Source organism: Eschrichtius robustus, chromosome 4 (genome assembly GCF_028021215.1).
Source record: "Eschrichtius robustus isolate mEscRob2 chromosome 4, mEscRob2.pri, whole genome shotgun sequence".
In the NCBI taxonomy this organism is placed as follows: Eukaryota; Metazoa; Chordata; class Mammalia; order Artiodactyla; family Eschrichtiidae; genus Eschrichtius; species Eschrichtius robustus.
Window position 1 is genome coordinate 113,994,599 of NC_090827.1, and position 144,179 is coordinate 114,138,777.

A 144,179-nucleotide genomic window follows, 5' to 3' on the forward strand; every position below is an offset into this window, starting at 1 on the left:
CTTCTGCTGGGGAAAATATTTAATGCCTCACCCCATCTGACCTCATTCACCAAAAAGCCATTGGATGGTCTTCCCAATCCATCCCTTCATTCAGTCCTGTTCGGCCATGCTGACCCCCCAACCTTGACTCAACTGCTCAACCGGGCTTCTGCCTTCAGGCTTTCGCCCCAGCCATCCCTGGGGCTGGATGCTCTTCCTGCAGATACCCCAGAGCTGACACCTGCACACCTCCTCATGGAAGCCCACCTTGACCACCGCATGGAGTAGTCACACCTGTCCACACGTCTTTCTGTGTATGGTGCTTGTCAGATTTCTCACCCCCCACCAAGGGTAAAGCTCCTTTTCTGTTTTGTTCCAGGAAAGTTAGGAATCTTTATTTTGTTCACTGATATATCCCAACACCAAGAACAATCCCTGGCCCATATCCTGCACTCAGAGAAAAAAAAATGTATTGTTGAATTAATTTTGAGAAAGATTGGCAGCCCAAATATTTATTGAGGAAGTATTAAGTTCAAGCACTGTTCTAAGTGTTTCGCATGCATTATCTCATTTAATTCTCACAATGTTCTCAAAAATACAGCAAAATCTAAACACCTCCCAGTGCTAAATGATGCCACTAAAGAGTCCCCGGGAAGCACAGATAAGAGGATGTGTTATAACAATTAGATTCCACCCTGACTTTTCCAGGTTTGATTATGTTTTGATAAGTGCTTTGGAAACCAGTGTCACCAGACAATATGTTAATATAGTTCTGCTGGGGCTCAGAGCTCATCAGTGTGGGAAAGCAGTTGGGTACAATGGACAGCATATGAGTTCCAGGGTAAATCTGGGATCGTGGATAGTGCTCACCCCCCATTTCCATGAATACTGGCATGATGCACTAGAAAGAAATGGTCTTTCAGTCAGGCAGGCCTGATGTTGAATCCCAGCTTGGGCACTTATAGCTATGTGGCCATGGGCAATGTGTTTGGCCTCTCTGGGTCTTCTATTTTCCCACCTGTAAAGTACAGTGTATCAACAGGAAGAATTGAGGAAAGTGGTTGACACACTAAGTAGTATTTTAGGCCAATTTGTCCACTATTCCTGATTTCAAACTCATGCTCCCTCATCAGGACCCTGATGTTGGAAAGATCTGGTGTTAAAGCTCAGCTCTGTCACGTCCCTCCAAGCTGTGTTGAACCGTTCCTGTGGGTGGGGCTCCGTACTAAGAGTTGGAAATACAAGAATGCCATCTTCTCACTGAGAGATATGGGCAGGTTCTTTGAGTTCTGTCAACACTCAGCTGCTGAGAGAATAAAGCAAGATGTGTGTGGAACAAGAGACCTTGCCCTGTGTTCATCTGTGGACCTCTTGTAGAAAGTGGGAGATGTTTATACTTTCTCTGCATACAGACAGAGATTTGAGGGGCCAGACCCATTCAGGGACAGGCCAATGGCGCATGACAGCTGCCATTAGGGTGCAAAGTTGGGGCTGTAGAGAGAGAACTGTGGAGAGAACGTCAGGGACCAGACCATGGGAGGCCTGTGTGCCACGTTCAAAACATGAACCATAACCGCAGGCAGTGGAAACACGAGATTTTAGAATGAGGACCCCAGCTGCAGCTTGGCGGATGGATTGAAGAAAAGGAGAAATGATGTAACGGAAGTAGAGGGATTACTGAGAAGGGGCTGAAGATTCTAGGGCACAGAGACGTCGCCAAGCCCAGGAACTGGCACATTATAAAACTTCCTCCTTTCTCACCCCATTTCCCTTCCCTGCCTTGATTTCCCTTCCTTTTTCTTGGCCCTCTGGAGTCAGGAAGTGCTGGACTGGGAGATGGAGGAAAGGATATTGTCTTGAGGAGCCTCATTCCCTACATTCTAAGCACAAGGTCCCTCCCTGGCTCTCCTGCCGACCACCCTTTTACTCTTGGGTTTTTACGGAGGGTGCACTAACCAGGCACAAATCGAGTTTTTGTTTTGAAGGTTTTTAAAAGATAAACATATTGCTTTTTTCATGCATCCAGAATCTTTCAGGCATGACCATCTATAAATTAAATTCCGCTATGAATACATCTATGGACATATAAAAAGGGTAATTCACTGTTGTTATTGTGTTTGCTCATTACATACATTGATGGCCTATTAGAAGCTACATCCTCTGACAATCAAGACAAAGGGGTGGGGGGGAAGGAGAAAGCATTTGAAAAGATACGTAAGGCTTCTATTTTTTGGTTCATTTGTTTCCTTTTGCTGAATCAAAATTTAAACAACAACAACCAAAAAAAAAAACAGGAGAAAAGGTTTTATAGGGTTTCTTGAAACCTGAACATAAAAGGATTCAGGATTACTTTCTTGTTTTCTAAATTAGGTTATCATTCTTTTGTCTTTCTGTCCTCAAGGAGATTAAAAAGAAAAAGAGATTTTATTTAGAAGGCATACAAAGAGGCTTAATTAGAAGACAAGCACTGAGGAAGCCGAGGCCAAATAAAAGGGACCTCAGGCACCACGCATGGAAACAGGAGCTGATCCAGAATCTTCTGTGTCAGCCTCTGGTTAGCGTGGGCAAGCCATTTCACTTGTCTGGGCCCAAGTTTTCTCATCTGTAACATTAACAGGTTCAAGCAGATGATACGCATCTTTCCATGGAGCCCCATGCTCTGGGACTCTCTGAAGCTGTAACTCTGGGAAAGCAAAGAGTTACATTCAGACACCACCCTCCACTCTGCACCTGCAACCCACAGGCAGAGCCGGTCTATGCTAGAATATTCCGGCTCCATTTTCTGCCTTAATAAACAAGAATTAGTAATTCCCTCCAGAGATTCCTGCCTCCATATTTGGATCTTCTCCTGAGAAACCGTTTGCTGCTAGTCTGTGTGAGGGGAATAACAGGAATTCCGAGCTTTGGTGGGGCAGGGGCAGTGTACACACCGATCATGACCACGCAGGTGGCAGCCCCTGAAAACTGAAGGCTGATCCATTTCATCAGAGAACCCACAGCCTCTCCCTGAGTCCAGAGAATCGGGAGGAAGAAGTGCAGCCCAAACGGCTCCCAGAGGCCTGAAGGAGGCCCAGAGGGAGCTGGCCAGGGCTACCTTCTGGCCAGGTATGAATCTACAGGCAGCTGCCATAGCTCTGTACAAAGGGAAACTCAGGTAAGAGCCTGGTGGACTGTCCTGAAACCAGGGAGCCATTCAAATCAGGAGTCAACAAAGATAGGAAGCCGTGGGGGAAAAAGACAGACAGAGGAGGTGAGCTTCTTGCTCACTAGCTTGGTTCCCATTCACAGGCTGCCAGTTTCACCAGGGTAGGACCATTTGTGTCTTGTCCACCTGTGTCTCCAGGCATAAGACAATAACCAGCACATAATAGCTACTCAATAAATATTTGACTGAAGGATGGCACCAGGGCCCACTGCTCAATTTCAATTCAGTTCAGTAGAGGACTTAAGTCTGAGAGGATTTTGTTCACAAGACCATGAGACAGAGCCTTTCAGGAGCTGTCAAAGAGGCTACAGGAGGAGAGGGGCCGGGTCCAGGATGGGCTGGGGGCTTAGGAAACATGGCTGCCATCCACTAAGATAGAGAACAAGCACCATTCTAGCTCACAGAGGGACTTAGGACATCTGCCTAGTCACATCTGGAAAACATGATTGGAAAAGATGGCATCTGTGCTGGGCCCAGCAGAACAAGGAGAATTTGATGATGTGGAAAAGTTAGAAGGAGAAGAGAAAGAGAGAGAAATGACTCTCAGGTAGAGGAGACCACATGAGAAGAGAGAGTTTCAATGTGCTGTGTTTCAGGTAGCAAGATGTTCGGTTTGTCTGGAACATAGGTTTGTAAAACAAAACCGGAGAGTTGAAATGAATGGCTGAGATAACATTAGCAGAGGATCTTTGAGTAGAAAGGGACTGATGTCAAGGAGACCAGTAAGGAGCTCTTGAGACCCAGGTGAAAGATCGAGGGGGTTTCAGTGAGCACAGGACCTTTAAGTTAATTCATTCTTCCACTAAGTTCTCAAAGCATGTTATATACACACACCCCTCTTATGCCGTGGTTTTTAGGACTTTGCCACAAGATTTATGAATCTGCTTATGAATCAGGACTCTTATTCCGCTTTGTTTAATGCAGGGACAGGAAACATCCAGTGTATGTATCCAGTGTTCAGGATACATAGAGTAATGATGCTTCAGGGAACAAACCAACTGGACCCAAGCTCTGATCTTACACATGGCATAACCATGACCAGGTAATAGCTAAGTAACGTGATTGAGATAACACAGTGAGGCAGTAAAGTATTTAGGGCCCGAACCCTAACCCCAACCCTAAAGTCACAGGACCAAACTCTCTTTCCTCTCCAGGTGGCTGTCCCTGACATTATTGTCGAAGGTTGTAGCTATAAGTTCCACAAATGGGAGACACTCGACAAGACAGACAGAAGGCTCTGAGCAATGCCCCCAACGTTGAACCTGCTTTGGAATAAAAGTCTGTCTTGTATCTGGGTCATTCCCCTCACTTTCCACTATACACATACTGTCAGGCAGGGCAGGGACACCTCCAAATTTGGTGTGTTTTTATCTCCTGGTGTGTACAGACACAAGGAGGTACCGGATCTTACTGCATCCCCATCTGTGAGCAGAGTTTGAAATCATGCCTTATCATCAGCGTCTGCTTCCAAGTAAATGTAGCTTCCCGTGAGATATCTAGGCATGGGTTTATTGCAACAATCCAGATAGGCAATTAGGCCACATCTCATGGAAAACAGCATCCACTGTGTCTTCATTGGCAACTCAAACTCCACTATGACTCAGGCACAAGGAGAGAGAGAACGTCCCACAGTGGGGGCCATGGCAACCTGCCAGGACAATCTCACACTCAGGCTTCCTGCAGAAACTTACTCAAAGCCTTGTCCTTCAGGACAAAGAGTCTTCTGTGTGTACATCTTTCCCTGCTTCTCTGACACTGTGGCTTGGAGTGAAACATCTATTTTCTATGGAGTCCGTTCAGTGAAGGAACAGGTTTCATACCAAGATTTGTCTCAATAACCAGGGTGCTGAGTCTTTGTTTCTTCATCAGTAAAATAAGGATAACATGAGTATCTGATATGAAGCACTATTGTGAGGATTAAATTAGAAGTATATTAGTCAAGGTTACATATATTGAGAGAGAGATTTATTTTAATGAATTGGCTTACATGCTTATGGGGGCTGGCAAGTCTGAAATCTATAGGGCAGGTATGAAGAGTGGATGTTGCAGTCTTGAACACAATTCCATGGGACAGCAGACTGGAAACCAAGCCAGGGTTCCTATGTTGTAGCCTTGAGGCAGAATTCCTTCTTCAGGAAGGGAAACCTCAGCCTTTGCTCTTAAGGCCTTCAACTGATTGGATGAGACCCACCCACACTAGGGAGGGTCATCCACTTTATTCCAAGTTTGCTGATTTAAATGTTAATCACATCTAAGAAATACCTTCTCAGCAACATGTAGACTGCTGTTTGACCAAACAACTCTGCACCATAGCCTAGCCAAGTTGACAGGTAAAATTAACCATCACAAAGGCATGAGTAAGAGCAACTCTCTCATTTCAACTCTCCACTGTGGTCAATTTATTATTGAGTCGACATTCCTCTCAAATTCTTCTGGGGAGGTCACCAGCTCAAATCTTCAGGGCCCATTCAAGCAATATAAAAGTGCAAGAGAGTCGGGAATGAATGGGGAGGCTGCATGAGCTTCAGAAAATCAGCCCTATGTAAATATATTCAAACTCAAACTTTAAAAAAGAAATCTGTGTGGCTAGAAGCCTGTGTATGTCCTTCAACTTTTCTGGGTTCAGCAGTGCAAGCACATAAAAGGTATCCATCATCCAGGCTATGGCATGTCATATCCCCAAGAACCTGGGCTTTTCTCAGATGCTCAGAGAGAGTGTTAAGCATTTCCTAGCTTTAGAAGAAACTGTGTGCAGGAATAAACAACTTGAAGGAAGTTTGTACATACCACCCACTTGGCTTAATGACCGAATAGGATGAACAAAATAGATATCCATCACTTGGAGAAGTTGTTTGTGACAACTAATGCAGTGACTATTTTAAGGGAGTTAGACGTATAGCATCCTGCTGCAAAAATAATTACAATGACCCCTCACATGCAAGAGCAAAGAACTGGAGAACCAGTTTGTTCTGGCATTTGCTGGAGTCTTCTGGAATTAGCTGAAAAACTTTTGAAAACTGGCCTGACATTTTCAGGAGTCATGGAAGGCTGCAGAAAGATTCTAGCTTATTTGGTTTGCAGGTTTGCCAAATACCTTCTGGATGTTACTAACTAGTGTCACATCTACTCACACTTGCACATTGAGGAAGCAATATTATGTGGCAGACAGACACTAAAGTGGCCCCCAATTGCCTCTTCTCCTGGTACTTATGTCCCTCCCTGTATAATCCATCCCCGTCCCTCTTAATTGAGAGCGAGGCCTGTGACTGCTTCTAAGCAACAGGAGATGGCAAAATTGATGAGACGTCATCTCTGTGATTACATTACATGAGATTGCAACTTTCCTCTTGTCTTCTTGGTTTGCACGTTTTGATAAAGCAAGTGGCCGTATTAGGGAGGCCCATGTGGCAAGGAACTGAGGGCATCCTCCCACCAACAGACACCAAGGAAGTGATCATCTCAGTCCAACAGGCCATAAGAAACTGAACTCTGCCAACAATCACATGTGCTTAGGACCAGATAGATCCTTTCCCAGTTGAGGTTTCAGATGAGACCCCAACTCTGGCTGACACTGTGAGGTCTCTACAACCTCAACAGAGACCATAAAACAGAGGACCCAGCAAAGTCATGCCTAGAATCCTGACCCACGAAAACTGTGAGTTAATAACCCACACTTTTGGCCTGGCTGAAACACTTTCATTATCAACTGTCATTCTTGGTGCTTCTGGTTGCCCACCTCTGCTATTCCTTAATTATTTGAGTAAGAATTGGGTCCTAGATAATGAAAATGATCACTAACATGCAATCAACTTGTGAGGGAGGGAGTTATTATAACTCTGCCCTTCCTTGTGTGTAAAATGGAGATGATAAGATAAATTAGTGACTTATTCAGTTGGCAGAACCAGATTCAACCCCAGATCAAGTACAAGTGTGTGCTCTTAACCTTTGTGTCCACACCTCATCACATTCCACGGAGGCTAGCATCTCTCTGACTTGCTTATCCACTCCTTCCTAGGGGACAACCTGCCCTCAGGATCATACCGCCCTTGGCCACATCCTTCCTTCCTCCCTCCTTCCATTCTCATTCTCTCCTAATGAAAAATATAGCCAAGACCTATGTTGATCTTGGGACCTCACACTCTAAAGAGTCAGAATGCAATATGATGTTACACTAGACTTTGGGAGTTTCGCCATAGCAACCTTCTTTGGGAATTGTCTCAGTTGAATGGAGTTGCCTCACCTGGGGCAGCTCACATCCACTAACCGGTCCACCCGGGAGTACCAATGCACAGTCCCCACCACAGCTTGGAATAGTTCTGAAGGGCCATCATACCAATCCAAGAACACCGCCCAACTTTTCCCCCTGCCCAATCCTGCTGCCTTCCCTTCCCTCCACAGGGGCAGATCCCAAGATCTCACCCTAATGGACTTCCTGCACCATCATCTCCTTCTCAGGGTGTTTCCTCAGGAGCCTAATAGGTGGCAATTCCTCAGGAGATGGAGCATGAACGGAACATGAGATAAAGAAATCCAACAGGCCTGGGGAAAGACTAGGACTGACCTCATAGGATCGTTGTGAGCATTTGATGGATTAATAAGTGTGAAATGGCAAACAATGATCAGTCAATTGTAAATCTTATCTCAGTTTCAAGCTGTTGTTATTATCATGGTAATTATAACATTATACATGATTGCTATTCATGATCTTGGAGTCAGCGATCCAGCTGCACAGGCCCTTGAAAGAGAATTATGGCTTAAGAGCCACTTGTGTGACTTCTCAGAAATCTGCAAGCTCAATGGGAGTGTATAGAATGAGAAGCTTCTGGAAAAAGCTGAACTTGATCTGAAAGTTTATTAAGAGAAGTGTAGTTTCACAACAGAAGAAATGGCAGTTCTCTTTCTGTGCTGGTCAGACTGTACCTGCCATGTTGCGTGTACCTGGGAGTACAGGTAAAGGTGAGAAATTAGAGGAAAATGGCCAGGACAGCTTGGAGCAGGCATCTTTAACTCTCAGAATAGGTTGCCCCGCCTTACTCTCCACCTCCCAGTTCACCATGTCATCTGTCTGGCAAATGCCTGTACATCCTCATTCATCACTCTGCAGAAGCCTTCCTTGATTACCCCCTCACTTAAAGATATGACCCATTTCTTTTCCTTTCTTTTTCCTTTTATCATTACACCTAATGTCTTGCCCTGCTTGAGCTTTGGGTCTGATTCATCTTCTGTACCTTGGGACAGGTTAGATGTCCTGTGTGTTAGTTTCCTAGGGCTGTTGTAACAAATTACCATAAACCAGGGCTTAAAACATCAGAAACATATTCTCTCGCAGTTCTGGAGCCCAGAAGTCTGAAATCAATTCAGAGGGCTGTGCTCCCTCTGAAGGCTCTAGGGGAGCATCTTTCCTTTCCTCTTCCAGCTTTGGGTGGCTCCAGATGCTCCGTGGCCTGTGGCAGCATTACTCCAACCTCTGCCTCTATCTTCACGTGGGACATTCACATGCCCTTCTCCTCCGTGTCTTCTCCTCTTCTAAGAACACCTGTCCTTGGATATAGAACCACCCTAATCCAGGACGATCTCATCTCAAGATCTTACCTTGATTACATTTTCAAGGAACCTCTTCCCAAATAATTCACCATTTCTAGATAGACACATTTTTTTATAGACCCTCTTCAACACACTACAGTCAGTATGTATTGATTCAACTACACAGAACTGGCTTCTGTTAGATCTACCTGAAAAGTAAAGAGGATCTGGAGAGGGCAGACTCAGAGGGGGTGTAAGAAAGGGATGGACCAAGAAGACATGTGAAGGAGGACTGGATGGGTTTTGTCAACTGACCATGCGGGAGGGAGGTGTCAAAGAGAAAAAGGAAACCAGAGATCTCCGAAAAGTGTAGAACAAGAAGTGTTGGGTGTATAGTTAAGAACAGAAGCTGGCTCCTGTGAGGTGATGTGCTCTTTCTCAGTGGAGTAAGAGGTGATTTCAAGAACAATTCATTGGCTCACCCATTGACACTCTGTGCCTCAGTTTCCCCACCAACCTACAGCACTTCCCACTTTTCTGGGATGTGCTGAGTTCTCTGTGTAATAAATTAGCCTGTGTTGCTTCCCTGGGGGGCACTTGACCAGGATCAGCAATAAGCAATAGAGCAGTGGTTTAAAAGTGCTCATTGGATTTATTTTACTATGTGGGTGGGACAGACTGAACAGCCCACAGGAAGGACAGCTGGTCTCAGATGTTTGAGGTCTTGAAAATCGTGTGTATCTGCTCACACTACTGCAGTAAAGAGAACCATCAGCCCCAGGCTCACAAATGCCATGGCCAACTTGGGAAAACTGACCGTCTCCTTCCAAGGTCAGTTATTAATTTCATGCAAAGAAAACAATTTTGACCTATTATGATTGACGCTCTTGAACAATATTTTCTGTGATAGTCTGAGACTTTGTAATTCTTTCAACATGATGCATTTACAAAAAATGTGTCCCTAAAACCTGGAACCCTAAGGAATGATTTAAGGCAGAAAGACCTGGTGGAGAGAAAAACTGTGGGGTGGGACATTTCGGTTTTCCTTGTGATTAGCAAAAAAAACTCAATCCCAAATAACTGGGGAGGGGTGGGGAACAGGGAGGGAACCTCTTCTATTGTTAAGCCTTCTAATATTCTCTGCTCTTGTTATGTGTTCTAAAAACAAATAAACTTAACTACCTACTGTCCAGGTAGATGGCTATTCACTTGCCAGCTTCGTTAATGTTTTTCTTAAATAATCCATTGTAGGAAGAACAGCACCACCTCCCCATCCTCCTCCAGAATCCCTTCCCCGCCACCCATTCTCTCTCCTGTTCCTTAGCTGATCTCAGAGGGGCCTGGCCCTGAGCATCAGGCAGCCACACACTCTGGCTTCCCGTGCAATGCATGTAACACACACCTGGCAGGAGATCAGAGACCTGGTGTGGAGCCCTGGATGGGCCATCAACCAGCCCAGTTACCTTGAACCAATTCCCCTCCACTTTCAGGGTCCCTGTTTCCTCATCTGTAGCACGAAGCTGAAAAGGATGCCCACCTATTTACTACTGAAAGTTACTATAAAGATGAAATAGAAAAAGAGCTTGAGTTAAACTCTCTTCCTAAAGAGAAAAAAGCAAAAGCAGATTCTCTGGAAAGGTCAGAGGAAGCTCCCAGCCTGTTGGGTTCTCGAGGAAATTCCCAGAATCCCACCATTCTCCTAAAATTGAACTGGTTAAAGCCATTGCAGCAAACGTTATATTGGCTGCCAGAGCACAGAAACGCTGCCCATATCTGAGCCATATGATGAAACCGGGGGCCTCCTTCTCAGTGCAGGGACAGGTCAGAATCTCCCTGGTATCAGAGAGACCTAAAGGGCCATACACAACTGAGTGTGTGGTTCACTATTGTGTATGAGCCCATTGGGCGGGGCATTTTATATATTTATTATCAATGCTTCATTTCATATCTTAAAAACATTGCTGAGATCACACCTGAGGTCAGCTAGTCCCTGTGCTGGGAGAGAAAAAATCCCCAGTATACGTCTCTACTGGCAAAAATCCCCTACTCTAGGGGAACGTGAACACATGAACACATACAAGGCACATACAAGGCAATATGATAAAAATATGATTGCTTATTTACTTGTTTATGGCCTATCTCCCAACAACAATAAAAGATTCACGAAGCAGGCTTCATGTGTCTTCTTTAATGATTGCATACAGCCTGGCACAAGATAGATCCGATATTACTTGCTGAGTTAATGAATGAATGGATTCATGAACAAATGAATAAATGGTAAAACAGAGATATACCACAAATACTAAAAGGGTTGAAAGAGGAAGCAGCACAGAAGACCTCATGGGGAACTAATATTTGAACTAAACCTTAAAGAATGGAAAGTATTTTGCCAGATCCAATGGAGGCAAGAGAAAAATCTAATCGATGATCTGGGAGCATACGAAAGTATGACCCAGAGAGAGGACAAGGCGGGGGGGGCCTGTCAGAGGGAGAGGGTGGCGGGAAATGAGAACACAAACAACAGAAATTGTATTCAAGGCCACTGGGGTGGGGATCTTGGTTATCATGGTAAAGAGTGTGGACTTTGTCCTGCAGAAATAGAGGAGTGGTGAGGATTTTCAAGCAGGGAGGTGACTCAATAATATTCTGCTAATTAGAAAGATGGTTGTTCTTACTGCAGTTTGGTGGGTGGATTGGAGCCCAGGTGGCTAGGGGGCCAACACCAAAGTCCAGGCTGGAGAGAACTTAGTTCTAAAAGTAGAACTAAGATCGGGTGTCACTTACGGGAGTGGAGAGAGAGGATGTTCGGGAATCGATTGTTAGGACCTGGTAGCAAATTGTTGAGATGGTGAGGATGGAGAGGAGAGGAAAGAGAAGACTTAAGGTGAGTCCCCAGGCTGCTGGTTGGGAAACTATGTGAGCAATGGAGCCGCTCACTAGGAAAACTCACTAGGAAAAGGGCCTGGGTCTGACAGAGGACCAGTTAGAAAGGTCCCAAAAATAGTTAGATGTTCATGTTTAGAACTTAGAAATGAAGTCAGAATGCAGACATAGATTTACGAATAGAGCTTTAACCCAGATAAATTTTTTAAAAAGAAATAATAAAATATATGAAATAATACAATGAAATAATTGTGTAAACATGGAATAACAAAAAAAAATGAAAAATAACAGAATAATGTCATCATCTTTCTAGATGACCAATTTACACAATGACAAAATATATCCAAACAACTCACTATTTTTTGTATTTATCATGTTGCAGTCAATAGGCTTCACACAAAATCCTAGATGGAGATAGAGTCTCAAGTCATCTTTTGGCATTTCCTGGAGACCTTTGTTCACACGTGCCGCCATGTACATCCACTGCACGTCGGGCACTGACCCAAACCCTGGGCATGCAGAGCGCTGCAGTCTCTGCCCTCATGGAGATGGCAGTTCTGCAGCTTAGCAGACATGAATACAAGCTACATGTTAAACCGAAGGACAATGAAAGTTCAGACAAGTTCTGTGAAGGGGTCCATCTCAGAGGGGAAGGAAGGTTTCTCTGAGGAAGTGATGTGAGCTGAACTCAGAAGCATGAGTTAGATGCAGGAGAAGAAGGAAGACAACAGGTGTTTGAAAAAGAGGGACCAGTCCCTGGAAGAGACCTGGGAGAGGGAGGAGAGAAAAATCTAAGGACCAAGAAGTAGCAGGTGTGGCCCAAGGGGAGAGAAGCAGGGGGGCAAAGAGGTCAGAGGAGCTACCCAGGTAGCTGCCAAGGAACATTTGTGGAGGAAAGGATCATCCTTAAATGTCTGATAAAGCTCACGAAATGCCTGCACAAGAAATGGAAGTATATTAAACTTGGCTAATGAAATGAACTAGGGATGGTTTATGATAGAGAATGCCTTACTGAATTTGAACAAATTAACTCAATTTAAAATAAGTTAATTTCTTCATAGAAAATACCATCACAAAGTGACTAAATTATACAGAAGTTCAATACAAATTATTTGAATCCAAGTTGCTATTTCTAAATCATCTGCCTCCCTAAACCGGATGATGTTTGCTAGTTTTTGGCCGAATTCAATTAACATAGGAAAGCATCTAGGACATTCCTTAGCCCATAAGCACTGTTCTTGTTTGACAGCCTCCCCTTAACCAGGTGTGAGCTCTTCGCTGTACAGAGTGATGTCATGGACAATCAGAGAGCTTAAGGAGGGCACCACCGTGAGCCCCCTGATGTGGGAGAGCCCACGTCCTCATTCTGATGGGGGCGCTTATTCTACCCCACGCTATTGCCCCTTGTAAAATAAAGCACTTACATTTAAAAAAAAAAAAAAAGTTTGAAGTAATTGGATTACTTTAAACTCAGATTTTGTTTAACCCCAGTGGAAATGCAAAGAGAGATTTGGAATTACGTGTGAGATGCTAATTACTTACATCTGACTGGGGGGTTGTTTCTATGAAGGAATGCACTTAATTATTTTTTTTTCCCCCTCTCTTCTTACAATTTCCTGACTATAATCTATTTTCTTTCATCACAGGGGCAATAGAAAAACAACAAAAGAAGAATCCCGTGATTTGAAATTCCAGAACTTTGCTCTGCCAGAAAATAGGTCAGAATATTTCCTTCTTTGTTAATAGAGGAGTAAAAATTTTGATGCTGCAGCAAATTAGCTGACCAGCACGTGCACACACACGCACACGCACGCACACGCCCATGCACGCACACGCACGCACACGAAATGTTAATGGGATAGAACTGTATTTCTGTCATTGCTCTTAGAGGTTACACGGTGACCAAGGTCCAGAACAAGAAGGGACTTGACTCAGGTTGAACTGCCAGCACGTATGTGATGCAGATATAGGCTATGGGGGAGGGATGGAGTGGGAGATTGGGGTCAGCAGATATAAGCTATTCTATATAGAATGGATGGACAACAAGGTCCTACTGTACAGCACAGGGAACTTTAGTCAATATCCTGTGATAAACCATAATGGAAAAGAATATAAAAAAAGAATGTATATATATGTACAACTGAATCACTTTGCTGTACAGCAGAAATTAACACAACATTGTAAATCAACTATACTTCAATTTAAAAAAATCAAAGATCAGATGCAAGGAAAAACAGCCAATAAAAAAATTTTTTAATTGAAAAATTTTTTTAAAACAGGCCCCCAGGTGTCCACAGCATTTCAGACCAGGGCTATTTCCACCACCCACCCAGGTCTCTAAACAGCCCAAGAGACAGCCAGGGGGAAGCTTACATCCTACAGCTGCTGAATGACTTCAGTGATGAATCATGGATGGATCAGGCCATGAGTTCACAGCCAGGTCTCAGAAGCGAGGAGAATCGAGGGAGCTCTGTGCCCGTTTGGTTTCTTTTCTTTGTCCTTCAATTGAGCAAAACATTTACTGAGCGATTATGGCATTAGGACTTGCACGGGCTCTTGAAAATGCAGAGATGAGAGGCAATGTCCTGTCTCCAAGGGGCTCACAACCAAGTCTTAAAGCTCAGAAGGAAAGCTACTTGAAGAAATGACTGACAAGGGACCAATCCTGAAGCCAGCTCCAGCTCTGCATTGGCCAAGGTCTCATCCTGGACAACACCCCAATGCTCAGAGGGGCTGCAGGCCTCCCTTACCCAGCCAGAAACCCCTTGCCGAGCCCTGCCGGAGCTGTCTCTGTGCCTAGAGGTACCCAAGGGTCTCTGACTGCTATACCAACCCTTGCATCCCAGTGAACTTCAACTCAAGTCAATCGCCAAACATCTGTTCAGTCCCTACTAAGTGCCAGGCACCAGAAGCAATCTTGACATGCTAAGATGTGCCTGAAGAAATATTTTCCCTAAGCAGAGTGGATGCATGCCTATAAAACAGAATACTTGAAATATTATCAAGATTGCATTAAGCAAAGGAAAATTTGTGGTTGTTCTCAGACTTCTTCAATGTTTACATTAAACACATTTGAATGCTGCATTTTAAGTCAGTTTTTCTTATTTCTTGGCAATAGCAAGAGATGAGAGATGGAAGGGTTAGAAGTCTTCCTTCAAATTGAAGTGGTTGCAGCGATTACATACATCAAAGTAATATTTACAGTTACATTTGAAAAAAAAGAGAGAGAGAGAGAGAGGGCACAGTGCTTTTTTCCAAAGCAAATTATTTCAGAATATGTCAGAGCATGCTCAAGATATATTAAAAAGAGCAACAGATGGTGTTTCTGCAACCTGTTCCAAACCATTTATAAACCCGAATTTTAAAAAATAATCCCTTAGACACACAAATCTCTGTACCTTTGCATATTTTATAATGAAAGTATTATATGAATATAAATTAGTAAATGAGATCTATAAATCAAATCAAAATGTGTGAAAACTACATATTTGGATCTACCATCATACCTTCAAAACTATTAAACTGATGTTTTCGTTCTCCACACAAATTATAATTATTATCGGCATCTGATGATGATGAAGTAAGGACAGTGCTACAGGTGGGCAGGGCCGCAGAACAGAACGGGTCTGTGGGTGCTGGATTGAAATTTCAGCTGACCTGTTTGCTAGCTCAGCGGCAACCTCGCTCCGACAAGCCCATTACCCTCTCAATACCTTGCGTATTTTAGAAATGGTGTTTGAAAACCAAGGAGGAAAAGGGGGGGATGAATTGGGAGATTGGGATTGACATATATACACTAATATGTATAAAATAGATAACTAATAAGAAAATATACAAATAAAAATTGAAACATTGAAAAAAAAAAAAAAGAAAAACAAGAGTAGATTGAATTCCCTGGCGGTACAGTGGTTAGGACTCTGTGCTTTCACTGCTGAGGTCCCAGGTTCAGTCCCTGGTTAGGGAACTAAGATCCCACAAGCAGCGCAGCACAGCCAAAAGAAAACAAAAAATACAAGAGAAGACTATCTTGACCACCAGGGATACGCTGGACCTAAAGCAGTCCCTGTGTTTGGGGAATAAATGCATGACCTCTGTAGCGTGCCTGGAAAATAGTAGGTTCTCAACAAATAACAAAGGCTAATAGTCACTGAGTACTCACCACAGGCTAGGCGCTGTTGTAAGAGCTTAATAGGCAGAGAAAGACAAATATCATATGATATCACTTATATGTAGAATCTAAAAATAAATGGTACAAATGAACCTATTTACAAAACAGAAACTGAGTCACAGATGTAGAAAACAAACTTATGGTTACCAAGGGGGAAAGCAGGGGGAGGGATAAATTGGGAGATTGGAATTGACATATACACACTATTATATATAAAATAGATAACTAATAAGAACCTACTGTATAGCACAGGGAACTCTATTCAATACTCTGTAATGTCTTATGTGGGAATAGAATCTAAAAAAGAGTTGATATATGCATATGTATAACTGACTCACTTTGCTATACACCTGAAACTAACACAACATTGTAAATCAACTATACTCCAGTAAAAAAATGAAAAAAAGAGCTTAATAGGTAGTGTCTCACTGCATCCTAGCGATCACATTCTTACTAGGTTTCCTTTTATAGGAGAGAAGAATGCAGACTGGAGAGGGTAAATAACTTCCTCAAAGCTGAATAGCTGGGTGTGGTATATAGTAAACAGTGGACATAATCATTAGTACTAATCTCTGAAACAACCCTGGCACTCCACGTCACTGTCCTCACTACTGCCATCCCTTAGTTAGGTGTAGGGGTCAACTCTGGCGACAGATGCAGAAGGGCTGTCCTTCCCCACCCACCCCCAAACTCAAACATGCATGGACCTCTCCGTAGTGTACAAAGTAAAATACAAAGCTCAATGCTGGGGTTTCACGCAGATGATACAGCCCAGGAGACTATCCAAGAAAAACACACGATCACATGCACATCCATTACCCCCAACCTGTCAACAATATTAAGATGAATGTTTCCTAAAATGTCCCATGGAATCTATCTTGCTAAATCCCCAGTCCCCACTTCTATTCTGTGCCCTGTGCCCATGTGGGCAGAAACAGAAACATCCTGATTGATGTTTTCCAATCAAGTCCAAACTTTTATCAATAGTTGAACGCCTAACCAGTACCAGAAACCATGAGAGGAACTGTGGCATTTAATCCTCACAATCATTCTCTGAAGTAGGTAATAGTATTCCCATTTCACAGATGAGGAAAGAGAGCCTGAGAGAGGTGACATGTCTTGGTCACAGTCACAGAGCTGGTAACTGTTAACAGCTGGATTTGCATTCCGAGTCTGACTTCAAATCGAGGGCCTTTTCTGGGTTCTAAGATGCCGCATGTGAATTTTGTTTTCTGATCCTATGAGTCTCAAATCTACTCATGTCAAGACTCTCCACTATGAAGAAGGGGCACATGCATTCAACTCCTGAGAAGGACATCCACAGTCATAGCTACGAAGCCTCCTAGCAGCGATTCTTAGGGCTGGTCCCTGCGCCGGCAGCACCAGCATCACCTGGGAGCTGCTTAGGGAGGCAGGATCTCAGGCCCCACCTACTGAATCAGAAACTTGGGCGTTGGAGTCCAAGCACCTGGGTTTAAACAAGCTCTCCCAGTGATTATGATGCCCATTCAAGCTTGAGAACCTCAGCATCAAGCATCATTATCAAGAGGGCAAGCTTCGGAGCTGGAGCAAGGGGCCTCTGGGCCCAGCTCTCGCTCTGCCCCTTCCCATTATGTAAATGAGATGGAGGGAAGACGATATAAGATAGGGACCCAGTGTGGGAGAGTGGGAGGGAGATGGGAGAGAATGTTGTCCCCACCTGGGAGAGATCACTGCGTTGGGGACCAGGAAAATCAAAAATAAAGAAGACACAGCACTGCCATCAAGATGCTCAGCCTCTTGTGGGGACGAACATAAAAATATCTGGTGTATAATAGATCACAGGATACTGTGCCACGTGCATGTGGGACAGAAGCAGATGCAGGCCTGTGGGAGCCCAGCGGGGAGACTAAGGAGCGGGAGGAGGAGGGCTTTCCCAAGTCCACTTTCGAGAGAGTAGCAAAGCCAAGGTGCACACTCCAAGTGCAAGTCTCTTTCTCCTTCCCCATTCCTGATGGAGCTATTCCTAACAGTGTCACTCACGTTTCCCACATTCAGACCCTTCCCAATTCATCGCCTCATGGACTATTGATTTTTCCCTTCTGTCACTAATACCCGTAGCAATAGTTAACTCCAGAGGACAAGGTACAGGTGGCTGTCATTTCTCACATCCCAGGAGGCCACTCCTCAAGGAGACGGCCTCCCTGTTCTATTCCGTGCACAGGGAGGCCCCCTGCCGGCCTTCCTGGCCAGGCACACCTGAGGTCACAGCTCGGGCCGGGCGGCCACAGCTGCTGGTCTTCTCTCGACTAGTCTGGTTTTGCCCCACCTGTTCTCCAGCTGCCCTGGGTGTCTGTTCCCTCTGGACCCCCGCACTGTGCAGAAAGTGTCCTCCCAAAGGAATTCACAAGCTTAGAGCTTTACGGAGGGTGCCAAGTGCTTTCAGAGGATGCATGGAATAGGGTGGTGTCCCGCCATCTTTCTGTGGTTGTCCACAAGGAGCTCCTATGCAGGAGATGTTCCATAAACATTGCTGAAGGGAGGGGAGTACGAAGGGGGGGAAGGAGGAAGAATAAAGTCAGGACCCAGCGGGACGCACCAGGATGCTGTGAGATTGTACTACTCCCAGTGCCTGGCATAGACTGGATCCTGAAGTAGATGATAAAAGAAACTTTTAACAGAGGGATAAGAATGGAAGAAGAGAGAGAAGACAGAACAAGCAGGGGAGGGACAGAGAGAGAGTGGAGGGGATGGTGGACCCAGGAGTTGCTCTGCCCACTGCAGCTAAAGTAGAACCGCAAAGCACCCTGCTCTGCTCCACTCACTCATCTGCTAAATATCCATCAAACTGCCAAATAATTTTGTTTTCATTTTTCAATATTTGTCAGGAACATAGATAGCTTACACAAGAGGGATTATAGCTTACCAGACATGCTTTCTGTCCTCAAAAAACTTAAAATCTAGTTGAAGAAAGAAAAAAACACAAGTAAAATTTAATATACAATTTATATAAGAAATTAATAACTATACACTGCTTTTTAACTATACTAAGTATGCTATTAGAGCCAGAAGTGCTGCCGTAGGAGCTCAGAGGAGGGAAGGCTCAAGAGCCTTGGCAGGGCAGGATGCTGAGGGGGTAGGAGTGGGGTTGGACCTACTCCAGCCCAGAGGGTCATGGTGGGTTTGAGCTTTTTATAGTTTGGAATAATGCCAAACACTGTCAATGTTTTCCTCGGGATCGTTTCAGGGAGTTGCATCTTCCCAAATATTTTTTTTGTAAAAACAAAATAGAACACAGGAGATTCTTAGAACTAGTCAAGAACATCTTTCACAAAAAATGAATCCATAACACTCCTACACTGTTGGTGGGAATGTAAATTGGTGTAGCCACTATGGAGAACAGTATGGAGGTTCCTTTAAAAACTAAAAATAGAACTACTATATGACCCAGCAATCCCACTACTGGGCATATACCCAGAAAAGACAAAAACTCTCATTCAAAAAGATACAGGCACCCCAATGTTCATCGCAGCACTATTTACAATAGCCAAGACATGGAAGCAACCTAAATGTCCATCGACAGATGAGTGGATAAAGAAGATGTGGTACATATATACATTGGAATATCGTATGTTCATAAAAAAGAATGAAATAATGCCATTTGCAGAAACTTGGATGGACCTAGAGATACTAAGTGAAGTAAGTCAGACAGAGAAAGACAAATATCATATGATATCACTTATATGTGGCATTTTAAAAAAATGATAAAATGAACATTACAAAATAGAAATAGACCCACAGACATAGAAAACAAATTTATGGTTACCAAAGGGGAAGGGGGTGGAGGGATAAATTGGGAATTTGGGACTAGCAGATACACACTACTATATATAGAATAGATAAACAACAAGGACCTACTGTATAGCACAGGGGACTATATTCAATATCTTATAATAACCTAAAATGGAAAAGAATCTGAAAGAGAATATATATAACTGAATCATTTTGCTGTACACCTGAATCATTGTAAATCAACTATACTACAATTTTAAAAAGAACATTTCCATCACCCCCCCAAAAAAAAGAATGAACCCACTATTCACTTATTAAATATGAGTCTTGATCTGATTCCACCTTGGTGTGAATTTCATCTGCTTCAAAGGAATATGGAGTTGGGAGATGTTCTCCAACGTTGAGTCTATAGTGAAAAGGAAGAACCTATTCCCAGGGGGATTTGTGTGGGAGGCGTGCACACCCGTGTATCAGGTTCCTAATGTGCTGGCACCCTCCAGGCCTTGCTGGGGGAGAATGAGTCTGTGTATAGACCCAGACGGGGACTGCAGCGCGGCTCAAGGCTGTCTTACTCGAGGGATGCCCTCTTACCTGTGCTTCCCTGCACCTGAGCACCTTGCCTTCATCCACTCACCCATCCTCTCCCTCATGCTCGTTCAACAGCACGTTTCTGTGCATGAGCCATGTCCCAGGCACTGCGTTACATACCTGGTCTCCCTTTTAGGAGTTGGGGGCCTGGTGTAGAAGGTTTGAGAAACCGCATTGTGCTCTGTTCTGGTGATACGAGTGTGAGTTCCACCAGGCAGGTGCTAGGTGATCAGAGGAGGGCTTTGGTGGCCATGTGGGGAGGAAGAAAAATGCCCAGTGTTGAGGCCCGTCACTACCTCTTACTGAGACTGTGACATCCCAGACCTTCCCTTTGCACTCCATCATATGGGCTCCTGCGTCACCTTCCTAACATGTGGCTCTGAGCATCCTTTATCCTCTGCCTTGCAAAGCTCCATGACACCTCGAGATTGACACATCCTTCCAGCTTATCCTTCAGGTTGCCTGCTCTCCAAGCTCACTGTGCATTTCCACACCTTAGCTTCCATGGCTCCCTGATGCAAACCCTACCCTTCCCTCAGAGAGGTGGAGAGAAGAGGGTGAGCCCTGCCAACAGACAGGCTGGGTGGGAAGCGTGACACCATTGACTCCCCCATGAGATTGACCTGGGCCTCCGTCAATCCATCTGCAAAATGAAAAGGCCAGTTTGTGGTCCCATCCAGCACAAACATCCCATCATAGCCCTAACACTGAGATAAAGATACTGTCCAACAAGAATTGCTAGGAAGTTTGGGTGAAATGATTTCTGTAAAGTGCACAGTTCCCAACATGGTGTAGATAAATGTTCAAAGAGCGGGAAGAAGGGAATGAATTTAGAAAGTTTACCTCCATTTTCATTTCTTTCTGGTTTATATTGAAAACGAGTTTACTGACTCTTAAAAAGATCAATCATCTTCCCCCAAATGAGAGCATTTTATTCTAGTCTTTTTCCTTTGAGGGGCAGAGCTTAAAGTGAGGTGTGGAGCTGAGCCAGTTAATCTTGGAGGTTTGAGAGAGGGGGATGAAATCACCCCGACCATTCCCCAAGGGTTTTGCTGCCACATTCTGGACCAGCGGCGGGTGCCTGGGGAGACCCATAGGGGCCCACGCACACCAGACTCAAGGATGTGATGAGGAATTAGTCTCCATGCCAGGAGCCTGACCCTGGAGACAGGACCAAGTCCCCTCTCTATGGGACCGGAATAACACACCATCCAAACTCTGTTCCCATAGATAAGAGAACATGAGTGCACTCTGCCCACTCCATCAGATCCAGTTCTCCCAGGCAGCGAGGGTGGGGGGAGTTTAATTTAGTACCCTTTAAAAATTATTAAACCTTTTAAATTATTAAGAAGTATTAAAAATTCAAAATAATTCAGAAATTGAACATCTTCATTTAAAATGAGCCTTAAATATTGAAAACCACAAACCTCTGGAGGCCAGCTTTGCTCAGTTCATACTCCATGCCCACCACGTGGACAGCTGCCTATCCAAGCAGAAATAGAGAGAGAGAGACCTGCTTCACTCAGGCCCAGATGCAGAAAGGAGCAGGCGGGTGGGAAGGGCAGAAGGATGGCTGCCAAGCTACACACCATCCAGCTGCAGCTCGTTCACATGTGGCCGTGTGATGGATGCGGTTGACTAAAGGAAGCCGGGGAGAATCTTCGTAATTCCCTGGCAAGAGGCAGCTTGCTAACACATGGGCCTCGCTTGAGCACTGAGAGAACACATCAAATCTCCAGCAAGTTTGCAAGCAGCATCTTTCATTAATCACCCTGGGCTGTCAGGCTGCAAAGAGTGTTAACACAGGAGCCTTTTCAGAGCACTTGTCAGCTGCCGGTGTCGAGATAGTGTCTGCACTCCAGCCAGACAGAACCGTGGAGTCCGGCACGCCTCCCCAGACCCCTCCTTCCAGCCTCCCTCCCCGCTTTCAGGCTCAGCTGGAATAACGACATCGTTCCCTGCTCTGCCACTGCTTCCTCTGCTAAGCCACTTGGCTTGCATTGACACACAGAGGGCCCTGGGGTGCACCGTCCCGGAGGATAGGACATATGAACGAGCACCATCGCTCTGGGGCCCCGCCAAGAGGAGTCAGCAGATAAACCGCTTCCAGACAGCCTTACAATTAGGAGGAAGCTGCCAGTTGCAGGGAACTCAGGGGGCTGAGTTGTTGCATCGGCTGGTAAATAATAAGGCCAATCCAGGGGCTCAGTTGCTTGCTGTGCCACTTTAGACACGTCACTTCTCTCTTCTAAGCTTTAGCTGCATCTGCAAAGTGGGCAAATCCCACCAGCCAAAACCGAGCCTTGCTTGTGCCTGAACAGGCATTTTTCCCTTCAGATCCACCCTTTTTAGCTGTCCAAAGACCTCAGTCCCACCTCCAAGAATCTGAAACTTGGAACCACGAATTGGACATTACCTCCAACATGCTTTCAATGTTAGTGATCTTTGATTCTAAAAATCGGGTGAGGGGAAAAATAAATAAGAGTCAGCTGAGGCCAAGGTCAGAAGGAGGATGAAATCCTAATTTAAAACCTGAAGTGTGTACATGTCAATCCCAAACTCCCAATCTATCCCTCCCCCCAACTCTTCTCCCCTGGTAACCATAAGTTCATTCTCTAAGTCTGTGAGTCTATTTCTTTGTTGTCAATAAGTTCATTTGCAACATATTTTTTTAGATTCCGCATATAAGCAATGTACATGTACATACTGCTGTATTTAAAATAGATTACCAACAAGGACCTACTGTATAGCACAGAGAACTCTGCTCAATATTATGTAACAATCTAAATGGAAAAAGAATTTGAAAAAGCATAGATATCTGTATATATATAACTGAATCACTTTGCTGTACACATGAAACTAACCCAACATTGTTAATCAACTATACTCCAATATAAAATAAAAAGTTAAGGAAAAAACAAACAAACAAAAAAATGATCTCAGGTCATCCAATGTAAAAGTACAGGCATTGTGATAGGGCTGACATGCTGAAGGAAATGACAATGACTTTGAAATAACATAGACTAAGGTCAAGCGGTGGAAGCAGATTTAAAACTCAATTCATGTTTAATCTTCAACATGATTCTGTTAAACGTCAATGGATTGAAAAATAAATCCTGGATGTATTGATGTGTCATGATAAAATATGACAAAACAAAAACAAACAAACAAACCAAAAAAACCCTGAAGCTCCTCCTAGGATCCCGGGAAGAGGGTGCCTCATATTCAAAGTCCCTGGGCTCAGGATTGCATCCTGCCTGCTCTGAGGTGCTGCCTTCTGTCCACAGCCTGGCCTGCCCTGCCTGCATCAAGCTCCCTGTACACAGTCGCAGAAACATATCATTTCCATGTCACATGTCAGGAGCTGCAAGTCTGGGGAGTCTTTTGAGGCTTTAATCAAAGACCAAGATGTCAGGGAAGGGGCTGCGTGTGGAAAGTGTCAAAAGAGATCTCTCAGGACCCAGATAAATGATCTGCTCCTTCCTGACTGATTTACTGTTAATTTCTGCAGCATCTCAGGCAACTTGAAAGAGTGCCAAGAGCTAAGCACAAAGCATCCCAGACGGCAGCTACAAAATCCCTCCAAAGCATGACTCGCCACGGCCTGCAGGCAAGGGCCCCAGGAGGCAACAAGGATCTGAGGGTCCAACAGGCTGGTGGCAAGTCTCTTGCTTTCCGTGGGACTGGGCAAGTCATGGAGCCCTCTGAGTTCTCCATTTCCTCGTCTATAAACTTGGGACAGGGAGAGCTACCCAACAGAATCATTTTGAGTATTAACATGGTGAGCAGAGAGCAACAGTTTGAGCTGGAAGCGGGACTCGTGGACTGTGGTCTCCTGGTGACTATTATCTCCCAGTTTAACTATTCTGTGCCCAGTGTCACAGCCACCAATGAGGCCTCATAAATATTTACACCCAGCGTGTGTTGCGATGCTCAATTAATTGCTCCTGTGACGCACTTTGAGAGCCTCAGAGGATAGGTGCCATGCAAAGGGATTATTAAAGACACAAACAAGTAAGCTCACAGAAGCCGCATCCTTCCGAGCTTTCCATTGCCCCAGGGCTTTTCAGATCATTGCCCGAAATCTAGGGGAAATGTGCTTTCAAAATCACACTGTCTGACAGACTCTAACTCCACCCACCTCACTACAAATAACTCAATATCTTTTCTTTGTATGGCTGAGTAATATTCCATTGTATATATGTGTGGGATAGGGAGGGTGGGAGGCCGGGAGATGCAAGAGGGAAGAGATATGGGAACATAGGTATATGTATAACTGATTCACTTTGTTATAAAGCAGAAACTAACACACCATTGTAAAGCAATTATACTCCAATAAAGATGTTAAATAAATAAATAAATAAATAAATAAAATCACACTGTCCAAGGCAGGATGTGGCAGCCAGGAGAAGACCTTGTTGGTCTTTCCAGATAACTTACCACCGAAGAAATGCAAATGGCCCAAAACCATTTGAAATAAATAAATAAACAATAATTAAATCTAACTAGGAATCGGGGAAGTGAAACAGATAAAATAAGGAATCAAGTAGCAAGTAGGAAAAGTTGTTTTAAATGGTCGTGGATTTAATGGTGGTAAGATATGTTGAGATGGTCACTTCACACTCTGTAGATAAGAATATAAATTCATTCAACCCATCCAGAAGGCACCTGAGTGATACGAAACAAGGGGCCTAGGAGACCCACATTATCGTTATCAGACACCTTCATAGCAGTTGCACTTGATGGAGTCTGTCCATGGAAACACTCAGAGATCAGATTAAAAAGGATATCATGTTGCAGGAAGGGTACACACTGCAACATGATTTACAATTGTAAAAATGAGCAAGAACCTAATTTCCCTCTCCAAAAATCACACAGCTGATAAATACCATGTTTTCAAATAACAAAGATCTACAATGCATTTTTAACATCAGGAGCCTATACATTCTTTTATATTATTTTTAAACATCTGTATATTGAAATGCATGAAGACATCCTCATACACGCATGCACATATGTGCCTGAGACTCGCCAAAATATCACCTGTGGTGTTGACCGTTATTTTCTTCTCCATGCATTTTTCTATTTTCTGTATTCTCTGTAATGAGATGTTCCTTTAGGTCTAGAACAGCACAAACATAAAGTAAGTGTCCCATAAGTTGATTTGTGATCTGCCTTTGATGACTACCCACTCCTCTGGGGAAGATGATGAATTGCTTGCAGCTGACACTTACCTTGGTTCTCTTTTCTGCCCTAGGTCATGGCCTCGAATCCATAGTGTCACAGGTGAGTCAGGGCCCCCCAGACACCTAAGCAGTGGGAATGTTAGCAGGAGTCCGTTACTCTTCTTTCCATTCTTTTCTGATTTTCTTTGGATAAAACTATTGGCCTGTTCCAGGTGACACTGGTGACTTAGGGTCTTTCCCTCTGGTGGCTCCCAGGCTGGAAGTGTGTGACATCCACAGCTTTGGAGGCTGGCAGAAGGGGTGGGAATCGTGCCTCTCCATTTATTAGCTGTGCAGCCTTGGATGAAGCCCAGATCCCTGTGGGCCTGAGTTCCTTCAACTGCGAAGTGGGTATAAGTCTGCCTGAATGCCGGTATTGTGGCTACTCATTAGTGTTTGTTCAACTAAACTGTACATAATGGGCTCCCCCCAAAATATGTGTTGAGTGAGTGAATGGGTCAGAAACCACATTTTATGCTTCTCCTGCATCTCTTTTCAGAGCCTAGTTCCTGTTACCAGACACAGAGTAAGACCCCATTAAAGTTTGAATAAAGTATATACTTACTCATCTTGGAGTATTATTATATCAAGGAAAGTCCCATAGAGCTAACTAGAAAACTAGTCACTAGAAATAATGACTGGGATGAGACATAAAAAAAGAGAAATAGGGGGGCTTCCCTGGTGGCGCAGTGGTTGAGAATCTGCCTGACAATGCAGGGGACACGGGTTCGAGCCCTGGTCTGGGAAGATCCCACATGCCGCGGAGCAACTGGGCCCGTGAGCCACAACTACTGAGCCTGCACGTCTGGAACCTGTGCTCCGCAACAAGAGAGGCCGCGATAGTGAGAGGCCCGCGCACCGCGATGAAGAGTGGCCCCCGCTTGCCACAACTAGAGAAAGCCCTCGCACAGAAACGAAGACCCAACACAATCATAAATAAATAAATAAATAAATAAAAATTAAGAGAAATAGGGAATTCCCTGACAGTCCAGTGGCTAAGACACTGCGCTTTCACTGCCACGGGCCCGGGTTCGATCCCTGGTAGGGGAATTAAGATCCTACAAGCTGTGTGGCATGGCCAAAAAAAAAATAAAAGAGAGAGAGAAATACAGGAAGTGTGCAAAGAAGCAATAGATGCATTGGGAGTGATGTCATCAGCAAATCAATTCACAAGATTCATTATAGCACATGTTGGAGAATATAAGCAGCACCCAGCCACCCAGCATGGCTTGCACAGCAGCGAGGAGGAGGAAAAAGCAAAATCAGCGCTGCAAGTATGAATATAAATAAGAAACAAACGAGCACCCAGCTCTAATCCCTCTTGCAGAACATGTTTTTCTGAAGCTTCTCGGGTCCTAAGAAAGGTTACATTCTCTCAAGGTAGATGTTTCCAAATTGTACTGAGTCCTTGGTGTCAAAAGTACCCCCCCTCCATCTACTTGTCACCTCTCAGCCCTTCCTACCATCCACTTAAAGTCTTGGGGGGACTGTAGAGAATTCTAAAGGGGATGGTGCCTGTAAATGAGGTTGTTCATCTGATTCGGTGACTGGTGAATTATAAATGTGACCTGTACCCCTCCCGCTTTGGGCTCATTCTCCACCTGCCTTAAGGTAGAAGAAAAACTGACAGGTGGTATTCCACTTCATTAACAACATTCTAGAGACACAAGCAGGGAAAAGAAAGCAAATCATAAGCCCCCAAAAGTCAATTGAGATAAAGCTGCCCAGACCTGCCCATAGGCACTCAGATCTGTACCCTGACAAAAATACTTAGCAAACCACACCACTCCAGCCTATGCAAGCTTAGGCACCAATGCCAGTGTCTACTACACTATAATAAAACTGATATAATTAAAGATGCACATGATGGTTTACATAAGAGACTGCTCATCGTGGTGCTATTTATAACATTCCCAGATACTTTAAAGTTGTTTGCAATTTTTTACCATGGGATTTGTTGAAAATATGGTAGGGCATCTATGTGAAAGAATACTACATAGCCATTAAAAATGATGACGTTGAAGCATATTCAATTATGGGTATGTTATAGCATGCTATTATATGAAGGGGCAGGCAAGAAAACAGTGCGCATACATTTTGATCATATATACATAGATTATATCATGTGTGTATGTGTTGTTAGGGATTTTCTCTAATCAAATATTTATAGTGGTTATCTTGGTATGCGGACATTATAGTGATTTTTATTCTCCTCTTTTTTGCTTAACTGTATCTTATAATTTTTCTACAGCAGCATTTTTTTTTTGTATACTGAAAACAATCTATCAAAAAAAAAAAGTTCTCTAGGCCTTGAGAAGACAGACACATATTCAAACTTGGACAATCTGTCAATACCAACATCTTCTGTGAAGTTGATATATAGAGAACAGGGTCATGTTTTTCCATAAAATAAACTCGGGAGATTTTCTCCAGGAACACTTGTTTTGTTTTGTTTTTTTCTAAGGAAATCAATCTTTTTTTTTTTTTTTTGGCTGTGTTGGGTCTTTGTTGCAGCGTACCGGCTTTCTCTAGTTGCGGCGAGTGGGGGCTACTCTTCGTTGCGGTGCGCGGGCTTCTCGTTGCTGTGGCTTCTCTTGTTGTGGAGCACAGGCTCTAGGCGGGCAGGCTTCAGTAGTTGCGGCGCATGGGCTCAGTAGTTGTGGCATGCGGGCTCTAGACATCAGACTCAGCAGTCATGGCGCACGGGCTTCGTTGCTCCGTGGCATGTGGGATCTTCCCGGACCAGGGCTCGAACCCATGTCCCCTGCATTGGCAGGTGGATTCTCAACCACTGTGCCACCAGGGAAGCCCAGGAAATCAAGCTTAAACGTTGGTTTTTCCCACTTCTAAAAGAAAAATTAATACAAATTTTAGGACTAGAGGGAGGAAAGGTGGGTATGGAATATGTGAGCATCCAGTGCCTCCTTCTGGCCATTTCTAGATAATGCAGTACCTGTGTTAATTTATCAGAGGCTGGTTCTCTCCAAGATGTTGGGGAAATTGGTGAACAGAAACGTTAACAGTTGAATTGCAGGGAAAAGTTGTCCACCCAGTTCTTATAAGCACAAGCCAGGACTCAAATCATCTAAGGTTGATATGCCCAAGGATTTACAATGTCTTCACAATTCATCATGTATCAGAATGACAGCAGTGAAAAATGTATATCATCAAGCCCACGCCAGCGTTTATGCTTTGGTAGAGCTGTAGTGAGGCCAGAGAATCCTTACCTTTAACACGATAATTCTAATTCACGTAGTTCTAGCACAGTCTTTTGAGAATCACTGGCTGAAGCAAAAATATATATAGATAGGTGGATGGAAACTATCAAAGCTGTCTCCACCAAGAGGCAGCTGCCTTAACTATCACCATTCATTCATCCATCCATCCATTCATTCAACCAATTGCGGTAGTTTATTAATGTGACAGACACTCTAACCAGCTTTGGCCACAAGCTTTTAAAAAAGGAAATAAAAATGAAAATTTCTGGGGACTTAGCTAGTCTGAGATTCTACAACTGTGCTCTACAGATGAGGAAACTAAGAACTAGAAAAGGGAAGTGAATTTCCAAGAGCCATCTAGTGAGAACATTAAGCCTGTTCTCCCAACTCCCAGTACATGTTTCCCATGCAACTGTGAGTTTAGACTATTTGTGACTTGGAATTCACAGCTCATAATCTTCAGATCAAGAGACTGTGGTTCAGTGAATAAAACCAAAATTCCCAGAAGTGCTAGATGACTGAGCTGGTAGATAGATAGGTAGATAGATAGATAGACAGATAGATGATAGATGACAAATTCAATATATAATAGATATATAACATACATATATTATATGTGTGTATATATATTCTATATCTCTATTTCTGTCTCTTCCTTTCCCTTCCTACTTCCCTCTTTTCTTCCCTTTTCCTTCTCTGCTCCCCTTGACTATACAAGTCATAGTCAAGGCTTATTGGACATCATAATCCTTTACTCAGAGACAGTGAAAGTAACCCTAAGCAAGTTCCTTCCTGCCTTTCGCTATAACCATGGATTGATGCCAAGCTGAAGATGTTCTAAACTTTGGGACCTGCCAGGGTAAAGTGTGTAAACTATCCTACTCCTCACCATAGTGAGAGGAAGATCAGGCCGATGCCCTCCATCCCCAAATACTTTCAAGTTTTTAAAAGATAAAAATGGAGAAAGGCAGCATCTTGTAGAGGAAAGAACCAAGGGCTGTAAGTGTGGAGCTCAGAGTTTGAATACTGGTTCTCTCATGATACCAGCAAGCCCTAGGACTTGTGAATGAGAGAAAATGAAAAGAAACTAACATATATGGAGTCCCTACTTTGTGCCAGGCCTTTTATAAACTTATCTAATTTAGTTGTAAGGTACAGATTTTATTATCCTTGCTGTATAGATCAGCTAAATGAAGCCCAAGTGAAGTTAGGGAACTTATAAAGACACCAGTAGTGTAGAACTCAGATTCATCACAGCACACATGTTAAGTTAGGCACCAAATATTGTCAGCCTCGGTTTTCTCAGTCATTGAATCCCAGAGCTTCACGGCTAGAAGGGACCGCAGCTTGAAGAACCCTTCTGAAGAACTGACTGGTGCTCGTCAACAGAGTTGAATGTTGGAAAAGGCACATATTTGGTTTGAAAATGGGCACTAAATAATGAACAAGTTCCTAATATAGATCTGAAGATCTAAAGATCTGGATTGAGTGAAAAAAGATTTGGCCATGAAGTTGAACTTGAAAAGACATGAAACACAGAACACAGCAATTCCTTAGTGGTGCACTGAGCCAGGGAGTTATTTATTTACGCTACTCAACAGCTAGTTGGGGTAGATACTCTTATTCCCACCAGGCTTACAAGCTTGCCTGAGGTCACATGGCCAGAAAGTGAAAGGGCCAGGATTTGAACCTAGAACTTCTCATTCAGCTTCTGTGAAACATGTGTCCATGCCTTTGATCAGAGGCTCTGCTACGTTATTGGTGAGCACCAAGGCTGATAAAAAAAAAAATTTAAGGCTGCAAGACACTTTAAAAAAGAAATCGTGGGGCTGAAACACGACAAATGTTTATGTATATTTTTTTATGTAAGTCAAGTCCAGAGGCAAGCAGTCCAAGGCTGTTTGGCAGCTCTTCTCCTCAAAGTCAGAGACCCTGCTCCTCCTGCATCCCTCCCCGCCTCGAGTTGGCCTCCATACCATCGCCTAAAATAGTGATGTCTGCGCTCTGGGCTGCAGGAGGAGGAAGGGAAGGAGAAGAAGGAATGAATGGTGCACAATAATTTCCCTCAAGAAAGTTTCCTGGAAACTGTGAGTTGATTTTCCACCTCTTCCATCAACCAAAACTTGAACTCATGCCCACATGAAGATTAGGACAGGTAATAAGGACCTACTCAAGGTGGCCATGTACCCAGCCAACCAGGACGGGTTCTAGTACAGAGAAGCAAGGGAAAATGGTTATGGCGAGACACAGTGGTCTCTGCTCTGGAGTACTTAGTGACAGGAAGTTAGGATTCACTGGCCTCTTGCTTTTTTCTACATATTTATGAGTATCACTGGCCTCTTGCTTTTTTCTACATATTTATGAGTAAGTCCAGCTGGCAGCCTCTGGAATTGGAGGCAACCCTAACCCTCACCTTTCCTTTCTCCCCCTGTGCCTCTCCCTCTGAAGTTTCATGACTGAAATGAAAGCAGAAGCTGGTTTTGCTTGGGGAACCTGTCTGGTTTAGAAATACAATCATCTGAAAGATCTGTTAACTCATTTCACTTCCTAGAGAAACAGAAAGTTCTAGAACTCTGCAGACTTCCTACTTCTACCCTTCTCACACCAGGGAAGCACTTTCTCTTCATGGGACTAGTTCGGGATTTTCTTCACCCATGCCTATCCCATGGCAATAGCACTTGGGTGCTTAGCCAGCTACCCTGCCCCTTTAAAGGTACTAAATGGGGACGTAGACAAGGCACCAGCCTTGCACCTCCAGGGGCTTAAGTTCATGGAAGTGTTGATAAGTGAAAATAGCCTGAGAGTCTCTCTTCCTCACTTTATTTAACTCACATGGCTCACCTTCCACTGGACAAGAGTGGGAGCTTCTATGTCACTAATTCTCAGACTTCTGAGACCAGAATAAATATCACCACAGGAGCTTGTGTAAAAAGCAATTGATTTGCTCCGGGGCCCAAGTTTGCTTTCTTTCTTTTTTATAAAGCATCCAAGATGCCAATGGTCAGGGGACCTAAATTTGATGGGCATTGGTCGTACACCTTTGTCACACCTCTGCAGGCACGAGGTGTCCATGTTCAGGACTAAAGTCTGGGGTAATCGCCTCTGCCAGTCAGGAAACCCCCCGAGCTTTACAGGGCACACATTCATCTTCATTTCCCTCTTAAAAATAACCATTAGGGAAATGTTGTCTTTTGTAAAAAGATGTTTCCTTGAGGGTCACGCAGAAATCAGTTGTTCTCTGTGGCTGTTTGGTTCCAGAGGGTGATGAGGGACCCCCCACTGTCACAGCTTCACCGTCACTCTTCCAGGATGGTGATGGGGAAAGCTACTAAGCAGCTTCCCTCATCTTTCTAAAAAACGGCTCTCTCTGAGAAGCCCATCTATCCTTCCATTCCAGGAAGACTCAAAGACTGGGAAGAATTCGGGGGACTGTTGCTATGGTGAGGATCTGGGCCCAGCAAGAGGCAGCACCAATCTCAAGTTCGCTCAGCAAGGGAGGGGACCAGGTTCTACTGAAAGTTCTGTCGCTGGTTCCAAGTTCTGGGTGTTTCCACAGCCGACTGGCCATTTATTGTCACTTACCGTACACAGGGTTACAGGAGTGAGCAAGAGCCTGGAATCTCACCACTGCCTCGGGGGAGACAGGCACCACCGTCCTTAACTGTGTGATATATTCGTTGGCTTGCTTTGTTCTTACATGCTAAGGAGAAGCTGAGCAGGGTGTATTAATCAGGGAGGACTAACATCTAGAATGCATAAACTACAAATGTTAGTAGTTTAATAAAATAAAGGTTTATTTCTTGCTCACATCACAATCCCATGTAAATTGAAGGAGGTCTTTTTCCAAACATTCATTTGGGATTCACTCTCCTTTCACCCAGTGGCTTCCATTATCCCTGAGGGCCTTGGGGTCCTCTGTCTCTGGCCAGCCACTGGGGCAGGAATGAGAGGTGGAGGGTCAAGCGGGCCGGCCTGGAGTGGAATCCGTCACACCTGCCTCATCCCAGTGTCCATAGCTCCATGCCAACACCACCCAGTGCAAGGGACGCCAGGAATTGTGCGCCAGCCGAGCGCCCACAGGAGGAGGAGAGGGGGTTTGGTGAGCACACAGCATTCTCACCACTTCCAGGCGCCTGAGCTAGTGATGACCAGGGCTGGAGGGCGCTCCTTAATTTTTAGCTGAGATTGGCGGTCAGGGAGGGTCCTCCAGAGGAGATGACATTTAAGACACAGTGTGATGGATGAAAAGTATCCAGGCCTGGGCAGAGCTGAGGAGAGAACTTTCTGGACTAAGGGACACATGCGACATCTCTGTGGTAGATGTACTGGATGAACTTAAAAAGAGGCTGATATGGTTAGAGCTCAGAGGAGGAAGGAACTAGAGAGAGATGAGATCAGAGACAGGGCAGGAGCCAGGCTGTGCTGGCCTCTGGGAGCAACGGTAGGGAATCTGGGCTATGTTTCATGGGCCATGAATGACATGTGCTGATTTACAGTTTTAAAACTATGCTTTTAAAATTACATTTCCAAAACTCTGCATTGTTCATAACACAGGTAGGTACTGAGGGAGATAGAGATAAAAGATAATTCCTTCCCTATAGAAGGGCAGTGGACTTAAACAACAAAGAGGTAATCAGACGCTGCTTCTTTTTATTTGCGTAACGGTGAGTAAAACAGAAAATGACGGCTCTAACTGATTCGGTGAGATTACAGTGACCTGGAGTGGTCAGAAAGGGAAGCCCCAGGAGGATCTCAAAGTTTACTGAGCATTTTGGAAAACAAAATGGAGGAGGCAGGGACTCCAGGTGGAATTGACACAAGCAAAGACCCAGAAGTGGCACATAGCATATTTGGGGAATCCAGGAGGGTCTCAGACTGCAATGCTGCTGAAAGAAGAGCTCCCCCACAGCTCTCCATGAGAATGTGGGTATAATGACTACGTTCAATGAAGCCAATATCCTAAAATGAAATGATATTGAACCCTGAATTAGACAGTGGAGCTGCTTTCCTAGATCACAAGTGCCAGAGCGGATCCCCAGTAAGTGTGTGCTCATTTGTGCCTGCCAGACCAGCTGGTGTTTAATGGGTGACATTATTAATTTAACTCAATTCATGAGAGAGTACAAATTGCTAAAGGGCTGGAAAACCTGTAGGTTTCTCTGCCAGGGATCTCACTAGGGGTGTAATTGTGCTGGGACAGGGAGATGTTATTAGTGCCCCGGGGTAGTGTTTGCTGCTGGTCCTACCACCAGAATAGACTAACTGGTGCAGGTGCAGACAGGATACTCGTCCTCCTGGCTCATTATCTCAAGGAGATTAGCTCTGACTTAACACTTCCCCCATGCACTGGTCCTAGGCAAATTCCATAGAACTGTGTTTCCACTGAGCCAAAGTTTCATTAATTTATACATTACACCCTACAGAAGACTTTGGCATGCTGGCACAAATTCACAGCTATTAATTTTGTATTTTGGTATGGGAAGAGAATTCAGGGTGAAAGGACAAAAGTTTAAGAACATGATGAAGCCAGACCAAAAGGTAGAAATACACATCATACCATGGTCCTCTGCACTATTTGGACACAGGCTAGAAATTTGCCCTGAGAGTCTTAACAGCCAAAGGAGGAAGGGAAATGTGATCTCTTCTAGGGTTGATGTTTTCCAATAAATCAAAGCAAAGAAGTGTGCAGCTTCTGGTCCTGAGACCTACTAGAAACTTCTCATATATGTGCTAATAAAGAGAACGTGATAAGAACATTTTCTGCCTACAATGTTCCTAAATTCAGACTAACAGCATGAAATTATACTGCAATTTAGGAAAATTAAGTGTATGAGGAAGCAAAAAGACCTGCAGGTCATGTGAGCAATTCTTTGGTGGTTTTGCGGCAATCTTTCATAGAACAAGTCCAAGGGAGGAAGTTGAGTGTTGAGAAACATCTGCTGAACAAGATTTATTCAACAAACGCCTATCAAGAACTCATTTGGTCAACAGGGCCCTACACCTCAAGTCAGGGATAGATGAATAAGTAGACATGGCCCCTACTCTTCACATATATAGAGTCTGTTCAGGAAGACAATGTGTGGGGCTTCCCTGGTGGTGCAGTGGTTGAGAATCTGCCTGCCAATGCAGGGGACACGGGTTCAAGCCCTGGTCTGGGAAGATCCCACATGCCGCGGAGCAGATGGGCCCGTGAGCCACAACTGCTGAGCCTGCGCGTCTGGAGCCTGTGCTCCACAACAAGAGAGGCCGCGATAGTGAGAGGCCCACACACCGCGATGAAGAGGGGCCCCCGCTTGCCGCAACTAGAGAAAGCCCTCGCACAGAAACGAAGACCCAACACAGCCAAAAATAAATGAATTAATTAATTAATTTAAAAAAAAAAAAGAAGACAATGTGTGGACAGATTATTGCAAATACAACGTGTGCCACAGGGCGAGGGGAAAACACATGTGGTCATTGGCTGAGATGCTGCTGAGTCATCACTTTGGGTGCTACTGATTGGGGGGCGGCGTTCCTTCTAACATTGTTTCTCTTTCAATGAGAAGGCTAGCTTGCTGTGGAAAGGCTTCTTAGTTGGGATTTGATTCTCTTTCCTCCTTTTCCATTGCCCCTGTTATGTAAGAGCAGCTGATAGAATGAGAAGCATGGAAATGTGCACTTCATTTTGAGCAATTACAGTCAAGAAAAATTAATTGAAATGAGCGCAAGATTTCCGGAGAAAAACAAGGGCCCAGTCTTCCCAATGTTTTGCAATAACATTTTGGTCTCTTTTTGTTGGCAGGCCAGTACCAGACTATTAATGAGCCTCTTCTTGACAGCGTAAGTCAGCTGCTTTCCTTACCTATTTTGTCAGTGTTTGATATTTACAAAGTAAGTGGCTTTTTTTAAGGTACTTAGTGAATTTAAAACAATTAAACTTTTCCAAATGGCATAATTCCCTGGCAGAGAAAACTGCATTTCAGTTCTTGGGTAGAAAACTGTATTCCTACAATATATGTAAATCAAATCATCATGCTGTATGTCTTAAACTTATACAGTGATGTATGTCAATTATTTCTCAGTAAAACTGGAAAAATAAATAAATATTGAGGCATTAATATAGAGAAAGGGAAAAACATTATATTTCCATTCCTCAACTATACAATAAAGACAAAAATTAACTCACAATGGCCATTGTGAAGATTGGATAAGGTGAAAATACCAACACATGGTGCTGGCAAGTGTGTGATGAGAAAATCACTTCCTAAAACTCATGGTGAAATTTTAAATTGCAAGAAACTCTTTGGAAAGCAATTTCGTAATATTAACTAACAAATATAAAAATGTCCATTTTCTTAGGCCCCATAATTCTACGGTTGGGAATTTAAACTAAAGAATTAAGCTAAAATTTGGATTAATATTTAAATACTTATCTGTATTTTATAATATATTTTAAATGGCAACACACTAGGATCATGCTAAATATTCAATAATAGAAAAATCATTGAATGTATTACGATATATTCATACTATGAAGTCATTAATAATATTTACAAAGAAGTTTGATGACAAGAAAATTTTAAATTTATAACATGAAATCAGATATCTAATACTATAAATAAATTAATTGTTAAATTATATGTACATAATTTGAATACTTTTAACTAACCTATCTATAGATGATAAATGGGATAGATAGAAATGATAGAGATAGATAGATGATAAATAGATGATAGACAGACAGATAGATAGATAGATAGACAGGATTTAGCTGTAAAATCATTGGTTCTTTACTATTTGAAAGACTTCTTTAAGAATTTGGACTTCCCTGGTGGTGCAGTTGTTAAGAATCCGCCTGCCAATGCAAGGGACATGGGTTCGAGCCCTGGTTTGGGAAGATCCCACATGCCTTGGAGCAACTAAGCCTGTGCACCACAACTACTGAGCCTGCGCTCTAGAGCCCACGTGCCACAGCTACTGAAGCCCACGTGCCTAGAGCCCGTGCTCCACAACAAGAGAAGCCACTGCAATAAGCCCGCACACCACAACAAAGAGTAGCCCCTGCTCACCGTAACTAGAGAAAGCCCGCACACAGCAACAAAGACCCAATACAGCCAAAAATAAAAATAAATAAATAAATAAGTTTTTTTAAAAAATTAAATTAAAGCTATGGCTCTTCATCCCAGGACACACACTCACACACACATACACACGATGAATCAATCAATCACAAAATATTTTATAAAGTATAAGGCTTATATATACTGAGCTTTTAGTAAGAACCCTGATAGTGACAGTAGACAGATACTAGACAGGTTAATAGATAAATAGGTGTAATGCATTATATTTAAAATAAAACTCTGTCCCTTTCTCTTTCTGGAAAAAATAAACCAAAATATTTATATTTGGTCCTGGGGACAAGATTCTGAGGGTCTGATATAGATTCTCTTCAGACCTGGAGTGGTGGTTGCGGCTCCTGCTGGCATCCCTTTGTGCCCTGCCCCCATGAAGTCTAGCAAGGTGACAGAACTAAAGATGTGCTCTGTCTCACATCTCCAGTTCTTCCAGCAGGTCCAAGGCTTTCCCAAAGAGACTGTGCTCTAAGGAGTCTTGGTTGCCGTAATAGTATAAAAATGATGTCCTTGCAAAAATGTCTATCTGTCAAATCCCAAAGGAGTCAAATACTGGTGCTTCAGCTCAGAACTCACTTCTGTGTGCAGTTCTGGAGGAGAACAACCCAGTCACCTCACCCGCTTTGCCAGGTCAATTGTGAAGACCCCTGGAGTGCACCTCCCAGCATCTTTGCTTTGCCATGGGCACTCAGCTCCACTGATACTCAGCACGTCAACTAGAGAGAAGGGATCTAACATGTCCTGAGCTCCTGTCATGAGCAGGCACCAAAGCAGAACCTTCATATACAATTTGCTCAATTAATCTCTGACTGCAACCAAATAAGGTAACTTTAGCCTTCTCCAATTTACAGACTGAAGTAAGGGAGGTTAAGTAACTTCCCCAAGGTCATAAAGTGGACTCACAGTTTAGATCTAGGAGAGGATGACTCCATCTTGGATCCATGCTAACGCTAAGCAGACCAATGTCACCCGGTTTCCCATCCAAGAACTCCCGGTCTGATCCTTGCTTACCTCCTGAGACCAGACCAAGTAGGCAGGGTTTCAGGGCTATAATGACCTGTTTGCCGGGGGCACAGCATGAACGCAAATATGTAAATGTTTCTACTCCACCTTTGTGTTCAGTGACGTAATATTTTTCCTTTGGGTCACCAAGCTCTCCCCTTCTAACCTGTTCATGCTCTTAAATCACTATGTCGGTCCCTGGTCTCCTGCACCCGAACTCCTTACGTTGTATAAACGGGCCCTTCAAAACTTGCCTGATTCCTCTGTTCATGTAAGACTCAAGCCTTGCTTTCCATAGGAAGCACTTGGGAAAATCAAGGGCTAGCACATTGAAAGTCAAAATTGTTGTCTTCAGTGGGTCCATCTCCTTCTTTATGCTGTCCCATGGAGAACACAGACTTACTAAATTGCATTCTACACCTTTTCATTGAATGAGCAGAGTCGCCTTGAGCCAAAGTGGAGCCCAAAATGTCCTCCAGAGAGGGGCCTGGTGAGTTCCCCCCTGTGCTGTTGCTTACCTGGAAAGCAGACTCATCCTGTAACTAGCCTTTACTTTTACCAAACTGCTTTGATAGAGTGATGATAAAAAAAAAAAAAAGACATACACTTGGAAGCTTGGGACTAATAAAGCACTTGTCTAAATATATTTGAGAATGAGAATAATGCAGACCTAGAATTTAAACTCAAGCCTATCTAATTCCAGGTTCCTACACTATAGTAAAATCACCTCATAGATATTTCTGCTTATACAATGAAATAGAGTACAGAAAGCACCTAACACATATAAAGTACTTAACAAATGTTAGCGAGACTTTAAAGGGAGGAGAACAAACCATGATTGGTGGCCTTCCCTTATCTCAAGCTTTTTTTAATAGTAGTTGTTATTACAGTAGCAGTCATAATAATATTTACAACTAGTGTTTACTGAGTGTTGACCATCAGGTATTTTGCTAAAAATTTTACATTCATGGTCTCAGTTAAGACACTTCTGGTTGAGTATGATGTTAACTGTGGGTTTGTCATACATGGCCTTTATTATGTTAAGGTATATGCCTCCTATACTCATTTTATTGAGTTTTTATCATAAATAGATGTTGAAACTTGTCAAATACTTTTCTGCATCTATTGAAGTCATCATGTGATTTTTTTATCCTTCGTTTTCTTAATGTGGTGTATCGTGTTGATTGATTTGCAGATTGAACTATACTTGCATCCCTGGAATAAATCTCATTTGATCATGGTGTATGATCCTTTTAATGTATTGTTGTATTCGATTTGCTCATTTTTTTCTTTAATATCTTTCTTGGAGTATAATTGCTTTACAATGGTGTGTTAGTTTCTGCCTTATAACAAAGTGAATCAGCTATACATATACATATATCCCCATATCTCCTCCCTCTTGTGTCTCCCTCCTACCCTCCCTATCCCACCCCTCTAGGTGGTTGCAAAGCACCGAGCTGATCTCCCTGTGCTATGCGGCTGCTTCCCACTAGCTATCTATTTTACATTTGGTAGTGTATATATGTCCGTGCCACTCTCTCACTTCGTCCCAGCTTACCCTTCCCCCTCCACGTGTCCTCAAGTCCATTCTCTACGTCTGCGTCTTTATTCCTGTCCTGCCCCTAGGTTCTTCAGAACCTTTTACTTTTTTTTAGATTCCATATATATGTGTTAGCATACTGTATTTGTTTTTCTCTTTCTGACTTACTTCACTCTGTATGACAGACTTGAGGTCCATCCACGTCAGTACAAATAACTCAAATTCATTTCTTTTTATGGCTGAGTAATATTCCATTGTATATATGAGCCACATCTTCTTTATCCACTCATATGTTGATGGACACATAGGTTGCTTCCATGTCCTATCTATTGTAAATAGAGCTGCAGTGAACATTGTGGTACATGACTCTTTTTGAAGTATGCTTTTCTCAGGGTATATGGCCAGTAGTGGGATTGTTAGGTCATATGGTAGTTCTATTTCTAATTTTTTAAGGAACCTCCATACTGTTCGGCATAGTGGTTGTATCAATTTACATTCCCACCAACACTGCAAGAGGGTTCCCTTTTCTCCACACCCTCTCCAGCATTTATTGTTGGTAGATTTTTTGATGATGGCCATTCTGACCAGTGTGAGGTGATACCTCATTGTAGTTTTGATTTTCATTTCTCTAATGATTAGTGATGTTGAGCATCCTTTCATGTGTTTGTTGGCAATCAGTATATCTTCTTTGGAGAAATGTCTATTTAGGTCTTCTGCCCATTTTTGGATTAGGTTGTTTGTTTTTTTGATATTGAGCTGCACGAGCTGCTTGTAAATTTTGGAGATTAATCCTTTGTCAGTTGCTTCATTTGCAAATATTTTCTCCCATTCTGAGGTTTGTCTTTTCATCTTTTTATGGTTTCCTTTACTGTGTAAAAGCTTTTAAGTTTCATTAGGTACCATTTGTTTATTTTCATTTTTATCTCTATTTCTCCCGGAGGTGGGTCAAAAAGGATCTTGCTGTGATTTACGTCATAGAGTGTTCTGCCTATGTTTTCCTCTTAGAGTTTTATTATAGTGTCTGGCTTTACATTTAGGTCTCGAATACATTTTGAGTTTACTTTTCTGTATGGTGTTAGGGAGTGTTCTAATTTCATTCTTTTACATGTAGCTGTCCAGTTTTCCCGGCACCACTTATTGAAGAGCCTGTCTTTTCTCCATTGTATATTCTTGCCTCCTTTATCAGAAATAAGGTGACCATATGTGTCAGGGTTTATCTCTGGGCTTTCTATCCTGTTCCTTTGATCTACATTTGTGTTTTTGTGCCAATACCATACTGTCTTGATTACTGTAACTTTGTAGTATAGTCTGAAGTCTGGGAGCCTGATTCCTCCAGCTCCGTTTTTCTTTCTCAAGATTGCTTTGGCTATTCGAGGTCTTTGTGTTTCCATACAAATTGTGAAAATTTTCATTCTAGTTCAGTGAAAAATGCCATTGGTAGTTTGATAAGGATTGCATTGAATCTGTAGATTGCTTTGGGTATATAGTCATTTACACAATGTTGATTCTTCCAATCCAAGAACATCTGTTTGTATCATCTTTAATTTCTTTCATCAGTGTCTTATAGTTTTCTGCATACAAGTCTTTTGTCTCCTTAGGTAGATTTATTCCTAGGCATTTTATTCTTTTTGTTACAGTGGTAAATGGGAGTGTTTCCTTAATTTCTCTTCCAGATATTTCATCATTAGTGTATAGGAATGCAAGAGATTTCTGTGCATTAATTTTGTATCTTGCTACTTCACCAAATTCATTGATTAACTCTAGTAGTTTTCTGGTAGCATCTTTAGGATTCTCCCTATATAGTATCATGTCATCTGCAAACAGTGACAGCTTTACTTCTTTTCCAATTTGGATTTATTTTATTTCTTTTTCTTCTCTGATTGCTGTGGCTAAAACTTCCAAAACAATGTTGAATAATAGTGGTGAGAGTGGACAACCTTGTCTTGTTCCTGATCTTAGAGGAAATGGTTTCAGTTTTTCACCATTGAGAACGATGTTTGCTGTGGGTTGGTCACACATAGTAAATGGCCTTTACTATGTTGAGGTAACGTCCATCTATGCCTACTTTCTGGAGGGTTTTTATCATAAATGGGTTTTAAATTTTGTTGAAAGCTTTTTCTGCATCTATTGAGATGATCATGTGGTTTCTCTCCTTCAAGATGTTAATATGGTTTATCACACTGATTGATTTGCATATATTGAAGAATCCTGGCATTCCTGGGATAAACCCCACTTCATCATGGTGTATGATCCTTTTAATGTGTTGTTGGATTCTGTTTGCTAGTAGTGTGTTTAGGATTTTTGAATCTATGTTCATCAGTGGTATCGGCCTGTAGTTTTCTTTCTTTGTGACATCTGTGTCTGGTTTTGGTATCAGGGTGATGGTGGCCTCGTAGAATGAGTTGGGGAGTGTTCCTCCCTCTGCTATATTCTGGAAGAGTTTGAGAAGGATAAGTGTTAGCTCTTCTCCAAATGTTTAACAGAATTTGCCTGTGAAGCCATCTGGTCCTGGGCTTTTGTTTGTCAGAAGATTTTTAATCACAGTCTCAATTTCAGTGCTTGTGATTGGTCTGTTTATATTTTCTATTTCTTCCTGCTTCAGCCTCAGAAGGTTGTGCTTTTCTGAGAATTTGTCCATTTCTTCCAGGTTGTCCATTTTATTGGCATATAGTTGCTTGTAGTAATCTCTCATGATCCTTTGTATTTCTGCAGTGTCAGTGGTTACTTCTCCTTTTTCATTTCTAATTCTATTGATTTGTGTCTTCTCCCTTTTTTTCTTGATAAGTCTGGCTAATGGTTTATCAATTTTGTTTATCTTCTCAAAGAAACAGCTTTTAGTTTTATTGATCTTTGCTATTTTTTCCTTCATTTCTTTTTCATTTATTTCGGATCTGATCTTTATGATGTCTTTCCTTCTACTAACTTTGGGGGTTTTTTGTTCTTCTTTGTCTAATTGCTTTAGGTGTAAGGTTAGGTTGTTTATTTGAGATGTTTCTTGCTTCTTAAGGTAGGATTGTATTGCTATAAACTTCCCTCTTAGAACTGCTTTTGCTGCATCCCATAGGTTTTCGGTCATTGTGTTTTCATTGTCATTTGTTTCTAGGTATTTTTTTATTTCCTCTTTGATTTCTTCAGTGATCTCTCGGTTATTTAGTAGTTTTCCTACAGATTTTTTCCTGTAATTGATATCTACTCTTATAGTGTTGTGGTCAGAAAAGATGCTTGATATGATTTCAGTTGTCTTAAATTTACCAAGGCTTGATTTGTGACCCAAGATATGATCTATCCTGGAGAATGTTCCATGAGCACTTGAGAAGAAAGTGTATTCTGTTCTTTTCGGATGGAATGTCCTATAAATATCAATTAAGTCCATCTTGTTTAATGTATCATTTAAAGCTTGTGTTTCCTTATTTATTTTCATTTTGGATGATCTGTCCATTGGTGAAAGTGGGGTGTTAAAGTCCCCTACTATGATTGTGGTACTGTTGATTTCCCCTTGTATGGCTGTTAGCATTTGCCTTACGTGTTGAGGTGCACCTATGTTGGGTGCATAAATATTTACAATTGTTATATTGTCTTCTTGGATTCATCCCTTGATCATTATGTAGTGACCTTCTTTGCTCCTTGTAATAGTCTTTATTTTAAAGTCTATTTTGCCTGATATGAGAATTGCTACTCCAGCTTTCTTTTGATTTCCATTTGCATAGAATGTCTTTTTCCATCCCCTCACTTTCAGTCTGTATGGGTCCCTAGGTCTGAAGTGTGTCTCCTGTAGACAGCATATATATGGGTCTTGTTTTTGTATCCATTCAGCCAGTCTATGTCTTTTGGTTGGAGCATTTAATCCATTTACATTTAAGGTAGTTATCAATATGTATGTTCCTATTACCATTTTCTTAATTGTTTTGGGTTTGTTCTTGTAGGTCTTTTGGTCTTTTCCTTCTCTTGTGTTTCTTGCCTAGAGAAGTTCCTTTAGCATTTGTTATAAAGCTGGTTTGGTGGTGCTAAATTCTCTTAACTTTTGCTTGTCTGTAAAGGTTTTAATTTCTCCATCAAATCTGAATGAGATCCTTGCTGGGTAGAGTAATCTTGGTTGTAGGTTTTTCCCTTTCACCACTTTAAATATGTCCTGCCACTCCCTTCTGGCTTGCAGAGTTTCTGCTGAAAGATCAGCTGTTAACCTTATGGGGATTCCCTTGTATGTTATTTGTTGCTTTTCCCTTGCTGCTTTTAATATTTTTCTTTGTATTTAATTTTTGATAGTTTGATTAATATGTGTCTTGGCATGTTTCTCCTTGGATTTATCCTGTATGGGACTCTCTGTGCTTCCTGGACTTGATTGACTATTTCCTTTCCCATATTAGGGAAGTTTTCAACTATAATCTCTTCAAATATTTTCTGAGACCCTTTCTTTTTCTCTTCTTCTTCTGGGACCCCTGTCATTCGAATGTTGGTGCGTTTAATGTTGTCCCAGGTGTCTCTGATACTGTCCTCAATTCTTTTCATACTTTTTTCTTTATTCTGCTCTGTGGCGGTTATTTCCACTATTTTATCTTCCAGGTCTCTTACCCATTCTTCTGCCTCAGTTATTCTGCTATTGATTCCTTCTAGAGAATTCTTAATTTCATTTATTGTGTTGTTCATCATTGTTTGTTTGCTCTTTGGTTCTTCTAGGTCCTTGGTAAACGTTTCTTGTATTTTCTCCATTCTATTTCCAAGAATTTGGATCATCTTTACTATCATTACTCTGAATTCTTTTTCAGGTAGACTGCTCATTTCCTCTTCATTTGTTTGGTCTGGTGGGTTTTTAACTTGCTCCTTCATCTGCTGTGTATTTCTCTGTCTTCTCATTTTCCTTAACTTACTGTGTTTGGGGTCTCCTTTTCGCAGGCTGCAGGTTCGTAGTTCCCGTTGTTGTTGGTGTCTGCCCCCAGTGGGTGAGGTTGATTCAGCAGGTGTGTAGGCTTCCTGGTAGAGGGGACAGGTGCCTGTGTTCTGGTGGATGAGGCTGGATCTTGTCTTTCTGGTGGGCAGGACCGCATCTGGTGGTGTGGTTTGGGGTGTCTGTGACCTTAATATGATTTTAGGCAGCCTCTCTGATAATGGGTGGGGTTGCATTCCTGTCTTGCTAGTTTTTTTGGCATAGGCTGTCCAGCACTGTAACTTGCTGCTCGTTGATTGGAGTTGGGTCTTAGCATTGAGATGGAGATCTCTGGGAGCGCTTTCGCCATTTGATATTACATGGAGCCATGAGGTCTCTGGTGGACCAATGTCCTGAACTCAGCTCTCCCACCTCAGAGGCTCAGGCCTGACACCTGGCCAGAGCTTCAAGACCCTGTCAGCCACACAGCTCAGAAGAAAAGTGAGAAAAAAAGAAGAAAGAAAGAAAGAAAGAAAGAAAGAAAGAAAGAAAGAAAGAAAGAAAGAAAGAAAGAAAGAAAAAATAAAATATAATAAAATAAAATAGTTATTAAAGAATTTTTTAAATCATTAAAAATTAAAAAAATTTAAAAGTAATTTTAAAAAGAAAGAAAGAAGAGAGCAACCAAACCAAAAAATATGTCTACCAATGGTAACAAGTGCTAAAAACTATACAAAAAAAAAAAAAAAAAAAAAAAAGACAGACAGAACTCTAGGACAAATGGTAAAAGCAAAGCTATACAGACAAAATCACACAAAGAAGCATACACATACACACTCACAAAAAGAGGGAAAGGAAAATATATATATATTTTGGGAAGTCTGAGGTCTTCTGACAGTGTTCAGTAGGTGTTCTGTAGGAGTTGTTCCACGTATAGATGTATTTCTGATGTATTTGTGGGGAGGAAACTGATCCCCATGTCTTACTCCTCCGCCATCTTGAATGTCTCCTGGACTTTTGTTTTTGAAAGGTTTTTGATTACTGCTTCAATCTCCTTACTAGGGATCAGTCTATTCAGAAAATCTAGTTCTTCATGATTCAGTCTTGGAAGGTTATATAATTCTAAGAATTTACATCCATTTCATTTCGGTTATCCAATTTGTTGGCATATAGCTATTCATAGTAGTCTCTTATAATCTTTTGTATTTCTGTGGTATTTTGTTGTAACTTCTCTTTTGTTTCAGATTTTATTTATTTAAGCCTTCTCATTTTCTCTTAGCATGTCTAGCTAAAAGTTTGCCCATTTCATTTATCTTTTCAAAGAACCAGGTCTTAGTTTCATTCATCTTCTTCTGTTGTCTTTTTTTCTCTATTTCATTTACTTCTGCTCTATTTTTTATTATTTTCTTCCTTCTACTGACTTTGGGCTTTGTGTTCTCTTCTTTTTCTAGCTATTTTATGTATAAGGTTATATTATTTATTCAAGATTTTTCTTATTTCTTGAGGTTGGCCTGTGTTGCTACCTTCCCTCTTAGTACTGCTTTGGCTGCATGCATAGGTTTTGGTATGTCATATTTCCATTTTTATTTGTCCTCTTGTGTTTTTTTATTTCGCCTTTGAATTTTTCCATTAACCCAATATTTGTTCAGTAACATGTTGTTTAGTCTTATGTTCATTTGTCTATACAGGTTGTATCCTTTTCTTCTCCCTCTCATATTTTTGTTGCCACAAAAACAGCCCTTTTTATGTTGTGAGTTCATTATCAAATTTAAGTAGCTATAGTTATTTTTAATGTTTTTTCCTTTAACCTTTATGCTATAATTAAGTGTTTAACAACCTATTCTGATATAGAGTTACAATTTTCTGATTCTCTATTTATCACATTACTCAAAGTTTTGTATACTTTTATCTTTTTATTTCAAGTAGAAGAGCTCCTTTCAACATTTCTTGTAAGGCAGGTCTAGTGGTGATGAACTCCCTCAGGTTTTATTTGTCTGGGAAAGCCTTTATTTCTCCTTTATATCTGAAAGATAACTTTGCTGGATAGAGTATTCTTGGCTCACAGTTTTTATCTTTCAGTATTTTGTGTATGTCATTCCTTTCTCTCCTGGCCTACAGAGTTTCTGCTGAGAAATCTGCTGATAGCCTAATGGGAGTACCTTTGTAGGTTACTGTCTTTTTTTTCCCTGACTGCCTTTAATACTCTTTCTTTATCATTGACTTTTGACAGTTTTAATATAATGTGTCTTGGAGAAGGTCTTTTTGCATTAAGATAATTAGGTGTTCTGTTAGCTTCGTGGAGTTGTATATCCAGTTCCTTCCTCAGGTTTGGGAAGTTCTCAGCTATTATTTTTTTAAATAAGCTCTCTACTCCCATCTCCCTCTCTTCCTTTTCTGGTATACCTGCTATTCTTATGGTGCTTTTTTCTAATGGAATCAGATAGTTCTTATAGAATTTCTTCATTTTTAAAAAAAATCTTAGTTCTCTCTCCTCTTCTACCTGAATCATTTTTAAATTTCTATCTTTGAGCTCACTGATTCTCTCTTCCACATTATCTGCTCTATTTCCAATTCTTTCTAATGCATTCTTCATTTCATTTATTGAGTTCTCAAGCTCCAGTATTTCTGTTTGATTATTTTTTAGAGTTTTAGTCTCTTTGGTAAAGTATTCCTTCTGTCATTGGTTTTATTCCTGAGCTCATTGAATTGCTTTCTGAGTTTTCTTATGGCTTGTTGAGTTTCCTCATGACAGCTATTTTTAACTCTATCAGTTAGATCACAGTGTCCTGTGACTTAAATTTGGTTTCTGGATAATTGTCCTATTCATTTTGTGATACTGTGTTACCATGGTTCTTCATGGTGCTTGATGAGTTGTTCCTCTACCAGTGCATTTGAAGTAGCAAACACCTCTCTTGTTTAGGTAAAGCTTTGTTTACTTTGATTCTAACAGTTCCACAGATTGGTAATTAGAGACCTTTCTTTTGTTTTTCAGTAGGTGCTGCTATAGCACCTTTTTGTTTTTTCTTCTCTGAGCTGCCTCTGGCTCTATTTGAGAATCAGCAGTTTCCACCCTCCACTGCCTCTACCAGAGTTTTCACTGGTGCCCTTGTCATTGCTGCTTATGCCTCTGGGATCACTGGTGCCTTGCTGATGTCAATGTCACTGCTGCTACTGGCATCTTCATGTCCAGTGTTGCTTGGGTTATCGGCAATGCTACTGTAGCAAGGGATGAGGAGCCACGGGCAGGGGGTGCCAGAATCACAGGCACACCTGGAGTTTGCAGGTCCTGCTGCTGCTGCTGCCCAGTTCCTTGTGGCCATGGGCACCAATGTAGCCAGGAAATAAGAGTCGTGTACCACCTCTGCTGCTGCCACCAGGTTTTCTGGGGGTCAGGATTATGGGCACCACCTCTACTGTTCCCCTGATTCTACCCTCTCTATGTATTCCGATCTACCTACCTTCAGATGTACAAACATGTGAGTCTCTCTGGAGTCTTGGTGTCTTGGGCAGAGGAACCTTTGTTGAGTTATGGATGTTTTACTAGTTGTAGATTGAAGGGGAGAGACAAAGGGAGTGTCTCACACCACCATAATGCTGATGTCATTCTAGGGATATCGTTAGAATTCTGCCTACTACAAGAATTTAACTGCCTCAGACCCTAGACTCTTAAATCTTTAACTCCAAGCTAAGAGAATCGATATTACTCCCCTGGCTAGCATGGTAGTCTATAATCTTTGTCATTATTGTACCTTTCCTTGACTCACTCAAATGTTCCCTCCTTAGGGAAGGAAATTAGCAGCAGTCCTCGATGGAGCAAAAGACCACACAGATGAGGACTATGAAGACCCTGAGCTTCATATGGTAGAAGCACAGCAATCAGTGAAAATTTTACCAGCCAGGCCTATAAAGGAATCTGAATATGCAGGTAACATTTGGGGGCTGAAATCTGAAAATGCATGTCCATGCTGCAATAATGCATAGCAACTAAAGTTCTGAATTAAACAGCTCTAGTTTAAAATCATGCTTCTATGTCTTATTAGCTGTGTGACCTTGAGCAAGCATCTAAAAATCATTTTGTCTATCAGAAAACAGGCTTCATAATAACAGAACTTACCCCCAGAGTGTTTTTTGAAGATCACATGTATGATGCATGCTGAGTTCTCACCAGAGGACTTAACACAGAGTCTAGGCTCTATGACTATTGGTTATTATTATCATGATGCTCATCTTAAGTCCTGATGAGCATGACAGAAGATTGACCAGCAGGAATGTGGGCAACATCCCTGTTAAGACAAAGCTTGCATAGAGGAGATTACAGTAAAAGGGAAGACTTTTTAATATGGCTGATATGTTTTGCCAGTAACCAGCATATGAGTGGCACTAGGGCATGGCAGCAAAGCCAAACTTTGTAAGAGAAAGAAGACCTTATTACCAATCCACCTTTGCCTCTTTCTAACTGGGGTGCTTTGGGCAGCTCCAGCAAGTTCTCTGAACCTTAGGTAAAGCACACTGCTGTAAGGGAAAAGAGAAAGCATTTGTGATTTCTGAGAGCCTGATCTACTGAAATGAATCTACTGGGGAGAATCACCTTGTAAATAATAATGATATTCCTTTCTTCATTTACTCAGCAAGCATTTACTGAGTATCTACAGTGTGCCAGTTATCACGTTAAGATTGATCAAGTGACATAAAGATAAAGCATAATCCATGTTCTCAGGAAGGTCACAATCTAAAGGCAGAAAGATAGATAAACAGATAAGTATGATAGAATAAGTTAAGTAGATAATGTATATAATTATGTTAAGTATATAATTAAGCATATGTTAAGTATATGACATGGAAAAGAGAGTCAGGGGTGGTGTGCAGGTGTCTAGGAAGATTTTCGAAGGGCGTGACGCAGCCCAAGCCTTGACAGATGAGTAGAATTCTCCAAGTGGATAAGAGAATGAAGAATGTTCAGGTCCAGACTTTGACATTTACGTGTATGGACCAAGAGGAGTGACTTCTCTTTGAAGCTCAGTCTCTTCATCCATTAAGTGGAAGTAGAATTACTTGCCTCATACCTATATTGTGATGACTCAATGAATTTGTAGATAGGCAAATAGTTTATAAATTATAATATTCTGAGCCATGTAAAGTATGACCTTAAATTTTTTCTCTTCTCACAGATACACGTTATTTCAAGGGTGTGATGGACATGCCCCTTTCCTTAGATGCCAAGACCTCTATCCGCACAGACAGGCAAACCCGGATGAGGCTGGAAGAAGTGAGTAAAGCCTTGACCGTATGAACCAAACATATGGAGGGTACATCCTAGCAGCCAAGAGCTTCCCCATCTCTCATTCCCAAGGCATCTTGTTAGGTGATGAGCAGGTCAAGCTCAGTGAGGTGCAGGGGGATTTGACTGGCGGGATTATGGTCCTGTAGAATAAGTTTAGAAGGGAGAAGAACATCTGTTGAAGATTTTCTGTGAGCCAGGCATCAGGCTTTCCCCTGCATCTCATCTAATGCTCATCCTGTTCTCTGGAAGCAGAATTTAAACTCAAAGCTTTTTGATAATAACATCATTTTGCCCAGATTTTAGACCCAAAGATTCCAACTGCTAATTATGTGGTAATAAGTACAGTCAGCCTTCCATATCTGCCAGTTCCCCATCTGCAGATTCAACCAAGGATTAAAAAAAAAAAAATTCCACAAAGTTCCAAAAAGGAAAACTTGAATTTGCCACATGCCAGCAACTATTTACATAATATACATTGTATTTACAACTATTAACATAGCATTTACATTATATTCGGTATTATAAGTAATCTAGAGATGATTCAACCAACCAAGGATTGAGTAGTACCATAGTACGTACTTAGTGAAAAAAATCCAAGGATAAGTGGACCCACACAGTTCAAACTCATGTTGTTCATGGGTCAACTGTATACAGGAGTATGTGCGTAGGTTATTTCCAAATACTATGCTATTTCATATAAAGGACTTGAGCATCCACAGATTTTTATATTCATGGGGGTTCCTGAAACCAATCCCCTACAGATACCAAGGGACGACAGTAAGTCAAACAACCTCTCTGAGCCTCTTTGTAAACCCATCTAAAAAATAAGAATAAAAATCTCTGCCATGCTTACTTCAAAAAGCTGTTGAGACCACAAAAGATAATCTTATGAAAATATCTTGTGAATGTAAATGCTCTAAACACATATAGAATTTTATTTGTAATAACACTTTTGCTAATGTTTAATTTTCTTAATGCAGAAATGCATAAAATACAAATTAATCTTCCCTGGGGTTGCAGGGCTATCAGTCATAACATTTTGGGTACAATTTCATGTCAATGTTTTCTATGCTGATATGTTTCATGCAAGGGAGTCCTTATTGTATAGTATATACCAGTTTTCTTTCCTTTTCACATTAACTTTCAGTCATAAAACAATCTCCCATGTGACAAAACAAGCATTAATAAGCATAATCTTTACAGATACATCACTCCCCACTATAAGATTTTTAATTCCATTGAGTGAAAACATTTTAAATGCTTTTAGTACATATTGTAAAATTTCTTCCTGAAAAATCATTTCAATTTACCCTCCCGGAAGCCCTATGTTGGAATTTCCACCTCATAGAATTCTCACCAAAACTGGATATTACATTTTTAATCATAATTTAAAAAAACAGAAAAGAGATTTCACTGTTCTTTTTTTACATCTGTAGCACATTTATTAGTGAGCATGAACATGCTTTTGAATATTTATAACACATCTTCCTTGTGCATTATCTGTTCAAATAGTTTACCTATTTAACTTGAGGGTTTCTGTTAAATATTGACAAGAAAAGGAAACTACAAATTTTACCAAATAATGTCATTTACACAGAACACAGCCAAGAGAGATTGGGAGAGCAAGATGAGGGATAAAATACTGAACACTTCCTCTTTTCACAGACACCAAGCTAAACACCTGAATCATTCACTCAACAAATTCACTCAAGACATATGTGTTGGGTACCTGCCATGGACCAGACAAAATTATAGGCATCAGTAAACCACCAAGGCCCTGCTCTCATGAAACTTACATCTAGTGGGAGGAAGCCTGTGATAAATAAATAGATAAATAATAGATACAAAGACAATATGTCAAGTGATGAGTGCTTTGAAAAAATAATGAAAGCAGGGCAGTCAGGGAAGGTCTTTCGGAGGATAGATGGCAATAAATGAATGAATGAATGACATTTAATCCTTAAAATGACCTTGCAAGACAAACGTTATAATCCCTATTTTAACGGCTCCAATACTTACCTTCTCTGAGCCTTTACTGTCTTAGCTATAAAATCTCATAGCTTTATGATAATACATACAAAACACAGTGCCTGGCACAAAGCAATCCGTTACTAAATGACACCTCCATGAGGACAGGGACCATTTTAGCCCCAGTACCCAGCACAGTGCCTTTATGTAAGAAGTTTTCAACAGATATGGGCTAATTGGATAGAAATGAACAAACAAACTCTCAGTCGTTTGATCTGAACCTTGAAATATGAATAGCTTGAAATATTAATAGGAAAAGGGACACAGTCTTCTTTCCCAGTTCGATTTCTATTCACATGGAACCCTTTTCCAGTCTGTTCCTCAAAGTTGTCACGTGAATATTTGCTACTATTCCCAAGATGTGAAACTGGGGCAGCCCCACAGGGGGCTGTTTGACAGGGAGGAGGACATTTCAGGGCTCTCATCACTAAAGCATGAAGCATATTCAGGGAACAATAGGAATTTTAGAGTCATTGGGCCAGAGGCTAAAGACACAAGTTCTTGTCTGCTTATAGAGTAGAAAATTCTGACCTAAAAAGTTAAGCTTTTCTTTCCCTAAAAATCACAGATAATCCCCCTTTCCATGTAAGTAAAGCTTCATGAGAAGAATGCTTTTTTAAAAAATAATAATTCTTATTTGATTTTTTTTAAAACAACTATGCCAGAATTTGTCTCCATTTTTATTACTTTATATCCTTTCATATTATCTCTGTAGCTTTCTGTTGTACATTTCTTCTTTTAGTTAGGTCACTTTGCAAGTGGAACTATAATCTCAACATATTAAGTCAAGTGAAATCTTGTGAGAAAAAGGATATGGGAGACTTGAGCACAATTTTGGCCAGGAGGGAAGTTGTCTTATAAATTAATTAAATAAGGACTTGGCCTCGATTCAGCTAAAAAAGGAATTTTGCTTTTATAATCAATGTTTGAACAATCAAGTTTTTACGGTAAGCAGATTCTTTTCACTATAACCTCATTCTCAGGAGTTAATTCTAATTCGTTTTGCACATTTATGTTGAGATTAAACTATCTGTGAAATGGATCTTCAACAGTCCTTACAGCGGCCAGTTCTTACGATGACGCCTTAGACTGGTTACAACTGTCTTAAACCACTAGACCACTGTCCATCGTTTCATTTATTGAGCGCTTGCTGTGTACAAAGCGCTATGCTCAACAATGGGGATAAAAAAACATGAGCCAATGCCCACAGTCTAATGGAGGAGGCATTGGCCCAAACAGGCAGTTTTGATGTAATATAAAGCGTTAAGACAGAAGTGACACAGGGTGCAAAGAGCAGGGAGATGCATCACTTGGTCCAGCCAGAGGCTTTTAAGAAGCCTTCTGGAGGAAGCAATGCAAAGCAGCCTTTGACATCAGTAACACAGTGCACTGTAATGGGTAGTTCTGATCCGAGCCCATTTTGACCCCTAGTGGTCATTTACAATGCCTGGAGACATTTTTGGTTGTCAAGACTTGGGGAGTGCTACTGACACGTACTGGGTGGAGGGCGGGGGTGCCGTTCAGTATACTGCAGAAGCACGGGGCAGCCCTCACAGCAGAGGATTAGCCGGCCCCAACTCTCAAGGATGCTGAGGCTGAAAAGCTTCTGTTATAATTAAACCTGTGTTAAAATATGTTGTAAACTCAGAACTGCATGCATGTCTGAGTCTTCCTTCACCATCCAAGTTCTTATTCCTCTTTGTTCCCTCATAATCCAGCATTGATACAGGTATAAAGTAGGCACTAGTAAATATTTATTTGATAGAAAAATGGGAGTAGCCCTGGGGGAGGGGCAGGAAATATTTCTAGGCCCAGGATCCTATGCTAATATCATCCGAGGGTACCTCCCTCTGGGGAAGATGCAATGCAAAGAAACTCATGCGAAAGATCCAAATGGATCCAAATGTTCAAAAGGGAAAATGGACCTTGGCCACCAAAGGGGAAAAGAACAGAAACACTAAGGAAGCCCCATCCCTAATACCCTAATCACGCACGGCCCAGCTGAGACAGAGACAATGGAGAACCTCTCCTGCTCCAGGCTAGCAATGGCAGGTGGGCAAGAGCATTGGGAGAGACCCGCTCTGCAGGGCAGGTGCACAGGGAAGGCTGAAAGCTGAGGATGCAACAAGAACTTTGCAAAACTCCAATAAAGATGTTAAAAAAAAAAAGCTACTATAAAATAAAAACCCAGCACGCCAGGCTCCATACCCTGGAGGAGTTGGAAGTTGATGGTGTGATGAAGGAAGCCGTAACAACAGCAAACCCAAACCACATTCAAGTCTTGACTAACTTGGTCAGCAGAAGAGCCACCACTTTCCAAGCATAAATAAGGTGTTTCAATGTTCCACAGAGGAAGAGGTGGACGTAGAACATTAAGACATGAGGTAACAGGGCGTTCAGTGACCCTTCCTCCCCATCCACCTTGGCCAACTCAACTTGGCACCAATAAAGTGTAACACTAAGACTCTCTATTAGTCAGGGTTCTCTAGAAACATAGGCGGTAGATGATAGATAGGTAGATAGATAGATAGATAGATAGATAGATAGATAGATAGATAGATAGATAGATATAGATAGATAGGTGATAGATAGATAGATGATAGTATAGATACGATAGAAAGACAGAAACATATAGACATACATAGCCATAGACATATATACATATACACATACATATAAATAAATTAGTGATTATGGAGGCTCAGTCCCACAATCCGCCATCTGAAAGCTGGGGACCCAGGAAAGTCAGTAGCATAAGTTCCAGCCTGAGACCAAAGGCCTGAGCACCAAGAGAACCAATGATGTAAATCTCAGTCATCGAGGGCAGGAGAAGACCATCGTCCCTGGTCAACAGTCAGGCGGAGAGATCAAATTCTCCTTTCCCCTGCTTTTTTATTCTATTCAGGCCCTCAATGGACTGAATGATGCCCACCGGCATTGGGGAGGGCAATATGCCTTACTCAGTCTACTGATCCAAATTCTAATCTCATCTGGAATCACTTTCACAGACACACCGAGAAATAATGTTTAATCAGATATCTGGATACCCTGTGACCCTGTCAATTTGACACATAAAACTAACCATCCTAGACCCCTATACTGATCTAGGCTTAAAGGCTTTCAAAGTCATTGGGCACCATTAGGAGGTCTCTATCATCTTCTTCACTCTCATGCCTAATGATTGTACAGCCAGCCCTTAATAGTTCAGCAACACCTTTAATACTATCAATAATGACAGCTAACAATTATTCAGCTTCATTTGTGTCATTCCCTGTTCTAGGCACATTGCCTGTCTCATGTAGTCCTGCCACCCTTGTGAGGTATCAGTTCTTTTGTTACCTCCATTTCACAGATGAGGAAACTGAGGCTTAGAAGGTTGAATGACTGGCCATGGTCTTATAGACAGCACATGACGGAGGTGAAACCCCAACACGGGCATCCACATGAGGCCACACTCTGATCTGCCTGCTCCATCGCTTTCATGGACTTGATCATGTATGTTGATCTTCACAATAATTCAATGACATGAATTGACTAAATATTTTCCCTATTAAAAAGATGAAAAATCTAAGGCTCATAATATGGTAAATGCTTTTCCAAAGTTTCACAGCAATAAGATTGGATTGGATCTCAATTGGATCTCAAACCAAGTATTTTTATGCCAAATTACCACCTGAGGCCACTACCTTCATTGCTGGCACAGTGGTACATGTATTTACACGTATTTACACATATTGACTGATCGCCTCCCATACTCATAGGGTGATCTATAAGAATGATGAGTCCAGGGACTTATGCCTTTATCCTTGGGAATCATCAGATTACAGTTATATACTGAGTGGCAGGTCATGAGATGGTATAGTCACAATTTAAGAAATAATGGTGCCACGTTGTCTTCTACAGGTGGAACAACCCATTTTCAGGGATATCAGAAGCCAACATGTTAAAGGTAAAGTCAAATCACAAAGTTTGAAATATAAGTATATTTGTATCTTTCTTTGCTTCCAAGATCCTCTTACATTTTTGTCTGTGGTCACAGATTTCTTCAACAAGGTTATCTATTGAATTAACCTTCATGAAATAACTAATTTTGGAAAGAGTCTCTCACATCTTCTGCCTTTTTATCACCTTACCTTATTTATGAAGAAATTGATCGTGAAAAGTCATATTCCATGTTGTGCAATTTGGGAAAGAAATTGTTTTGAAACATATGGGTTGCATCAGATACATAACTAAGTTATTTCTCTAAGCATACCCCTCTGTAAAATTGCAAGATAGAAATCTAATTTTAAAATGCTGATTAATTAACATGAAAATAGATTTTAAAGCTTCAGGCAAAGCAACTCAATTTGGAGATAAAGATACAGGTAAGAACCTGAAAGGAAATAATCAATTTCAGTAGTGCTAGAAGCACAAATGGAGGACAGCCAAAGAAATTTAATTGGCTCCTATACGTTATAGCTTCTCTCATCATTTCCCCCAATGTCCCCATATTCTCTTACAATGTTCGGTTAGAAAAGATGACAATCCCATGATTTACATTTCCCAGTAACTGAAGCATCGAATTCAACTTTTATGTGTCTGATGCTATATTCTATAACATATTATTAACATCACATTTTCTTTAATGGGAAAGTGTAATAGTTAGGGTCCTAAGAGGAAACAGATGGCACACACCCAAATTAGGTTAATTTAAGGAGGTTTATTTACAAAGGAACTATTGACTAAGGTGTGTGAGGTGTAGGAGAAGAATGAGGGGTGATGCAGAAACTGGGGCCAACAGCAGTGGTGCTGTCACCACCCTTAAGCCCAAAAGGATGAGGGGACAGCTACAGAAAACCAGAAGGAGCTCACCACCTTGAGAGGAGCAGTGACCATTGGCTGAGGAACACCACAAGCCCATGTGGACCTCCCAGGGTGGGAGTCAAGGGAATACAGGCCCCAGCCTCCCTCTCCAACCTTCCTCTGATCTCCTGTTCGGACTTCCCAATGGCTGAACCCAACCTGAAACCACGGGGCAAGGTAGCCTGCATGGGCTGGTTGGTCTCCCAGGATGGAGAGTGCGGTGGAGCAGGGTAGACAAGGTGAACAGTGGACCTGGAGGTGCAAAGGGAAGATATGGTGGAAGCAAAGGGAAGGGAAGCAAAGGGAAGCAAGGTGGAAGGAGCAATGAGAGGAGCCAAAGCCCAGGCTCTACTACTCCCTGGCTGTGTTACCTTAAGTAAGGCACCTAACCTTTCTGAGTCTTACTTTCCTCCTCTTGAAATGTGAAGTGGGCAGGGCATTTATGACTCATCAATTCAATTGAATTAGCAGAGGCAGGAAACAAGAGCTGTTCCCTACTCCATCTCTCCTCTCCATCCTGCACAGCCTGACAGATCCCTGTCTATCGTCCCTCTAGGCCACTCCTAAACCCCTCAAAATAGGAGGGATTTCCTATCAGTGCCTCTTTAGTCCTTAAACATGGAAATGCCTTCGATGCACACAGCACTTGATTCAGAGCTTTTCTCCATTAACTGATGTATTTTAGTCCTTAGAAGACCACATGAATTATGCAGAGGAAGTTTTTTCATGCCTCTTGACAGAGAAAAGGACCAGAGCACAGAGGCATCCCAGAGCAGATCATAATCATTTGATATATAAATGTCCTAAGTCCTAATAGAAGCTTTATAGGCAATTTATTGAGAAATGAGTCCTGGGGAGAAAGCAGACAAGAAATGGATTTCACAATTCCCCTCTTTTTTTAATAGTTCACTATAGACATGCACCTTCGTTTCTTTGATTGCAGAATCTTCTTTGACCACTATTCTACATATATTAATATGTCCGTGTGACTATCAGGATGGTTCTAGTTCCAATTCCAACATATGCAGGGGGGCAGTTTCCACCCACACACCATCAAGCAATTCTCTGGATACCAGCTGGGTATCCTACAATTCAACCCAATTCTCACACTATCCACCCAGAGACAGCACCAAATTCTGCAAGTTAAGGGCTCAGTCCTACAAGATCGTACCTCACCACCATTTCAGATGCCAGTCACAAGCCCAGATTGTCACCTGTGTTTCTATAGATTGGAGGTTCCGACCACTCCCTCCTTAGGTTCGATTAATTTGTTAGCGTGGCTCACGGAACTCAGAGAAACATTTTACTTATTAAGTTACCAGTTTATTGTAAAAGGATATAACTCGGGAACAGCCAGATGGAAGAGACATATAAGGAGAGGTATGGGGAAAGGGCAGGGATCTTCCATGCTTCCTGAATCTCTCAAACTCCAAATTTTGGGGGTTTTATAGAGGCTTCATTACATAGGCATGGTTGATTAAATCATTAGCCATTGTGGATTGAACTCAATCTCAAGCCACTCTCCTCTCCCTGGGGTTGGGGGGGGAGGGTGGGTAGACGTAGGGGACTGTAAGTTCTAACCCTTTGATCCCGTGGTCATCGGCTAGGCACCACTGACAGCCACTCCCCATCATTAGATGGAGTCCAAAAGTCACCTCCTTAACATAACAAAAGACACCTTGATAGCTCTCATCACTATGAAATTCCAAGGGATTTAGGAGCTGTGTGCCAGACACAGGGACGAAGACCAAATGTATATTTCTTATTATAGATCCCAACATCACAACTATTCATCCATATATTCATCTACACTTTTCCTCAGCTTACAAATATTTGGAGTAGTCAACAAAAACTTGCATGGTAAAATGGAAGAAAATTTTTTTAAATCGTAGGAAGTATCTAGATAGACTGTAAGACTAAGGTAAAGATAAAATTCAGGGTGCTCGGGCACACATCACTACATTCTATTACAACTGCTAGTTTTTCTCTGAGCTTCCCGGTAACCTAAGCAAAAAGGCAATCATGCTTTTTTTTATGTGAAATTAATTACCCAAAATAAAAAAAGAGCAAAGAAATTCCTCCGGAAGTACCTGAAAGACACATCTTTCAGAGCTAAGTTAGTGCTGTCAATTTTATAAGGGTTGTTGGCTGATATCCAAGTACCATGGCTATAAAATATGACTTTTTTAAAAGTAGACCCCAGTGTAAACTGAAATCATAACTGCAGAGATGACCTCAGTGAAAGCAAGACTCACAGGAGTTGAGCTTGTAGGTTGCATGGAAAACTTCTTCAATAAGAGTTATTTCTTTATGTCTTCTTTTCCTGCACTTCCATAATTGATGGTTTTGTATTACCACCCAGAGCTCTAAGGTACTGTACAGAGAAAGGAGCTGAAAAGGGGAAAAGTAATATGAATACCCCCATTTTTTTGGATCAGGCATCTTGCTGGAAAATGTTTGAATGATTTATGTGTTTACTATAAAATTCTGTATTTTTGATGCAAACACATTCTCAGATAATTTATTCATTCTCACAAAATGTCATAGAGAAAAACATATTGCGTGGTTCAGTAATGGCAGAATTTTATGGTGATATTTTTCATCAAGTTGAGCAGTTATAGATTTATGTTAATGTACATTTCATATTATTTTTCTTGCAATCATATTCTGACATTATCTGGAAACTGTCAGATTTCAAGAACTTATCTTCCCTGAAGCTTGGCTTTTTCTTTTTTTTTTCATTCCTAAAAATGGGTAAAAGTTTATTTGGGGGCAAAGTATGTATATAGTGTAAGTTGTTTATGATGAACCATTAATTAGCATTAACCACAGATGCAGAAGCAATTGTCTCTTTTCAGGTGACGATAGCTGTAATACTCAAAACTGGTGTGGCTTAGCTTCTTAATGCTGAGAATAAATGAGCCTAAAATGAGTTTCTCTTTGCCTTCCATGTGAACCAAGCACAAACTCTAAACCAGTTTCCTTTGAGGTAAAAAGCATATCATATACAAGAATGAATTTATAATGAAATACAATAAACTATCCATGAGAAAAAGAAGGAATTATGCATAGATGGCTAAACACGTATATCCAGAAACATGAGCTTGGTTGAAAAGAAGCAAGGTAGAATTCTACATAATGCCATCAAAATACCTTTCTACTAGTTTGATTTTAGTCGAATTTAGATGTCAAAGAGTTTAGAGTTAATCTGGTTTTACCCCCTCATTTTATGCCAAGAAGCCTGGCAAGAGAAGGGGCTCACTCAAGGTCACAGAGCAAGCAGTCCTAGCCTAGACCAGAACTCAAGTTTTGTCAACTATGGCAATGTTTCCAGGGTTCTACTATATTTGCTAGTATCTAAAAATTTTTCTGCAAACTCTCCCTGTTCCCTGATTTCCCACTCATCCAAACTATGCAATTTTTAGTGCAAAAGACATGAATTGAGGGATGATACTGTCCTCTAGTGGCAGAACACGGCAACACAAAACATCACAAAAAATGATGGAATTTGCCATCCTATAGATTATATCCTCAACAAATAACAAGCTTTAGGCCCCAGGCCTAGAAATGATAAGAAATAAATTTAAGATTATTCTCCTACTATTTTAGATTTAAATTTATTTCAGACACAGCCAGTGGCTCAAAAGTGATGATAGAGGTCACACCCTTATTTGGGAGCAAAAAAAAAAAGAAAGAAAGAAAAAAGGAAAGAAAAGAAAAGTGAGAGAGGCATTGATACAATATTCAGTTCAAAGCCAATGTTATAAATGTTGTAAAATCACTCATTAATGGAACTACAGGACAGTATTTTGTCTCATCATCACACAGAGGAAAGAAAAAGCGTTTGAGTAGCAAATACACTTTTCAATAGTGAAATATAAAGTAGTCACAACTAGAAGAATTGAAAACAAGGCAGTTACAACACCGTGTGATAACTGCCAGGGGAGAAGGCCGCTTTTATTGAAAATCTCTTTGTGGCAGGGCACTGAGTCACAGAAGACCTTAGACCACGTGGAGCCCACATTCTGGTCGGGTCTATACGAAGTGTTGTCGGAACTCAAAAAACTACGTACATACTTAATTCGGCCCCTGCAGAAGAACTGTGAATCCTAGGAAGGATTCACACAGCAACAGACATTGGGCTGAGGTGTGAGACAATGACCTCAGGGAAAGTTAAACATCATGTTTGAGATGTAGCAGCAGCTAAAATATGGTTGCGTGAATGTTACATTTGGGGACAAGGAGACCTGCGTTCAAATCCCAGCATTACCGCTTTCCAAATGTGAAATCTACAAGGAACATAACCTCTCCAAGTTTGTTTCCATATCTCTAAAAGGGAGGAAATGCACCTACATTGTAATACATCTGTTTGTTTTAAAGTTAATAACCAACGCAAATCCTATAGCGTGGTTATTGACACATGATGGACACTTGACAAAGGGATACTAAACTGAACTAATGGTTTTTAGAATTCATTCCTCCCTCTTTTACCCTCTGCCCTTCTCCCTACACTGGAATGTCTTCCTGCCTCTCTGTGTAGGCTGAAACCATCTCATGCTCTATCTACTTCGGTGTGGAGCATATACAATAAATCTGTTATCAATGAATATAAAAATAAGCTTCTCAATCACAAAGACCAAAGTTTACTAAACATTGTTTTCCTTACAGCAAACACATAGCACCGTGCTGATCACATAGTGGATGCATAGTAAACACTAAAGTAGCTCTAAAATTTAGCCCATTTTAATAAAAGCGTGTTAGATAAGCATTGCAGGCTGTCATAGGACCAAGTAGAGACGAGCCTGTGATCCTCAGCCATGCGTTCCCATTAAGTGGAGGCCTGCAAGAGGCAAGTCAAGAAGCCTGGTTGCTTCTGGCTCTGGCTCTGTCTGTGCTATGAATTTGTTAGTGCAAGTTCACGTCCCCGATGAACAGTAAGGCCAAACAAACTGAAACATAGGAGTTTGGAGCAGAAAAAGTTTTCTTGCAGGGCCATGCAAAGAGACTGGTGGCTCATCCTCTAAAAAACCTCGAGCTCCTGAAGGGTTTCAGCAAACCAGCAATCCCACTACTGGGCATATACCCTGAGAAAACCACAATTCAAAAAGAGTCATGTACCAAAATGTTCATTGCAGCTCTATTTACAATAGCCAGGACATGGAAGCAACCTAAGTGTCCATCATCAGATGAATGGATAAAGAAGATGTGGCACATATATGCAATGGAATATTACTCAGCCATAAAAAGAAACGAAATGGAGGTATCTGTAGTGAGGTGGATGGACCTAGAGTCTGTCATACAGAGTGAAGTAAGTCAGAAAGAGAAAAACAAATACCGTATGCTAACACATATATATGGAATCTAAGGAAAAAAAAAAAAAAAAGGTCATGAAGAACCTAGTGGCAAGACGGGAATAAAGATACAGACCTACTAGAGAATGGACTTGAGGATATGGGGAGGGGGAGGGGTAAGATGTGACAGGGTGAGAGAGTGTCATGGACATATATACACTACCAAATGTAAAAGAGATAGCTAGTGGGAAGCAGCCACATAGCACAGGGAAATCAGCTCTGTGGTTTGTGACCACCTAGAGGGGTGGGTTAGGGAGGGTGGGAGGGAGGGAGATGCAAGAGGGAAGAGGTATGGGAACATATGTATATGTATAAGTGCCTCACTTTGTTATAAAGCAGAAACTAACACACCATTGTAAACCAATTATACTCCAATAAAGATGTTATAAAAAAAAAAAAAAAAGCCAGGCGAGGGGGGTGGGCGGTCGCAGGGTATGTGACCAGCTCGTGCACAGTTCTCTGACTGGCTGATGGTGAGGTAACAGGGCAGTGTCACAGGGGTAACATTATCAGTCCTTAGGCTCCAGGAGGCCTGGGGGCTGTGTGCCCATGGCCATCAAGTAGTTAACATCTTTCATTTGGTGCAGGGTTTTCACATCTGTAAAAAAAAAACTCAGGAAATGTGCATCAAATACTCTTATCTATGTACTTCACAGAGAAGATAAAGCAGAGGATATGGGGGAAGGCCTGTCCCAGGAAGATCCCATAGGGTCCTGCCCCATTACAAATTTAGGCAAATAATATTCCCTTACTGGCCTTTAATATCCCATCTATAGAAATATGGTAGAACACAACGGCCTCTAGCATTTTGTGAATCCATGGATATGGTTCATACATACAAATCCACCCACCCCACTGCCCATGTCATCACCTCTGAAGCCTCAGTCCTTCCCTTCACCCTGCCTGCCCACCTTTTCTGAGACACCCAGGTCAGCGGAAAAGATGTCTCCTGGGCTTGTTTAGGAAAGATGCTTCTATCCCACATCTGTGACTAACAAGGGGCAGCTGTTGACATACATGTTCCTAAGAAACTGCACATTCCAACCTTATTTGAGGAACTGTTAAAGCTGGCAGGTCCCTCCCACATCCTTGGCTTTGCCTAACTTAATCCCTCCCCACTCAACCCAAAGAATGGTTTCAGCAATTTACTGCTGGAATTAATTTCTGAAACTTTCCACAGACGTGGAGCGGTTTCTCAAACAGGCCTTGTGAAATATGTACTAGCCACTTGGATCGTAAGTTGCTTCTTTGGATGCTTCCGCAATTAATCATCAGGACGTGAAATCCTAAAGGTTCACTTTTATACGTCATAAAACTATTAGACATAATAAATACTGTGACTGACGCCAGATTTTATCCAATTTTGTTCAGAGTCTATGTCTCTAATTACAGAACATTACACTGATGGTATGTTTCCAAAAGTGTTGACTGTGATGATCATATTTCATAGATAAAGGGTATTGCCTATATTTAGCACAAATTGACTAGGAGCTAATTGAAAAACAAGTATTATTTTATTTAAGCTTGACCATCCAAGGAACTGCACTTCATTATCTGCATTTTACAGACATGGAAACAAGCCCAGAACATTTAAATAATGTGCCCAAGATTACTCAGTAAGTGATAGAGGGGGGATTAGAACCCAACACGAATGATTTCAAAGATCCCATTTGTGACCACTCCATTGCATCATTGTCCCTTCTATCAAGAAACAAATTCTTGGAACCTACATGTATTCTTTTCCAACCATTTAAATCACAGATGAGGATACCAAAGCTCAGAGAAGCCAAACAACTTGTACTAAGTCACATGGCACATTAGTAGTAGCACTAAAACCAGATCACAAGCAGTGGTAAATGTGTAATATTCAAATCTCTGAAAAAAAAGTATGAGAACAAAGTTGGAGGACTGATGCTACTCAACTTCAAGGCTTACTATAAAGCTACAGTAATCAAGACAGTGTGGTATTAATGAAGGACTAGAAAAATAGGTCAGTGGAACAGAACAGAGAACCCAGAAACAGACCCCCATAGAGTCAACTGACCTTTGATAAAGAAGCAAAGGCAATACAATGGAGCAGAAGTAGTCTTCTCCACTAAATGGTGCTAAAACAATTGGATATCCACCGACAAAAGAATAAATCTAGACACAGATCTTACACCCTTTGCAAAAATTAACTTGAAATGCATCATAGACCTAAATTAAAAATCACAACTATAAAACTCACAGAAGATAGCATAGAAAACCTAGATAACCTTGGGTATGGTGATGCTTTTTAGTTACAACACCAAAGACATGATCTATGATTGATAAGCTGAACTTGATTAAAGTTTTTAAACTTCTGCTCTGCAAAAGACAATATAAGAGAATAAAAAGACAAACCACAGACTGAGAGAAAATATTTGCAAATGACACATCTGATAAAAGACTATTCTCCAAAATATACAAAGAACTCTGAAAGCTCAACAATAAGAAAACAAACAGCCCAATGGGAAAAGAAAAATGTGTCAAAGACCTTAACAGAGACCTCACCAAAGAAGACATACAGGTGGCAAATAAGCATATGAAAACATGGTCCACATCATATGTCACCAGGGAAATGTAAATTGAAACAATAATGAGATACCCCATCCATCTATTAGAATGGCCCAGATCAAAACACTGACAACAGCAAATGCTGGTGAGGATGTGGAGCAACAGGAACTCTCATTCACTGCTGGTGGGAGTGCAAAATAGTACAGCCACTTTGGAAGACAGATTGGCAGTTTCCTACAAAACTGAACATACTCTTACCATGTGATCCAGCAATCACACTCCTTGGTATTTACCAAAGGAATTGAAATTTTATGTCCACACAAAAACCTATACACAGATGTTTATAGCAGCTTTATTCATGATCACCAAAAACTTGAAAGCAACCAAGATGTCCTTCAGTAGGTGAATGAACAAATAAACTGTGGTACAATCCAGACATTCCACTGTGGAATGTTATTCAGTGCTAAAAAGAAATGAGCTATCAAAACACAAAAATACATGGGGGAAACATAAATGCATATTACCAAGTGACAAAAGCCAATCTGAAAAGGCTACATATTATGTGATTCCAACTATATGACATTCTGGAAAAGGCGAAACTATGGTGGCAGTAAAAAGTCCAGTGATTGCCAAGAGTCTGAGTTGGGGAGAGAGATAAATACATAGAGCACAGAAGATTTTTAGTGAAAATACTCTGTATGATATTATAATGATGAGTACTTTCTACATTTGTCCAAACCCATAGAATGTACACCAAGAGTGAGCCCTTAGGTAAACTGTGGTCTTTGGGTGATTATGAGTGGGAGCAGGTGATAAACTGAAAATCTCTGTACCTTCCTTCCAATTCTGTTGTAAACTTAAAACTGCTCTAAAAAATAGTCTTTATTTTTTAAAAAAGTAATTATGCTCACCACAGACATATTAAAGAAAATATTGTATCTCAAGAAAATAGTATGTACATACATGCGTGTATAGACCTATGATAAATTTTACTGATAAAAGGATGTACATAGCACACAGTTTTAAAATAATAGTAAAATATACAACACTCTATCATAAATTTTATATAGCCAATTGATTTTCACAGAGTGCTTTCGCTGATTTTTTCCAAACTCTTGTATCTGCAGCCAAACGATGACTGCAATTGATGTAATTACATGAACGGCTTCTTAGCTGAGTCAGATGATAGTTTTTCAATATCAGAAGTATATTTCCTCAATTTTCCTCTTTTTACAATGTAATGGGACAACGTACAGACACAACAGACTTTTATATTTAATCTGCTTTGTCAACATTTTCTCCATCTCTTTAAGTCTAGACAAGCAGTAAAACAAAAAATCAAACCCTAATTTGCAGCATTTACCAATTTCCATGGTGTAAATACTTCCCCTGCAGCAGATTTCAAGCTACCAACATGATCATTGAACAGGGAGTTGGGAAGAGATACCATTTTTTAGTATTTCCATCATAGACACAATAGAGGTGAATAACTTCAACAGCATAGATAAATGTGGTAGAATAACTAGGAAGTCATGAGTTTTAAGCAGATGCTACCTTTGTTTTTGAAATAACTTAAGTGTACATTTACATAATTAATTTTTTAATAATGGCCATGTTTAACACCTGCATTGCAAAATCTTGAAAATTTAACAACCAGCTCCTGTAAGCTGGCACCAGTACCCCTCCCAGCCTCCCACCCCTACCCCGAAATGCCACATGCAGGTCTCGCGATACTTTAACTTCACAGAACCCTCTGAGGTTGAGAACTTGTTCATGACTTCACCCTAACAAGTTATGGAGGTAATAGATTCTACAGCAATGCTGTGTTCAGCTCACTACATTATCTCCCAAGAAGCAATACATTTTTCAGCAGAAGCGAAAACTGTCTTGCTGCAGACTGAAGAGCAAAATAAGGACACAGTCTCGGCAGATGGTGCTAATTACACATGCAGCCAACAGATGGCGAGCATGCCAGCCTCCTCCTAGTGAAAACTGCTTGATTGAATGTCAAGATGCGAACTATCTCGAATAACAACTGTTTGGGTCTTCTGATGGGACAGGGAATTTTTCATAGCATTTGGGGTATTTGTATACCTCCTCAGGAGGGTCGATTGCCACTTTCCCTCTAATCTTCCATTACACAATAATACTAGTTACAGTGGGGACGCATTCAAAGCTATCACGTGAACTTCATCAATTCATTTATTCCACATACGAAGTCTCATGAAGTATGAGTAACCATGTCTCACTTTTCCAGATGAGAAATCGCAACCGTTCCTCAATCCATTTGTTTATTTCATTAATATTTATTGAGGACCTGCCATGACCCTACCCATAGTAAGTAGCAGAATCAAGATTCAAACTCAAGAAACTCAGCTCCAAACGTCATCCTCTTCCAGTATGTCAAATACCTGAGTTGTTATTACTTTCTTGAACAAGACCCACCGCTGCAAAAAAAATATGGTTGCATTTTAACTGAATTATTATCAAAGCTGTACGACAGTATGACAAGTTATTTCAGCTGTTTGATCTAGTTTTCTCCCTCGTGGAGTCCCTGAAGTTCGTTTCTACCTCTTAGTCTATAACATTTCAGTTATCTAAGCAATAAATAAGGGAAGCTCATGGCATAAATTACTGCTGTTAGATATATTTGACATAGCTGAAGCCCTCAGGATTTTTGATATTACATATAATATCAGAAACACATTTAAAAAATTTTTTAAAACATCTTTATTGAGATACAGTTCACATACTATAAAATTCACTAATTTAAAATGTACAATTCAATGACTTTAGTATATTCATAGAATTCTTCAACTATCACCACAATCTAAGTTTAGAAAATTTTATCACCGAAAAAGAAAGCCTATCTCCATTAGAAGTTGCTCCTCAACCCTTCCCCTTCCCCAAGAAACCACTAATATACTTCCCATCTCTATGGATTTGCCCATTCTAGATTTTTCAAATATAAATGAAATCATACAACATGTAGTCTTTTGACTTCCTTCATCGAGCGTAATGTTTTAGAAGTTCATCTATGTTGTAACATGTATCAGTACTTTATTCCTTTTTACTGACAAATAACGTTCCATAGTATAGACATACTTGTTTATTCTTTCATCATGTTGTTTATTCTTTCATCAGTTGATGGACATTTGGGTGGTTTTTACCTTTTGACTTTTATGAATACTGCTGTTATGAAAATTCATGTACAAGTTTTTGTATGGATGTATGTTTGCATTTCTCTTTGAGTATATACCAAGGAGTGGAATTATTATACCATGCTGTAGTCCTGCATACACACATTTTTTTTTAACTAATTTTTTTTTTTTTTTTTTTTTTTTTTTTTTGGCTATGTTGGGTCTTCATTGCTGCATGCAGGCTTTCTCTAGTTGCTGCAAGCGGGAGCTACTCTTCGTTGCAGTGTGCAGGCTTCTTATTGCAGTGGCTTTTCTTGTTGCAGCATGAGGGCTCTAGGGCGCGTGGGCTCAGTAGTTGTGGCTCACAGGCTCTAGAGCACAGGCTCAATAGTTGTGGCGCACGGGCTTAGTTGCTCCACGGCATGTGAGATCTTCCTAGACCAGGGATCAAACCAGTGTCCCCTGCATTGGCAGGTGGATTCTTAACCACTGCACCACGAGGGAAGTCCCTACACACATTTTTTAAATGAGGGGGATACTAACTGAGGCCAGGGAAAACCTTACGTTATAACGAAGGCACACGCCTCACGGACGGTGTAGGGAAAAGATGCACCACCGTTAAGGCAAAGTTCTCACCACAGCCTACAAGACCCTGTGTGATCTGGGCACCCCTCCACCTCCACCACCACCGCTGGGACAGTAGTGCCCCTTTGTGCTTGTCCCACCTCTGAGCCTTTGCACTTGCTGCTCCCTCTGTCAGTGACACTCTTGCCCAGGTATTCATATGGTGTGTTCCCTCACTTTCTTCGAGCCACTGTTCTCATCACCTATCCACAAAGGCCTTCTGGGGTCTGTCTGAAAAATAGTAGCCCCATCCCCCATCTCTCACTCACCCTACTTCATTTTTCTTTGTAGCACCTGTCATCACCTGACATCATATACTTTTGTTTATTTCTTTTCTACCTCCTACCACTGGAATGTAAGTTTACATGAGAATAGCAACTTTTTTTGACATTATATTCCCCAAAACCTACATCAATAAATGTATTAAAAATGAATCCATGCCTGACATACACTATGGGCTCAATAATAAGTAAATGAATAAAAGCAAGATAGATGTCCTTTTCTAAACTCACAGTCACTGAAGCAAATGGGATGCATATCTCTGAAGCAATAAATGGAATTTTCCTATTGAATTTCAGATGCTCAGTCTTTTTATTGAATTTTTTTTCCAGTGAATTGAATTGATCCCCAATAGATATAGTGGTAGCTATGAAAAAAGATGTCTTAGACAGCCGACATCTAGCTTCACAGGGAAAGTCATCAGCATAAGCCATAAGGTAGTTCCTCAGGGAGCTCTACTGCTGAAGCCAATGCACAATAAAATGACGGCAAGTTAGTTTTATGTTTTCTAATTTCATGCCTTACAGAAGCATCCTGTGGCCTAAGTTTTTTAGTAATATCATTGGAATAGCCAAAGATCTAACATTAACTAGGTGGCCACAGTTGTTGAAATACATCCTGGGTCATATTTTGTGTTTTTACAATGCCTGGAACATCTACGATTCATGTCTTCCATCAGTGTTTGAATTCATGCAGAGAAGTCTATCCTATCTGTTTAAAAGTGTTTTCCAAAAACAAAATAGGGAGAATGGTAATTTTGTTCAATGAAGTAGTTATTTTTAGACCTGGAAGAACCCTTAAAATCATCCAGACCAGTATGTGTTGTGTTGTGCTGTTTTTGGCCAGCTGGACCTTTCCCCAAAAGAAATCTTAAGAGGAGATCCAGTGGGAAGTGAGTGGAGGTGGAGCCCCGCCAGTGACATGGGGTGATGGACCAGAAACCAGCCGCCCCATCCTGCAGTCCTGCAGTTTCCTTGGGAGTCCCCAGGGGGACCACAATGGACTCTTCATAGCAAAGTTAAAAAACACAGATTTAATCCAACCTTGTTGTCTCACAAATAAGGAAAGGAGGCTCAGCCAGTGCTCAGTTGGGTTTTAAGTCTCCTACAGTAAGATACAGACATTGTCTCACTGACTCCTCCCACCCCCTATAAAGCAGCATTTATTAGGTCACATCCATTTTTACAGATAAGTGAGCATTGCTTCCTCAAAGAGCTTTTTCTGACACCCCAGACTAACTTAAGTCTCCTGTGTGTCCATTCAATACCATGCCCTTCTCTTCTTGAAATTATCATCACGATTTTAATAGTGTTTTCAGTGCATGTCTACCATCTTAGTTATAAGCCCCATGGCAGCAGGGACAGTGCCTCTCACCTTCCCAATTATGTCCCCAGAACCTGGAACTTGGCCTGTAAACAGAACAGCTGTAAACACCTTGAGGGGAAGGATCGTGTTGTATTTGTCTTTTTTATCCCTAGTGCCTGGTCCTCTGCACAGTTCAGAGTAGCAGCTCAATAATTGTCTTTGAGTCGAATTGAATTGTGGAAATAAAACTACCTAGAAGTTGGGAAAATCCTTTCCGGGCCTCATTCAGGCTGTTCTAGGGTTGAGTGGTCTTGGGCAATTGTCCTACCTAGTGTGTCCTTAATTTTGTCATTCGTAAAATAAAACAGTTGCTTTCAGGGGTCTTAGAAAACCCTTCCATCTGGAAAATTTCCTGATGCTATTTTCCTCTGCTTGGAAATGTCCGATGAAGGTGTGAGGCAGGGACGTGAATTAATAAGATGACTGTATATATAAAAGAATGTTAATCAAGAGTTAATGGTTAAGAGAGGACCTTAGGGGTCGCACCACATGCCATGAAATCTTCATTCTAACATTTACTAACTGGGGGACTGGAGGTGAGGTGCTTAACTTCCCCACACCCCAGTTTCTGCATCCAGAGCAAAGGCAAGGATTGAATGAGATCACATAACTAAAATATTTAGCACGGTGCTGGGTAGCTAATAAGATCTCAACAAATGTTCATTGGCGTTATCACCAAAATTATTCAAGGGGGAATGATTTCCATTTAAACATATGTGAAAATAGCTTGTTGACATTTTCCATAAACTCACTGATGTTCCTTCTTATGTTTTAGGAGACAAACCCACAAAGGGAAACAAGGTAAGAAAAAGCATTAAAATGCATTTGTTACCCACCCTTTGTTTTAGAAGCATAGGAATATGGACAATGGGAAAGCTTATGTGGCACTTGAAATATATATCGTAGAAGTTTGGTTGGGATTTGTCATTTCTACTTGTGAACCAAAAAATCACTAACCATTTAGCTCTGCTCAAAGAACCAGACCTTTAATTTCTGATTCTCTTTCCTTTTGCAGACTCCTTTACCACCTCCTCGGTAAGACACTGAAAATAGAATTTTGTTTTGCTATATACTTAAATGATTAGTTCTATAATTTGAGAAAGAGAAACACAAACATCTGACACTGAAAACTAATGAGTTGGTCAATGAACAAGATTAAATAAGCCCCATTCATCCATTTAATCATTCATTCATTCACAGTCATCTATTCAATATACCTCCACTTATCGATCTTTAATGAATGCCTTGCTTCCCTGCTTCCTGTTTCTTTCCCTTTGTCTAGTACAGAAATCTCTCCTTCCTTTTAGTACAGAAATCTGTCAGAGAGTCCTGGCACTGGGAAATGCCTTCAAGGGACCTACAGTATATAAGTATATAATCATATAACTGTATATATATTTATATATATAATACATATACAAATGCAAATATTATTATACTTATATATATGGAGGCAAAAGCAACAGACTTGGGCTTCCTTGGTGGCGCAGTGGTTGAGAATCTGCCTACCAATGCGGGGGACACGGGTTTGAGCCCTGGTCTGGGAAGATCCCACATGCCGCGGAGCAACTGGGCCCGTGAGCCACAATTACTGAGCCTGCGCGTCTGGAGCCTGTGCTCCGCAACAAGAGAGGCCGCGATAGTGAGAGGCCTGCGTACCGCGATGCAGAGTGGTCCCCACTTGCCGCAACTAGAGAAAGCCCTCGCACAGAAACGAAGACCCAACACAGACATAAATAAATAAAATTAAAAAATAAAATTAAAAAAAAAGCAACAGACTTGATTTCTTAGGCTCTGAGTCAGTCACTCTGTTGTTCTGCTTGGGCCTGTGAGGACCTCCATCACAGCACTTATTTCCCTGGCTGGTCATCTTCTCACCACTTCTCTCTCTGCCCTCCCAGAGGGAAGCATCTTGAGCCAAGGACTGTGTCTTTTTCCTTTCTGCATCTCCAGCATCTACCAACAGTGCCCGATACACTTTGTGAATGAGTGAGGGCATGGGTGAATAAATGGGTGTGAGTGAGGCATCCACTGACTTTGGAACATTGTCCTATTTCTTTGGGGAGATTCAAAAGCTCACATCTTCTAGTCTGGGGCAAAGGAAAAGCTGTAATCATATTTTTACTCCAGGTCTCCCAAAACTTCAACAGATGGCAGATTGATAAAGCTATGACACTCTATAGAAAATTACATAACACTCTAAAAGATAGAACCAGACCAAAGGGCAAGTTGCAGGGAGAGAGATTTAGGCTGGTGAGAAGAATGAGTATTCTGACATTCGAAGCTCCCTGTAGAGAGCCGCCACGCCCCCAAAACTGATGTTTCCAGCCCAAAGCTGGGGGCACAGCGGGCAGGGCTGTGTGAATTCCAGGTCTCAGGAGCCATCTGTGCAGCAAACCTTCTCAGGTCCCCACTGTGACTCTTCACACAGGCCGCCCATCACTCTTCCAAAGAAGTACCAGCCCCTGCCCCCTGAGCCGGCGAACAGCAGGCCACTCTTCCCGCAGAGGTACACCTTTCCCGAAGTCCAGGGAGGGTCCAGGTGAGAGGCTTGCTGTTGCTGGTGGTGAGATGACCAGGGGACGGGTGGGCAGGGGGAAGGCGGCAGCAATAACCAATCCAGTCACCCCTCTAAATGGGCTCCCCAACGTGGTGGGAAGAGCCACCCCATACCTTGAGGGAAAGCATCTCAGAAACCTGCAGTTTGACTCCTTCATGAAAAATACACCTTCTTTGTAATAAAATCAGTTACTGGAAGAACGGCTCACTTACGATGTGAATTAGTTATTAAAGAAAATGTTATCATTGCCGGAACTGAAAGGGGGTTCAGACTCTTTGAGGGCCAATATCGGCCCCCAGCTTCCCATCTCCCAGGCTGGAGAAGTATAACCGCGCACGTGACAATCTATTTGTCAAAAACATGATTGCCTTTTTGACAAATAAGTATGAAAAATCCAACCCTCTGGTATTAAGTGCTGATGCCAGAGCCCCGCTCCCAACTGTATGGGGCATTGGGCAGCCGAGCAGCCAGCTCTGATCACAAAATGTCACAAACATGAAAGGACCTCTTTTTTTTCTTCCCCGAGAGAGTTTAGATTTCCAAAATTACCTTATTTTAGAAGTCAGAACAGAGACTGGCATTTCCCTCGTGTTGCTGCACAGAGTGAGTGATGCTTTCTGACTGCAAGCTTGGATCAGCCGGTGAGGTGCAGGGCACTATTTCGTCAGTGAGCATTGCTCGTGCATACAGAAATTCCAAATATCAGGCACATCGTGCACTTCTGTGGAAAACCCTTTCATCGCTGGTTCTGACGGCGGAACGTAAAAGAGCCGAAAATGCCATTTCCCCCTTAGTTTTCTGGCAAATGCCTCTTCCCTTTCTGTCCTTTACAAGCCCACACAAACATACATCTTCCATGCAGAAACCACTCCTGATCTTCCTCGTGCAATTTCCTCTCTCCTCTGTCCCCATCTCGTCTCAAAATGTAGATTCTCCTTCTTATAAACTGGCAGAGGAAGGGCAGTGGTTCTTAACTGGGGGGGGGGGGGAAATGTCTTTGCTCCCAGGGGAGTTCGTAGTGTCTGGAGACATTTTGTTGTGACAGCTTGGGTGCTGGGGATGCATCTAGTGGGTAGAGGCCAGGAATGCTGCCAAACATCCTGCAGTGTGCGGAACTCCCCCAGAACAGAGAGTAATGAGACCCAAAAGGTCAGTGGGGTAGAGGTTGAGAAACTCTGCCTCAGGGCAAATGACTCGCTTCTCTAAGCCCAAGGCTTTTCTCAGCAGTAGAGTGAGGTTAAGAATAATGCCTACTGCCTACCTCCTGGGCTAATGTGAGAATTAAATAAGATGATTTCTATCAAGTGCTTATCAGTACCTGCCTAGCACATATTTATTACCAACATGTGTTACAGTTACTACCTTGAGCCATTTTCTATTGGTGCCTTTGCCACCACATATAATATATTTGGAAAGAAGTCTGTCCCTTTGACCCCAAAAGGAGGGGCTAACTCATTGCAGTATGCATATGTCCTAGAACCGTGGCAGGGCAGCTTCCAGAGGGTCTGAGCCAGACCAAGAGTCACCAGATTTGCTCTCTTTTGATTTCTGTTTTCAAAGAATGAGAGTCTTGGAAACAACAACAGTAATAGAACGTCATCAGAATTGGAAATGCGAAATGCATTGTCCCTAAAACTCCTGACCAAGTCGTCTAATATGACAAGAACTGGCCCAAACTCAGAGAAGGAGATAGAAAATAGGATGAATAAATATCAAAGATGATGAGGTGGTTTAGTGTGGAGAAGAGAGGATTTTTATTTTCTTTCTGTTTCTTTACATTGGAAAGAATAGGATGTGGGAACCCAGCAGGACGGGGTTTGGATCCCTGTTGAGCCACTTCTGCCTGTAAAACTTCAGGAAGCTCTTAAACAGTTCTGAGTCCTGCTTTCCTTATTGGTAAAAAGAAAATAACCATCCCCATGGGATAGAATTGTGGTGAGGAGGTATGTGATTTTTCTAAGGTACCAGGATAATATCCGTCACGGCATAGGAAAGAAGAAAGAGAAACACTTAAACAGCATCTCCCATCTGTACCCGACAGAATTAGGCACCCATAACCCTATTTTGTCTTGAAATAGAAGCTATAGATTCTAGGGCAATGTTTCTCGTCCTGGCTTTACATTAAAATAATTAGGTAAACTTTTTAAAAAGTACTGTTCTCCAGGATCTGTTTTAATTCAGAGCATTACTATAGGGCATTACTATTTTTCAAAGCTCCCCAGATGAATCTGATCTACAGCCAGGGCTAGGAACTCGGAGGGACCCAGATTCTAGGGATATTTCTGCCACTCAAGCTTCGAAGGTGCTCAGGTCTTACCTGTCTGTGTCCAAGCTTCTAATGTCTAAAATAATACTCTCCTGATCTCCAGATGGGCCCCTCTGCTCTCTGGATCACACCAGCCTATTATCAGCCACGTCAGTGGTGTTGGAATCTTTAGACTTTCATGTTTTGTAACTTTGTGGTGTCTCTAGTTGTAGTTTACAGTGTTTAATCATTCTTAGATGTGATGAGAGCTGTGCTGGGTCTCTTCACCAGAGGATAGTTACATTTCATCTCATTGAATCCTTTCTGCAGCCCAATAAAGTATGATTTTCTAAGGCTTGGAAAGGCCAAAGTGCCCAGCCCAGTAGAGGCATATAATAAGAACCTGGTAAAAATCACTTCCCTACCCACTGGGCACAAAATATCATTAAGATTCAGAGAAGTTAGGTGACTTGGTCAAAGTTATAGGGTTGGTATATGACTGTTGAGAGGGCAAAAAGATGCAAAGGCCAGTGCAAGACACTGGGAATGCCACGAGGACTAAGAGAGCTTTGCTTTATTCTGTTTTATTTTATTTTTTAATTTTTATTGGCATATAATTGATTTGCAATGTTGTGTTGGTTTCTGCTGTACAGCAAAGTGAATCAGTTATACATATACCTATATCCACTCTTTTTTTAGATTCTTTTCCCATATAGATCATTACAGAGTATTGAGTAGAGTTCCCTGTGCTATACAATAGGTCCTTATTAGTTATATATTTTATACACAGTAATGTATATATGTCAATCCTAAGCTCCTAATTTATCCCTCTTCCCCCTTTTCCCCCTGGTAACCATAAGATTGTTTTCTACATCTGTGACTCTATTTTTGTTTTGTAAATAAGTTTATTTGTACCATGTTTTTTAGATTCCACATATAAGCAATATCATATGAAATTTGTCTTTCTCTGTCTGACTTACTTCACTCAGTATGACCATCTCTAGACCCATCCATGTTTCTTCCAATGGCATTAATTCGTTCTTTTTAATGGCTGAGTGATATTCCATTGTATATATGTACCACATCGTCTCTATCCATTCCTCTGTCAGTGGACATTTAGGTTGCTTCCATGTCCTGGCTATTGTAAATAGTGCTGCAATGAACATTGGGGTGCATGTATCTTTTCAAATTATGATTTTCTCTGGGAATATGCCCAGGAGTGGGATTGCTGGGTCATATGGTAGTTCTATTTTTAGTGTTTATAAGGAACCTCCTTACTGTTCTACATAGTAGCTGTACCAATTTACATTCCCACCAACAGTGTAGAAGGGTTCCCTTTTCTCCACACCCTCTACAGCATTTATTGTTTGTACATATTTTCATGATGCCATTCTGACTGGTGTGAGGTGATACCTCATTGTAGTTTTGATTTGCATTTCTCTACTAATTAGAGATATTGAGCATCTTTGCATGTGCCTTTTGGCCATGTGTATGTCTTCTTTGGAGAAACGTCTGTTTAGATCTTCCACCCATTTTTTTGATTGGGTTGTTTGTTTTTTCTGTTATTGAGCTGCATGAGTTGTTTGTATATGTTGGAGATTAATCCACCTGCTAGAGTAATGAAAATAGAAACAAAAATTTTAAAAATGGGATCTAATTAAACTTAAAAGCTTTTGCACAACAAAGGAAACCATAAACAAAACAAAAAGACAACCCACAGAATGGGAGAAAATATTTGCAAACGAAGAAACCGAGAGCTTTGCTTTAAGCTCAATTCATTTTTAGTTGGGTCCATCTAGGTAGTCAGATGGCCATTACTGATGACCACACGTGAATGACCATGTGAGGCTGCTGTAAGGTTCACTTTCCATGAAAACAGAAGGAAGATTGGAGATCTGAGCTTCTTTGGCCAACGCAGGAAGAATAGTGCCCGCTGCCTTCCTAACAGCTGCTGCCTAGGCCCCTGCGATGAATTGCCCTCCCTGGGAGGCTGTGATTTACGTCCAGGGATCAACTGCATCAGTGAAGACAGCTGCAGCCTTACAATTGGCCGTGCTCACCGTGGGTGACAGTGGTGGTCCCCACTATTGTGTTTCAGCCCCCATTGGTCTCTGCCAGCTCTGCCCTTCTCTATTTTATAGCTAAGTCTTGGCTTCACAAAACAATTGCTGAATTGAAGCACTTCAGTTAAGGAAAACGCCATTTAGAACATTCATTGACAACTTGAAACTAGGAGAGAACATTGACGTTTGGGGAATGTTGGTTAGACATTCTCAACCACTTATGGGTCATTATTATGATGTACTTTATATATTTTGCTCAGCTTTTTTTTTTTTTTCTTAAATAGATGTATTTAAAAGGGAAACATATCATCACCATAAATAACCACAACATAATTTCAGAGCAGAACTTTCAGCTTGGGGGAGGTTTTCTCTGTTAAAAGGGAAGAAAAGTAAAGTTAGAGTGATGTTTAGGATATAGTAACCGCCACATGGAAACTCTCTCCTTGACATAATTAGAAAGAAGAAAAAAAAAAGTTTCCAACTATGTATCCATTGTAATTTGAATACCATGGTCCATGCACCAAATAAAACTCACCCTGAGAAATCATGAGAGCAATCATCATTTGCTGTAGGTCTAGCTACACATGGCCCACTTTAGAGTCCTCAGCGCTGTGCAAAAAGCAATGCTGCAATCCTTAATTTTCGGATGAGGACACAGAACTGCAGACTGGTCATCGAGCCATGAAATTTCCTTTAAACTTCAGCAAATTCAGTGGCCCGAGGTGCGGGGTTCAGCCAAAATTTAAATAAAGTGTGTGATATTTTACCAACAAAACACTCATTTGCCTAACTATGGTTTTACCTTTTCAATTAGTAATGCTGACACTGCATCAGTTCAAGCAACTTTAGTGGCAAAAATGCATATTTTGATGATTTGGGTGGTGGAAAAAATCCTTATACATATCAAGAAACCATAAAAAGAGAGAAAGTATGGATTACAAAGAAGATATACAAATTCACATTCATGAATGGAAACTGTTGATTTTAAAGTGTAAACTTTATTATCATCATAGTTTTGCAAGATGCTGCCTTTGTGGGAAACTGGGTTAAGGGCACATGGGATGTCTCTGTATTATTTCCTACCACTGCATGAGACCTACAATTATGTCAGAATAAAAAGTTTAAGTTAAAAGAGGGTGTGACTGTTAAAAGTGTTCTGTAGACGTAAGGTGTTATTTTTTCCAAATAGCTTTCACATACATTATTTCATGAGAACCTTAATCAATCCTCTTCATTTCTGTCTGCATTTACCCATTTTACAGGTGGGAAAATGAAGCTTCAGAGAGGAAATTTCACTTATTGAGTGAGATGGCACTCAGAGATGACAGAGCCAGGACTCAAATCCAATTCATTTGAAACTAAGCCAAAAACTAAGAGAGGCTCAGGAAGGGCTATTTTTAGAGTGAAAGGCATTATCCTCAAATGCACACTGAGCGCCTACTTTGCGCAAGAAAGGATGTGGAAAACTTATTCTATGTAATCAATGACCATGTTTTATTTACTGGCCATCTCCAGCAGCCGATCATGGGGAGACTTATGAGTGGAAAGGAGCTCTCAGAGAAGAAGGGTGGGGCTGGGGAAGGAGGCCAGAGTCCACCCTGCTCCGCCATTCTGTCACTTTGTGCAGGTCTCCCTGTCTTCATAAATTTTATTGAAGAGACCCCCCTAAAGCCCAAGGCCTCCGTTTTACATGTGAGGGGAGCAACCAGCTCGTGGGGGTCTTGTCACCACAGGCATTTCAACGCTCAAGGACGGTTGTTGTGCACAGAATGGACTTCTTAAAATTACTTGGGTTCTCACTTAAAAATCCAACTTCTTAAAGTTACGAATTCCAAAGGCTAACTTTCCTGAAGCCTCAAATTTCCATCTATAAAGTATATTGCTTGATTCACAAGTGGAGTGCTTTTATCTAAACAGAGAGACAATCACTCTGCTTGTTACATTACGTAGGTTAAGACATAAGACATTTAGGAACTCAGTTAAATCTCCTTAAACATTTGAAATACCTTTATTCACTAAATGTAATTGATTTTTTAAGTACTCTAATGCTGACAGGGCAGGTTTAAACCCTAACAAGCAAAACTTTAACATTTCATTTTTATAAATCTAATAAAGTTAATATATAAATATAGCAAAATTCAAGTTCTCTTAAACAGTTCGAACGGTTTGCAAATAGAGTTGAACATAGCTTGACTCTTATTAACTTAAAATCACAAGTCTAAAATCAATCACCCCTTTTAAATTGAAGCCACATGGCCAATCTACCAGTATTCCTAAGATGCCAGAATTTCTTAAACATTAAAAACACTGAGATTAGCCTCAATTTAACCCCAAAAGAATTAATATTATGAATGTCTGTGCTACTTTATTACTTCTAATTGTTCCTCTTTATCTTCCACTTGCCCCATTAAAAGGAGGAGGCAGGGTGAAGATGTGTTATCTCAGATGGACTGATGAAACAGGTTAAAGAACGTGGGACCTCACTACACTTGCTTCTTGCTTGGAGATCTGAGACCAGGGTATAGCATCTGAGTGCTGTGTGCTGCTGGGATCATCTTACCTGTTACAGACAGACCTTTATAACTCTAGATCAACAGCCTTGAACTAGGATTGGTGTCACAGCCTTAATCTCCTGGCATCTCTTCAGTTCCAGTCTTTTCACAGACAGACCTAGGTAGACGGATGTGCACGTCACCCACCCAACTCCCTTCATAACCTCCTCATCTGGCTTTGCCCACATTCTAACAATAGTGCCCACTGGACGCCCAACATTTTCCTTTCTATCTCTAGCAATCGTCACAATAACCCTCTAAGATGAATATCCCTGTGCCACTTTGTAGATGAGAAAAATGAGGTTTAGTGAGGCTAACTGACTCAATTGTCAATATAAATGAAGGGCTTGGAGTTTCTTCTGAGACCCCTCCAATGGTCTGATGTCCACTTTATCAAATGCCATGTTGAATTCTTTCCCTATCATGCAGTTTCGTGTTTTTCCTGTCTCAGATCTCCTTTAATTATCAGCATCCTTTCTCTCATGCATGCCTTCCTGGGGTCCAGCTGTACCACAACTTCACATTTAAAACCCTTTATACTCCCTCAAAGCAAAAAATGAAGAGCTTTAAAATGAAGGTAAAAATAGCGGGTCCTTCTGTGCTAATGAAACTTGACATGGAAAACCAAATGTCAGGAGAAATGATGATGTTATTTAAATTCTCCTAAAGTGAGAAGCAAGTTTATTCATGTCCTTTCTGTCACCACCTTTTATATTGGCTCATAACTTCTTCTTTTGCTTCGAAAATTATGAGAAAAATAAGCTGGCTTTAATTATATAGAACAGTGTTAAATATCACACTGGACTATGGGCTATTAATTTGGCAATGAACATGTAATCAAAGAGTTTTTAAGGACTCAGAATGATTTTATCTTGATCATTATGAACTATATTTTATGTAACACCATATTTCTTTTCCTTGCAGACAGATAAGCTTAAAGAACTTAAGTGAGGTAAGTAGCCATTTTGTCCTAGGAAACAAAGAAGGGAATTTTTGTGCAAAGTGTCTGTGATTGGCAAGATACTTAATTATCATAATAGAAATGCTCAATATGTATTAATATTCCTATTTTAAAGGTGATAAAACTAAAGCAAAACAAAGTAAGCTCAAGATTTTAAATCAAATTCCTATTTTGCCACCATATTCTGTGTTTATTGGTACAGTGATGAGAACAGCATGCCCATGATCCACGGAGGGCATCAGGTTTCTACCGAGGGCTTCCAGCCTCTAGCATTTCAGAAATAAATGTTGGAAATTGTGTAATACTTTGCTGTTTGTTCTTCACAAGAGAGACAGGACTGCAAAGTAGAAGGAATATGAGATACAGAGTTGCACAGGCCTGAGTTAGATTCCCACTCTGCCACCAACTACTTTGTGAACTTGGGCAAATCCTCCTGCCCCCACCCAACCACCCCATTCTGTTCTGTTTCCCAATCAAAAAATAGAGGTGGGCATCCTCAACTTGGCAAAGCTGTTGTGACAAAGTCAGTCCATCAGAGTCAGCATGTAAATGACCAGGTGAGCAGTAGAGGCCCAATAAATGGCATGAAAGTCAGGTAAGATGGAACTATCTTAGAGCCCTCTTAGATGTTTACTTTCTTAAGCCCCCAGAGAAGTTCCTTAAGCAGATGGTAGGTCCTCACTTCACTCCCACTGGCCTCCTAAGGGATTTGGTTCTTATCTTAGTATTTGACCTTTGCTCTTACATCATCTAGAACATAAAGGTTGATCTCTTTCTTTCTCTCCTTCTTTCTTTTGGTGTTGAAAACTCAGACTCTGTGAACCAGTGCCAAATTGAATCTCGGAGACAGTGTTTTGGGTAAAGTAGAAAAGAATAGCTTTATTGCTTTGCCAGGCAAAGGGGGACACAGTGGGCTCCTGCCCTTGAAAACTGTGTGTCCCAACCTGGGAGGATTTGATGAGGAGTTTTTTGGGGTTTTTTTGTTTTTTTTAATTTATTTTATTTATTTATGGCTGTGTTGGGTCTTCGTTTCTGTGCGAGGGCTTTCTTCTAGTTATGGCAAGTGGGGGCCACTCTTCATCGCGGTGCGTGGGCCTCTCACTATCGTGGCCTGTCTTGTTGCAGAGCACAGGCTCCAGACGCGCAGGCTCAGTAATTGTGGCTCACGGGCCCAGTTGCTCCACAGCATGTGGGATCTTCCCAGACCAGGGCTCAAACCCGTGTCCCCTGCATTGGCAGGCAGACTCTGAACCACTGCGCCACCAGGGAAGCCCCAGATGAGGAGCTTTTACAGCAATAGTTCAAGGGCAGGGTTGCTGATGAGGATCAGGGTATGGGCAGGGCCTGAGTTCCTTTAACCCGGCCTCAAGTGGTCTCCTGATATGTTTCTGTGGTTTTTGAGGTTATCAAGCTGTGACCTTCTCTCTGGAATGAAGAATGCTTCATCAAGTAGTTAACATCTTCCATTTGTTGGGGGTTTTAGCTCTGCAGAAGAGCTCAAAGATATTGTTATGCGTATCCCTTGAGGCGGAACCAGGACCCTGCCCCAAGGCTGCACTATTGTTTCTTGGCTGCTCCTCCCTTGTCTCGGTATCCCCTCCCTTCCCTGATTAGCAACTGTTTGAATCTGCCCTTTGGGACTCAGAGAAGGTCATGGAGTCTGGAGTCTGTTCCCTACAAACAAGGAACAGGGGACACAGAAAGGCTTCTGTGCCCAGGAGCCCCACAGGCTCCTGCTTGGTTTTACTTTCTCCCTTTTTTCTTTCTTCCTTTCTTCCTCTCTTTCTTTCTTTCTTTTTCTCTCTCTTCCTTCCTTTCTTCTTTCCTTCCTTCCTCCTTTCCTCCCTCCTTCCCTCTTTTTTTCTTTCCTTCCCTCTTTTTTTCTTTTTTTCTTTGTTTCTTTCTTCCTTTCTTTCTTTCTTTCTTTCTTTCTTTCTTTCTTTCTTTCTTTCTTTCTTTCTTTCTTTCTTTCTTTCTTTCTTTCTTTCTTTCCCTCTCTCTCTCTCTCTCTCTTTCTGGTGTTATGAGAATGTTAAAATTGAGTCACATTTCTAGCTTGTCTGTCAAACAAGATATTTATGACCTCTAATCCACAAGACAATCATGTCAAGGAGGATAACACATGACTGCTAAATGAGAGGTGCTGTCCAAGACTTCACTCAGCTTACCCTCTTCTGGGAGTTGCTGGACTTCCCAAGTGCCACCAGGAAGGAGAAAGTTGGGGTGGTCCTCTGCTGCTGGGGGAACCCACACATCTAGAGGAACTCCACCTCTTTCTTCCTGTGGGTTGGTTTATGTGTCCCGAGTAGGCGGCTACTCAAGATGACCTATATCCATAACTCACTGGTCAGTCTAAAAGGAAAATAGCCCCACCAATCACAAACAAGCAAGAAGGAAATGGGGAGGTCAGTCTTAAACAGCAGGGATCATACAGGACTCTTTGTTTTTCTTGCAACTTTGGTTGGCCTTCTGCTAGAAGTGGATATTATCTAAAGAACAACAAGGCCTAGTGGAAAAACACGTTCTTCCTCCTTATCTTTTGCCAAGACACTTCCTCATTGTTTGTTTGGGCTGAGAGTCAAGGTCATTTCTCTATTTCAAAAGCCCATCTCATAGGGCACATGCCATGCTTGTGTGAGTGTTAAGTGCTTGCTCAAATTATATCTTGGGGACCAGAATTCATTCCAGCAGAAATAATGTGCCACCTGCCCCAATTCAAATTCACATAGCGCTTTATAGTTTTCAAAAAGTAGAAACTTATTGTCTCCTTTAATTCTCAAAAAAAAAAAAAGAAAGAAAGAAAAAAAGAAAACCCTAAGAGAAAAAGAAGCTTCAGAGAGGTGACAAGAATTGCCAGGGTTCCCACAGTGGGCAGATGGAGCCACCCTAGAAAGCTCAGAGTCCCGATCTAATCCCCATGCCCATGACTTAGCCCTAGAAAATACAGAGGCACCCCTGAGGTGAAATAGTGGGGAAAAAAAGGAAATAAGGAAGGGAGGAAAGGATGAGAGGGAGGGAAGGTGGGAAATAATAAAGAAGGCATTACTATTTAACTTGAATATACTAATTTTCTAACCAAAAAAAAAATTAAAGTAGGGAAACTAGAGAGATTTCACTCCATTTTTCTAATTGCATTTGATTTTAAATTCAGAGCCCTCAAGCAAAAAATTGGCTGGGTCTCAATTCAATAAAAAAAAAGTGCTCCCCCAGACAGATGGCTTCCAGGCTATTTTTACAACAAGGCTTTCTCCCCTCCTTTGACAAGCCTGAGAAACACAGCCGCAAATGATTGAGCACTTTGAACTGCCAGGTTCAAAGTCCTGAGGAAGACTCAATGGGGAAACTTTCAAACCACCCATAAAAATGGATTCATTCATTACACTTTTTACATAGCCTATAGTTTTGCTTTTATTTGCTGTCCATGATGAAATGTATGTCCTCTTTCCAGAAAACTAGGGGATGCCAAGCTCTTTGAAACAAAAGGGCTTGTCTGTTGGTTAGGCTTAGACAAGATGTACAGTGCCTCTCAAGCTATTTATTGATAAATGATTCTTGTCTATGAAGCCAATGTGAGTCAGGAGACCTGGGCTCCAGGGTCAGCTCAGCCACAAGATAACTCTGAGAATCTGAGCAAATGACACCACCTCTTTGGACCTCATCTGCAAACCACTGGCTTTAACTTTTCATGGACCTCAGACCCCTTTGAAAATTTGAGGAAAGGTATAATAAACCTTCCTCACCCCAGAAAAAAAAATGCACATATTTATAGAGGAAAAAAATTTAGCTTTTAATTTCAGAAGGTTCATGGACCCCACTAGGCCATCCAAGGACCTCTTGCATCCCCCAAGTTAGGAAGCTTTAGTCCAAATGATACCTGTGGACTTTCTCAGCTGATGCAATGCATGAAATGGACTTTAGAAAATTATTTGCAGTTAAGTAAATACTTCAGCAAATACTATACTTCTTGCAAGGCATTTTGATTCTTCAAGAATATAATAGGACTCAAGAATACAAGTCCCATAAGCACATAGACTTTCATAATGAAGAATGATCAAGAATTCTACTACTATTAAGGAAAAAAAGAGAATGAAAATGTTTGAGAAGAGAAATGGCTACATTTAACAAGAATACTGTGAATATTTTCATGCTAATTTTTAAAAATAAAAATTCCAAAGCAGGTATAAAGAAAATTAACCATGGCTTTCATCACTTAAACACAACCTCTATTAATATAATATTTTATCATATCTCTTCAAATCCTTTTTTCTACAAACACACACATACCTGCTTCTAAATATGTCATAAGCCCAGTTTTTAATCCTGAACATTTTATGTAACTTTGAGATATACTTACAGTGTAATCTTATTCCATACTCTACGTAAACACTTACAATGCATTTCTAACATTCCAATAGTGAGTATAGCACCAAAAATTACTTAATAGTTCTCACTTAGAGGCTTATGTAGATTGTTTCCAGTGTTTCAATATTATAAGTAATGATGTACTGCACATCTTTGTACATGGAACTTGATCCAGATTTCAGGTTGTTGTCTAAGAAAAAGAAACTCATCAATAGAATCTTGGGGATAAGAATAAGAGTATTTCTAAGGCTCTTAATGGTTATGGTTAAATTGGTTTCCAAGAGTCAAAGCAATCTATAGTCCCATCAGCAGACTGTACATTTGTCTGTTACATCACACAAAGAGTATAAAATTTTTATTTTTGCTTAGTCTTTTGGAGGATTATTCGTAGATTTTTAAAAATCTGTCCTAACAAAAATGTTGCCCAAACTCCACTAACCAACTGCTCTAAAAACACACATAGTATAATGTAAAATTCTCTACCACTAAGAGTAACTCAATGTTTGGTTTTTTTTTTTAATTCAATACAGGTCCTTGGAACAGAGAAAGGTGATCTATTTATATTTGTTTTCTTATCCTAATATCATTAGGTTAAGTCCTATTTCCAGGTTAATAGCGTTAGTCATTTTTTTAAAGGATTACTTGTTTCAGGGCCTGGGATGTATGGACACATATGTGGGTGCATGATGACGTGATCCAGATGGATGCAGGACCTCAGAGTCTATTCAGGAGTCCTGTGGTCTGAACAGGGTGATTTAAATTGGGGGTGAGGTAGAGGTCTTTCTTCAGCTACAGGTTACTGACAAGGAGGCACACTGTCACCCCCTGCCACTTGGGAAAGACATTGCTGGCCTGCTGCTCCAGAGAAGCTCTTGGTCTCTCCATCTTTGATGTCACCTATGCATACACACATAAGCCCTCATGCATGCACGCATACACACGTGTGCACACTGCAGATGTCACTGTTGTGGAAGCATGCAATCCAACACTTGCTAGATGGCAGGATGCTAGTCTGGTGATACCTTCATGCCCACCTTTGGGATACTGTTCACCATTCACTTAGAATGATGAGTTATGTCCAGAGCCGAAGGACCTGAGCTGTGGCCCAAAGAGTTAACACAGGCAGCCTAGTTTGACAAAGCAACATTGGGCTAAGATTTCAGAGGCTCACCACCAGCTCACTGTGTGTTTTGGCCAAGTTGCACTGACTCTGTTAGTCTCAAGTCTGCTCTTTTTACATTGAGGAAGTTAGACTGGAGCGGGACCTAACCTAGGTTTGTGGATTCCCAAGGGTTTCTGATGGAGGAGTGAGGGTCTCTTGGCAATTCTAAATAATTTTAAAATCTAAAGGAAACTGTGCCCTTTTCCACAATAAAGCTCAGCATCCTACTGAAATGTTGAGGAGTTGTTGCCTCAGGCTTCAGTGATTATCAACCCAGCAATGTGACATTGATCAGCTCACAGAGGTGGCTGTTGATGACCTGAAATGATTTTATGGGATGTATGACTAGCGGACCAGTCACTGACTCCAATCACTTTTCAAGTAATGACAGCCCTTCAGTCAAAGGTGTCGAGTTTGTGATCATCCTTGGACACAGCACAGAGTAACAGCCATAATTAAGACATGTCAGTGTTTATGCTTCCTTAACTTTACTACTTACCACTGCAACTGGAAGAGTGTTTTACAGGATTCCCTATCATAGTATTATTATGTGCCCTTGGTAATTCTCGATGGCTAGTTAAAATCTATCCAGGATGAAAAGAAAATAAAAAGTGGTGACACCAATGACATATGTAATTACTGAATAAGTCCAGTTCCTGTGGTTGTCAAAACTTTTCAAAACTTGAAGATCAAAGGGGAACAACTGAGAAAACGCACGTCTGGTGGGAACCAGGTGGAAACCGCTGGTCTATAATAGAATCCTGGGAGCTCTCCTGCCCTATCACAGGAGAGATAGGAGAATTCAGGTGTGCCAGCATCAGGCATCCCCCTACCCTACATTGCTCGGAATAGTTCTTAAGTTTAACATTTTTGTTTATGTTTCTATGTAAGTTTTCATTTGAATGGAGAATTCAACCTCGGCCCACTTCCACTTCAAGCCCTTCCAATACCAAATACCTTCCAATGACATATTCTATATTTTGGCAAGTTCAAGGATGAGTTCCAGATTTAATATTTTTTATAATATTATTGAATATTCAACATTCAAAGCAATTTTTATAGCCTCAGGGAGAAGCCAGTCCCAGGAGCCAGGGTTATTGCAGAACACGTGGGTTACAGTTTCCACTAACCACGAACAGCTTACTCTTAATAATCAGAGATTACTTGGATGAAATTATAGCAGTTCCGATAGACGTCTAATGGTCCCCAATCATTTTCCTTTTGCAACCTGCCCAAATTCTGTGCCGCCTTTACACAGTTCCTCATCACCAGAAGAAGGCTGAATTATCTCACCTGTCACAAAACCAAAGTCCTCAAGAGATTCCTCTTGCCATTGCCAGGTAAGGAGCCAGGAATCCCTTGCTGGGTCCCGGCTTGGGGGTCAGGCATGTGTTGTCTGGGGTGATGACTCACAGAGGCTTCCTGAGAAAGAGAAACTCTGGCCTTTCATAATGAGGCCCAGTGATGAGGGCCCAGGGAAACCTGTGAATCACAGTTGTTGTTGAAGTTAATAACATTGTTCTTCCTGCACTTTATAAGTGATTGATTGCATGTTAGAGACGATATTTGAAAACATGGTTATTAAGTAGGGAGGATTAACTGGAATGGAGGCTAGTCAACCTGGGAAGAAAAGTTGGCTTTTCTAACTAGCCTCAGTGGATGACACAGAGAAGCTGACGATTACTTTGGAACAGCACTTTATAAATGGCCAGGGGTTGAAAAATGCCATTATCTGATTAAATACTTGCCTGATCAGGTTATTGTGACAAATGTCATCCCAACAGAAGAGTCAAGGAAACTAGTAAGGCTCAGGCTGCTGATTCATTAGCCAAGGTCACGTACGTTAGTGGTAGCTTCTTTAACATACAGTCTCCAAAATTAGTGCCATCAGGCCCTCCTGACCCCAGTCTGACCATTGGCTCCAGCTCAGTTCATGTCACTCTCCACCGCCTCCCAACACAGGACATTTGCATGTGCTATTCCTCTGCCTATAACACCACACTCCCATATTTCCCTCTCTCCACCCTCTCCCTACTTGGAAAACTCCTCTTTATCCTTCAGACCGCAGCTTAAAGCCACCCTGAATACAAGAGGTAGTTCTGACCCATTCCCCAGAGGGAATAAATGAGGCCCAGAGAGACTGAGTCCCTTGCCATGGAAATCAAGTCCAACTCCACTCTTCAGTAGCCCATCACGCCTACACTGACTTGATTTTAAAAATGCAGCCCATAAATCTTGACTTTCCTTGGTGCCTGCCCACAGTTAAGGTGCTCTTTTATTATTTAATGATACCCTTTTTGTGATGGAATAGAGTATTGCTTAGGAGGGAGCCCCTGGAACCATACTGCCTGGCTTCCTCACTTACAAACCATGTGGCCTTGGGCAGTGTCACTCACCTTCCATGTGAAGCTGAGAGCAGGGCCAGACCTGTTCAACCTGCCCATGTGTCCGCTAACCACCAGCTCTCAATGCCATTGCCAGGCCCTGTATGTCAGGGGCATGGTCTCCATCCCCCACTCCCTTCCTCTCCCTCACTTTCTTGTGCTATTTCACTCCTTCAGCAACTTTGTTCTCACTCTTTGATCTGTGGACATTAGGACTACAGTTTCATAACTCTTATTAGGCTGTTTTCAGTTTAAGGCCCAATCTGACACAAAACTCTTGCCCATACAATAAGTACATACTCTTTCTTAACGTAATTTTCTAAAAAGGAAACAAAAAACCATCATATTATAGTGAAAAGATAATGAGATTTTAGTAGGGCCCACATCTGTAGTAGTTGTTATTCAGTGTGGTTTGGCTTCTTTTGTTTGTTTGTTTAATTGAACGAAGTCTCCTGATTTTTCTTCCTCTCTTAACTGGCTGCTTCTTCTAAGTCTCCCTTTTAGGCTTTTTCCCAAACTGACCCCTGAATATTGGTATTCCTCAGATCCTTCTGATGTCCTTTTTTCTGTCAGTAAAAGTGTAGGCAGTTCATCTATCCCTACAGTGTCAAGGGTCAACTCTATGTTGATAATTACTAAATCTCTATCCTCTGCCCCAACCACCCTTCTTAGCCCCAGACCCATATGTCCAGCTACCCAATGGGCAGTTTTCCTTAAATCAGTGACAGGTATCTCAAACTCAGTGTTGGAAACTGAACTCTTCATTTCTACTTTCATTTCTGGACCAACGATCTCCTCCTACAAACTTTCTCACCTCAGTAAATGGTATACTATCTTTCCCATCTTCACTCTTCCCATCCAAATCATTAAAAACTCCCAAAATTCTCAAATCTCAACTCAAAACGGGTCTTGAGTCTATCCATTTCTACCCGTTTCCCCAGCTCCCAACATAAACCAGCCACCATCAACTCTTGCTTAAACAGTAGCCTTCTAATGATACTTAATATCTTCATACCCTACCTTCCATCCATAAGGAACTACTTTCTGGTCTCTTGCAGAATAAGCCATGTTTTCTTGCCTCTGAGCCTTTGCACCTGCTGTTCCCTATGCCTGGAACACACCATTACTCCTCACCAATCTCCTATTCACCTTTCAGAAGTCAGTTCAGTTAGCATATGTCCCAGGAAGACTTTCCTGAGGATCAAATCAATTTTGTCTGGGTTAAGTGACCTTCTTCTGCTACCACAGGATCTTCTGCTGTGCTCACCTCTATCGTGGTGTTTACCCCACATTGTGATTATGGTATAATCATGTCTTCCCTCCATAAATTAAGCTGCTTTAGGGGAGAGGCCATGTCTTATTCATTTGCTATCCCCCAAAACATACCACGTACTCAGTAAATGCTCAATAAATGTTTATAAAATGAAAGAATTATCATTTCTATTTTAGTTTAGGTAGTTTTTTTTTTTACTTATATTTTTATAAACTTTGTACATGAAACCTAGAATATCCTCAGAGGATATTCCTATTCTCTCAACATTTTCTAAAAATCCTGAAAAATTAAGGCAGTGAAATTTTGCTATCTGTGATTTTTTTTTTCCAGATATTTAACAAAATTGTACACTGGCTCCTAGTAAAGGGATCCTGGTTTTAACAGAATCGAAGGCTTAGATAGCAGGAGAAGTCTAACCAGTGATGACAGCACAGTGTGGTGGCTCAATGATCTAATGGCATTTTTATCTACCAAGCAAATCGTAAGACCCCAGGCTTCTGTGGAGATAACAAAAACCAGATATGTACTCAGTTGATTTCATTGGTGCTGGAAAAAGGCTAGATTTCACTGAATTAACCCAGGGGCTTTGTTCAATTGCACAGTCGTGGCATAGAGCATGCTCCACGTAATTAGATTTAACTGTAGGAGCACCTAGAGTTTAAAATGACGATGCCAACAACAATAGGAAATGAACCAGAAAATCAGAGCTGAGTGTTACACAAAGCCAAACATTAAGTAAAGCGTCAAGTAAAGCCATTGGTAAACAGTCTTTTTTTTTTTTAAATAAATCTATTCATTTATTTATCTTATTTTTGGCTGTTCGGTCTTCATTGCCGCACGTGGGCTTTCTCTAGTTGTGGCGAGCGGAGGCTACTCTTCACTGCGGTATGCGGGCTTCTCATTGCAGTGGCTTCTCTTTGTTGCAGAGCATGGGCTCTAGGCGCATGGGCTTCAGTTGTGGCACGCAGGCTCAGTAGTTATGACGCATGGGCTCAGCTGCTCCGCGGCATGTGGGATCTTCCCCGACCAGGGCTCGATCCCATGTCCCCTGCATTGGCAGGTGGATTCCTAACCACTGCGCCACCAGGGAAGTCCCAGTAAATAGTCTTGGTAGCATCATTATTGTGTTTAGAAATGCATATTGTTTTATTGCCTTTTATTATGTTTTTATAATCCCTTTTTTTAAATCAATTTCCTTGTAATAATCCACACAGTTTTCTTACCTAACTCACATTAAGAAGGAATAAAATAATTTCTATGCTTTTCTTCTTTGCTATGGCTGACTCTCCTTCAATTGGTAAACAATTACTATAGAGTAGGAGCCCCATCCAGCCACATAGCATTTTCTATAGTGACTGTAGCTACAAGGCAAGTCTAAATTCATAGCTTCCAAAAGTAAAGAATTTTGATGTGTGCTCACTGAAGTGACATGGAAGGAACTTATGTGGGTAAGTCACTTTGTTCCATATCTAATGTTCATCTGTATTGAGAAAGGAAGGAACCAGCATTTTATCAACCTTACAAAACAGACAATTTTTCACCCAGTAAAATATAAAGTGCTCTGTAAATATGACAGGCCATGAGTACTGACCCAGCATGGGAAATACTAACGTTCTTTCAATTGTAACATTTCCTTTAGCTCTTCATTCGTGACTCACAACCACAGTGTACAAAACAGAGGTAAGAACACTTTATGAAAGAATTATAAAATAAGTAGGTTAAGTCATACACTACAATATTCCTGCACCGTGACTTAGCTTTTGTGAACCTCACAGTCTCTGAGCTGATGCATGCAGATGTAATTCGCTTGTTTTCATTGATAGGCAGCATTGCATCACGTTAATATAATAATCCGTAGTTAAATACGATCACTTAGGTGTTTCCAGTTTTTTCCTCTTATGAACATTAGTTTGCTGTGAACAATATTGTTGACGTCTTCCCCTGTGTATAATATGTACATGTTTTCCCAAGTACTTAATATGATAAGTTCTCTTTCTAAGAGTGAAATGGCCACGTCTTAGAATATTCCTCTCTTCAGTGGCACTAGATGTATTTTCCAAAGTAGACGTATCACTTTGTTTCACCAACAGCGTATGAGACCCCATCGTTCCCCATCCTTTCCAATGGTTGTTTTTTGGCAAACTTTTAGTTTTTGCCAATCCATTGGGTGTAAAACAACTTTATCTTAAGAAGAGTCTGTGAAATGGAGAAAATAAAGCCGACCTCTCTTACTAATTGATTGTAAAGATAAAAATCAGAAGGATACCATGTCCATGGAGATATCGAAAGCAGCCTATAAATATAGTGTTATATTACTATTGGTGATGGGTTTTGATATTGTTAGTATTATATGGCCCAAACTAGATCTGTCATGTTCTTTTTTCTTTCTTCCTTCAATCCTATGCCATGGAGATTCTGTGTTCAGGTCTAATCTTTTGATCTCTCTCTGCTGAGCCACAAGAGAGGGCTTTAGGGCTGGAGAAAGTGAACCCCATGGGATAGAGTGGGAAGGCCGAGGGCTCTACTGACCTTGGTCCCAGTTCTGCCTCTCTGAGATTCACCCTCCTCTATCCATAAAATTCAAATAATGATATTAACTCACAGGGTTAATACACACACACACACACACACACACACACACACACACACACACACACACAGCCCTCGCTTTGCACATAGTAGGCAACTGACACATTTTAATATCCTTCCTTCTTTTTTGCATTCCCTTTCCTTCTCCAGGGATTCTCCACCTAACTGATCCTGTGAGACCAAGTTTCCTCCCTGGCCTCCATCATGTCTTTATTTCTCTTCTGCCCTATGCCATCTGGGCCTTAGATTGCAAAACCAATATGGAAAACTAATTTGGCCAGGTACACATTGCTAATAAGAGTTTCCCAAGAGAGAACTCCTTTTCTAAAGGGAGGTGAACAAAGGAGGCTGTGATTAACCCAGTGGCTCAATCCCTGGAAATTAAATGATAGGAACAGTAGTCCTGGAGGCCAGATCTTGGTGTATGAAAATGAAAAGACTTGGAGTATCCAGGTGGAAGGTCCAAGGCCTGAACGGGCCCAGAAAGGGCTTTACTGATGGGGGTTTTGAGAATGGAAATGTTGCAGAAATAGAGAAACAGAATCATAGATTAAAGAGGAATCCAGAGCCTTAACCTGAAAGACAAAATCTTGCACAAATAGAGAGTGGGGACCTTCAAGTTGGTGGAGGAGTAAGACGTGGAGATCACCTTCGTCCCCATAAATACATCAAAAATACATCTACATGTGGAACAACTCCTACAGAACACCTACTGAACACTGGCAGAAGACCTCAGACTTCCCAAAAGGCAAGAAAATCCCCACGTACCTGGGTAGGACAAAAGAAAAAAGAAAAAACAGAGACAAAAGAATAGGGATGGGATCTGCACCTCTGGGAGGGAGCTGTGAAGGAGGAAAAGTTTCCACACACTAGGAAGCCCCTTCACTGGCAGAGACTGGGGATGGGCAGGGGGGAACTTCAGAGCCACGGAGGAGAGTGCAGCAACAGGGGTGCAGAAGGCAAAGCAGAGAGATTCCTGCACAGAGGATCAGTGCCGACCAGCACTCACCAGCCCGAGAGGCTTGTCTGCTCACCTGCTGGGGCGGGCGGGGCTGGGAGCTGATGCTCGGGCTTCGGAGGTCAGATCCCAGGAGGGGACTGGGGTTGGCTGTATGGACACAGCCTGAAGGGGGCTAGCGCTCCACAGCTAGCTGGGAGGGAGTCTGGAAAAAGCTGTGGACCTACCTAAGAGGCAAGAGACCATTGTTTCGGGGTGCGTGAGGAGAGGGGATTCCTTCCCTGTCTGTCCACAGATGGCAGAGCACTGCCTGAACGAGCTCCAGAGATGGGTGCAAGCCGTAGCTATCAGCTCAGACACCAGAGACAGGCATGAAACCCTAATGCTGCTGCTGCAGCCCCAAAGAATCCTGTGTGCAAGCATAGGTCACTATCCACATGCGCCACCCACCCCCCCGACCCCGGGAGCCTGTGCAGCCCGCCACTGCCAGGGTCCCGTGATCCAGGGACAACTTCCCCAGGAAAACACACGGCACTCCTCAGGCTCTTGCAATGTCACGCTGGCCTCTGTCACCTCAGGCTCGCCCTGCATTCCAGTTATAACTACTGTACCCCTCCCTCCCCACGGCATGAGTGAGCCAGAGCCCCCTAATCAGCCGCTGCTTTAAACCCATCCTGTCTGGGTGGGAACAGAAGCCTGAGGGCAACCTACAGGCATCTGTGGGGCCAGAACCAAAGCTGAACCACAGGAGCTGTGCGAACAAAGAAGAGAAAGGGAAATTTCTCCCAGCAGCCTCAGGAGCAGCGGATTAAATCCCCACAATCAACTTGAGGTACCCTGCATCTGTGGAATACCTGAATAGACAATGAATGTTCCCAAAATTGAGGCAGTAGATTCTGGGTGCAACTGTAGACTTGGGGTTTGCTGTCTGCAACTGACTTGTTTCTGATTTCTATGTTTATCTTAGTATAGTTTTTAGCACTTGTTATCATTGGTGGATTTCTTTATTGGTTTGTTTGCTCTCTTCTTTTTTTTTATTACTTTTTAATTTTTTTATTTTAATTATTTTTTTATTTTAATTCTTCTCTTTTCTTTTCTTTTTACTTATTTATTTTTCTTTCTTTTTTTCCCCCTTTTCTTCTGAACCGTGTGACTGACAGGGTCTTGGTGCTCTGGCCTGGTGTCAGGCCTAAGCCTCTGAGGTGGGAGAGCCGAGTTCAGGACATTGGACGACCAGAGACCTCCCAGCCCCATGTAATATCAAATGGCAAAAGCTCTCCCAGAGATCTCAGTCTTATTGCTAAGACCCAGCTCAACCCAATGGCCAGCAAGCTGCAGTGCTGGACGCCCCATGCCAAACAAATAACAAGACAGGAACACAACACCACCCATTAGCAGAGAGGCTGCCTAAAATCATACTAAGTTCACAGTCACCCCAAAACACACCATCGGACACAGCACTGCCCCCCAGAAAGAAAACATCCAGCCCCACCCACCTGAACACAGGCACCAGTCCCCTCCATCAGGAAGCCTACACAAGCCACTGAACCAACCTTACCCACTGAGAGCAGACACCACAAACAATGGGAACTAAGAACCTGCAGCCTGCCAAAAGGATACTCTGAACACAATAAGTTAAGCAAAATGGGAAGACAGAGAAATATGCAGCAGATGAAGGAGCAAGGTAAAAACCAATCAGACCAAACAAAAGAAGAGAAAATAGGCAATCTACTTGAAAAAGAATTCAGAGTAATGATAGTAAGGATGATCCAAAATCTTAGAAATAGAATGGAGAAAATACAAGAAACGTTTACCAAGGACCTAGAAGAACTAAAGAGCAAACAAACAATGATGAACAACACAAGAAGTGAAATTAAAAATTCTCTAGAAGGAATCAATAGCAGAATAACTGAGGCAAAAGAACGGAAAAGTGACCTGGAAGATGAAATAGTGGCAATAACTACCACAGAGCAGAATAAAGAAAAGAGAATGAAAAGAATGGAGGACAGTCACAGAGACCTCTGGGACAACATTAAACACACCAATATTCAAATTATAGGGGTCTGAGAAGAAGAAGAGAAAAAGAAAGGGTCTGAGAAAATATTTGAAGAGATTATAGCTGAAAACTTCCCTAACATGGGAAAGGAAATAGTCAATCAAGTCCAGAAAGCGCAGAGAGCCCCATACAGGATAAATCCAAGGAGAAACACACCAAGACACATATTAATCAAACTAATAAAATTAAATACAGATTTAAAATATTAAAAGCAGCAAGAGAAAAGCAACAAATAACATACAAGGGAATCCCCATAAGGTTAATAGCTGATCTTTCAGCAGAAACTCTGCAAGCCAGAAGGGAGTGGCAGGACATATTTAAAGTGATGAAAGGGGAAAACCTACAACCAAGATTACTCTACCCAGCAAGGATCTCATTCAGATACAACAGAGATATTAAAACCATTACAGACAAGCAAAAGTTAAGAGAATTCAGCAGCACCAAGCCAGCTTTACAACAAATGCTAAAGGAACTTCTATAGGAGGGAAACAGAGGAGGAAAAGACCCACAATAACAAACGCAAAACAATTAAGAAAATGGTAATAGGAACATACATATCAATAATTACCTTAGATGTAAATGGGTTAAATGCTCCAACCAAGAGACATACACTGGCTGAATGGGTACAAAAACAAGACCCATATATATGCTGTCTACAAGAGACACACTTCAGACCAAGGGACACATACAGACTGAAAGTGAGGGGATGGAAAAAGACATTCTATGCAAATGGAAATCAAAAGAAAGCTGGAGTAGCAATTCTCATATCAGACAAAATACACTTTAAAATAAAGACTATTACAAGAAACAAAGAAGGACACTACATAATGATCAAGGGATCAATCCAAGAAGACGATATAACAATTCTAAATATTTATGCACCTAACAGAGGAGCTCCTCAACACATAAGGCAAATGCTATAGCCATAAAAGGGGAAATTGACAGTAACACAATAATAGTAGGGGACTTTAACCCCCACTTTCACCAATGGACAGATCATCCAAAATGAAAATAAATAAGGAAACACAAGCTTTAAATGATACATTAAACAAGATGGACTTCATTGATATTTGTAGGACATTCCATCCAAAAACAACAGAATACACTTTCTTCTCAAGTGCTCATGGAACATTCTCCAAGATAGATCATATCTTGGGTCACAAATCAAGCCTTGGTAAATTTAAGAAAATTGAAATCATATCAAGTATCTTTTCCAAACACAACACTTTGAGACTAGATATCAATTACAGGAAAAAAAACTGTAAAAAATACAAACACATGGAGGCTAAACAATACACTACTAAATAACCAAGAGATCACTGAAGAAATCAAAGAGGAAATCAAAAAATACCTAGAAGCAAATGGGAATAAAAACATGACAACCCAAAACCTATAGGATGCAGCAAAAGCCATTCTAAGAGGGAAGTTTATAGCAATACAATCCTACCTCAAGAAACAAGAAAAATCTCAAACAACCTAACCTTAGACCCAAAGCAATTAGAGAAAGAAGAACAAAAAACCCCAAAAGTTAGCAAAAGGAAAGAAATCATAAAAATCAGATCAGAGATAAATGAAAAAGAAATGAAGGAAACAATAGCAAAGATCAATAAAACTAAAAGCTGGTTCTTTGAGAAGATAAACAAAATGGATAAACCAGTAACCAGACTCATCAAGAAAAAAAGGGAGAACACTCAAATCAACAGAATTAGAAATGAAAAAGGAGAAGTAACAACTGACACTGCAGAAATACAAAGGATCATGAGAGATTACTACAAGCAACTATATGCCAATAAAATAGAAAACCTGGAAGAAATGGACAAATTCTTAGAAAAGCACAACCTTCTGAGACTGAGCCAGGACAATATAGAAAATATAAACAGACCAATCACAAGCACTGAAACTGAAACTGTGCTTAAAAATCTTCCAACAGGGCTTCCCTGGTGGCGCAGTGGTTGAGAATCTGCCTGCCAATGCAGGGGACACGGGTTCGAGCCCTGGTCTGGGAGGATCCCACATGCCGCAGAGCGACTAGGCCCGTGAGCCACAATTGCTGAGCCTGCGCGTCTGGAGCCTGTGCTCCACAACAACAGAGGCCGCTACAGTGAGAGGCCCGCGCACCGCGATGAAGAGTGGCCCCCACTTGCCGAACTAGAGAAAGCCCTCGCACAGAAACAAAGGCCCAACACAGCCATAAATGAATGAATAAATAAATAAATGAATAAATAAAAATTAAAAAAAAAAAATCTTCCAACAAACAAAAGCCCAGGACCAGATGGCTTCACAGGAGAATTCTATCAAACATTTAGAGAAGAGCAAACACCTATCCTTCTCAAACTCTTCCAAAATATAGCAGAAGGAGGAACACTCCCAAACTCATTCTACGAGGCCACCATCACCCTGATACCAAAACCAGACAAAGACGTTACAAGAAAAGAAAACTACCAGCCAATATCACTGATGAATATGGATGCAAAACTCCTCGACAACATACTAGCAAACAGAAGCCAGCAGCACGTTAAAAGGATCATACACCGTGATCAAGTGAGGTTTATCCCAGGAATGCAAGGATTCTTTAAAATATGCAAATCAATCAAGATGATACACCATACTAACAAACTGAAGGAGAAAAACCACATGATCATCTCAATAGATGCAGAAAAAGCTTTCAAGAAAATTCAACAACGATTTATGATAAAAACTCTCCAAAAAGTAGGCATAGAGGGAACTTACCTTAACATAATAAAGGCCATATATGACAAACCCACAGCCAACATCATTCTCAATGGTGAAAAACTGAAACCATTTCCTCTAAGATCAGGAACAAGACAAGGTTGCCTACTCTCACCACTATTATTCAACATAGATGAATGAATGAAATTAGAACACTTCCTAACACCATACACAAAAATAAACTCAAAATGGATTAAAGACCTAAATGTAAGGCCAGACACTATAAAACTCTTAGAGGAAAACATAGGAAGAACACTCTATGACATAAATCACAGCAAGATCCTTTTGACCCACCTCCTAGAGAAATGGAAATAAAAACAAAAATAAACAAATGGGACCTATTGAAACTTAAAAGCTTTTGCACAGCAAAGGAAACCATAAACAAGATGAAAAGAAAACCCTCAGAATGGGAGAAAATATTTGCAAACAAAGCAACTGACAAAGGATTAATCTCCAAAGTATACAAGCAGCACATGCAGCTCAATATCAAAGGAACAAACAACCCAATCCAAAAATGGGCAGAAGATCTAAATAGACATTTCTCCAAAGAAGATATACAGATTGTCAACAAACACATGAAGTGATGCTCAACATCCCTAATAATTAGAGAAATGCAAATCAAAACTACAATGAGGTATCACCTCACACTGGTCAGAATGGCCATCATCAAAATATCTACAAACAGTAGATGCTCGAGAGGGTGTGGAGAAAAGGGAACCCTCTTGCACTGTTGGTGGGAATGTAAGTTGATATAGCCACTATGGAGAACAGTATGGAGGTTCCTTAAAAAACTAAAAATAGAACTACCATATGACCCAGCAATCCCACTACTGGGCATATACCCTGAGAAAACCATAATTCAAAAAGAGTCATGTACCACAACGTTCATTGCAGCACTATTTACAATAGCCAGGACATGGAAGCAACCTAAGTGTCCATCAATAGATGAATGGATAAAGAAGATGTGGCACATATAAACAATGGAATATTACTCAGCCATAAAAAGAAAGGAAATTGAGTTATTTGTAGTGAGGTGGATGGACCTAGAGTCTGTCATACAGAGTGAAGTAAGTCAGAAAGAGAAAAACAAATACCGCCTGCTAACACATATATATGGAATCTAAAAAAAAAATGGTTCTGATGAACCTAGGGGCAGGACAGGAATAAAGACACAGACGTAGAGAATGGACTTGAGGACACAGGGAGGGGGATGGGTAAGCTGAGGTGAAGTGAGAAAGTAGCATTGACATATATACACTACAATATGTAAAATAGATAGCTAGTGGGAAGCAGCTGCATAGCACAGGGAGATCAGCTCGGTGCTTTGTGACCACCTAGAGTGGTGGGATAGGGAGGGTGGGAGGGAGACAGAAGAGGGAGGGGATATGGGGATAGATGTATACATAGAGTTGATTTACTTTGTTATACAGCAGAAACTAACACAACACTGTAAAGCAATTATACTCCAATAAAGATGTTAAAAAGAAAATATTGCACAAATTAAAAATAAAGAACAATTAAAGAAGGGAACAGCAGTGTTAGTGAAGTGGGACGGTCTTCAAAGACATGAGTCCAGTCAAGTACCCTCTCACTGGAGTGAATCATTAGTACTGAGGTCATGTAGATTGTTCTCTACTCATCTTAGAAAAAACAGGTTGCTTAAAGAAATGGCCTGGGGTGGACGAAGGAAATGTTTTGGCCTCCAGTGCCGTCAAATACCATTAATTCCATTTTTAGTCAACAAATATCTCACTTTGCTGTACAGCAGAAACTAACACAAATTGTAAATCAACTATACTCCAATAAAAATTAATTTTAAAAAATATTTTTAAAAAAAACACAAGAAACCAAATATCCACCAAGCACATGGTTTATGTCCCATTGGGCTGGGCCCTAAGCATACAGAATAGACAGCCCCATCCTTTCACTACCCAGTGCTTGAACTCTGTGATGCTATCAGCTTACTGAGTGATGTTCATTCTCCTGGGTAAAAATTCACCCTTGGGTCACCAGTGCTTTGCAGAAATTAGATGTACAGAAAATAGCACACAATCCAGGCACACACAGAGTTCTGAGTCTAGTGGGCTCGCTAAAGCTTACTGGTTTTAAGTTGAACGCTTCAGATGAGGGAGACAGTACTCTTCACTTAGACTCATGAAAACTACTTTTCTGTCAATGTAGATATCATTATCCTTATCTAACAAATGAGAAAAATTTTTGAAAATATTCAGTTACTCTTGATAGCTAAGTTACTACTTGATAAACAGACTTTGCTCAATTCTCTGATAAATGAATTCAAGCTAAGCTATAAAGAGCCTAAGTAGATGGATCTCAGGACAAAAAGAAAATGATTTTGATATATTGGAAGAGAATCCAGAAAGGTTTGGTGGTACTCCAAAATAGTAACATTACTCTCTAAATTTGGGGTGGTAGATGATTTCTTTTCTATTTTGTTTGTTTTAGTTTTTGTTCACTAATGTTTTCCTTTCTATCTGCATTTTATAAATGTTCTTTGAAATATATGGCTCTTTACCTAGAAAATTATTTTTTAAATTTTATGTAAGGGTAAGGTTAAAATGTGCTAATAAGTATGGAGAGCTGCTTAAAACACAATGGTTTTATTCTAAGTTTCAAAAGAAACGTCTAGAGCTGTTTCTCTAATAACACTAACAGCAGTAGCATTTATTGAGTGACTAGTATGGATCAGGCACTGTACTAAGCTTTATATACATGAGAATTTTCAAATATTAGTAAATATTGATATCACTATGGTTCTGCAACCCATACCGCTTTTATTAGGCTACCCTAATTTTATTGCCCACCTACACATTGTTCTCTCCATTGTTCTTCCAATTACCCTGTGTCAACCTCTTTATTAATGTAAGCCTCCATTCTCTGAGTAGGACAGTCCTATTTCTTGCGGTTATAAAACTCAAATGCAATGTTTTATATAAAGAAAACTTTCCAAAGATTACTGCCATTACTTAAGAACAAAATCAATTAAATACTTGTAGGGGATTACATACTCGGAATTTCATTCATTTATTAAGCAAAAATCCATCCAGGCCTTCGGGGGAAATAGCATGGCAAAGTTGTTTTTTTGTTTGTTTGTTTTGTTTTCTTTAACTCATTCTCTGAATAGACTACAGATTCACATAGCTGTTTCCAAATTCTTTTTCAAGTAGGATTTTTAAATATTCAAGCAAGGCACTCAGAGTTGAAATATATTAAATCAGTTGCCACAATATCATGAAAAATTCATAATCACTTAACTCTATTATGTGTGCCACACAAACTGATATGAAATGTTGATAATGGTTATTTTTTACTCTCAAGTATGTTCTTACTGTTTCAATACATGTTGAAAAGATAGCTACAGCCATTTAAATAATGTCTTTATGTATTGATTCACCATGATTTAAAATAAAGTTGTTAAAGTCATTTTTTTAATATTTCAATAACTCTTTTAGTTTTCTCTTGATTAGGATTTGCCTGGTCTATGGTTCTCCATCCTTTCATTAGTGATCCTTTTGTGTCATTATATTTCAGATGAGTAATTAGCACAGAACTGGAATTTTTAAACCAATCTGCATCTGATTTTTAAGTATTAAACTTACACTGTTGATATTTATTGTAATTACTAATATTTTTGGATCAATTTTTATATTTTGTTGTGTCTCCTATTTGCCAATTTTATTGACTTTTTTTTTCTTTTCCTGCCATATATTGGATTCATTTCTTCTTTACTCCTCTTTTTTTCTCTTTCTAGAAAGTTCTATTCTTCCATTGCTTACCTTCAGTGTTTAGCTAAATAAATAAATAGCATGCTTGAATTTTAAAACTCTGAAGTTCATATCCTCTTCCCAACAATACAGCAAACTTAGGATGATTTTGCTCTGATGGTATGGATTCTGTACTGTGTTTGAAAGTAGAGCTCTTTTCCTTATAAAATAAAATTTGAAAAGACAGAGATGTCTTTAGCATTATTCCTATTTTTAGTCATAAATTGGTGAGTGAAATTAACTTACTATGATGAATGTAATTTCAACTTTAATTGATCAAACACTTTTCTAAAACAAACATTTTGATACATGTAATTCCCTATATTCTTAGACTCCTCATTAAAAGCCACAATCCTTGGAACCCTTGAAATAGAACTTTCAATATTTCAGGAGTATTCTTTGCTCTTCTTAGTAAGCCTACAGAGAAATTTGGCATTTTGATGACAAACAACAGAATAAATACACATATAACTTGCGTTACAATAACTGGCATATAAATATTTGCTAATGTTTTATTTAGTATTTTGCCTCAAAAATATACTGTGTGAATATAACTATTCCATTTTTTTCAAAGCTCTTATTAATCTACTGACCAGAACTATAACTTTGGTTATGTTTTCTAGACTGAATTAAGGCTAAATAGCTTATGATTCTGCCTTCATACTAATCACCCTTTTTCCATTTTATATGTTATTACTGTCTAATATTTTATTTTGATATTGTTTTTATACCCTCAAAGCCTTATAATTTGTATACAGTTAATCCTTGCTTTAAATTACTAATATATATATAAATATCTTTTTTTAAGTATTCCTTCTAACACCTCACTCCTTCCTTGTGGCCTTAATTTCTTGAAATTCATCTTTTATTAGTGTTTACTGGAATGACACAGTGGAAATGTTATTTTTATTGAAGTATATAGAGAAAATACCACATCAAAACTGGACAAGTGTTTCAACGAACTTTTTGTATTCTGTTACTTTAAAATCCATCGATCTATCTTCCCTTCTAAAGAATCTTTTACACAGGCATGATTTGGTAGCATCATATATTAGTCACTTGGAAAACAGTGGTTCACAGACCTGAGCAGATATTTTCTATGTTAACATATTTTAGTACATAATATTGTTTTAAATCACATTTGCACGTAACACCTCCAATCTCATCAGAGAAGTCGAACTGTGGATATGTTATTCAGTCACGGTGGCAGATACAAGTTTCTCCAAATTCCAGTTTGCACTTGAAAAGTCTAATTTTAAAATTGGCCACAAGTACTACCAGTTGCTTTCCATGAAGTGACAGGCTTACCTGTTCATTTTTATTAAGGTATCTGCCAACTGCCCAAGTCTGAATAATGATAGCTTGTGTTAGTCATTCTTTCAGGTTAAAAATGATGTTCCATTAAAACAAAAGTTTATTCTTTTACATTTAAAAAATGGTGTTTTCTGCGTTGGGAACAAGCTTGGCTCGTTAAAGAAACTGAGCAGAGTTCATGATGGCCAAAACAGTGTGGAGGATGGGGGCTGGATGAAGAAATAAGAGAAAGATTATCTGGGGCCTTATTGACAGAAGTTAAAACGTTTGGATTTCTTCCAGGTGTAAAGGAAATCATGGAAGGATTTGTATTGGGGGGCGGGGAGGTGGCAAAGTCAGAATTACATTTTTTAAAGATGACTCCGGATGCCCTAAAGAGACAGGGGCAAAAGCTGAAGCAAGAGAACAGTCTAGAGGAGACTGCTGTCCAGAGTGAGATGATGGTGGTACAGACCAAGGTTGCCATAGACACAGGAGGGAGTGATGGGTTCCAGCTCCTTGTCGGAGGGACGCAGTCTGAGACTGTAACGCAATCATAGTTAAATGTGAATTTATTTTTCCAGATCGTAAAGAAAGCATGCAGTCCTATCCTCCTCAGAGATGTCAGTCTCCAGCTAGCTATGGCCCTCTGGAAAATTCGCTATGTTGTAAAAACACGAGCAGGAAGAAACCTTTCCCCACAAGGTCTGATGAAAAGGTAAAACAGACAATTCTCTGCAATATTTTTCTAGATGAACTTAGCATCTAAAGAGAGCTTTCTTGAACAGTGCTTAAAAGGAGATCATTATGACTGGATCTGAGTTTTCCCCTTCTGGCTATGTATTATTGGGGTTTAATATTTTTTAAAGTATTTTGCTATATAACATTTTGTATTGCGTTTCACTAGATTCTTCAACTTGCATATTTCCAGATTCTAAAAGTGCTTTTTTAAAATTAATCCAAAAAATAGAGATTTAGGACTGTTTTATATTTATTGACTGTTCAGTAATCTCTTAGAATTGATTGGGATTTACATATTGCAATTGTTTTTCCAACAAAAGATCCACGTATTGTATGCTCATTTCATTTGAACAGTCTAACAAGCATGTATTGAGCACTTATTCTATACCAGACAACCTGCTAGAAGTTATGGTCTCTGCCCCAGAGGAGACATAAAGAGGGGGGAGAGATGAAAATAGATAGTAGATGGATTCTTGCTTGCCCTTCATTTATTTCCTGGTCTCTTTCTAAAATATTCTCCATCCCTACAATCAGTTCTTCTCAGACCATGTTGCACTTATACTTACCTATATGGAGGGATAAAACTTTCTTTGTAAATTCTATGCTCTTTCCTCAATCACCTTGCAACATTACTTATTAAAGTCTTTCACAATAAGGCACAAAAAGACATGCTTCTTCTGGGTCTCCATTCCATATCCTTGTATGCTCAGGGTTCTGCTACAGAGCTTGCAAAAGATTTTAAGCAGAAGCAGAGCACATAGAATACCTCTGTGGTCAATTGCCCATAATCCCTATAGTGTCCCAAGCGCCATTGGTTGTCCTTATATTTACATTAATTTTGACCTTAATTCTAAAAGAAGTCTCATACTGTTAAGTTTGACTTTGGGGAATGTTTTGTACGTAATTCTTTTGTTGCCCCTTCTTACATACCTGGTTTCCTTTTCCTCATCATCTCCTTCATAAGCGCTGGAATCCCAGGGTCCTAACTAGATGCCTATCCTAAAGTCACATCCCTCCCAGAGCCTGGATTCCTCAAGCATGGGAGAGGCTTGCACTAAATAAGGATTGCCCTGATTTCAACTATTTGAATGCACCTTTATGATCTGTGGCCTATCCATGTACTATCAATAATAATGTTATACTTACTCAAGTTAACTCTTTTTTTCATTTTATATCACTACTCCAAATAGAAAACCAGTATTACATACAAAGAAAGTAATCTCTTTTTTTTTTAATTAATTTATTTTATTTATTTATTTATTTTGGGCTGCGTTGGGTCTTCGTTGCTGTGCGTGGGCTTTCTCTAGTTGTGGTGAGCAGGGACTACTCTTTGTTGCGGTGCACGTGCTTCTCATCGTGGTGGCTTCTCGTTGCGGAGCACGGGCTTTAGGCACACGGGCTTCAGGAGTTGTGACACGCAGGCTTCTGTAGTTGTGGCTTGCAGGCTCTAGAGCACAGGCTCAGTAGTTGTGGCACACAGGCTTAATTGCTCTGCAGCATGTGGGATCTTCCCAGACCAGGGATCGAACCTGTGTCCCCTGCGTTGGCAGCGGATTCTTAACCACTGCACCACCAGGGAGGTCCCAGAAAGTAATCTTAAAACTAATTGCAGCATTCTACTTCTAGGTACATACCCAAAAGAAATGAAAGCAGGGACTCAAACAGATTTTTGTACATCCATCTTGACAGCAGCATTATTTACAATAGCCAAGTGGTAGAAACAACCCAAATGTCCATCAACAAATAAATGGATAAAGAAAATGTAGTAACATTATTCAGCTGTAAAAAAGAATGAAATTCTGACAGGTGCTACAACATAGATGAACCTCAAAAGCATGATACTAAGTCAAATGAGTCAGACACAAAAGGACAAATATACGATTCTAGTTATATGAGGGTAAAATAAGTAAATTCATAGAGACAGAAAGTAGAATGGTGGTTACAAGGGGTTGGGGAGAAGATAAGGGGAGTTGTTGTTGAATGTGTACAGAGTTTCAGTTTGGGATGATGAAAATATTTTAGAGCTGGATCGTGATGATGACTGCAAAGAAATGTGAATGTGCTCAATGCCACTGCATTGTATGTACAATTGAAAACGGTTAAGTGGTAAATCTTATGATGTGTATATTTTATCACATTTTAAAAAAATTTTTTATTGTAGCTCAAACAAAACAAGGCTATTAAATTGTAGCAGGAGGGGTGGGATAGGGAGGGTGGGAGGGAGGGAGAGGCAAGAGGGAAGAGATATGGGGATATATGTATACGTATAGCTGATTCACTGTGTTATAAAGCAGAAACTAACACACCATTGTAAAGCAATTATCCTCCAATAAAGATGTTAAAACAAAAAAAAATTGTAGCAGGATGCCATGACTCCCTAATGAATCTCAGTATAAGGAGAGATTAGAAATACCAGAGACATATTAAGGACAAAATAGCACCAAAATGAAATATCCCTCTTGGATTATTCAAAGGGCTAGAAAGAGAACTGAAAGGGAACCACTTCTCCCCCCAGGTAATTCAGAGTTATCTAATGCTGTGTTCGAGCAGCACCTAAACTCACCAGCCAGCACTCATGATCACACCTGGAGAACTACGGGGTTATAAAATCTCTAAGTGTCTTCCAGCTTGAACAAATAAACAAAATCAGAGTAGATGAAGCACACCATGACTGAGCCTGCCAAGCCCCGGAACTGGCAGAGAGGCCCCCCAGAAGCAGCAGACCACTATCAGCTCAGAGAGCTCCCAGTTCTGCAGAGAGATGCCCTTTGAGGGCACTTTCTCTGAGCTGCCCGTTGTTTCTGGAGCCTGTTACCTGGCTTTGCTGGCGTGGAACAGGTCCTGCCTCTGGACCTTCCAGCACCAACCCTCCCCTAGGGGTAGGGACTAGGTAAAGGAATTCATTCCAAAGGAGGCCTCAAATAAGAGGTGACTTTGCCCCCAAACTTGATGGAAGAGAATGGCAGAGCCAGGGAGAAGGAGAGTGAGGAGGAGGAGGGATTCCAGGCAGCGGGGCTAGCTCATGCCAAGCCCTGAAGCTGTGTGTGTCCAGACAACAGCAAGCACATCTGACTTGTCCTCAGACTGGGGAGCGGGGGAGGGAGAGGAAGTGAGGCTGGAGAGTTGGGACGGAAGCTAACTCATGCCTTTCCCAGGGGCGCTCACATGTGCTTGGTGTAACCATCATTGGAAAGATCAAGTCTGTGCTGGGAGGACCAGGTACCTTGGGAGACCAAAGACCTGATGTCACATCCCTAGTTCTTGCCACATGTAACAGAAGTTGACTTCCTGAGCCTCCACTGTCCTGGCAATGCCTGCCTCGCAGGATTCTTGCAGGCATGAACTGGGATAATGAATGAGGGATGTCCTTGGAGACGTTGGACTCATGCAAAGGATTATTTAATATTATTATCCTTGGGACTCGGCAAAGCAATTGCAGATCCATGGTACATCTCTGACTGCCCTTCCTTCTCTCTGTTATGCGGATTTTACAATCAAAAGAAATAAATTAGTATAACTAAGGTAGTATGGCACAAGGAGAAAGCCAGACAGACTAGGGTTCAAATCCCAGTACTACCACATGGGACTTAGGCAATTGGCATAAAGATGCTCTCAATCTGTACCTGTCTTCCCCTCCCCTGCTGTTTCTATGGTGCCTAGGGCCTCATAGGGATCATAAACTATATATATTCCACCTCAATAAGCTTCAGCAGGTACAGGTTCACACAGTATTGACAGATAAAGGGTTTATTATCCGTTTTAAGTTTGGTGCCAAAGCACCTTTCTCAGTAGATGGAGTGACATTTCTGGTTACTTTCAATGACAGACAGATTTTGTCATGCCAATTTCATAATTCCTAAGCTGCCATTACTTTTTCTGTGTCTATCTCAAGATCCAGGGACAGAAATTTTATACTGCATATCTACCATAAATCTAACTGTGATTTGGCACTAGTGGAATAAAAACAAATTTTAAATAATTAATCCTTTCCTTTGACCCTAAAATATTCATCATTTAAACCCGTACTGCAGGATGTCCGGCACAACGAATGGTACATTGGAGAATACAGTCGCCAGGCAGTGGAAGAGGCATTGATGAAGGAGAACAAGGTAACGGTTTCTCCAGGGCCCATCACATTGTTTCTGTAGTCATTCTATGGTTTTCTGCCCATAGGTCACAGGATGTAACAAGCAGTGCGCTTTGGTGTAGTTCCTGCCTCACCCTGTATTTCTCATAGGAATTTGTTACAGCAACAGTAGGAAATTAATACAGTTGTTAACAAAGTATCTTGAACATATTAGGAATTAATGAAACTATGTCATTCTCTAGATAAGGAAACCGATGTTAAGGTTTCAATTACAAGGTAGAGAAAGTGGCAGAATCTATATTCAAGATCAGTGCTCTTTTCACAAAATTACAGCTGCCTCTAGTCCCATGACCAGACCTAACTTCAAAGAGGGTGAAAAAGTACAAAGCTACATGTGACCAAAAAAAGAGAAAACCTGGGATATTTGTTCCAAAAATCACAGCTGCCTCTAGTAGCCACTAGAATTCTTTACATTCTGGAAGGGGGGTCACAGGTGGCTGGGTGGTGCCTTGCCTGGAGCACCCCCCCCTTCCCTCTCCCCAGGGAATCTCATGCACAGCTGACTTCTGTTGGGTCTAATGGTGGCACAGTGGTGCCAGCTCCGACCCTGCCTCTTCTTGGCTAATCAGCGGTCACGCTCTCTTAGCCTCTTTCCCAAGGGAAAATAGCTCTTAGAAGACCTGCTTCCAGGAGACCCTGTGTGGACGGTACTAGAAGGGCAATGTACATGCCACATAATGTCCTTCCAGCTATGTTTGGGTGCTCTCAACGCTCCCTTGCCCCCTTCTCTGTGCCTGTTTCTGCTTCCTCCCAAAAAGCACTGAGAAAACAGAAACTCAGTTGAATGACTTCATATTTTCCTATTTTGTTTGTCTCAGTTAGTTTTGTCAAAACGTGTTTCCCATTTATGTAGGATAATTTAATTCAAATTGCAGGATTGCCCAGATTCATTGTGGCAAACTCATTGCAGAGTCTAAGATGATAAACCCCAAAACTGCCCACATGTCTTGGCCTCCTCTCCCTTTGTGATCTTCGGCAATGTTCTGTGTTTGAGTCTTTCTTTTTTTTAATTTTTTTTTTCTTATTGAAGTATAGTTGATTTACAATGTTGTGTTCATTACGGCTGTACAGCAAAGTGATTCAGTTATACACATTGACACAAAAGAACCTATCTATGAAACAGAAACAGACTCAGGGACATAGAGAACAGACTGGTGGTTGCTAAGGGGGAGGGGGATGGAAGAGGGATGGAGTGGGAGGTTGGGGTCAGCGGATGTAAGCTTTTATGTATAGAGTGGATAAACAACTAGGTCCTACTGTATAGCACAGAGAACTATATTCAATATCCTGTGATAAACCATAACGGAAAAGAATTTTAAAAAAAAAAGAATGTGCTTGGGTCTTAAGGCTTTAATTAGAGCTGAATGTTTTTGGCAGAACAGGTTCCAGAAAATTCCTTGAACCCACTTTATGTACTTGGAGGTTGGTATATTTATAGCAAGAATTTCACCTTGACTTTCAGGTATTCCATTGATTAGCTGTGATGTGTGAGGGGATCCACTTAGACAATTAGACCCTAATTCCCTTACCTGTAAAATGGGGATAAAATACCTCCTCAAATTTTATGTAAGGATCAAATGAAATGTGTGTAAAGTGCATGGCATCTTGAGAGCAGTTTTCAGTAAACCTTGGCGGCCAGCATCATCATGGCATCACTGTAGTTTTATAGTATTATTTATAAATTTAATATACTTATACTATTGTTATACACTATTATAATCATTATTATATATGTACACATAATATCTATAAATATTAGTTATAGATATATATATATAAACATATAGATATGAAATATATTCTATACAGGAGATAATATATATAAGTTATTATAAATATAAATTATCATATATAATACCTATCTATATAAAGAATAGATAGTAAGCACCACACACACCTAATTAGATTTATTCTTTCTAGATTATTTATAACCACCTACACAAGAATCTATGTAATTACAGTTACAGATTTTTCAGTATTTTTCATCATATAAATGACACAATGTAACCACAAAACTAAGCCTTGTACGTGTGTGTATGTTCAGGAGGATTTCTCCATTTCTTAGCCTTTTACGACCAGACCTTCATCCTAAGCTACTCTCCACGGTCTGCCTGATTATTTTATATTATATTTATAGTTGGCCTATTCACAGCCCTCAGACTATTTCATACTGTTGACCTTCTTTTGGAAACCCTCGCTCTCCCCCCCTCCACTTCTATGACACTGAAGCTTCTGGGTTTCTGTCTATCTTTGAGGCATCTCCTTAGAACATTTCCTGTCTCTTCTTCCTTGCCCTGAACATCCTTTCACCTCACCTCTGGCTATATTTTCTTCTCCTTCATACAGTCTCTTCACTCATTTTGACACCAGTGACTTTGAAGCCCCACATCTGTTTTGGGGACCCTAGTCCTATATTGACATCTCCCCATGCAGAGGACCAACTTAGAATGCTCAAAGCCTCTCCTGCTCAAAGCCTGCGGTAGCTCCCACTGTCTCTAGGATAATAACCTGAACATCAACAGAACAGGAAATGTGAACATTGGCAGATGGAGGGAAGCACCCCAAAGGAGGGAAGGAGAGGGCTATTCCATGCAGAGGGGGTGGCTTGTGCAAAAGCTGGGAACCCAAAAGCAAGATAGTGCCCCTGGGAAATGGTGGCTTGACTGGTGCCATCATCCAGGGGATGAAGACTGCAGGAGTGACAGAGATAAAACCACAGGAGATGCTGGTGCTTCGATCCTTGAACATCATGCTACGGTTGTAGGCATGGCGCTGAGGACAGCAGGGGATATTGGAAGATTTTGAAGTAGGGGGTGTTGTAATCTGACTGGTGCACTTCTCAGAAAATAAGAACCCTTAGACAAACTAACCCTCAATTAATACTTACTGAATTAAACTGAATAAAGAACTGGTTTGCCAAAAACTGAAGCCGTTTGGGAATCTCAGGCGTACAAGCTTCACTGCTGCCACAGTTGGAAGGTTGGATTCTGATTCTGATGCCTGAGAAGATCATCGTTCTTCCTTTTGCTTCAGGATGGCACCTTCTTGGTCCGAGACTGTTCCACAAAATCCAGGGCGGAGCCCTATGTGTTGGTGGTGTTTTATGGGAACAAAGTCTACAATGTGAAAATCCGCTTCCTGGAGAGGAATCAGCAGTTTGCCCTGGGGACAGGGCTCAGAGGAGACGAGGTGGGTATAACCCAATGACTTCCCTTTTCCAGGCTAAGGACAACAACACGGGAGACCTAGGGGATGCTGGCCGAGTCACCTCCATATCCCCATGACTGCAGCATCGGAGAAAAGAGCCGCCCTGGAGGTGCAGAATGTAATCTAACCCTTCCAGCCCCTTCCACAAGCATTCCCACTCATGTCTTAGCTCATGGGGCTGGCAGCCAATCCTGACCCTTCCATGCACCCTCTATCCTGCTTTGCCCGTAAAAGAAAACTCATTCTGTAAGACACATCTACATTCTGCCTGCCAGAAAGCCTCCACTGAGCCCCACGTTAATGCCACACTCCTTCCCCACCCATCGCTGAACTCCCACTGCAGCCATTTCTGACGACGTCTGTTGGCATTAGGTAGGTGTGTGTCCCTACATTGAATGTGACCTCGATCACAGCATCCAGTGCTACACTGAGCATGCCTGTGCTTGGTACACATCCGCTAACAGGTGGCTAGGTGAAAGAATTAAATCAATCAATTAAATCATTCATTAATAACTGTATAAATAAATCAGAGAGAAAAGGGAAAGGAGATTGATTTTTGCTGTGTTTATGCTAGGCTTGGTCTGTCTGCATTATCTTATTTTAACCCTCAACAACTCTTCAATATAATGGTCATTCCTATCTTAGATGTAGGGAAACTGAGGCTTGGAAAACTAAGTAAATGGCTAGAGATGCAGAGATAGTAAGAGGGCAAACAGAGGCTGGTCTTTCAGTACTTCTAGGAAGGAAGGAAGTTAGGAAGGGAGGAAGGGAGGGAGGGAAGGAGGGAGGGAGGGAGGAAGGAGGGAAGGGAAAAAGGGAGGGAGGGAAAGGCAGAGTTCAAGTTCTGTCACCATTTACTAAGTATGTGAGCTCAGGCCAGTCACTTAACTTCTCTGAGCTTTAATTTCTTCAACTGTAAATGTTCTTTTCAAGTCTAGACTTCTATAATTCAGTGATTCTCATTTAGCATCTCCAGACCTCAATTTTATCTGTTGGTATATATTATGGGCTGAACTGTGTCCCCCTCCCAAATTCCTATGTGAAAATTCTAACCCTCAGCACCTCAGAATGTGACCGTATTTGGAGATAGGGTCTTTAAAGAGGTGACTAAGGTAAAGTGAGGTCACTAGGGTGGGCCCTGATCCAATATGAGTAGTGCCCTTATGAGAAGAGGAGATTAGGACACAGACACACACAGATGTGAAGTCACAGGGAGAAAATGGCCATTTACAAGCCAAGGAGAGAGGCCTCAGAAGAAACCAACCCTGCTGACACCTTGATCTTGGACTTCTGGCCTCCAGATCTGTGAGAAAATGAATTTCTGTCGTTTAAGTCCCTCTACCCTCACCCCGGTCAGTGGTACTTTATTATGGAGGCCCAAGAAAACTGGTACAGTATGAAACCAGAACTGTCACGCAAATATCTATTGTTCTTCAATAGATATCAAAATAAGAACTATTGCCAGGGCTACCAAAATGCTTCACAAAGGCACGTGTGTGAAGATTCCAGCTTAAACACAGGGTCTGACCCAGAGTCCTTTTCTGAGACTCATATGTGGCTGGAGAGGTGTGGTCAGCACCTGCCAGGCCACCTACCATGGGATCAGTTCACCAGCCTTTGCTCCAGCCTGGGAAAGTTTTGGCATAAAGGAGAACATGAGTGAATAAATAGATTAATACATAAATCTGTCAAATATTGCCACAGTAAGAAAGGGTTACAGCAAAACTAAAAAGAGAAGTAGCCAATTTTTTCTTTTGTGATGAGGATTAGTGAGTTAATGAATGTAAAACACTCAGAACACTGATTATTGACATATCAGTAAATGTTAGTTATGACTTTTTTTCATTATTATCACTGAGTCATGGCAATAACTAAAATATGGTTCCCCTTAGGTCCAGATACCTATGGCTAATGGAATTTCCAGCTCAGTATCCCTTTATCCTTCTGTATTTCCTTCCAGCTCATAGACGTTCTCATTAAAAAAAAAACCAAAAAGCTTTTTTCCCAACAAGCCATACTTTGGTCTGCTTATAAAAGAGAAGAAACAGCGACCCTGTGATAACTTCCTAATAGTGTTGAATCAGATTGCTAGCCAGTTCACTGCAGGCCTCAGCAGGTTGTCATAATGACAGCCCCTGGATTAGACCGCCAGCTTTCAGGTGAGCTGCTTTAATTATTGTCACCAAGGACCTCTTAAGAATTCAAATGCCTATGTATAACTGAATCACTTTGCTGTACACCTGGAACATTGTATATCAACTATACTTCAATTGAAAAATAAAAATTAAAAAAATAAAATAGACATATCATTTTCCTAGATTTTTATATTTGTAGTACTTTTAGGCCAAAAATCTTGTAATATTTTGAGATTTTTTTTCTCAATCTAAATAAATTTTCATTTATATAACCTAAAAAAAAAAAATTCAAATGCCTATTTTAACACTTTTTGTGTTATTATGGAATTTTCTCCTCTCATGCAACCCCCAAGCAAGAGTCTCCTTTTCATGTGTTTATTTAACACTTACATACGTTTATTATGCACAGGCACTATTCTGTGCAGTTAACAATTATTAATTAATTTGATCGGTTTAATCCCATAGCAACCCTGTGAGGTAGGTGCTGTGGATACGTCCATTTAACAGATGGTGAAATTGAGGCACAGAAATGTGAAGTAACTGGCCCTCAGCCACAGCTAGTACATGCCAAAGCTGGGGTTCAATATAGTCTGCAAAAATATTGACTTTCTCACATAGTCTCAGATAGCAGCATAGCAAATGCAAATGATCCCCAGCCCATTTGAAAACAGCCCAGAACTTCAGTTGAAAAAAAGCTAAGACTTCCATGGAGCTTACTGTGTGCCAGGCCCTGGGTGAAAATTCACAATTTACAGGTAGTTCTTCCTGCCTCTTTTCTGAACGAGCCTGCCCTGGTATAAGAGGGGGATGATCTAGATTGTTCTCAGTTCCTGCACACCCTTCACAGTTCGAGCCCTTTGCCTTGCTGAGGAAGAATCTCCCATCTCTAAGAAAAGATAAAGAATTTGCTACAGCAAGGCTCTGCTAAATGCAAGCCAGGTACTAGCTACTTCATCTGGTGTTTGAATAAAGAAGTAGCATCTTAGTCCAACTCTGCAGGAGAAATGTTAATGAGGCACAAGGTTTTCAAGCATAATTTTGATTTCCTGTGGCTTTTTGATTGTCTTTCAAACTTTAGACTTTATCCCCACATACAATGCAGTGACACCTATTCCAAGGGAGGTATTCTGAGTGTAAGATGAGATGCTGTAAAGAGAGTGCCAGATACATAGAGGCAGGTGCTAAGTATCATTTCTCTCTTAAATGATACCCTAAAGCCCTTTCACTGGGTCTGTGTGTACCGGACACAGATGAAAAGCTCACATGGAGCCATGAGAGTTGCAGGAGAAACCTGGACGGGTCCCCTGGGAAGGCGCAGCTTGTCGACACCTGTCACAAGCACAGAAGGCCAGCAACTCCACATATACCTGCAAAGAATGAGCCTGGGAAGGTCCATTTTGCTGTATATTATAAATTTGGATCATTCTGCTAGCCATGTGGCTAGAAACTCGTGTCTGAATTTAGATTCAGGGAGCACGCAGTATACTAGTTTTCTGGGATTGCTGTAACAAAATACCACAAAATTGGTAGCTTAAAACAATAAATATGTATTCTTTTGAAGTTCTGGAGTCTAGAAATCTGAAATCAAGGTGTTGACAGGCCACCCTTCTTCTGGAGGCTCTGGGGGAAGATCTGGCCTCTTCCAGCTTCCGGTTGCTGTCGGCAAACTGTGGCTTTCTTGGCTTGTGGCCATATCACTCTGATCTCTGCCTCCGAGGTCACACGCCTCCTCCTCTTCTCCATGCGAATCTCCCTCCGTTTCTATCTTATGAGGATTCAGGTGGTTGCTTTTAGAGATAACCTAGGATCAGCCCCTCTCTCAAGACCTTCCTCTCAAGATCCTTAATGTAATCCCAACTTTGCCATGTAAAGTAATATTCACTCTTTTGCTTAGAAGGTCACATTCACAGCTTCCAGGGATTAAGACATGGGATATCTTTTGGAGGCCACCTTTCAGCCCGGGTCTCTCATTTGTTCAGTTTTGGGGCCAAGCCTTAATTTTATGCCTACATTATGCTAGATTCAATGCTTCATTCTGAGGACACACAGCAGAGTAAAGCAGAGTCCCTGCCATCCAGGGGATTCCCTGTTAATCTGTGCCCATCTATGCATGCACCTATTTATCACCTGGTAGAACACTGGCGGCCCTGGACCAGCCAGTGGGGCACCTGCTTGTTAATAACCTGCAGAGCTTTACCTGCTGCCAAGTTTTAGAAATCACATTTGTCAACATTTCTGTGGAGTCTAGTAGAAGAGAGCAATTTTAATCGGACCCTTCCTTGTCCTGCAAATGTTTATGATAAGTTGCTGAAAATTATGATAGACGTTTAGTTGATAAATTCAAGTTCAAAGACTAGGACACAGAGACAATTAACCAATGAGTTTATTTCTCACTTCCCTGGTCTGCTTCTCTCTCCTCCTTCTCTCTTTGCACCTCTCTATCTTCCTCTTTTTCTCTTTTCTTCTTTCACTCCCATGTGTGTATCCAAACAGATTGATTAAGCTTTCTGGCAGTGAAACATTGCCTATCGTTGGTATTTAGGGCAATCACAAAAGGTTTAAACAAATTTTAAGATTTAATATTAGGATGGTATTTGCTGTCCTCCTGGAAAAAAGAATTTAATATAAAAGTAAGAGCTTAATTATAATCTTTTTTAAAAATTACCTTTAGGGTAATATACCAGTTGTTAGCCTCTCACTAGGAGTCAGTAATAAGAAATGACAGAATAACTTATTTATTCCTTCATTGCTTGCTTCCTACTACTTGTTAAAATTACACTTTCATATAAAATATCATCCCTGCAGTAATTATAAATAATTAGCATTGAGTTCACTATTTTGGGACCATCCTAAAGAAAACAGGAGTGAGATTACAAAGCAAGATTAATCTTTTTCCCTCTAAAGATTAATCCCAGGAAAGAGAATTTCCTCTGTGCCATGTGGGTTACCCAATTTTGTAGAAGAGTTCTGCATGGAAAATCTCTTTTCATAAATTATTTTTTGTTTCAAGTATGAAGAAAGAGAAAGAAAATTCTGCCCCTAATTTATGACTAGAAATGAAATACAAAAATGTCCTTCCTTTCTTCCTAAAGGCTTACAATGAGAGTCTATAAACTTCTACGGTGATTTCATGGCTCTTTCATCATGTTCTTGGCAAACTTGGAAGGGAGGAGGTCATAGCAATGACTGACATTTACTGAACACTCACTGCAGAAAGAGCTCCCTTCTAAATCCTGTGTGTGTCAACTCAATTAACCCTCACAATGACCCTCAGAGGTAGGTCCTAATATTACCATCACTGTTCCTAGAGAGAGAAACTGAGACAGAGCGTGTAAGAAACTTGCCCAAGGACACACTGCTAGTGGGTGTAGGAAAGCCCTGCTTGGAACTCAGGCATTGGGGTTCCACAGCCCTCCACTTACAACTACTGTAGCAGAACAATTACTGTCCCTACTGGACAACCACCTTACCTTAGCATCAGGTAGAGACTAGTATTGATTGTGTACTTACTAGGGGTGGTCAGATAGGTTATCTCAATGAAAACTCTGCCACACATCCAGTAACGGGCTCAGAGGGGCAAGTTACTTACAGATTTAATCAGGATTCTTTTCAGATGAAAAGACAAAACCAACTCAATGAGCATAAGGGGGAAGGTGGTTTGTTGACTCAGTTCCCAGGAAGAACAGGAGTGGAATGGATCCAGGGACTGGTCAAGGTCAGGGAAGGCCCCAGGAGGACTGTATGAGGTTATCGAGCCCCAGGTTGATTATTTCCACAGCAAATTAACCCTAAATGAAATGATCTATCTGGATAGGGAATTACTTTCTGTCTGCCCCCGCCTGAATGCAATGCATGAATCTCCATGAGGACATGGACCTTGACAATCTCATTCCCTCTTGAGTATCCCTCAGGCTTGCAAACATTTCTGTGCTGGGCAGAGGGAAGATGTACAAAACTAAAGAGAATCAAAGTTGTCCCCAATGCAGCTCCCTCCTTCAGGCTGCATCATCTGGACACTGCTCTGTTGGAACAGTGGGTTCACAAGCCATAAGCAAAGTTGCATCAAGGAAGAAACTGATACACGTCCAGAAAAACCAGATCGCGTTCCTGGTCCTGCCCTCTGGCTGTGTAACCTCTGAGCTGCAGTTTCCTTGGCTCTTCAGGGAAGGTCTGTTCTTCCCTCCCTGTTCACTTCACAATGTTGCCCTAAGTTACAAAAGGCAGGTCGTGCAAGCTCTTTCTTCCTGATCATCTCCCAATAGCCCCTTTCAAGAACTCAGCCAAACTCATCAGAATTCCTATCTGTGCCCACATGTTCTCAGCACCTGTCTTTGTACACTCGTCTTCCTCTGCTCTTAGTATCTTTAAACTCACCTTGTCCACTTGGCTCACCCAGAATGTGTAGCCCATTTCAAGTCTGTATCTTCCACAAAGTACTTCCTGATTCCCCTACACTTGAAATCATCTTACTTTCCATTAAATCACCCCAGCACTTTATCTGTACATCTCTAGAAACATAAAAATGTAATGATTCACTGTCACCTCATTATTTCACAAGAAGCCCAGGGAAGGAACCTCAATTGGCCAAGAACTACCAGGAGCCCTGTGGTCATCAGTATTCTTTTTTTTTTTTTTTAATTTATTTATTTTATTCTTGGCTGCCTTGGGTCTTCGTTGCTGCGCACGGGCTTTCTCTAGCTGGGGTGAGCAGGGGCTCCTCTTCGCTGCCGTGCGAGGGCTTCTCACTGCAGTGGTTTCTTTTGTTGGGGAGCACAGGCTCTAGGCGCGTGGGCTTCAGTAGTTGTGGCTCGCGGGCTCAGTAGTTGTGGCTCGCGGGCTCTAGAGCGCAGGCTCAGTCGTTGTGGCGCACGGGCTTAGTTGCTCCGTGGCATGTGGGATCTTCCCGGACCAGGGCTCGAACCAGTGTCCTCTGCATTGGCAGGCAGATTCTTAACCACTGCGCCACCAGGGAAGCCCATCAGTATTCTTTCTGATTAGTCTAGAATGCTTTAGAACAAGTGGGGTGTACAGGAGAGAGATTTCACCGCAGACCTTTCCCATTAGTTTACGAAGTGAAGGTCAGGCCCTGATCTTCTACATTTTAGTATGTCACAGTTGGGGGCAAGGTAAGGGAGGCACCAGGGATTCTCTGTGGCTGACTGCTGTGTAATTAACCCATCCGAATTGCTTACGGTAGGAACATGTAACCACAGAGTGGAGCTTGTCCAGTGTAACCTGATTCTGGTGAACACTCCGTGGGTGGGAAGTGTTGAGAGCTGCGGAGGGCTCACTTTTGGTCACCCTCGTTACCTTAATCTTATCACTGATCCTTCAAGGGCTTCTTTGTCACATCCTTTTAAAAAAAAAATTTTTTTTTCTGATACCCCTTTACAATCTAAAAAACGTTAAATGAGTTAACCTCTTCCATAAATAAAACGAAGCATCTTAGGCTGTACTTTAATCTACAGACACAAAGGTACCTAAATTTTCATTAACTTTCTCTTCTGTGTTTCAGAAGTTTGATTCAGTGGAAGACATCATCGAACACTACAAGTATTTTCCTATTATACTCATTGACGGGAAGGATAAAACTGGGATCCACAGGGAACAGTGTTACCTGACTCAGCCCCTCCCTCTCAGCAGACACTTCTCACTTATGTAGCCTGGTCTTTGTTTCATCTTCAGTTCAGTGGATCCAATGCCTCTATCATTTTTTTCCTTTGTTTCAAAAGATTATTTTCTGTGGCTTCAAGGGATTACTTCTCTGACTCCGTAGAAAAGAAGAACAGTCTATCATGGAAATTGGAGAATCAATTGGGGTTTTGAAAGCTCTAATTGCAGAAGAAATATTTATAAGATGCAAAAGTAAAAACTGGCTTTTAAAAAATATTTTCTAAAGAAAAAACCAAAAGCACGGTCCTTAGGCTCATGTTACAGATGAGCAGCAAAGGTTACAGGAAGCTATTGCTTCAGTGTTTGCAGCTGGCAACTGACAAGTCTAGGTAAGAGCCCCAAATCTATGATCTTTATAGGACTTGGTGCTGCCTTTCTTTATTTCAAAATTGTTTGGACTTGTGCATTTACAATGTTTTCATGATTCCTTATGCTAAAGATGTTGGTGAATGTTAGCTCTATTTTATTTGTAATTCTGGAAATTCAATTTTAGGGAAGGATGTGGTATGGAAAAACAAATCACTTGTGAACACCACTTGAAGGACAGAAATCAGAAATATTTTTAGTATGGTGTGAAATGGCCATAGGACCATCTCCAGCCTACTCTGTTTAGAGTAGCTTTAAGCCCAGTGGAATTAGCAAATTCAGAGAAAGGGAGTAAGCTTAAGTCTGAGTGAAAGTATAATTTTTTTAATTCCATTTGTGGACTTCCATTCAAAGGAAAAGAACTGTCCTCGAATTAGTGCTAGTATCTTGCAGGAACTTTACACATGTCATGATATTGTCCCCACTCAAAGCTAAGAGGATTACATTTTATTTCTGTTTCACAACACAGATGAGGAAACAGGCTCAAAGACGTCATTGATCTTACTCAATATAAGAAGAGATCCCAGATTTTCATCCATGTGCCTAGTTTCATCCAAGCTTATCTTCCCAGGTACATTCTCTGCCCTAGGGAATTTTATAATCAAGTTGAAAAGTTAAATTTAAAAGAGACAGAGAGAAACAATTTGAAAATGCAGATTTACCCACGTTAAAATATATAAATAAACAAACTCTTGTAGTGGTGTAAAGTTTAAAAAAAAAAAAAAGTGCTGATTGAAATTAATAGTACACAATGATTTCAAATGTTTCCAAAGCCTACATGTGAAATATATGGAGTATTTATGTAATTGTAGCTTTAATGCAGAAGTAAAGCCAGAAGGAATGAGAAGGCAAGAGATATCAATGAAAACAATACAAATGAAGCCCAGGACCAGCATAGAAACAGACTCTGCAGAGAGGACACAGGCTTGAGGGCAGAAAGAATATGACCCTCACCCTAAAAAGTTATTGACAGATTACAGATGACTCTGATGCACTTCTCACCAGGGCCATGCTATTCAATGCTGTGTTCTCAAGAAGTGTTTCAGAGTTTCCTCAGGCACTGTTGTTGTTAAAAGTCCATGAACATCAGGTGGTGGTTAGCATTGTATGAGGCTTACATTTTAAAAAATGCTTTATCACCTATTATTCATAAGTGCATGAAATGATGCTAAAAGGAAAAAGAAGTAGAGCCATCTTAAAATGCTCACAATGCTTATACATATGAAAATCTCTGGAAAGAAATATAACATTCATAATAGTGACAGAGGTTGCTTCAGAGGATTGGGATTTGGGGGGCCACGTTAGTTGAGTCTTCTGGAACTCAGATGCCAAGACAAGAGTTACAAGTGCTAATATTTATTGGAGGCAATGCCTAAGAAAGATCAAGGGAAGAAGGAATAGGAATAGACAGGAGAGCCTTCAGGCTATGATGTAAGTCTGACACCTGTGAGAGGAACAGGGAACGAGAGAGGAATGGGCAGGAAAAGCATCAGACTGAGATGCAGCTCTGGGAGAGGCTTGGCCAGCCCATTGGTGAGATACAGAGCAAAGACTGCCCACAGAGGAGAGTGCCCTGTGTTGTGCAGAAATGGCCAGGTCTTAGTCACCACCATGCTAAGTCATTGCCAGAGGCTGCCCAGGAAAACATGACCTTCACATGTTCTGGGAGACCCAGAAGGTGCTACAGCTGCAGGCCGACAAATAACTTTTTGATCAGCATGTTCTTCTTTCAAGAGAGATTCAAGGGGCCCACCTCCATGCCTGCCACAGTGACATTCTGATTTTCAGTGTTGATTGTAATAAGGACATTTTGCTTGTAATTGATTACTAAAGAATAAGAATATATAAATGTCAATTGTACTTGATTTTTACAACAGTTCTATAAAGAAGGCAGGGCAGGTATTCATAACCCATTTTATAATTGAGGAAACTATGTCTCCTTGGCCAAAATCTTAGAGTGACATACTTGTGGCTGGAACCAAGGTCTTCACACACAATTTTTCTGTTTAGTGTCTAGATGGTCATTGAATCTGTAATTGAACGTTCAGTGATTTGGGTTTGGCATGCCTAAATTCCAAAGAGTTTTAATCCCTTTTCAACCATTATTTCATTTTCAGTTGTAAAGTGTCACTTGCCTAGGCTCAATATAGTAGTGGAATTTTAGCTTTATCTGATTATAGCATCTATTCATTCAAGATATTTCATTTGACTAAATAATTTCCATTCTGGATCAGTTTATATTTTCCTCATATTTCATAATATCTTGTTATAAGCACTTGTTAGTGTACTGCATATGTATTCATTACTATGCATTCTTGTAGATATTAGAATAATAGCAGTGAATTAAGTGGGAGAAACAGACAACAAATAAGTATACAATGAATAAGACAATCTTAAGTTGGTTTCCCATTACTTTGTTGTATTTCCTTAACACTTATCACTAAGTGCTTGTGAGTAGGGCTAATATTAGATATTTTGATGAAGCTCATTGAATTGGCTTTAAAAAGTTTTGAACCAGAAAATTTTTAATTTTCCCAAAGTTACTTGGAAAACTGCCTCTCTTGGGGGGTATGTGTGTGTGAATAACCATGTCATAGCTGAAATCAATTAAATCTTCTCTTCAAATTACTATAGAGGAGTCAAATTTTACCCCATTGCCAAATTTAGTTCATTGCCGTGTGTGTGTGTGTGTGTGTGTGTGTGTGTGTGTGTATGTGTACACATACATGCATTTTTTTTACAAGATAGTCTATGCAGTATATGATTAGCACTATATTTCTGTATCTACTTTTTTATCCTGAATATTTGTTCTAGCTAAGCACATTTCCTTTCTTTTTTTGCACATTACGGCTCTAACTTAAATGAAAGCAAATAAGTAATTAAATGTCATAATATATCTGAAACTGAGTATTAAAATAAATTCAAAATACAGTTTAATTTTGTTTGATTGATGCTCTATTACCTCTAAAGCCCTTTTGAGATCAAATTTAGGGTTAATTTATGACAAAGTTTCTTGAACAATTTTTGACATACAAGCATATGCTGGATTTGGGAGATAAAGGCCAAAAAGACCTAATCTCTGTGCTGGAGAGCTAAGAGCCTGGCAGGCACGATACACATATAATTAAAATCATGCACTGCAGAATAACAGATTTGGTAATTCTGTCCCTTGTACCACCATCGCATTGGTAGGCCTGGATGTGTGGGGGAGGGTGTAATCAGGGAAAACTGCCCAGGGGAGGTGTCCAAGTAGAGAGCTAAAGGATGGCCCTAGACTGCAAGCTTTAGAATTACAAAAACCTTGTCAGTCTGTTTTTGAGCACTCTTATCTTTAGGGCACTATTCTAGGTCATTCTTATACTACTGAAGCAGTGACTACCTGTTGAATGGGTAAGTGAACACAATAGAAATAGAGGCAGCTTCCCTGGGGAAAGGACAGATGACTTACTAAGTGGCTCTGGGGAAATTTCTGCTATTAGTTGGAACCCTGTAGTGTAGGTACCTGACAATTAGCTTTTTTGATTGTAATGTAAGTGCCTGACATTAAGCTTTTGATTGCTGAGGCATCCATTTCAAAGACATCTATCTTGGAAAGAACACATTGCCCTCTACACAACTAGATAAAGAGCCAGGCTACCCCACCCATGAGTCCCCCTTATTGGAAAGCTCTGGTGGACCTGGATAACTGACTGACCCACTGCTTGCTTTTCCCTTCCCGTGCTTTAATTCCTGCTCTTATGTTTTAATTTCACCAATAAAGAGTGAACCCTCAAAACCCCAGCACCCCACCATCAACCCCAATAAAGGCAGAGAGAGCACCAGTGAAACAGGAGGGAAGGGGGCAGGCACAACCTTTGAAAGAATTATATAGCCATAGTACATGACAAAGACTGGTTAGAACCAACTGGGTCCAAGATGGCGGAAGATTCAACTTCCAGTGGACCTTGAGCCTCATTATACTCTTATTGTAATACAATAGCTAAATGACACACCCACCAGTGCCATGACAGTTCTGACTGAGGCCAACCATAAAAGGTCAAAAACTGGGTGGTGGCCCAATTCCTGGAAATCCCCGCCTCTTCCCCAAAATAGTTGGAATAATCCCACTCGTTAGCCTATGAAATTACCAACCCCATAAAAATTAACCATGCCATCTTTCGAGGCTTCTTGCCTCTTGCCTTCCGAGATGGCCCACACTCTGTCTGTGGAGTGTGTTTCTCTCTAAATAAATCTGATTCTTACGTATCACATCATCTCTGAATTCTTTTGCTACAAAGAAAGAAACTTAAATTCACCAGCAACACCAGGCCCACACATTCATTCTCTCTCTCTCTCTCTCCCACCTCCCCCCCTGCCCCCTGGACGTTGCTGAGCGGTCCAGGACATGGCTTGTACCCTCCAGGATGTGTGAGTAATAAACCTTGTTTCTTCTAAGTTCCCTGATAGTAGTTGCTGAGGTGTGTCTTGCAATCATAAGAACCAAAAGGGCTGGTCCAGCCTCAGCATTGGCTTCGGCTGGGGAAATGTCTGTGAGGCTTCCCGCAAGTAGCCCAGAGGAGTGCCCTCTGCCATTTCTAGAAAATAGCATCAGTATGGATGGCTGAGACCAACCCAAAACAAACATAAATCAATGTAGCACTTTGAAAAGCAATTTCACAGTATTCAGTAAAATATAAAATATGTACCCACTGCAATAAGACTTCCAGTTAAAACATGGCTATATATGAACTTATCTTTCATCCCTCTGGAAACACCACTAAAATGACAATAAATAAATTGAAAAGGCAAGAACATAGGATAAAAAGAATAGAAAAAAATATGACAGAAGAAGAAAGACGTCAACAAAATTTCAGATGAGAGAAATTAAATGGACAATGGATAGTAACTGAGTTAACAAAACTTTAAAAAGTTAAAACGTAAGCCTGCTAGGAGGCAATTCAACAAGAAACAAACTGGTTTCTGTCAACTGAAAAAAATGCACAACCTATTCGGCAGACATTCTTAGGACTTCGAGCCGAGCCCGGGAGACAGCCTCTCAGATAACGCTGAGAAAACTGTTCTGAGGAGGAAGGGGGGATGCCAGGATATACAGGAGTTTCTGTAACAACACCAGGTAGTCGGAGCAAAGGATTACTGTTAATAAAAGAAAACCAGACGTCAAGTTAAGGAATTTAGCGCTTTTCTGTGTATGGGAAGATACAAAGAGTCCAGGCTCACTAAAACCATCCCTTTGATATGCACCTCAGCTGTCTGGGGCCAGTATCCTGTGTTTTCTCATCCTGAGTCTCCTCAGGGTACACTGCGGGGAGAGGGGTGTGGGTGGGGTGGGGTGCTGCAGCACTTGACTGCCAAATGGCAGGCATTCCTGGTTTCCATCCTGAACTCCCTCAGGGCTCACTATTGGGGATGGCTGCAATTGCTGATGACTGCAGCATCCTTTGTTTATTGATATGGTAGGCAGCATTCTTAGTCCACATTTCCACTACAAAAATCTGGAAAGGCTCAGATATTGGAGTCACTAGTTACTCTTAAATGCTGGTAAAGGGACTTGGGTGAAAAGGAGATTCACTGATGGTCATTATAAGTTTTAATCAACATCCCTCCCCCAGAAACCGGAGGCTTCTTCAGCCAGGCTACTATTCCTCACTCACCCTGGTGGCCATTCAGAGAATACATCTTCAGAAAATGTTCAGAAAGTATTTAGAATACAAAAAATACATGCAAGATACTGCTGAAAATGGTAAGCGTGGGCTGTGCTGAAAAATAGGGTTTAAGTGAAAGTTTCATTCCAAAGTTTTAGAACTCCAACCCCTTTGAAATACTTGGTTCCCAGGAGAAGGAGAATCATAACCCTAAACCAAGAGAACAGATTAATTCTGCCACAAATACTAGCATGTGCTGGTCCCCAACAAAACAGCCTGATCCCCACTCTATCATGCTACAGTGAGGTCCCACCCATAAACATACACGTTCCAACTAGCATTTTTGTACCTCACTCTTAAGTCAAGACCTTGGAGAAGATATGAAAGACATTAAACAAAACCTACAAACTGGAAAAAAATTACAGGGAAAGATATAATGTGGGATGCTGAAGAAAACTAAAAGAGAAATACAGTTGATATGAACAGAGAGATAAGACACTGAGTCTACAAAACATGAATAGAATGCTATTTAAATAAAAAATATGCAGAAGTAAAAATTGCGAGTACTAAAAGAAAAAAAGAGACAAAATCCCAGTGATAGTTGGAAATTTTAATATACATTTCTCAGAAACTGATAAAGTAAGCAAGCTAAAATGAATAAAACTATAGAAAATTTTAACAACACCAACAGCCAACTAGACCTAACTGTCATTTACAGAGTAGTTCACAAAACACATATAGAATACACATTTATTTTTTTCTAGTTCACAAAGAACTTTCTCACCAAGAAAGATCATCTTCTGGGACCTAAAATGAGGTTAATAATCTTTAAAGAACTAGAAAAAAAAAGAAATAAAGAAAAGAAAAAGAGTTAAATTAGAACTAAATAACACTAATATATCTGGAAAAATCTCCAAATATTTGGAAATTAAGCAACACATTTCTAAATTACCCATGGTCAAAGAAGAAAACACAACAAAAATCTAGAAATATTTCAAAATGAATGGTAATGAAACACAACATGCCAAAATTTGAGGAATATAACCACCCTTTAAATATAATGATTTAATATAAGTATTCATAGCTTAAAAGCCTTAAATGCTTATATTAGAAGAGAAAGGTAGATAATCAAGCATCTAATTTTCACTTTAAGCTATAAAGAAAGTATAAATTAAGCCCAAAGTAAGTAGGGAGAAGGAAATAATAAAGATAAGAGCATAAGTCAAGGAAACAAAAACACAAACAGAAAACCAACAAAGCCAAAACCTGGCTTTCTTTCAAGTTTAAGAAAATTAATAAATAACTGGCTAAAATAATTTTTAAAAAGGTAGAACAAAACACAAATTACAAACACAAGAAATAAAAGAAGAAACAACACAACAGATCCTACAGATATTGAAAGGCTATTAAAGAAATAGCAGAAGCACCTTTATTCCAGTGAAATTGAAAAATTAACTCCACAGATACAAGACTAATACAAAAAGAAATTTAAAATCTGAACAGCACTTCATCTTTAAAGGAAATTAGAAACTTTCCCAGATAAAAAAAGCTCTGGACTATGGTAGATTCTATTAAAAAATTTTAAAAGTAATAATATCAAACTTATGAACTTTTTCAGAAAATAGAGAAAGAAGGAATACTTCCCAACTATTTTTATAAGGCATAAACCCAATCATAAATAAATGAACAAATAAGAAAATAAGCCTGACTCCAATAATATAAAGAAAGAAAATTACATATTAATGTGCCTCACAAGCATAGATACAAAACTCCTTAGCAGAATATTAGCAAATCAGTGGGGAGAAAACTTGTTGACCTAAGTAATTTTAGAACTGTGTGGAGACTATAATTAAAGACAAGAAGAACTGTACGTAAGCACTGTACTCCAATTGCAAAATTATTTCTTATGTAGTTACATGTATACATACATACTGGGACTGAACGAATAAGTATATGGATGGTAGGTGGTGGGAGCCAGGTGTCTCACTATTAAAGTGGGAGATTACAGATAAGCAAAAGGACAAGGCCAGAATGAGCCCTGTAACACTTCATTAGAGTTGGAGATACCAGTATGAATTCATATTTTGCTTTCTATAGATACATATGGATAAATACAGAAATAATTAGATATATGTACGCACACATGTTAGCATACACACATGTAGTTCCAAGCTCTGCTCATTGAGAAAGCCTAGAAACAATAACACCCCAGTACAAATTAGCACACCCAGTGCTCAGATCTTGATTTCTACTCCTGTTCTCCAATAAGCAGAACCAGAGCTCCCTGGAGAAATGGCGGATTCTGGGGCTGGGGCAAGGAGCATACAGGATGAGCCTGTAGCATCTTGCAGTGCCCGAAAGGAAGAAAGTACACAAGAACAACTGTACAATGATGGAAGTATGTCAAAGGGACACAGAAGCCAACTGGATGTAACAATTTGAGCAATAAAATAAATAACATAGTATGGGATTATATTCAAAAGTATAAAATAAATATCTATGAGTACACACTGATATAAATAAATGATAAACAATAAACAAATTTCACGTACAGAAGAATTCCAAATAATTTATGTAGATACTCCACCCTCAAGGAGGTGGACCACAACTCCCCACTACTTACGTTTGGACTGCACATAGTAACTTCCTTCCAAAGAGTACTTTATGGAAAGAGGGGAAAAAATTAGTAGCTTTACAATGGAGAAATCTAACAAACACTACCTTAGCCAGGTGATCAAGCTTAATACCATCCGTGATAAGTCCTGTTATCATGCATGTATCCTTGATATCATGTGATGAGAATGGCATTTTACCTCTATGATATTCTTTCCAAAAACCCATAACCACTGTCTAATCATGAGAAAAATATCAGACAAACCCAAAGTGAGTAACATCCCACAAAATACCTGATCAGTACTCAAAACTGTCAAGGTCATCCAAAACAAGGAAAGTCTGAGAAACTGTCACAACCTATAAGACCTTAAGAACACATGAGGGATGAGGAATCCTGGATGGCATACTAGAACAGAAAAACTACAAAAGGTAAAAACTAAAGAAACTTAAATGGATATGAACTTTAATTAATAATAAAATATATCGATATTGGTTCATTAATTGTATAAATATATTTGAAATATATAAATCTTACTAACATAAGTTCTTAGCAATGGGAGTAATTGAGAGTGGAGTACAGAGGAATTCTCTGTACTATCTTTGCATCTTTTCTGTAAGCCAAAAGCTATTTTAAAACAAAAAGTTTAATTTTAAAAAAGCAATTAGTACATAGATTGGCTGAATGGATTAAGATACAAGATCCAACTCTATGCTTTCTATAAGAGACTCACTTATTTATTTATTTATTTGTTTGTTTGTTTGTTTGTTTGTTTACTACAAAGAAATAAAGGCTTTATTTGGGGTCTGAGAATTCCAGTTTGGGAGACACTGATTTGAGCGAGAGTTGAAAATGTGTTCCAAGGAGGAGATAAAAGGCAGGGGTTTATAAAGGCAAAAACCCCCACAAGGTTGCAAAAGTTGTTTCAAAAGAATTATGATTGGTGCTGGCAAGCTGAAGCTATTTTTATCTTTACATGATTGGTTGCTAAAGGCTATCACTAGAGGAAGGTAAAAGTTCGTTACTGTGGCAGGTTGTAGATTTTCTTGTAGAGTCCACGTAATATTTGTGATTTGGCCCAATTCAAAAGCTCATGGTTCCAGCTGGTGACAATGTGCATAGGCCCTGCTTCCTTAATGGCCTTCCAGTTCATTTTAAATAACTCTTTTAGCAATACTGACTACATTCTGAAGTTCCTTTTTCCACAGTACATAATCATGATTTGCAAATAATAATTTTTATTTCTTCTTCTCCAAGCTATAAGAGACTCATTTTAGATCCAAGGACACACACAGGCCAAAAGTAAAAGGTTGGGAAAAGATATTTCATGTAAATGAGAATCTAAAGAGATGGGGATGGCTATTCTCAGACCAGACAAAATAGAGTTTAAGATAAAAACTGTCACAACAGACAAAGAAGGTCATTATATAATGATGAAAAAGTCAATTCACCAGAAAGACATAACAATTATAAGTATGTATACATCTCATAGATCTCCCAAATATATGAAGCAAACATTGACAGAACTGAAGAAACAGAGAGCAATAATAATAATAGTAGAAGATATCAATACTCAATTTTTAGCTATATATAGAACAACCAGACAGAAGATCAATAAGAAAACAGAATGAAACAACACTATAGACTAACTGGACCCAAAAGACATATACAGAATACTCCACCCAACATCAACACACTACACATTCTTCTTGAGTCACATAAAGCATTCTCTAAGATAAACCATATGTTAGGCCACAAAACAAATTTAAGAAGATTAAAATCATACAAAGTATCTTTTCCAACCACAATGGTTGAAACTAGAAATCAGTAACAGAGGGAAAACAGAAAAATCCACAAATACATGGAAATTAAACATCTCACTCTTAAACAAACAATAGTCAAAGAAGAAATCACAAGGAAATTTAGAAGATATCTGGAGACAAACGAAAACAAAAACACAACATACCAAAATATATGTGATGAAGTAGAAGCAGTACTAAGAGGGAAGTTTATAGCAATAAATAATTACATTACAAAAGAAGAAAGATACCAAATCAATGATCTAACTTTACACCTCAGGGAACTAGAAAGAGAGCAAACTAAACCAAAAACCAGCAGAAGAAGAAAATATCAAGAGAATTAGAAGATAAGCCACAGACTGGGAGAAATATTTGTAAAAGACACATCTGATGAAGAATTTTTATCCAAAATATACAAAGGACTCTTAAAATTCAACAATAAGAAAACAAACAACCTGTTAAAAAATGGACCAAAGATCTTAACAAACACCTCACCAAAGAAGATATTTGTAGGACAAATAAGCATATGAAAAGATGTTCCACATCATATATCATCAGAGAAATGAAAATTAAAACAACAATGAGATACCACTATACACCTGGTAGAATGGCCAAACTCTGGAACACTTATAACATCAAATGCTGGTGAAGATGTATAGCATCTTCCCACTGCTGGTGGGAATGCAAAATAGTACAGCCACTTTGGAAGACAGATTGGCAGTTTCTTACAAACTAAACCTACTCTTGCCATATGATCCAGCAATCACACTCCTTGGTATTTGTTCAAAGGAGTTGAAAACTTATTTCCACACAAAACCTGCACACAAATGTTTATAGCAGCTTTAAACATTGTTTCCAAAACTTGTAATCAGCCGAGAGGTCCATCAGTAGGTAAATGGATAAATGAACTGTGGTCCATCCAGACAATGGAATATTATTCAGCACTAAAAAGAAATGAGTTATCAAGCCATGAAAAGACATGGAGGAACCTTAAAGGAATTTTCTAAGTGAAGGGAACCAAGTTGAAAAGGCTATGTATCATATGATTCCAACTGTCTGACATTTTGGAAAAGGCAAAACTGTAGAGACAAGGAAAAAAATCAGTGGTTGGGAGTGGGAGGAGGTGGGGAGGGAGATGAATAGGCAGAGAACAGAAGATTTTTAGGGCAATTAAAATATTCTGTATGATATTATAATGATGGATATATGTAATTATACATTTCTCTAAACCCTTAGAATGTACAACATCAGGAGTGAACACGAAGGTAAACTATGGACTTTGGGTGATTGTGGTGTGTTGATGTAGGTTCATCCTTGGTAAAAATGTACCATTCTAGTGAGTGATGCTAATAACAAGGGAGGCTATGCATGTGTGGGGACAGGGGGTTTAAGGAAATCTCTATCTTCCTCTCCATTTTATTGAAAACTTAAAACTGTTCTTAAAAATTAAAGTCTTTTTTAACTGGCAAAACAGATACAAGAAAGCAAATAATAAAGATTAGAGGAGAGATAAACAAAATAGAGAATAGAGATACAAAAGGAAAAAAATCAATGAAAAATTGACAAACTATTAGCAAATCTAACTAAGAAAAATAGAGAAAAGTTTCAAATAACTAAAATTAGAAATGAAAGAGGGGATATTACAACCGATGTCACAGAAATAAAAGGATTATTTCATGGTAGGAGACTACCATGAACAATTATACATGAAGAAATTAGATAACCTAGAACAGATGGATAAATTCCTAGAAACATACAACTCACCAAGACTGAATCATGAAGAAACAAAAAAATCTGAACAAACTTATAACTACTAAGAAAACTGAGCGGTAATCAAAAACCTCTCAACAAAGAAAAGCCCAGGACCAGGTGTCTTCACTGGAGAATTCTACCAAACATTTAAAGAAGAATTAATTCCAATCCTCCTCAAACTCTTCCAAAGAACTGAAGAGGCAAGCACACTTCCAAGCTCACCTATGAGGCCTGCATTGTTCTGTTATCAAAACCAAAGACACAAGGAAAAAAAAAAAAAAAAAAAACATTATAGACCAATATCCCTGATGAATACTGATTCAATAATCTATAACAAAATACTAGCAAATTGAATTCAACATCACCTTAGAAGCACTATAGACTATTGAGCAAATGGGATTTACTCTTGGAATGCAAAGATTATTCAACATATGAAAATAATTAAATGTAATAGATCACATTAACAAAATGAAGGACAAAACCCACACAATCATCTCAGTTGATGCAGAAACAGCTTTCAATAAAATTCAACACCCTTTTATGATAAAAACACTCAAGATACTAGGAATAGAAGGAAACTGGTTCAACATATTAAAAGCCCTATATAAAAGCTCACAGCTAACATCACACTCAATTGTGAAAGACTGAAAGCTTTCCTCTAAGATCAGGAACAAGGCAAGTATGCCCGCTCTTGCCACTAATATTCAACATAATACTAGAAGTCCTAATCAGAGTATCATTCAAACTGGAAAGGAAGAAGCATATTATCTCTGTTCTCAGATGACCTGCTCTTATATGTTAATAACCCTAAAGATTCCACACACACACACAAAGTTAAAACTCATAAAATGTTTCAGCAAAGTTTCAGGATACAAAATCAACATAAAAAAATCAGTTGTGTTTCTATACACTAACAATGAAAAATTTGAAAAGGAAACTAGGAAAATAATCTCATTTACAATAGTATCAAAAAGAATAAAATACTTAGGAAAAAACTTAACCAAAGATGTGAAAGACTTGTACACTGAAAACAACAAAATATTGCTAAAAGAAATCAAAGAAGATATAAATAAATGAAAAGACATCTTGTACTTATGGATTGGATGACTTAATATTGTTTAAATGTCCATACTACCCACAACAATCTACAGATTCAACGCAATCCCTATCAAACTTCAAATGGCATTTTTTTCAGAGGTAGAAAAAAATCCTAAAATTCATAAGAAATCTCAAGGGGGGACTTCCCTGGCAGTCCAGCGATTAAGACTCCACACTGCCAATACAGGGGGCACAGGTTCAATCCCTGGTTGGGGGACTAAGATCCCACATGCTGTGCAGCACAGCCCAAAAAAAAAAAAAAAAAATCTCAGGGGATCCCATATTATCAAAACAATCTTGAAAAAAAAGAACAAAGTTGGAGGACCCACACTTCCTGATTTCAAAACATACTACAAAGCAACAGTAATTAAGACAGTGTGGTATTGGCATAAAGACAGACATATAGACCAATGGAACAGAATTGAGAGCCCACCAATAAAGCCTTGCATAGATAACCAAATGATCTTTGACAAGAGAACCAAGACTATCCACTGGGGAAAGGACAGTTCTTTCAACAAATTGTGTTTGGAAAACTGGATATTCACATGCAAAAAAAGAAGTTGGATCCTCACCTTAGACCATATACAAAAATTAACTCAAAATAGATTATAGAACTAAATGTAAGATCTAAAACTATAAAATTCCTTGAAGAAAATATAGGAGAAAAGCTTCAGGACACTGGATTTGGCAATGAATTCTTAGATATGACACCATAAGCAGCAAGAAAAGCAAAAATAGACAAATATGACTACATCAAACTTAAAAATTTCTGTGCAGCAAAGGAAAGAATCAACAGAGTGAAAGGGCAACCTGCAGAATGGGAAAAAATATTTGCAAACCATGTGTACTGATAAGGAGTAAATATCCAGATTATACCAAAACTCCTACAACTCAACAATAACAACAAACAAATAACCTGATTTAAAAATGGGTATAGGACTAGAATAGACATTTCTACAAAGTATATATACAAATGGTCAACAAGCATATGAAAACATCACTAATCATCAACATCACTAATCATCAGGGAGATGCAAATCAAAATCTCACACCCATTAGTATGCTCACTATCTAAAAAATAGAAATAACAAGTGTGGGCGAGGATGCGAAGAAATTGGAACCCTGTGCACTGTTTGTGGGAATGTGAAAAGGTTTGGCTGGTATGGAAAACAGTATGGAGGTTGCTCCAAAAATTAAAAATAGAATTACCATATGATCCAGCAATCCCATTTCTTGGTATAGACACAAAATAATTGAAAACAGGATCTTGAAGAGATATTTGCACATCCATATTGATTGCAGCATTATTTACAATAGTCAAGAGGTGGAAGCAACCTAAATGTCAATCAATGAATGAATAAAAAAAGAAAATATGGTATATCCATACAATGGAATATTATTCAGCTTTAAAAAGGAATGAAATTCTATCATACTATATGACATGGATGAACCTTGACAACTTATGCTAAGTGAAATAAGCCAGTCATAAAAACACAAATAATGCATGATTCCACTTGTACGAGGTCAGTCTAAAGTAGTCAAACTTGTAGAAACAGAAAGTAGAATGTGGTTACCAGGAGCTGAGAGGAAGGAGGAAATGGGGAGCTATTGTTTAGTGCGTACAGAGTTTCAATTTTTCAAGATGAAAAATTCTAGAGATCTGTTGCACAAAAATGTGCAAATAGTTAACATCATTGTATTATATACTAAAAAGAGGTTAAGATGGTAAATTTTACGTTATGTGTATTGACAAAATATGTGTGTATATACATATACATGTGTGTATGTGTGTGCGTGTGTGTGTGTGTGTGTGTATAAAATGGTGAGTATCTCATGACCAAATAGGATTTACCCTAGGAATGCAATGTTGAGATAACATTTGAAAATCAATGTAATTTTCCACATTAACAAATTAAATGAGAAAATTATTTGATCATATGAACAGTTGCAGAAAAAGCATTTGAAAATAATTCATAATAAAACTACTGACAAGGTAGAAATAGAAAATTTACTCAGTTTGATTAAATGGATCTACCAAAAAAAAAGAAAAAACCCTCAGCTAACATGATACTTAATCATGAGAAAGAGAACACTGAAAAGGAAAGGATTAAGTGGCATCTTTAATCCATTCTTCCCTGTTACCTGGGAGAAGTCCCTGGAAAAGACAGACGACAGGTGACCTAATTCAATTTCCTTGTAAACATAAAATAACAAAACTCCTGACAAAGAATCTAATGGTATTTGCTGACAGGGAAATCCTTACCTATATAGAATACATTTTGAAGGATGGATAGTAGTTTACTACTAGGTTGTAGTAAACAGCCTAGAGCCTATGGATTTATGGAGCATTGCTCTCTGGAAAATGTCATATAACTATCTGAGTATAAAATAGAGATGTTTCTCACAGCAATATCTTTTTGGATCCCCCTCCTAGAGTAATGAAAATAAAAACCAAAATAAACAAATGGAGGCTAATTTAACTTAAAAGCTTTTGCTCAGCAAAGGAAACCATAAACAAAATGAAAAGCAACACACAGAATGGGAGAAAATATTTGCACATATTTCATGACTTAAATGGCTCACTGATGTGTAAGTAATGTGAACGGCACTCATTACTTCAAAAAGCACAAGAGAAAATCTGATGTGGCAAAAAGTACCTAGAAAATTCTGTCAATGTTTCTGAATCTGTTCTTGCTTCATTCATGTAATTTGACTACTTCTAGCCTTTAAATTATTAGTAAAGCTTAATACTGCTTTACATTTCTGATCTGGTATGTCTGCTTTGATAATCTGTTCTTTGTGTTATCACAAATACGTTCACACTAAAATCAGAAACAGGCAAAGATGTGTGCTTTCACCACTTCTATTCATCATTATACTAGCGGTTCTAGCTAGTGCAATAAGACAAGAAAAAGTAACAAATATAAGGCATAAAGATAAGAAAGGAGGAGGTAAATCTGTCTTTATTCATAGATGACATGCTTCTGTATGTTAAATAACCCTAAAAGATCTATAATACAAACTATTAGAATAGTAAATTTAGCAATGCCAAAAGATAGAAGGTCAATATACCAAAAGTAATTGTATATCTATATCTTAGAAACTATTGATTGGAAAATAATGTTTAATTCCATTTTGAATAAAATTAATATATTTAGGAATAAATGAAATAAAAAATATACAGTATCTCTCCACTAAAAACTAAAATAATTGCTGAGAGAAATTAAAGAAGACCTAAATAAATGGAGAGAGGTGCCATATTCATGAATTAGAAGACTCTATACTGTTAAAATGTCACTTCTCCCTATATTTATCTAAAAATCCTAGCAGACTTCTATAGAAATTGAAAAGGTGATTCTAAAATTCATATGAAATTGCAAAGAATCAAGTCTAGCTAAAATAATCTTGAAAACAAAGAAGAAAGCTGAAGGACTTACACTACTTGATTTCAAGGCATTATATTAAAGCTACAGTAACTAGAGCAGTGTGATATTAACATGAAGATAAATAAATCAATTAAACCAAGCCCAAAGTCCACAAATAGTCTCATATGTATGGTCAATTGATTTTTGGCAAAAGCACCAAAGCTATTCAATGGAAAAAGGAGAGTTCTTTCCATAAATGGTGCTGGAAATACTAGATATCCATATCCATAAAAAAACAAAACAAAACAAAACAAAACCCTCAATCTCAAACCATATAAAACAAAACAAAGGGGCTTCCCTGGTTGCACAGTGGTTGAGAATCTGCCTGCCAATGCAGGGAACACGGGTTCGAGCCCTGGTCTGGGAAGATCCCACATGCTGCGGAGCAACTAGGCCCGTGAGCCACAATTACTGAGCCTGCGCGTCTGGAGCCTGTGCTCTGCAACAAGAGAGGCCGCGATAATGAGAGGCCCACGCACTGCGATGAAGAGTGGCCCCCACTTGCCGCAACTAGAGAAAGCCCTCGCACAGAAACGAAGACCCAACACAGCCATAAATAAATAAATAAATAAATAAATAAATTGTATAACTTCAAAAAAAAAAACAAAACAAAACAAAAACATAGAAATGGATCATAGATATAAATGTAAAAGCTAAAACTAGAAAACTGCTAGAAGAAAACAGGAATATACTTTTGACCTTGGGTAGGCAATGATTCTTTGTTATGACACCAAAAGCAAATAGCCATAAAGGAAAAAACTTGATAAACTGGATTCTATTTTTAAAAAATAAGTTGGATTTCATCAAAATTAAAACTTTCTGCTCTTCAAAAAAGACTGTTAAGAAAATAAGAGGCTGGAGTTCCTTAAAAAACTAAAATAGAGTTACCATATGATCCTGCAATCCCACTCCTGGTATATATCTGGAGGAAAACATAATTTGAAAAGATATGTGCACCCCAATGTTCATTGCAGCACTATTTACAATAGCCAAGACATGGAAGCAACCTAAGTTTCCATCGACAGAGGAATGAATAGAGAAGATGTGGTATACATATACAATGGAATATTACTCAGCCATAAAAAAGAATGAAATAATGCCATATGCAGCAACATTGATGGACCTAGAGATTATCACACTAAGTGAAGTGAGCCAGGCAGAGAAAGACAAATATCATACGATATTGCTTATACGTGGAATCTAAAAAAATAGTGATACAAATGAACTTATTTACAAAACAGAAATAGACTCATGGACATAGAAAACAAACTTATCATCTCCAAAGGGGAGGTAGGGAGGGATAAATTAAGAGTTTGGGATTAAAATATACACACTACTATATATAAAATAGATAACCAACAACCTTTTAATCACATATAATGGAAATGGAAGAGAATGTAAAAAAGGAATATATATATTTATGTATAACTGAATCACTTTGCTGTATACCTGAAACTAACACAACATTGTAAATCATCACTTTAATAAAATTTTTTTTAAAAATTAAAATTTAAAAAAAATTTTAAAAAGAGATACTTAGGCTTGAAATTGTCACATAATCAAAGCAAATGTAGTTTTCCTTGACTTATTAAAATTATCAGAATAACAAAAAAAGAAAAGAAGAGGCAAATCTCAGGTGGGGAGAAAATATTGTACATATATTAGATATATATTTCATATCTAAAAAATATAAAGAACTTGTACAAATCAATTATAAAAAGACCTGAATAAACACTTCACAAAATAAGAAATATATAAATGGCCAATGAATATATGAAAAGATGCTCCACATTATTAGTTATTAGAGAAATGAGAACAGTTGAGTATGGTTGCCTCTGGAGAGCCAAATTAGAGAAAGGAGATAAGGAAGAAGGAAGACGACTCTTGTTTTCCATTGTAAATTTTTACTACTATTTGACTTTCCAAAACTAGGGAACTTTTTAAAGCAAACATTAATTTTTTTAAATGAGCATATCCTATGAAGACAATGTGTTAGTCTGGTCCTTATGGGAAACAGAACTTATCCCAAATGTTCAAACCAAGAGCTCTTCATGAAGAGAATACTTAAGAATAGGCAGGGTGAAGGAAATAAATGGATGGCAAAATACCCAGAAACCAGAAATAGTGGGAACCTGTTACCTTGCTTTGGGCTGATTGGAAGAGGAGAGGAAACAGAGGTGCTGGAGCCGTCAGAGCTGGAACAGGGGAGGGGGAGCAGCCCAGATGGAGCTGTAGTCATGGAAGGACGGGGTTACTGCCAGACATATGGCACTGTAACAAATGGGAAAATATCCAGATCCCTCAAATCTCCTGCCAGGGACTCCCATTGGCCAAACCCAGTTTAAAGGCAGTAGGTAGTATAGTCCACAGGTATCAGCATCCCAGAACAGAGCAGTCAAATAAGGATGGAGAATGGGTTGGAGAACAACCAGCAAACCAGCAATTCCACGTTTTAGATACCCCCTTGAGAAATCCTTGCACATTTGTGACAAGATGTGCACAAAAAGACATGCACAAAGATGTTTTCTTTAGTATTGTCTATATTAGCAAGACGTTATGGTCCCTTGGCAGAAAACTATACACCCATGAAGAGGAAAGAGCGAGATGCTATCTTTCAAACTAAATGGGTCTCAAGAACAAATATATAATATTCTTTCAGTAAATTTTAAGAGTACATAAAACAATACCATATATTGTTCATGGGTACATGTATAAAGTAAAAAGTATGACTCATAGATTGTGTGTGGACACATTACATATATGATATGGATACAAGGGAATGAGACTGGGAAGATCAAATGATAGTAAACTGCATTTCAAGAATCCTAATATATGAGCGGAAGCAAGAAGAACTACAATCCTGCAGCCTGTGGAACAAAAACCACATTCACAGAAAGACAGACAAAATGAAAAGGCAGAGAGCTATGTACCAGATGAAGGAACAAGATAAAGCCCCAGAAAAACAACTAAATGAAGTGAAGATAGGCAACCTTACAGAAAAAGAATTCAGAATAATGATAGTGAAGATGATCCAGGACCTCGGAAAAAGAATGGAGGCAAAGATCGAGAAGAAGCAAGAAATGTTTAACAAAGACCTAGAAGAATTAAAGAACAAACACCTAGAAGAACTGAAGAACAAACAAACAGATATGAACAATACAATAACTGAAATGAAAAATACACTAGAAGGAATCAATAGCAGAATAACTGAGGCAGAAGAATGGATAAGTGACCTGGAAGACAGAATGGTGGAATTCACTGCCACAGAACAGAGTAAAGAAAAAAGAATGAAAAGAAATGAAGACAGCCTAAGAGACCTCTGGGACAATATTAAACATAACAATATTCACATTATAGGGGTCTCAGAAAGAGAAGAGAGAGAGAAAGGACCCAAGAAAATATTTGAAGAGGTTATAGTCGAAAATTTCCCTAACATGGGAAAGGAAATAGCCACCCAAGTCCAGGAAGGGCAGAGTCCCAGGCAGGATAAACCCAAGGAGAAACATGCCGAGACACACAGCAATCAAATTGACAAAAATTAAAGACAAAGAAAAATTATTGAAAGCAACAAGGGTAAAACAACAAATAACATACAAGGAAACTCCAATAAGGTTAACAGCTGATTTCTCAGCAGAAACTCTACAAGCCAGAAGGGAGTGGCATGATACATTTAAAGTGATAAAAGGGGAGAACCTACAACCAAGATTACTCTACCAGGCAAGGATCTCATTCAGATTTGACAGACAAATCAAAAGCTTTACAGACAAGCAAAAGCTAAGAGAATTCAGCACCACCAAACCAGCTCTACACCAAATGCTAAAGGAACTTCTCTAAGTGGGAAACACAAGAGAAGGAAAGGACCTACAAAAACAAACCCATAACAATTAAGAAAATGGTAATAGGAACATACATATCGATAATTACCTTAAACGTGAATGGATTAAATGCTCCAACAAAAAGACACAGGCTCGCTGAATGGATACAAAACAAGACCCATATATATGCTGTCTACAAGAGACCCACTTCAGACCTAGGGACACATACAGACTGAAAGTGAGGAGATGGAAAAAGTTATTCCATGCAAATGGAAATCAAAGGAAAGCTGGAGTAGCAATACTCATATAAGATAAAATTGACTTTAAAGAATGTTACAAGAGACAAGGAAGGACACTACATAATGACCAAGGGATCAATCCAAGAAGAAGATATAACAATTATAAATATATATGCACCCAACATAGGAGCACCTCAATACATAAGGCATCTGCTAACAGCTATAAAAGAGGAAATCGACAGTAACACAATAATAGTGGGGGACTTTAACACCTCACTTACACCAATGGACATCTCGTCCAAACAGACAATTAATAAGGAAACACAAGCTTTAAATGACACAATAGACCAGATAGATTTAACTGATATATATAGGACATTCCATCCAAAAACAGCAGATTACACTTTCTTCTCAAGTGCTCATGATATATTTTTCAGGATAGATCATATCTTGGGTCACAAATCAAGCCTCGGTAAATTTAAGAAAATTGAAATCATATCAAGTACATTTTCCGATCAAAATGCTATGAGACTAGATATCAATTACAGGAAAAAAAATCTGTAAAAAATACAAACACATGGAGGCTAAACAATACGTTACTAAATAACCAAGAGATCACTGAAGAAATCAAAGAGGAAATCAAAAAATACCTAGAGACAAATTACAACAAAAACATGACAATCCAAAACCTATGGGATGCACCAAAAGCAGTTCTAAGAGGGAAGTTTATAGCAATACAAGCCTACCTCAAGAAACAAGAAAAATTTCAAATAAACAATCTAACCTTACACCTAAAGGAACTAGAGAAAGAAGAACAAACAAAACACAAAGTTAGTAGAAAGAAAGAAATCATAAAGATCAGAGGAGAAATAAATGAACTAGAAACAAAGAAAACAATAGCAAAGATCAATAAAACTAAAAGCTGGTTCTTTGAGAAGATAAACAAAATTGATAAACCATTAGCCAGATTCATCAAGAAAAAGAGGGAGTGGACTCAATAAAATTAGAAATGAAAAAGGAGAAGTTACAACAGACACCGCAGAAATACAAAGCATCCTAAGAGACTACTACAAGCAACTCTATGCCAATAAAATGGAAAACCTGGAAGAAATGGACAAATTCTTAGAAAGGTATAACCTTCCAAGGCTGAATCATGAAGAATTAGAAAATATGAACAGACCAATCACAAGCAATGAAATTGAAATTGTGATTAAAAATCTTCCAACAAACAAAAGTCCAGGACCAGATGGCTTCACAGGTGAATTCTATCAAACACTTAGAGAAGAGCTAACACCCATCCTTCTCAAACTCTTCCAAAAAATTGCAGAGGAAGGAACACTCCCAAACTCATTCTATGAGGCCACCATCACCCTGATACCAAAACCAGACAAAGACACTACAAAAAAAGAAAATTACAGACCAATATCACTGATGAATATAGATGCAAAAATCCTCAAAAAAATACTAGCAAACAGAATCCAACAACACATTAAAAGGATCATACACCATGATCAAGTGGGATTTATCCCAGGGATGCAAGGCGTCTTCAATATACGCAAATCAGTCAGCATGATACACCATATTAACAAATTGAAGAAGAAAACCCATATGATCATCTCAATAGATGCAGAAAAAGCTTTCAACAAAATTCAACACTGATTTATGATAAAAACTCTCCAGAAAGTTAGCATAGAGGGATTCTTCCTCAACATAATAAAGGCCATATACGACAAACCCACAGCAAACATCATTCTCAATGGTGAAAAACTGTAAGCATTTCCTCTAAGATCAGGAACAAGACAAGGATGTCCACTCTTGCCACTATTATTCAATATAGTTTTGGAAGTCCTAGCCATGGCAATCAGAGAAGAAAAAGAAATAAAAGGAATACAAACTGGAAAAAAAGAAGTAAAACTGTCACTGTTTGCAGATGACATGATACTATACATAGGGAATCCTAAAGATGCCACCAGAAAACTACTAGAGCTAATCAATGAATTTGGTAAAGTTGCAAGATACAAAATTAATGCACAGAAATCTCTTGCATTCTTATACACTAATGATGAAAAATCTGAAAGAGAAATTAAGGAAACACTCCCATTTACCACTGCAGCAAAAAGAATAAAATACCTAGGAATAAACCTACCTAGGGAGACAAAAGACCTGTATGCAGAAAACTATAAGACACTGATGAAAGAAATTAAAGATGACACAAACAGATGGAGATACCATGTTATTGGATTGGAAGAATCAACTTTGGGGAAATGACTATATTATCCAAAACATCTACAGATTCAATGCAATCCCTATCAAATTACCAATGGCATTTTTTACAGAACTAGAACAAAAAATCTTAAAATTTGTATGGAGACACAAAACCCCGAAGAGCCAAAGCAGTCTTGAGGGAAAAAAACGGAGCTAGAGGAATCAGGTTCCTAGACTTCAGACTATACTACAAAGCTATAGTAATCAAGACAGTATGGTATTGGCACAAAAACAGAAATATAGATCAATGGAACAGGATAGAAAGCCCAGAGATAAACCCATGCACCTATGGTCAACTAATCTATGAAAAAGGAGGCAAAGATATAAAATGGAGAAAAGACAGTCTCTTCAATAAGTGGTGCTGGGAAAACTAGACAGCTACATGTAAAATAATGAAATTAGACCACTCCCTAACACCATATAGAAAAATTAACTCAAAATGGATTAGACACCTAAATGTAAGACCGGACACTGTAAAACTCTTAGAGGAAAACATAGGAAGAACACTCTTTGACATAAATCACAGCAACATCTTTTTTGATCCACCTCCTAGAGTAATGGAAATGAAAACAAAAATAAACAAATGGGACCTAATGAAACTTCAAAGCTTTTGCACAGCAAAGGAAACCATAAACAAGACGAAAAGACAACCCTCAGAATGGGAGGAAATATTTGCAAATGAATCAACGGACAAAGGATTAATCTGCAAAATATATGAACAGCTCATGCAGCTCAATATTTAAAAAAACAATCAACCCAATCAAAAAATGGGCAGAAGACCTAAATAGACATTTCTCTAAAGAAGACATACAGATGGCCAAGAAGCACATGAAAAGCTGCTCAACATCACTAATTATTAGAGAAATGCAAATCAAAACTACAATGAGGTATCACGTCACACCAGTTAGAATGGGCATCATCAGAACATCTACAAACAACAAATGCTGGAGAGAGTGTGGAGAAAAGGGAACACTCTTGCACTGTTGGTGGGAATGTAAATTGATACAACCACTATGGAGAACAGTATGGAGGTTCCTTAAAAAGTAAAAAGAGAGTTACCATATGACCCAGCAATCCCACTACTGGGCATATACCCAGAGAAAACCATAATTCAAAAAGACACATGCACCCCAATGTTCATTGCAGCACTATTTACAATAGCCAGGACATGGAAGCAACATAAATGCCCATCAACAGATGAATGGATAAATAAGATGTGGTACATATATACAGTGGAATATTACTCAGCCAGAAAAGGAACGAAATTGGGTCATTTGTAGAGACATGGATGGATCTAGAGACTGTCATACAAAGTGATGTAAGTAAGAAAGAGAAAAACAAATATTGTATATTAATGCATATATGTGGAACCTAGAAAAATGGTACAGATGAACCAGTTTGCAGGGCAGAAATAGATACACTGATGTAGAGAACAAACGTCTGGCCACCAAGGGGGGAAAGTGGCCGGGGGGGTGGTGGTGTGATGAATTGGGAGATTGGGATTTACATATATACACTAATATGTATAACTAATAAGAACCTGCTATATAAAAAAATTAATTAAATAAAATGAAACACTAAAAAAAATGCACTTTCAGTCTGGTCTGGTTTAAGGGTATTTTGTCTTTATTTCATAGGAGAAAACTAATAAATAAAATCCTCTGAATAGTTCAGCCCTAAAAAAAAAAAAAAAAAAAAGAATCCTAATATGTGTCAAATTCTCTTTTAAGCACTTTAGATGTACTGTTTTATTAAATCTTTCCAGCAAGCCTGTCAGTAAGTGGCCATTATAATCCCTAATTTTTAGAAGATAAAAGTGAAGCACAGAAAAGGCCAACTGCCTTCCAAGGTCCCTCACTCATCCTTTCCTTAATTCAGAAAATAGTGAGTCTCATGCAATGTCAGCCACTGTCCCAGACAGTAAGGTGACAGCAGGGACAAAATTATTCCCTCCTCCAGCTCACCTTCCAGGGTGGGAGAAAGACAATAGACATAAATGATAAAGTCTAAAAATTATAAATTATAAAGTCTGTTAGAGGAAATTGTGTCGTGGAGAAATGAATTAGCGGATTGCGAGAGTCCAACAGTGCTGGACTGTTGGCAATTTTAAATCGGGCCATCAGGGAAGGCTCTGCTAGAAGGTGACATTAAATAGAAACATGAAGAAGATGACATAAGACACATGGATTATGCGGCAAGGGCAGTCCAGGCAGAGGGAACAGCTGGTGTTAAGGCCTGAGGGAGGCACGTGCCTTGGAAATTCATGGAACAGCCAAGGGACCAGCCTGTCTGTCTGTCTGTCTGTCTCTCACACACACACACATTTCACCAAAGTGTCCCAGGTGTCTATAACAGTGCCTGGCATGTAGTAGGCACTCAATAGATATTTGATGAATGAATGAATGACTAGCTGAGAGGGAGAACAGTAGGAGTAAAGACAGAGAAGGCATAAGAGCTGGACTGTGCAGAACTTGGAGCCATTGTAAAGGCTGGCTTTGACTTTGAGTGGAATGGGCAGTCCCTGGAGAGATTTGAACATAACCAAACTTCAGTTTTAAAAGGATCACTCTGGCTGCTGAGCTGAGAATAGACTGAAGAAGGATGAGGGCAGAAGTAAGGAAAGCAGTTAGGAGGCCATTGAAATAACCCAAGCAAGTGATGTTGTTCTCTCAGGCCAGGATGCAGCTATGGAGGGGAGACGTGGTCTCAGTTTTTTTTTTTTTTTTTTTTTTTTTTTAAATTCACGTTCTTTTTTATTTATTTATTTATTTA

The 144,179-nt window shown here is 40.2% G+C and overlaps 1 protein-coding gene across 1 annotated transcript; it reads left to right on the forward strand.

Moving 5' to 3' along the window:
• The first annotated feature begins 3,639 nt into the window (after positions 1–3,639).
• CLNK (cytokine dependent hematopoietic cell linker) lies at positions 3,640–118,384 on the forward strand. The gene is made up of 19 exons (XM_068541998.1): positions 3,640–3,731; positions 12,877–12,996; positions 13,237–13,308; positions 25,375–25,403; positions 35,342–35,379; positions 47,858–47,999; positions 49,243–49,340; positions 55,287–55,332; positions 70,298–70,323; positions 70,538–70,557; positions 71,954–72,064; positions 79,867–79,894; positions 84,796–84,814; positions 86,686–86,767; positions 90,724–90,764; positions 103,077–103,210; positions 107,265–107,342; positions 110,414–110,569; positions 118,238–118,384. The coding sequence occupies exons 1-19, from the start codon at positions 3,640–3,642 to the stop codon at positions 118,382–118,384; spliced, it is 1,479 nt and encodes a 492-aa protein (XP_068398099.1).
• The last annotated feature ends 25,795 nt before the right edge of the window (positions 118,385–144,179 follow it).

What these genes read in the sequence shown, in the direction of transcription:
- CLNK (XM_068541998.1), top strand. Translation starts at nt 3,640, where the DNA reads ATGGCATCTGTGCTGGGCCCAGCAGAACAAGGAGAATTTGATGATGTG. An exon ending in GAGAGAGAAATGACTCTCAG is followed by an intron (nt 3,732 to 12,876) that starts GTAGAGGAGACC and finishes TTCGCTGTACAG; the next exon opens with AGTGATGTCATGGACAATCA. An exon ending in CCCGGATGAGGCTGGAAGAA is followed by an intron (nt 49,341 to 55,286) that starts GTGAGTAAAGCC and finishes TGTCTTCTACAG; the next exon opens with GTGGAACAACCCATTTTCAG.